This window comes from Oryx dammah, unplaced genomic scaffold, assembly GCF_014754425.2.
Source record: "Oryx dammah isolate SB20612 unplaced genomic scaffold, SCBI_Odam_1.1 HiC_scaffold_11210, whole genome shotgun sequence".
Lineage (NCBI taxonomy): Eukaryota > Metazoa > Chordata > Mammalia > Artiodactyla > Bovidae > Oryx > Oryx dammah.
The window spans coordinates 3692453-3836220 of NW_024080603.1; the positions used below are offsets into that span (position 1 = coordinate 3692453).

The 143768-nt window shown below is 49.4% G+C and overlaps 1 protein-coding gene across 3 annotated transcripts; it reads left to right on the plus strand.

Annotated features, from left to right (window-relative positions):
- Positions 1-17123: 17123 nt before the first annotated feature.
- LOC120860974 (complexin-2) lies at positions 17124-106211 on the plus strand. 3 transcript variants are annotated; one of them, XM_040236678.1, is made up of 4 exons: positions 17124-17365; positions 100939-101058; positions 101202-101377; positions 102130-106211. In XM_040236678.1, the coding sequence occupies exons 2-4, from the start codon at positions 101028-101030 to the stop codon at positions 102325-102327; spliced, it is 405 nt and encodes a 134-aa protein (XP_040092612.1). In that variant the 5' UTR covers positions 17124-17365; positions 100939-101027; the 3' UTR covers positions 102328-106211. The 3 variants fall into 3 exon arrangements, with proteins under 3 accessions (XP_040092612.1, XP_040092611.1, XP_040092613.1); XM_040236677.1 differs by lacking the exon at positions 17124-17365 and adding an exon at positions 93256-93542; XM_040236679.1 differs by lacking the exon at positions 17124-17365 and adding an exon at positions 93607-94064.
- Positions 106212-143768: the final 37557 nt, after the last annotated feature.

The window sequence follows — 143768 nt, forward strand, 5'->3', positions numbered from 1 at the left end:
AATCTTGATTTCTGCTTTATCTTTGCTGAGGGAATAATAGAAAAGGGGGAAGTATTCAGCAAAGCTGTTCAGAATGTTGGGAGCACTGGAAAGAAACTTTTAAGCTTCGGTTGGCTGGCTGTGCATAAAGGAACAACAACAGAAACAAAAATCAGAGCCTTCCAAACAAAGATTAAGACATGGAACCTCACAGATAAACACCTCCTTTATCAGGGCCACACCTCCTGCCTCAGTTACCCCACTGCTTAATATGGGATTGATGGAAAGGGGCTGGCTTGGTTTCCCCCTTTCCCAGTGAAAGTGTCTGTAGCAGATACACTGTGCTTGCTCATCACTTAGGTTGAAGGAGGAGGCATATAACTTACCTGTTTAGTTCCCCAGTTCTTCGATTAAGATGAGTGACACTCCGGCAACAGTACCAAGATCCTACAGCTGAGGAGCATCACCCACAACTGAACCTGATTTAGGTGACGTGATTCTAGACCTTGAGCTTGCACCTAACCACGCAATAGATGAGATTCAGGGAAAGTACTAGTAGGAATGAATATATTTTGCATCTGGGAGAAACAAATGATTTCTGATTAAGGAGTAGACCATGGTGGTTTTCAAACATGACGCCACAATTCTTTGACATCCCTTCCATCAAGAGCTTGGGTCTATGTCCATTCTTGGATCAAAGCCAAACTTAGCAATTGGTTGACCAACAGAGTATGGAAAGATTGACACTGTTTGATTTTTAAAGCTAGATTAGACAAGGCATGCAGCTTCTGCCTGGTTCTCTTGAGATGTGCGCATCTGGAATCCAGACATGAGGAAGGCTGACCAACTGTGAGAAGGTCAGGTGGAGAGATATCGATCGGGGCACTATCAGTCCTCAATCCCAGCTGAGCTCCAGGCTGACCATCAGCACCAACTTGCCAGCCGTGTGAGTCAGCAACCTCAGGGCTGAAGTCATCAGCCCCAGCCAAGTATCCCCAGATGATGCTACGTGGAGCCGAGACCAGCCTTCCCCACAAACCCTGCCCAGACTGTGGATTAGTGACCTAAATAGATGATTGTTTCTTATCAAACCACTAACTTTTGAAGTGGCTTATTATGTAGCAAAAGTAACTGGAACACCATGCAAATGGATGCAAAGGCACTTCAAAAGAGCATAATTTTGATATCAAAGTATTAAGAGACACCCTTGGGAAATTTTTTTTAATCCATGAATATTTGTTCAAAAATGAGCCTCTTGATAAATGTACTACAAAAGTCAAGTGAAAAATAAAGAAGGTTGTAATGAGCTGTCCAATTTTACTGAAAAAAAAAAAATCAACACCCTTAAATTCAACACCTCATTCAATTCTTAGTTGTCCTTAAAACCAACATATCATTTGCATTATGACCTCTGTTTTGTTAAATATAGGCTATCATTCATTTTATTTCATTTTTAAACCCTTGACCAAGTCCAAATCAAATCTATTAGCCTGCATTTACTACTAAGTGGTAGCCCCTACTTGAAGTGGTTCATGTTGAATGAACCCAATTAATCTTGAGAAATCAAGATCCTCTTCAATGACCTTGACCACACCGTGTTATTGTTGTGTTCCTTGCACCACCAGAAGAGGATGTTCCCCAATCTTTCAGGATATCCTCCCGCTGCCAGCCTGCCCATCCTTCAGTATATGCCCCAGGCCTTCCTCGCACCCACCGAGAAGGGCATCAGGGACAGCTGTCTCTTTCCACAACCCCACCGTGCCCTACCATAGCTCATCTCCTGCCTCCCATCCTGCTTTTCCGTTTGTCTCTGCCTCCTTAGTTCTTCGTCTTTCTTCACCCTCTTCTCTGTGCAGTCCTCAGCTTTTCTCTTCATCCCAGATATCTGCTCGGATGATACCAGCCTCTTCCAGGAAATAACCCAGACCAGTTCCATCCAGTCCCCAACACCAGTTCAGAATGATTACATTTCTGTCGGATTGGCCCCATTTATCACCAAGAGAAAGAGGCAGCAGTTAACCATGCGTTCGTTCTCAAGGAAAACTGAGATTGACAAGCTACACTGCCTTGGGGCAAGAGGTCTGTGAACGGGACTTCACATCAGGAAATTCCAAATCCAATCTTTTTTCGTCAAACTTTGGGGACTCAGAACCAACTATATAGGTTAGAACCATAACAACTATATGATTAGGATTCTTTATGTTGAAAGTATCAGAACATCCAACTTACACTGGTTTAAACAATAAAAGAAATTTGTTGCCTCACATGAATGAAAAGGGCAGAAGTTGGCTTAGTTTCAGGTGAGGCTCGGTTCAGGCTCTCAAATGATGCCACCAAGAATCCAATTTTATTCCATCTCTCCTCTCTGCCTACTACAACATCTTCATTTTGAAGCTAGCCAATCCCTTGTCAGAGGACATCTGTCAGTATCTCCAAAGATTACTAAAGTTCACTTGCCAACAGCTCTATATAAGTCTCAGAAATGAGTCTTTATCATTACATTAATTCAGTTCCATCAGAGCGACCATAATCCTTCCCCCAACATCCTTCCTGTCCCTGGTCCCCAGTACACACATGCGCACGCACAAGCGTGCGTGCACACGCACACACACAGAAGCATAAAAGGATGCAAAGGAAAAAAAATAAACACTTGTCTCACCTCTAAGATAGTCCTGGAGATATCAGTATATGCTTTTTCAGCTTCTTAAAATATATGCTGTTGTTGCTGTTGTTCAGTCGCTAAGTCATGTCCAACTCTTTGGGACCCTATGGACTGCAGCACACCAGGCTTCCCTGTCCATCGCCATCACCCAGAGTTAGCTCAAACTCATGTCCATTGAGTTGGTGATGCCATCCAACCATCTCATCCTCTGTCATCCCCTTCTCCTCTTGCCTTCAATCTTTCCCAATATCGGGGGCTTTTCAAATGAGTTGGCTTTTGCATCAGGTGGCCAAAGTATTGGGAGTTTCAGCTTCAGCATCAGTCCTTCCAATGAATATTCAGGGTTAATTTCCTTTAGGGTTGACTGATTTGATCTCCTTGCAGTCCAAGGGACTCTTAAGGGTCTTCTCCAGCACCACAATTCCAAAGCATCAGTTCTTAGCACTTAGCCTTCTTTATGGTTCGAGTCTCACATCTATACATGACTACTGGAAAAAACATAGCTTTGACTTTATGGACCTTTGTTGGCAAAGTGGTATCTTTGCTTTTTAATGTGCTATCTAGGTTTGTCATAGCTTTCTTTCCAAGGAGAAAGAATCTTTTAATTTCATGGCTACAGTTACCATCTGCAGATTATATATATATATGTATGTATATGTATATATTTAATATACACATATACAGTTGTACAAAATAAAAATGTTATACATACTTCATACTTTACAAAATGTTTACTATATACACTCATTTTGAACTTTTCCTCATGTTAATATTCTTTTACAATATAATTTCTAATAGTACCATCTAATTCTGTCCCTGGATCAGTACATCTTTGCAGGCTTTCTAATCACCAGTGTTTTTATTTAGAATTTCTAGCTAATGCTTCAGTTTGCTATTGTCAAAAACCTTTATAAAATTATTGTTAATTTTATGAGCCATGATAATGGCATTGTGGTTACTCGTAAAAAAGGAAGAAAAAGTTCTTATTTGTAAGAGGCACAAACTAAGTCAAACGGTAAGATTCTAGGACTTGCTTTAAAATACTCCAGGAAAAATAAAAGTGAGGGGGACAGGAGATGGAGGTTGCTGAACAAGAGGAAAAAATAGTATTGAGTCTTATTGGCCCTGGTTGGCTGACTTCCATTATGTCACTGGCTGATCCTTGTGTCATTTCCATGACGACAGAGATGAAAGATACTGATGAGACATGAGATGAGAGATAAAAGCTACTCTTATGAAGAGGAAAATAGATGTTGGATGACTAGAAATTGACTCGAGACCACAAGTCCTACATACTTCCTGAATGGAGGGTATGTTAATCGCCCCCAAGGTGGTGATAACAATTTAAGTCTCACACCTTTTCACATTTTACCACGTTCCTTTCCATCCACTACCTTCTTGGAGCCTCATACTTCCTCTGAAAGGTAAATACTAGTAACCCAGTTGTCCAGATGAGCGAACTGACATTCAAGCCAAGAATACATGACAGGTCAGCAGTGGAGATGGACTTGAACTCCTAAATTCTATTTTTTCTCATGAAAGTGCCACTGACTTCTTACAAGATAAGTTTCTAGAAAACCAAATTCAAACCTGCTCCTAAATGGCAAAACCTGGTCCAGGCCTAAGTTCTTGGTCCCTGCCCTCCCCTCAGCACACAAATACATGCACTATGACAGCCAGTTTTATGATTCTGAAAACCCTGCACTCCACCATCTGTGAGTCTAGGGGATGATTTGTCCTGCCTTAAGGCCCCCTGACAGCGCTGTTTCCCAATGGGCAGATTCACTGCCAGTATCCAAACCAACTCCACTGGACTCCAGTACTTTCTTCTGCTCTTGCCTTTACTCATTCAGTGTTTATCAAGTATCTACCTAGACCCAAAGTCCTCACCATAGCAATCAAGCTCCCCCACTTCTATTTCTCTGACTCCCCTTCTAACTACTTCCCCTTTGCTCACCCCAGTCCAGCCAACTGAATCTCCAACTGGATTCCTCAGACATGCCAGGCACACTCCCACCCCACAGCCTTTGCAGTCCCTGCTTGATGCCCACGTGGCTTGTTCCCTTGCTTTCTTCAAGCTGTTGCTTAAACAGCACATTAGTGAGAACTTCTCTGACCGACCAGAAAAAATATTAAAATCCCCAGCACTTCCTAGCTCCAGCTCTGCTCAATAATTTCCCATAACAATGTTCACAGCAAATGTCTGACTCATATATATGTTTATTGTGTATCTCCCTTCCCATGAGAAGGTGAGCACTTCAAAGGCAGGCACTGTTTTGTTCGTGGATGAATTTTAAGTATCTGAAACCATTCTTGACACATAGTAGGTGTTCAGTAAATATTTGTTGAAATAATGAATTCTATCAATATATAGGGTTCTCTAGACATAGATGATACCAGCCTCGTGTTTTCTGACATCAGAAGATACAGATGAGACTCTCTAGGGGAATCTCCTTGGAGCCCTTCTTGCTCTTAAGGTACTCCTCTTTCATCCCCATCACGGAGAGAGGGTAGGGTGGTACCCAGAAAGACACTAACTCCAAAGGTACCTTCTCTCTTTCCCTCTTTTAACTTCAATTTTTTATGCCCTTAAGTTTGGCCAAACTTGCTTCCAATGCTTTGGCCACCAGATGTGAAGGGCCTGATGCTGGGAAAGATTGAAGGTAATAGAAGAGGACGACAGAGGATGAGATGGTTGGATGGTATCACTGACTCAGTGGACATGAGTTTGAGCAAGCGCTAGGAGATGGTGAAGGACAGGGAAGCCTAGCGTGCTGCAGTCCGCGGAGTCTCAAAGAGTTGGACGTGACTGAGCATCCGAACAACGATGACAATGCCAAACTTGCTTCAGAATCAATTAGTATGTCTTTCATGGGCAGACTGGCACCTCACATTGCCTAGGGTGCTTGGCACCTATATTTCATTTCTGGCTTTTGTGGTGTCAACTGACACTTAGCTAGAAACAGGCCATCTCCACACCTGAGATGTCTCAACACACCTCAACACCCTGCGATTCAACATATCATTGAATTTTCACAAGGACCCTGCAACACAGATGTCTTTATTTCTATTTTGTGGATAGGGAAACTGAAGCTCAGAGAGTCTACCCTCTCTGGTCTCTGAACCCAAATAAATGCTCATGAAGTATTTGTCTCTCATTTGCCCTAGAGAGCTACGGGTAATGCTGTCTTCAGCCCCTGGATGCCACCCCCAACCAACGAGTCCGGGTCTGCTGTCTGCTGTTTTCTGTGTAGGACTCTGCCTCCCACCCTGTCATCAGAACATTCTCTACCCTGCAACTAGGCAGTGCCAGAGGAGTTGCTGACCCCGATCAGCTGGACTGCTTATCCATTGCTGCAATAAGCAGCTTGGTGGGGAGATAAATGGATGTGATTATTAGCTCAAATGAGGCTTAGGGATTATCTCTGGATTTTCTCTATCCCTATGGCAGACACAATGGAGAGGGGAGGGGCTGTGATTTCAGGAGCCAGGGGAGGGGACTAAGTACCTTGAATTGTACCAGCTTGAGGGTGAAGTGGGTTTGGGTTTGGATCCAAGCTCTGTGACTTTGAATAAGTCAGTTCACCTCTCTGAGCCTATTCCCTTTCTCTGTACAGGCAAGTGGAGCCATATTCAGAATGTTCTCCACCAGAAGAAGATGACTCTCAAAGTTCTGCTTTGAAGGATTTTACATACAACTCTAAAGTTCTACATTAATTATCTCTAATCATCTTATCTCCTATTGCAACTCCTCAGCAAATCTTGAGAGAGCAAGCTGAGTTACTATTCAAAACAGCTATAATAATAGCAACCAACATTTACTGAGCTCTTTTTATATACAAGCACTTTACAGGCATATTACCATTTAATCCCCTCGATAATCCTAAAAAAATAGATTCTATTTTATTCTCACTTTAGGTATGAGGAAATTTGGTTTCATGTGGTTTTCCCAATGTCACATATTTCTTAAGGGATAAGACCAAGTCTAGAACCCAAGTTCTATTCCCCTAAATCAAATTTAAATCTTCTGCTAAATGCCTTATTTTCATGTGCCACAAATTCTGTGGAATTGTTCTGACATGGGCTTGAACTGGCTTCATTGTGCAATCTTTGTGCAATCTGATTAAACTATTTTTATGAGGACTGACTCTACTATGAGCCTCTCTGAGTCCCTATTTCCTCATCTGTCAACTGAAGGTGAGAACACTTTCCTTCAAATGGCTGTTTTGGGTTGAATGAGATAAGTGCTCAAGAAATAACAATGTTTCTCGTTTTCTCCTCAAAAATTAGGAGAATTCCCCTCATAAGTTGATTTGATGAAATAATGACAGCTGGAATTTTAAGAACATCAATAAAAATAGGAAAATAAGTCAGGTGTGAAATTGATAATGTTGGAAATTTTCATGTCACACAACACTACAACTTTTGAGACGCTGTGCACTGCACTAACACAAGAGTTGGGTGACGTGGAAAACAGAGTGGAGAAGGTGTCGCTCTCACTGAGTCAAAACCGTTCCTTGAGCCACCTTTTCCAGCACTGTGAGCTCAGAGATAAAAGCAGTTGACTTGCTCTCATGGAGATTATATTCTGGTAAGAAAAATGGAAAACAAATGTTTCAAAGGGCAGTCAGTGTTATTGAAAACAAAACAAGGTAATCATATGGAATGTAACTAGGGATGAGAAGGGGCAGTTTTGGAGAACATAGGCAGCTAAAACTTCCCAGAGAAGACATTTGTAAAAATGTCTGCATGTCAAGACTACTCAACAACGGAAAGAGCTGAGGTCTTGAGCTGTGAATGAGATGTATATATCCAAGGAATGAAAAGAAACGTGCACCTAGTGTGGAGTGAGCGAGAGGGAAAGTGGTGGAATAAAAGGCCTGACTAACAGGGGCCAGACCACATGGAACCTTTAAGGGCATGATAGGAAGTTTGCCTTTTATTCTGGACTCAACAGGAATGATGTATTAGAGATGTAAGAGGCTAACAACTCAATCTGTTTCATACTTTTAAAAGCCACATTGGACCCAAACAAATATGAACACTCAATTTATGACAAAAATAGCATATAGAACAGTGCAAGAGAAAATGGTCTTTCAATTAATGGTGTTGTATCAATGGCGTAGCCATACAGTCAAAACAATTGATCTTAACCCCTACTTCATACCATGACTAAAATCAATTCTTTTCGGGCTGTAAATCTAAATATAAAAGATAAAGCAATAAAGATTCTAAAAGATAACAAGGAGAATGTTTTCGTCATCTTGTATGGACAAAAATTTCTTAAACAGAACACAAAAAGCACTAACTGTAAAGGAAATTTTGATAAATTAAAAATAAAGCTAGCAACTTTTGTTCCTCAAAAGATACCATCAAGAGAGGAAAAAGGCAAGTCCCAGGCTGGGAGAAGATATTTACAATATATGTAGCCTGAAAGGATTCTTACCCAGCATATGTAAAGAATTCCCACAAATCAATAAGGAAATGACAGATAACACAATAGAAAAGCTGATAAAAGAAATGAACAACCATTTCCCAAAAGAAATTTTCTGAATAATCATTAAACGTGAATAAGCATTTGATCAGCCATTCAAATTGAAACCACTACATATTCACTGCATACATAAAATGGCTGAAAGTAAAAATAGGTTGACAATGCAGAGTGTTGTCAAGAATGTGGAGCAAGCAGAACTCTCAGACCCAGCTTTGAAGAGTGTAAATTGGTATCTCCATTTTGGAGAACTTTTTGGAAATAACTACTAAAGTTGAATATATATACACACCTCACACATTTATTTCATTCATGGGAATATTAAAAAAAACTTACACATATGTATCAAAAGATCTACACAAAATTTGAGAACAACTGAAAAATCCATCAACAAATTGAGATATAGTCATATACTTGTTGTTATTCAGTCCCTAAGTCATGTTCAACACTTTGTGACCCCCATGGACTGCAGCACGCCAGGCTTCCCCGTCCTTCACCATCTCCTAGAGTTTGCTCAAACTCATGTCCATGAGTCGGTGATGTCATCCAACAGTCTCATCCTCTGATGTCCCCTTCCTCTTGCCTTCAATCTTTCCCAGCATCAGGGTCTTTTCCAATGAATCAGCTCTTCGCATCAGCTGGTCAAAGTACTGGAGTTCCAACTTCAGCATTAGTCCTTCAAATGAATATTTAGAGTTTATTTCCTTTAGGATTGACTGGTTTGATCTCTTGACTGTCCAAGGGACTCTCAAGAGTCTTCTCCAGCACCACATTTTGAAAGCATCAATTCTTCAGCACTCAGCCTTCTTTATGGTCCAGCTCTCATGTCCGTACATGACTACTGAAAAAAATCATAACTTTGACTATCTGGACATTTGACAGCAAAGTGATGTCTCTGCCTCTGCTTTTAATAGGCTGTCTAGGTTTGTCACAGCTTTCCTTCCAAGGAGCAAGCGTCTTTTAATTTTATGGTGGTGTCATCATCCACAGTGACTTTGGAGCCCAAGAAAATAAAGTCTGTCACTGTTTCCAATTTTTCCACATCTATTTGCCATGGAGTGATGGGATCAGATGCTGTGATTTAAGTTTTCTGAATGCTGAATTTTAAGTCAACTTTTTTACTCTCCCTTTTCACTCTTATCAAGAGGCTCTTTAGTTCCTCTTTGCTTTCTGCCATTGGGATGGTGTCATCTGCATATCTGAAATTATTACTCTTTCTCCCTGCAATCTTGGTTCTGGCTTGTACTTCAACTAGCTTGGCATTTCACATGATGTACTCTGCATAGAAGTTAAATAAAAAGGGTGACAATATACAGCCTTGACGTAATTCTTTCTCAGTTTGGAACAAGTCTGTTGTTCCATGTTTGGTCCTAACTGTTTCTTCTTGACCTGAATACAGGTTTCTCAGGAGCAGGTAAGGTGGCCTGGTATTCCCATCTCTTAAAGAATTTTCCGCAGTTTGTTGTGATCCACACAGTCAAAGGTTTTAGCATAGTCAATGAAGTAGAAGTTTTTCTGGAATTCCCTTGCTTTGTCTATGATCCAACAGATGTTGGCAATTTGATCTCTGGTTCCCCTGCCTTTTCTAAATCCAACTTGTACATCTAGAAATTCTCAGTTCATGTATTGTTGAAGCATAGCTTGAAGGATTTTGAGAATTACCTTGCTAGCATGTGAAGTCGCTCAGTCGTGTCCAACTCTTTTCGACCCCATGGACTGTAGCCTACCAGGCTCCTCTGTTCATGGGATTTTCCAGGCAATAGTACTGGAGTGGATTGCCATTTCCTTCTGCAGCAGATCTTCCCAACCCAGGGATTGAACCCAGGTCTCCCTCATTGTAGACAGATGCTTTTACTGTCTGAGATGTGAAATGAGTGCAATTGTTTGGTAGTTTGAACATTCTTCAGGATTGCACTTTGAGACTGGAATGAAAACTGACCTTTCCCAGTCCTGTGGCCACTGATGAGTTTTCCAAATTTACTGGTATATTGAGTGCAGCGCTTTCACAGCATCATCTCTGAGGATTTGAAACAGCTCAGCTGGAATCCCATCACCTCCACTAGCTTTGTTCTTACTAATGCTTCCTAAGGCCCACTTGACTTCACATTCCAGGATGTCTGACTCTAGTTGAGTGACCATACACACCACTGTGGTTATCCAGATCATTAAGACCTTTTTTGTACAGTTCTGTGTATTCTTGCCACCTCTTCTTAATCTCTTCTGCTTCTGTTAAGTTCTTGCCATGTCTGTCCTTTATTGAGCCCATCTTTGCATGAAATGTTCCCTTGGTCTCTCTAATTTTCTTGAAGAGATCTCTAGTCTTTCCCATTCTATTGTCTCACTCTATTTCTTTGCATCGCTCACTTAAGAACGCTTTCTTATCTCTCCTTGCTATTCTTTGGAACTCTGCATTCAGATGGGTGTACCTTTCCCACTGTGTGGTGGAATACTACACAGTGAGGAAAAGCAACATGTTGCTGACAAAGGCAACAATATCAAACATGATACTGAGCAGAAGATGCCAAATACAAAGCGCATGGTGTGTGATTTTATAAGTCAGCACACTCCTCTAGAGTGTCAGAATTCAGACATGTGGCTACCTTTGAAGCAGAGTAAGCGAGTAGCAACTGAGATGCCATGAAAGGGCCTTTACTGTCTGGGTGCTGGTTGCACAGTTGTGATCACTCTGTGGTGATTAACTGAACAAACTGTTTTCCCAATTTTTGTTCTTTTTTGTTTGGGATTAGCATTTTAAAAATCACATTTGGGAGCAAGAGTGGAACCAGGGAGATCAGCTTAAAAGCTCTTGCAATAGTCCACGAAGAAGATAATGGTGGGGTGGGAAGATGGGATGTGGTGAAGAGGGAAAGAAGTAGACGAAAACATGAATTATTTTGGTGGGAAAGCTTGAATGATCTGCTGATGGACTGGAGGCTGAGGAGAAGGAAGAATTTCCTAGTGGCCCCAGCAGCTGAGCAGATGTGGGACTGCTGGCCCAGATGAGGAAGACCAGGGAAGGACACAGCACCATTTGGTTGCCTTCATATATTACCTCACTTATTTCCCCACCAACCTGCCTTAGTGGCTACTTTTATCCCTGTTTTACAGAAGAGGAAACTGGGGCTCTCCGAGATTAAATTATTTTCCAGGCTTACACGGGCAGTCTGGGAGGAAACAAAATAGGAAATTTTGTATCTGGGAGACAGTCAGGTATATTGTTGACTATAGACTCAAGTCAAATAGCCAAAGTTTGAGGTCTGCCTCCGTCAGGCAAATCTCATGACTTCTTTTTTTTCTTCATCAGAGTCATACCTACCTCACAGGGTTAATATATGTCAAGGGCTATAAAGTGGGGGAAAAAAAGTGAAAGTGTTAGTTGCTCAGTCATGTAACTCTCTGCAATCCTGTGGACTGCAGCCTGGCAGGCTCCTCTGTCCATGGGATTCTCCAGGCAAGACCAAACCAGGGATCAAACCCTGGTATCCTACATTGCATACAGATTCTTTACCATCCGAGCCACCAGAGAGGCCCCGAGTGCTATAAAGGAACCTAATATGAGTCAGTCATCTGTAAGTTAGCTATTATCAGGGTCCACGTGGACTTTCCAGAGGGGTGGAGAAACAGAAGGTAGATTTGAGTTCTTGAGCCAAGACTGAGTTTCATTAGCATGGTGATTGCCCTTTAAAACGCTGAAGCAAACAACGGCATGTAATGTTATTGCCAAATAATAGAGACCACTGGGACCAAAATCCAGGAGCCAAAAGACATAAAGAGTATACAACAGAGGAAATCCTGGCTTGGCTGGGTTTTGGCCGCCTAGGTGCCAATTTTCTTTTTGGTATGTTGGAGAGGAAAATTGTTGCAATTATTCAGCAACCATTTTGGATAACTATATTCCAACCTCTTGAAGGTGCTTGGAGGTAGGAGGCCATAGGTTTTTCCTTTCCAGAGTCAGTAGTTCAAAGAATTCTACACTCGTGGATTAAGTGATGCTTCTCATCACTTCTCTCTTACTTAAATTATTGCAGCAGCTTCTAAACTAGATTCCTCCAATTTTTTCCTCTTCAACAGATACTTACTTACTGAGCTCCTACATTGTACCAGCTTCTCTGCTAGGTACTAGGAACAATAAGAAAAGCCCAAGGATATGGGGCTGTCATGGAGCTTCAGGTCCACCTCACTCTGGAGAAGTATTTCTGTTAGTATTATAGAAAGCACTTTGCAAATTATAAAGGACTTATCCAATGTTATTCTTGAGAGATGATCAAGCTGATGATGGCAGTTATTAAAGAAGAGCTCTTGCCTTTCAATGATTCTCTGCTGCCTGTAGGATAAAGGCATACAGTCAACTCCAAACTGCATCCCAGACTCATTTCCCATCTCTCATCCTTTCCATCAGCCTTAGTCTCCATTCACATCAAACCAAGTCCCTTAATTTCTGTACTTCAAGGATCTTGTACATTCCATTCCCTCTGACTGATATACTTTACCTTTTTTCTGCCTAGAAACTCTTAATCCTTCAAGACCAAGTCTCAGCCTCCCTTCCCCATGGATAGCTTTCATCCCTTTTTCCTCTCCTTCTGCCATACTCTCTACAGGAATGCTTCTCAAAGGAGTTAAGATACAATAGAATGACCTAAAGATCATCTTCAAATTCCAGGCCATCCCTGCTAACCAGACATTCAGATTCAGTAGGTCTGGGGTGCATAATGGTTAGGAATTCAGGCTTTGAGTCAAACAAACTTAAGTCCCAGCTGAGCTGTTTACCAGCCTCATGACCTCAGCCAAGTTAGTCGGCCTCCCTAAGGTTCTGTTGCATGCTAAGTTGCTCAGTCGTGTCCCATTGTTGCAACCCCATGGACTGTAGCTCGCCAGCATCCTCTGTCCATTGGATTCTCCAGGCAAGAATACTGGAGTGGGTTGCCATGCCCTCCTCGAGGGGAACTTCCTGGCCCAAAGGTTCTATTAGCTCTGAAAGAATGGGGATAGAAATAGGTAGGAATGATAAATGGAGACAACATGTGTAAGACCCTTAGTATAGTACCTGATACCTGGAAAGGACTGAACAAATTGAAATAGTTATTGAAAAGAATTTCAGTTTATTCCACAGCTGGTAGCCTATTCATTTCTTTTCCAACTCAACCATCTCCAGGTTGAGAACCACTACTGTTATTCATAAAACTGCATTGAAAGTTGTTGAAAGTGTTAGTCGCTCAGTCGTGTCTGACTCTTTGAGACCGCATGGACTGCAGCCCACCTGGCTCCTCCATCCATGGGATTTTCCAGGCAAGAGGACTGGAGTGGGTTGTCTTTTCCTTCTCCAGGGTCCATGTCTTAGTTCTAGATCCCTAGCACACAGCACAGTACCAGGAATGGCATCACCACTTACAATTTGTGTGATCTTGGTTAAGTGAGTCTTGCTCTTGTGGCCTCAGCTATTTTTTATGTTGGGGACAACAATATCTACCAGATCAGGTTACTATGAATATCAAATGGGACTGTGGGTATGAAAGTGCTTTCTATGGTATGGAGAAGCAAGCCAGCGTGGTGAAAAGAGACTGTGATTCAGGCCTGTCATCTCACAGCCACATATCTATGGCCCTCCACTTCATCTTCTTCCCCATCCCATGGAATGTCAGTGTGATCTTCTTCCCTTAATATTCTTGGTTAATTTACACCTAGCAGAAGATTGCATAATGACCAGCACAATAGTTAAATCTTCCCAGGGAGAAACGGACTATAGATGCATTGGTATGAGGTAAGTGCCCCTCGGATTGCTAATCACTTAAATACTGCATGGAGTAAGACATTCATGATATTTGCCTTAGTCTCAATTCCAGTTGAAGGAAAGCCAATGATCAGCAAGAAAACCTACAAATAAAATAATGTCAGAATAATAATTACTAAGAAAAATGAAGCAGACAATGTCAAAGAGTAATTCAGAAAGCAAACATTAGTGTCTCCAGTAAGGGCCTCTTTAGGAGCAGACATTTGAGCTGAAACCCAAAAGACAAGAAGGACTCAGATCAAGGTTTCAAGGAGAAAACAGAAAAAAAGAATTTTTTTTTTTTTAAGTTTTAAAAAACAGCTTGGTGGGACTGGATCCTTCAGTCACACTGGTTTGCTCCAAACAGGACCTACTGGATATGTGGCTCTTACCTGTGGGTTTGACTTCCCCCTGGCTGGATAGGAAGATGCACCCTAGGTCTAACTTTTACTCATGGCTTCATATTTTCACAGCTTCCAGAGACGCCTACCAATCTGCCACACCCTAAAACTCGTAGGGCAAGATCTATATTTCACTGGTATGATTATCTGGCTACAATATTTGTTCCCTCTCTGGGAACCACAGATCAGATATTATCCTATGAGTTGATGCTCTGACTAACTTTCAGCCCTTAATGCTGAACAAATACAAATTAGAAAGGTGGTTTTACAAAACAGATTGGCCTTAGAAATTCTAACAGCTGCACAAGGAGGAACTTGTGCCATTATTCATACCCAACATGAGTACTAATGTTACTCACTTTACTAAACACATGAACAAGATGATTCAGACTATGGATTCTCCTGAAGCCTCAGTCACCTCACTTTGAGAAATGTTAACTAGCTCCCCATAATGGAAAACTATCTTAATCATAATAATTCTAATTGTTTTTGCTGTTTGCCTTACATCTGTAACTGTAAAACAGGGTTTGTTTCTAACCGTCTGAAAGCTTTTAGGTTACAAATGGTTGTCCAAGCTCCTACGAGTGCCACAACTTCCTCCAACTATTACTTGGGGCCCCTGGATTAGAGACCCTCAATATGAGGGTTAGGAGAATATGTTGCCTCAACAATTTAGGGACAGTGCCCCATCACAGCAGGAAGTAGTTATGAAATGAAACAACACCCCTTCCCTTGGCAACATAATTCTCCTAAAAGAAAAGGGGAGGAATGAGAGAGTCAATTTCTAGGCAGGTTGATAAGAAGTCCAAGGGTCCCCAAGGAAAGGGGGGTCTGGGTTTCTCAAGGAGGAGGAAAGGACAAGCATCTCTTTTTCTCTACATTCTTTAGTCTTAGTAACATAAAACATTTTTTTCTTTAAGCCTGGAAGTGATGATTACACAAGGAACAACTCAGTTTAAACTCTGTACTAACATTATATAACAACAATGTATCCTCCTTGAGGACAGTTTCTCCTTCCTGAAAACCTTCTGACTAATCTTAATATCTTAAAATGTAAATTATGGGAGTGGGTCTAGTAAGATCTTTACAACCTTGAGACATTCTTTTGATTTATTGTAACAACTAATTAAAAAAGTTATAACTCCCTTGCTAACACTAGCAAGGGGGGCACTCTCCGTCCCCCTTCTGATGTCTATGTCAGAAGATTTCTCTGCCCCTTTTCTTACTTTAATAAAACTCTGCTACACACACACACACACACACAAAGAGCAGCTTGGTACAAAACAGAAGTTGCTGTAGCTGAAATTACTGAGTCAGGGGAGAGTTGATGGTGATGAGGCAGGAAGGCTAGGCAAGAATGCTGCCACGTGAGACTTTGCAGGCTGTGATTTTATATATCTATTTAATATATACATACATGTATATATTCCTTTCCTTTATAAGATTGCTCCCTTGAATATATATTCATATGTTGAACGAATTTTCTGTTGATACAATCAATACATATGTGAGTGAGTGAAGTCGCTCAGTCGTGTCCTACTCTTTGCAACCCCATGGACTGTAGCCTATCAGGCTCCTCCGTCCATGGGATTTTCCAGGCAAGAGTGCTGGAGTGGATTGCCATTTCCTTCTCCAGGGGATCTACCCGACCCAGGAATCAAACCCGGGTCTCCCGCATTGCAGGCAGACGCTTTACCGTCTGAGCCACCAGGGAAGCCTCAATATATATGTACATATATTCAAATGAACAATCACATGAAGGAAGGGAAGTTCCTTTGACCTCTTTTCTCATGTGTGCTTTCATTCAGCATATATAATTCAGCTATTCTGTTGTGTGTCAATCACCAATGCTAGGAGACAGAGATACAGAGGAAGACAAAATATGAAACCAGTTTTCATGAGCCTGGTAACAGAGGATATAGATACATAAGTAATTATAAAACAGTGTGACAAGAAGTCTAGTAAAGGAATGTAGAGGCTGAGGGGGCTTAGAAAAGAGAGTTGATTGTGCTTTAGAGATTAGGGAAATTTTCATTAAAAATGAAGACACCTTGACTCTCAGACAAAGCATAAGTAGTAAGGGGGAAGAACGTTCCAGTCAAAAGGAGCAGCAGGTGCTAAGGCACTGCAGTGATCCTGTTCAGAAGGAATGCTCACTGTCCCGACAAGAACACAGCTGGAGAGGAGGCCCTTGGTCTTCCTGGTAGAAGATCTTTAAGTTCCACACCAAAGCACTTATATTTTATTACTGGTGCTAGTGCTTAGTCGCTCAGTCGTGTCCGACTCTCTGTGACCCCATGGAGTGCAGCCCACCAGGCTTCTCTGTCCATGGGAATTCTCCAGAATACTGGAGTGGGTTGCCATCCTCTCCTCCAGGGGATCTTCCCAACCAGGGATCGAACCCAGGTCTCCAGCACTGCAGACGGATTCACCGTCTGAGCCACCAGGGAAGCTTGTGTTTTATTACAGATGCACGATAAATAGGGCAGGTTTAGAAAGCTCTCTCTACGGAATGGTAGATGATGGCCTGGAGTTAGGTACGAAAGGCAGCTGGACCAGCGAATGGAGTTTGCAGCTGAGCAGGTACAAGATCTGCATTTGGTCGTTAATCCCGGAAACGAAGAGGGGCGCGGGGTGGGGGGAGAGATGTTTCCAAAGCAGGATGCCCTTTGTCCCTTAAGCAACAGGACCCTGTTGTTTCTAAACTTCAGGACAGAAATGACTCTGGGGAGCTCCCCCATGCCTCCCTCTGGGTTACAGACACCTCTGCTGGCGCCCTCTCTCGTCCCCGTCGCGAGCCCCCGCCTCCTTTCTCAGGAAGCTTGGGTCTCCCTGGGAGCGGGTCTGCCCTTGGGGGAGGCCTGTCGACTCGGCGCCCTGCAGCCCGACGGACATTCGGGGCGGATCGAAGAGGGGCTCGGCGCCCCCTGCGTGCACATGTGCTAGCCCGGGCAGGAGGGAGCGCCTCCGCGGAGGAGTCCAGGAAGAGGGGGCAGGGAGAGGCGCTCCAGAACCTCGGTCCCGGGCGCCCTGGTCGGCCGCGGTGGAGCTGCAGCTTCCAACAGGTTCGTAGAACTCGCGCTCGCTCTCCGTTGCGGAGCCGCCACCTCCTCCGCTGGAGCAGGTTCGCGGGAGAGACCCTAGCCATAGGCCCCGCGCTGCTGAGCTCCCTGAGGGCGGCTTCCTCCGCCCTCCTTCCTTCTCCGGGTAGCTCTGCGCTGCCGCCGGCTCTTCCGGGGCGAGGCGGAGGGCGCCACGGGCTCCAACTCGCTTCAGCACCACCTCGGGGACAGCTCCCGCGCCCCGCCGCGTCCTCTCCCTGGGGTCAGGTCTCGCACAGGCGGACCGCGCCCGGCGGGCCGGCTCCTCTAATGGTTCTGTCTGGGTTCAGTACCACGGTCGCGGAGGACAGTCCTCCGCCCCCGCGGGCTCCGTTCCCCGCGTCAGCACCGTAGCGGCGGACAGCTCTCGCCGGGCGCCAGCTTCCTAGCGAGCCGCGAACAAAGACAGGGGGCTGGCTGGGGCCTCCCGCGTTCCTTGGGAGTGGGTGGTTACCTCCGTGGGGGTCTTTCGACTTCCCCCAGAGCAGTGCCAGAGGCGAGCAGAGGAGGGGGCCTAGTCATATTCGCGCGTTTCTTGGCTTGGGTCTGCAGTTCGCCAAGGCCTGGCGGTGCAATGGCGGGTCCCAGCTGGAAGTCGGAAAGAGGATGGGAGGGGAGACGGCACAGAAAGGTCCCGGGCTACAGTTGGGCAGGTTGGGCCTAGGCTAAGAGGAAGGAGTGCGCCGCCCCCTCTCTCTTCCAAATCCCCGCCTCCACGCTAGCTCGGGACCACGGACTTCATCGGAAAGCCTAACACAGATGCCTAAGGCTGGCAGCTGCAATCACTGACTCCGACTGTCCCCGAACATCCCTAGAAAGTGTGAGGCTGAGTTTCCGTGGGGGGAAGGGGGCCGAGAAACCGCGGGGAAGCCTCACGAAGCCGGCGGCTACACGCTCCCCCTCCCTCCTGCCTAGGGTTCCGCCCCCACCTCCAGAGTGAAGCCCACAAGGAAAGAAGGGGGAAGGAGGGGACCTGGGCAGCTGGTTGTGAAAATGGCTTGACTCTGGGAGGTTGCAAGTGGCCAGAAAAGAGGATGAGAAGCTGGGAGATTCCCAAACAGGGAGGCCACTTTGGCTACAGGAGATCAAATGTGGAAGAGGAAACCTTTCCTCTGCTGAAGCAGGGAGGGCCCTGGAATCACGTGATCCTCGCTTACTGAGAGTCTCCCTGGGAGATGGAAAGACTGAGCTTAGGGGGCAAAGGTAATTTGCCCAAGGTCACTTAGCAATTTTGTAGCAAAATTGAGCCTAAAATTCATGCTCCCCAAATCCTGGACTTGTTGTGTGAGATTGATAGAGAAGTCTTAAAATACCAGATGTGCAGAGAAAGGCCAAGTAGTTTCAGTTGAGTCCAAATCTCAGCTCTGTCACTTACAAGTCTGTGACCTTGGAAGTGACCTTCTGAGAAGACAGGTTAATAGTGCCCACTTGTAGTGAGGCTTTAATGAAATACCTATATAATGAGATTAGGGCAGTGCCTGGCACATAATAAGTGCTCAAAAAATAATAACTACTATTCCTGATATTATTGCCTCTGTAAACACGTGCTGAGGAGTCATGTGCCCTGGCTGTGAGCTAGGGAGACAGAGAAGTGTCCTGAAAAGGACACAGACCAGCACAAGAAGCAGAAAGTAAACAATTGCAATATGATATGAGTGTGCTGTAATTAAGGTGAGTATGCGAGGCTGTGAGATCACAGAGGCAGGAAAGGAGGAAAACTACCTTGGACAGATGGAGCTGTGAGTAGGAGCCCCACGTGTGAAATCACAGCCCCCAGGGTGATGTCACTGTGACACAGGGTCCTCAGGGTGGGGACTAGGAAATGAGAGTGTAGAGAAAGCTGGAGTCAGTCTCCAAAGGCCCTTTTGTGATGAAATATTTCAAACATATTTTTAAAAATAGAAAGAATAGTATAATAAACCCCCCATGTACCCATCATCTAGCTTCAACAGTTGGGCAATTTATTTCATCTGTACCCCCACCCACTCTCATCACATATACATGTACAAACACACACAAACACAGACTTATTTTGAAGCAAAGTTAAGACATCCTATCATTTCATACAGAAGGATTTTTAACATCAACAACAACCTCTGCCATTCAAATGCCATTCCACCTTAGAAGTCACTAACTCAAACCATGGCTTTCTCCTCTTAATGTGTTCTGAACATTCCTGTTCCTTAGTATAAAGTTTTGAGAGAAGCAATCACTGTGGTGATAAGCCACATGCTTTAGAGAAACTATTTTAGGAAAACCAAAGGGTACATCAACTCTCTACAAATTTTACCAAGCCAGAATACTCTCTACTACCTATACTGTGACCAGGGGCCAGTGACTATTGGCAAAACTGATCAAAAGACAAATAGAGCCCCATAAAGAAGAAGAAAAAACTGAGATTCCTTTCAAAGTCATCTGAATCATAAGCTCATAAATACAGAAGGTATGAAGTCATGGAAACCATCCAACCCAACAGCCATATTTTACAGATGAAGAAGACAAGGGACACAGGTGGGGAGGAATGTATCCAAGTTCCTACGGGGCTGAGACCAGAGCCAAGACCTTTGAACTTAAAATTCAAGTTCTCCATTTTGCCCAAAAGATTAGGCCTTAGAGTTTCTCAGCCCCTCCACTTGAGATGCCATTTCCTTCCCCATCTCAAAGAAGGCGGAAGGAAGAGGTAGAAGTAGGGCAAGAAGGGTCCTTTCTGGCTCTCCAGAGGATGACAATGTGTGACAGTTGGTCTCTGAGGTACCCTGACACAGCTCCCTCTCATATCTTTTTGGAGAAAGTTGAGGATGATGGTGCCTCTGTTCTGGCTGCTGCACATCAGCAATAGCTCTGCAGTCAGACACCTAGACCTTAATTCTGTGCATGTGTGTCCATCCCGCCTGCTTTAACCAGAAGTATGTGAAGACTTCCCATTTGCCCTGAATTTGGCTGCACATCCCTCTTGGCTACAGATAGCCACTCCTTTGGGGTGTTAAATGAGTAGCGTTTGGCCCGGACACTGGCAGTGCTCAGCTCTTGTGCCTTCCTGGAGCATGATGTCTCTCCTGTTGTTGATGAAATGTGATGGCTGTGACGAGAGTGTGTGCTCCCATTGGGCTCTGGGCACTTCTCAAATCAGCAGTTTTGCTTTTCAGGGATGTCCCTGCCTGCAAAATGGTGAGGGCAATATCTCACAAGTTTCCTTGAGTCTTAGTTGGACAAATTAAAACATGTATAAGAAGTTTAAGCATCCCTGATGAAGAGAAGTCAGCAGAGAATAGTCAATAAAGTGGCCTTATTTCTAGGAGTATGATTGCAGGTAAGATGTAGGAGGGTAATGAAGATCATGAATTTCAGCTTGTGAAATTATCCCAGCTTTTAGCCTGAGAAGAGACCAAATTAGATAAGTTATATTATATTATCTGGGCTTAATTGAATTGTATCTCCCCAAAGAGACCTTGGAGAGCATCTACTCTTCCTTCAACATGAACTCATTGAGCGGCTATTATGTCAGGCACTGTTCCATGTGCTGAGCAAGACCCTCCAGACCCCTGCTGTCACGGGGCTTACAGACTTGCAATAGACACAGTCATTAACAGTAAGTAAAAGGTAAATATGAAAACAGTTAAGCAAACAAACAAACAAACAATAGGGGAGGTCTGTCTGCAATGGAGACGTGGGACTGAAGCCCAAATTATAAAAAAAGTCAGTCATATGTGGATGTGTGGCAAAACGTTCCAGGCAGAAGAAATAGCTCAACAGAGCATTTGTTGTGAGCCTGGACTGTCTGCAGACAGACAGGAACCAAAGTGGCTAGAAGCCAAGTGAGTGAGAAGGAGAGTGACAGCAGATAAGGGGGTGTGGGCAGGGACCAGACCGTGCAAAGCCTTCTAAGTGCAATGGATCGTCACTGGATGTTCAAGCAGTGGAGTGATAAAAACTAGTTTTGTTTCTAAAAGCTGCCTCTGGTTGCAGCATGGAGAGTGCATGATCTGGGAATGCTGGGCTGGGCAAGAGGGAGCAGAGAGGGTGAAACACAGCCTCCCCCGTTGAGATGCTCAGCATCCAATAGAGAAGACAATACACAAACCAGAACAACAGTATTCCACGGGAAGAGTTACTGTGGGGAGATGTGCAAGGCGTTGCGGGAACCCAGAGACAAGAATAACTCATTCAACCTCGGAGACGTCAGGGGAGGCTTCCTGGAAGTGGGCAATGTCTGTTGAGTTGTATCTAGAAAAGGAGATGGCAGGACTGGTGTCCGAAACAGGCAGGGAGGGAAAGTAGAGGCCGTGGGATTCAGGGAGAGAGCGCCAGCCTGCCTGGTCCATTTAGCAGCTGTGTACCCTCAAGCAAATTGCCTACCTCTCTGTGTCTCTGGGTCCTCATCTTTAAGATGGAGATGAGAATTACAACACATTTCAAGGTGTTTCTGTTAGGATTAAACAGGTTACATTTTGTGAAGCATTTAGACAGTGCCTGGCACTTAGAAAGTGACAAACGAGTGTTGGTTAAATAAAAATGTGGCAAAATGCAATGGGAAGGCAGGGAACATGTGCTGGGAAAGTTCAGCTAGAGCCCAACACTGAGGGGCCTTGGAGCTCAGGCCAGGGAGGCCCATCTTGGTTTGCCTGTTTTTTGTCTGCAAGCCAATTGTTATGGCTGCTCTGGGTCTCTGTTGGAGCACTCGGACTTTCTCTAGTCAAGGTGTGTGGGCTTGTCCGGTTGCAGGGCGCAGTAGTCGTGGCGCATGGCCTTAGTTGCCCTCAGGCATGTGAATCTTAGTTCCCTGGCCAGGGATCAACTTAGGTCCCCTGCTTTGGAAGGTGATTCTTTACCTCTGGACCACCAGGGAAGTTTCCCATCTTGCTTTTTTTTTTTCTTTTTTTGCAGTGAGAAGTCATCAGTCTCTTAAACAGGGGGGATTAGAGGTGGAGAATAAACTGAAACCCAAAGGCCCAGAAATAGAAAGGAACCTACCCAGAGTCACACAGCCAGTTACTAGACATTGTCATCTGTCTCCCCTACAGATCCATTATTGTAGGAGGGCAAGGACACTGTATATTTTATTTTGTTCTCCGTTGCAGCCTCAGGGTTATAAGAATGCCTAGGATAGTCTCAGTAAATATTTGTAGATACGCTGCTGAACCAATGAACAAATGGGGCAGGGAAAGTCAGAATCCTTGAATCCTCGAGAAGGTCAGGGCATTTTAGACAGTGGAGGAACTGCTCTCAGGAAAATAAACTCCTGGAGATGTTGACTTGGGGGCCTCAAGCCCCTCCAAACCCCAGCTTTCCCTGTGACAGAGACACTGCTGGCCACAGTCCCCCAGGCACCCCCTCAAACTGCAGCAAGCAGTGCTGCATAGGGTTCAGAAGTTAATCTTGGTAAAGTGCCTGGAAGATGAGAACCGTTCCCCAGACATTCAGTGTGGTAATTGCCAATGCAGAGAAAATGTATCTCTCCATTGGCAAGAAGCAGGACTTTGTGTTCCACAAAAACCAGCCATTAGAATTCCTGTCTCTGACTTGTCAGATAGCTGTGACAGCCGGGCGGGCAAGTAGGGTCTTGCAGTTCAAGCAGCAGATGGCAAGATACTCAGAGGCACTCAGATCCAGTTTTCACATTGCTGACTGCCTCCTCTGAGCAAGGCATGGAAGCGGGCACTTCTCCAGACTGGGGAGAACCCCAGCCCCAGACCTTCCCACCTGGGTGAACTTGGGCAAGTCCTTGTACCTCCCTGGGCTTCAGGTTCATCAACTGTGAAATGCGAACACTACAGCCAGTCCGCTCAGGCTGTTTGGCCTCTGATTCTGACAGTGTGAACTTAGAGTTGTACTTCATTTCACAAATGTGGAAACCGAAGCTCAGGATATGGCTCATTGATCCCTCAATACTTACTGAGCACCTGTGATGGGCCAGTAACTCTTGCGGGAGCTGGAGAGTCAGTGAAGAATGAAATAAAAACACATTCTAGTGGAGACAGAGGGAATAAGCGAGTAAACAAGTATAATTCCACCAAGTTACGTAAGTGCTAGGAAGGAAATAAAAGAAGAGGTGTGCTAAGGAGAGTGGGGCTGCTTAGGTAAGGAAGGCTGGGGAGGCTTGACGGAAGAGACATTGAAACCAACATCTGGATAGGGAGAAGCAGCTGGCCATGAAGCAGCTGTCCAGGCAGAAAGTGCAAAGGTCCTGGGGTAGGAATAAGCCTGATGAGATCACAGGACAGAAACCTACTGAGCAAAGGGGAAGGTGGTAGAGAAGAGGGCAGAGCTGGCAGGGCCTTGAAGACTGGTTGAAGCAGAGAGGTGACAGAATCTTTAAGTTCTGAGTCATTTACCTCAATCACGCTAGCCATAAGGGACCTGATGTGACAAAGCCCACATCAGAGAGATCCCTGGGACCTCTTCAGACCCACAGTCCCCACTGCCATCTCCAGAGTAGGTCAGCCAAAAGGCAAGCAAAGTGATGGATTCTCCTGCTGGGAAATAAATCCATCAGCTGGCTGGCTGCCGGGTGGGCACTGCAGTGCCTCGCAGGCAGCATCCTAATGCCACGAGGCAGGAGAGGGAGGGAGAAGACTAGGGGCCAGCCCAGGCTGGGGGGTGGCAGGTGGAGAGGCGCCTGTCTTAGATGCAAAATGTAAGGGGATGCTAAAAAGCTCAGCCATCAACATAAATATCATTTTGTGCAGTATTTTTTAATAAGATTAATGCAAAAAATCTATGATGATTAAAATACAAAATATTTTCAAATAAAGACAGGATTCCAAAAGAGGTTGAAAGATGAGTCATTCGTGTACAGGATGTAATCCTGACCCTCAGATGCTCACTCCCCTGCAGGGACACTTCCTGGGCCAGGGCCCTGTTCCCACAGGGGGCCAGCATCTAAAACTAGTCTCTTCTTGATGAACTGAAAGAAACAAACATCCCCAAACAGGGACTCAGAGATCACCGCTTGCTTCAGTTGTGGAGACAGAGCTCAAGCAGGGACCACACAGCTTGGAGGCACTGCTAGGCCCACAACCCCCAGGGCACTACATTAGTCAAGCAGTTCAAACCCATGTCTTGTACATGGTGGGATCCTGAGTAAGGTATATTGCATCTCAAGCCTCAGTTCCCCATCTGTGACCCTGGGGCCAACTAAACCTGATCCCCAGGATTTACTAAGATAAAGTCCCCTGGTGGCTCTGAGGGTAAAGCATCTGCCTGCAATGCAGGAGACCCTGGGTCAGGAAGATTCCTCTGGAGAAGAAAATGGCAACCCACTCCAGTATTCTTGCCTGGAAAAATCCCATGGACGGAGGAGCCTGGTAGGCTACAGTCCACGGGGTCACAAAGAGTTGGACATGACTTCACTTTCACTTTCACTTTCACTTTAAAGTCTTCTAGGACCTAGCTGGGCCTTCCCTGGTGGCTCAGTGGTAAAGAATTTACCTGCGATGCAGAAGACGCAGGAGATACCAGTTTGATCCCTGGGCTAGGAAGATCCCCTGGAGGAGAGTATGGCAACCCACTCCAGTGTTCTTGCCTGGAAAATCCCATGGACTGAGGAGCCTGGGGGGCTATCGTCCATAGGGTTGCAGAGAGTTGAACGTGACCGAAGCAAATGAGCGTGCACGGATGCACGCGTGGGACCCAGCTACTCCAGGTGTGATCACAAACCAGGAAAGTCAGTATCTTCTGGGAACTTATTAGAAATGAGGAAGTGCAGCTGCTTCCAAGACCCATGGAATCAGAATCTGCATTTTAACGGGACTCCCTGGGAGGGGGTGGCATGTTTGTGAAAGCCTGAGAAAGTGGTCAATTCTTGGCACTTGGAAGATGCACAAAAAATGACAAGGTTGCCCCTGTACCCACCAGACCCTGAGTTAGATCCTGACTTGAGGCAAGAGGCAAAACCAAAGATGGAGAGACGAGATGCTGGTGTGGCCACCTCATTAAATTTTGAACAGTCAAGTTTTGAAGCCAGGGGGTCTGGCTGAGCTCCTTCTATACTTAACCATAAAGGGCCCCCATTTGTTCACCTGGAAAATGGGAATAATAATAGCTACCTTATTGGTTGTTGTGAATATGAAATTGTTGTGCTAAAGATCACTGAATGCTTGCTCTTGTTTCTGGTGGGGTGGGTGGCGTTTAATACATCATTACTGAGCACTGTCCGTGTGATGAAATAGGTAACATTCGTGTAGCTCTTTGTCATTTACAAAGCACTTTCTTACATACCATCACCTGACTCTCAACCCTTTGGGTGAGATAGCATTCGATTTATTTACTTTATAGAGGAAAGTACTCTAGGCTCAGAAATGTACAGCGACTTGTCCAAGCAAACCAGGATTTAAATGCCTGCAGTCCAACACTAAAATCCATGCCATCATCAGAGCATCCAACCAATAACCACAGAAAAGATTAAACACGGGGATAACTGGAATAAGACAATATTATACACTAGAGACGGTCTTGTCCAATCTCCTTATTTTACTGAAGGGAAAACTGAGACCCCAGGAGTGGGAGATACTGGACCAAGGTTACTCAGACGAGCACCAGGCCTTCAGTCAGAACACAGCTCAAGAGGTTCTCAGTCCAAGGCCTTGTCCCATGTCCAGACCCACATCCCTCATCACATAGGCCAGCCTCCACCTGATCAGCCCCAGGGTGCTGGCAGTCACGGGTGCAAGGCAAGTCTGGTGGACGGGAGGGACCGCAACTCCTCCTTCCACTCCAGCCCAGCCAGAATAGGGGAGAGGAGAGGATGCAGTTGCCAAGGTGAAGCCTGCAAGGTTGCTAGGACACATTTTGGGAGCAGTCAGGTGGCAGAGGAGGGCTTGGCTGGGCTGAGGCTGGGGCAGAGATAAGGACCTGACCCACTGGTCTTCTCGGAGCTGCGGGAGGGCTTCCAACTCTGCAGGGTGGGTCAGCCAACCAGAGGGCTGACTCACAGAGAACCCACATCTCTGTACTCAACACATCGCCCAAGCCTGGAGGCTGAGAGGCTCTTTCCTCTACCCTGCGCCTCATCAAACACAAGCTTTGCCGCTGAGTCTTCCCGTCCCCCAACTCATCAGCTGTCTCCCAGAGGAGCTCTCTAGAGCACAAAGTCAAGCCCTCCAGGATCCTCAGGGTGAAGCTCACACTCTGCTAAACTGAGACCCCCTACCTGGCACAGATAATCTCCCAGCCTCATCTTTCTTTCTCCCCAAGGCTCTGGCCAAACCTAACTCCTCCAAGTGCCTGGGAAGACCATGCTCTCTTGATGCCTTTGCAGACGCTCTTCCCTCTGCCTGGGAAACCCTTCCAGCCCCACTGTCCCTAAGCCTCAGCTCCAGACTCTTCATCTCAGGGAAGCCCTCCCACTGCCTCCTGACAGTGAGTCTCCTCTGACCAACCCCCCCTCAGGTGGATATCACATCATATTTTAACTATCCACTTTCCTCTTTGGGTCCCAATTAGGTTGTGAGCTTTTTAACACCTCACTCTAGAGTAAACCTGGGTTCCAACTGTGCAAGATTAACACTTCTCAGAGCATCTGCGCCCTCCTCTGTGATGATAAGTATGACCTCGGCTACTCTAATGAGAGAGATGGTGGATGTGAAGGACTTGACGCAGCTCAGTTACGCTGAAACTGCTGTCCCCATCCTGTTGCTTATGTCAATAACACTAACACCCAGCGCAGAGGGCTCACTTGTAAACCTGTGCCAAATGGGCCTTCACCTGCTCAGTGAGCATAATCACCACGGCATGAAAGCTCTGGAAAGAGCAAAGCCCCATTCAAGTGTGAGTCATAATAACTCCAGTAGTTAACACTCTTGATTCCCACAAGTCCCTAGACCTGTGTTGTCCCAACACACTCTCTGCCTACCCTTCACTCACTAAACGAAATTTACTAAGTACCTACTATGTGCCAGGCAACATGCTACCTCTTTGGGACTCAGCAGTAGGTAGACGCAAAGCCCTTGACTGCAACACCTCCATTCCTCTCCTTGCCCTCCCCACCTTTTTTTGGAAGTATAGTTGATTTACAATGTTTTGTTAATTTCTGCTATACAACAGAATGATTCAGTTACACACATGTTCTTTTTTAATTATTTTCCATTCTGGCTTATTCCAAGAGATTGGATATAGTTCCCCGTGCTGTACAGTAGGACCTTGTTGTGTATCCATTCCAAATGTAACAGTTCACCCCCACTGACCCCAATCTGCCTATCAGGGTCAGCCTCCCAACTCAACACGCAGACCCTACTCAGAGATGCTCCCGGCAGCCAGCACCCCCAACCAGAGACCCCCTCCCCCACCCCACCTCACCAGTGAGGAAGAAGCCACGCTGCCCTTCGGCCAATCCAGCTGCTAGCTTTAAATTCAAGCACTGTCAGCCTCCCCAGAGCAGGCAGCCCGCCTGCTCTGTTCACTGTGCTGTTACCAGCGTTTAGAACAGGGCCTGGCACAGTCGTCCAGCCTCTTATTTACTTGTTCATTCACTCGCTCAGCAGATATTTATCAAGCCCTGCTAAGTGCCAGGCTCTGGGGAGCCAGCAGCAGGGCCCGTCCTCACTCGGCTCCTGTCTCAGTGGAGGGGCTGAGGGGGCAGAGGGGATTCTGTGAGGAGGCGATAGTGCCGGGAGCCGTTGAGACAGCGGGTTAGGGCTGTGCTACCCAGGGTGGTCCCAGAAGACCGCCAATGACACGAAGGGCCTGGAGTCGGCTGATCTACTGGAACCCCTGACCTGGGGCCAACCCCCCATCCCCAGCCCTGTTGCCGAGCCCGGAATCTGCACGTCGTGTGTCATTCACAGCAAGCAGGACGCTGGTGGCGGCAGGAAGAGAAAATATTCGAGGAGGTGACAGGCTGTGCTCAGGTCCCTGCAGCGGCTGAGGCCTTGGCGTCCAGCCCAGAGCGGAGCGGACTGCAGCGGGAGAGAGAGTGAGGGCTGCCGGGTCTCGCCCCGCTCCCCGCTCAGCCCCGCGCAAACCGAGCGGATCATGCCCCCTTCCAGCCCCTGTGTGCGCACGTACGATGTGAGAGCGGAGCATCGACCTCATTCTTCCGAACCATGTGAAGGCAAATCTAGCGAACTTGCTGAGCTTTGCTCGATCGACAAATACTTACTGGGTACCCTTTGCCTTTTTAGGTTTATCTGGTACCTCCTAGAAGAGAGCAGAGGAAGGTAACTAGGATTTCAGGGGCTACCATGAAATAGAAACCCTCACAGACATTATCTTATGTCACACCACCACCAATAATAATAGAAGCTTCCCTGGTGGCTCAAACAGTAGAGACTCTGCTGGCAATGCAGGAGACGCGGGTTCAATCTCTGGGTGGGGAAGATCCCCTGGAGAGGGGCATGGCAACTCCAGTATTCTTGCCAGGAGAATCCCGTGGTCAGAGGGGCCTGGGGGGACTACAGTCCACAGCGTCACAAAGGAATGGACGTGACTGAGTGACTAACACTAATATTAACTAACCCAAAATAATAACAAGCAGCTGTATGGCACAGTATATGAGGTGGGTGCTCTTAGTAGCCCCATTCTATACAGGAGGAAACTGAGGCTCAGAGAAATGGAATGGATTTCCCCAAAGCCAGAACTCAAACCCAGATCTGACTGACCGTAAATCCCACCCACTGACACCGGTCAGAAATCACAATGAAGCCAGAAAGCAGTGTGGTCAGTGGTACCGCAGCAGCCTTGCCTGAACCGGTGACTAAGACGGCCGACTGCTGTCAGGAGCAGGTGAGGTGGGGTCAGGGCTGGGTCTCCTGCCAAGCAGGACCCCACCCTGAACTGCCCAGCCCTTTGCCAGAATCCAGAGGATCAGTGTGGCCTCAACAGGGGCAAGGGCTCATCTGTCAGAGGGGTCTGGGGAGGGGTGCCCATTCAGGAAGCCTCCCCACCCCCTGCAGCCCTCTTCTCCCCGCCCTTACCACCCTCGGCCCCCTTCCGGGAAGTCTGTGGGTCTCTGGCATGCTATCTGCTCTGCCTGGCAACTGAAGGCTCCTGCATCTCAGCTCAGCCAGGAAGCAAAGGTGAGGGTGCTGTCCAGGCTCATGCCCATACGCAGTGTTGAGAGCGCCCCCCGCTCCTGGTGAAGGTGGTCATGATGTTACTTCCCCTTGGCAGTCCCCAAGAGCACTCCCCAGTGGGAATGAGATGGGTCAATCTGGCCACGTGTTAGAATGGCACTAGCTTACATTACAACAGAGAAGAACATCTTTGTCTGTGTTACCTTATTCAATGAAGACCCTCCCTCCCCCAAAAACACCTTGAGGTATTATCCCAGGTTACACGTGAGGAAACTGAAGCACAGAGCAAGGGAAGGACTTGCCTGAAGACGGACAGCTGCAGGTAGCTAAGCCTGAGCTCCTACCCTCTTTTTCCTGTCTGTATCCCCAAGTGGTCTACGTACCTTTTAGGCGGTTGATGTTTGTTTGACAAATGAATGAGTGAACTAATGAATTGCCTAAGATCAATGGCAGGGTAGGGCAGAGCTGGAAGCTTACTCTCCTCTCACTCCCAGTTCCTATGCCTTTTGTTGAGCTGCTGCGTTGATGAGCTTAATACTCCCCTCTGCACCCCCGCCCCAGGATCCCAAGCGTCTCATGTGCATGTTCATTACCCCCACCCCCGCAGCAGACAAAAGGATAAAAGGTGGACCTGTCAGCCTCGGTTCCTCTTCCAGGTGGCCCCCAAGCTTGGATCACACCCAGCATCCCTTCATCCATCCACCTCGCCTCTTCCTCACCACCCACTACCAGTAATCCAACGTGCTTAGTTGTAAACTTGTTTCTTTAAATAAACAGTCTTGAGTTTCATACCAAATAGTCTTTTAAGAGGAGGAACGTCTCCAGGCCACCTCGTATTTAGCATACACTGAGCCACATATTTGCACAGAGAGAGTGTGTGTGGATATAGAGATCGCTTGATCGCTATAGATATCATTGCTCATCCAGATGGGAGCTATTTATGATGCTGAGTCACTCGCAGAGAATGCCACTGAGGGATTCCAGGCTGGGCTCTGAGCCCCAGCATCACAGACCTCGTGGCTCTTTGCCTCATCCTCACTTTTCACAAATGAGAGAGACAGAGACAGAGAGTGGTCTCTCCCACCGCAGCTCAGGGACAGGAAGAGATGTGCTGGCCGCAGTGCGTGCAGACTTTCTCATAACCAAGCCCTGTTCCCAATCCTTGTCCTCCATCCAGGACACCACAGCCCTTTCATCTCGTCCAACTTCTTCATTGTATAAGAGCAGAAACTGGGAGCCAGAGAGGGAAGGGGCTCGCCCAGAGTCACACAGCAAGTCGGTAGTGGTCCCAGAGCTCAGATTTTCTGATTGCTGTCTGGTGCTCCCTTCCATCCCCCAGCAACCTTCTCCAATTGCTCTCCGAGGTCATGCCATTCACAGGAGCTTCTCTGTAAACCCCTGAGCATCCTCTTTCGTGGGATCTTCCAAGAGGGGAACTGAGCCTGGCTTGTGTGGATACCCCCGTGCTTAATGCAGGGCCTGTACACACTAGGGGTTCAATGCTAGTGCACTGGGTGTTATATAAGACCAAACTTGGTGCCGATTCCTGGGGAATCCTAGTTCCCTGTTTGAAAAAGCACCCATTTATCTCCACCCTCTCTTTCTTGTCTCTAAGCCAGTTCTCTATCCATGCAAAAATAGACTCCCTCCCACTCACCACCCACCTCTGCCCAGTTCTATAATGAATCAATTTTATTAATAGGCTTTGGGATGAAAACTTGACAAAGGCTTTTTGTAAAAGTCACCCTTTATCTCCGTATATAGTTCACTTCTCAAAGCATTCTACTAAACTGGTCAGGTGGGATTTTGCCTCACATAAAATATTCATTAATCCACTCTTTCCCTCCATATAGAATGTGTTTGTTTAAGCATTTGGGGATCTCTATGCTTTATTATGGATTCTACTCAATTGTTCTAAGAGACCGTGGGATGAGACAGAAAGAGAACAGGCTTTGGAATTAGGACTGAGTTACATCCTAGCTGACCACTTAATGGTTCTGCATCCACACTGATTGCTGTGAGAATTAAATGGTATAATGGCTGTAAAGTACCTGGCACGTAAAATGCTCAATACATGTTTGTGAATGAATAAATGAATGAATGAATTATCCTATTCTGAAGTGTGAGAGGCCACTGACTCTGCAGTCTGAAGTCTTGAGGTCAGACAAGTCCAAGGGGAGTTTGAAAAGTCTTATGGCGCCGACCACAGAAATTAAGCTACTGGTCGGACTGTCTCCAAGCCAGAAAGCGACGTTCTTTCTGTGGCCCCTTTGGAAGGTATTCATTCCCTCAGGAAATTTTGTGCTAAATCTAGGTTCAAAATAGAAAACTCCTTGAGAGTAAAGATTGTGTCTTGTTGTCAGATTCTAACTTTTCCCAAACAAGAGCTGGACTCAAGGTAGTAAGACAAAGAGGTGTGCAGTAAGTATGCATTGAAGTATGAATGTGCAGGAATTATGCACTGGACTTTAAGGAGATCCATCCTAAAGGAAATCAACCCCGAATATTCACTGGAAGGACTGATGCTGAAGCTGAAGCTCCAGTACTTTGGCCACCTGATACAAAGAGCTGACTCCGTGGAAAAGCCCCTGATGCTAGGAAAGACTGAGGGCAGGAGAATAAGGGGATAACAGAGGATGAGATGGTTGGATGGCATCACTGACTCAATGGACATGAGTTTGAGAAAATTCCAGGAGATAGTGAAGGACGGGAAAGTCTGGTGTGCTGCAGTCCATGAGATCACAAAGAGTTCAGACTGAGCGACTGACCAACAACAAGTGCATAGAGTTGGGTTGAGTTGGGTAGAATTGACTTGAGTTGACTTGGCTTGAACTGACTTGTTTTGCATTTGTTAATGGACTCAAATTAAGGACTACCAAGGGAGAAGCTTCCTAGAACTTGAGCCTGACTTAGACATGGTCCCTCAGCACAGAGGAGACCCCAAGTGTGCTGTTCTGGGGACATTCGGAGCCTTCCAAAGATGGAGGCATTTCAGAGAGGACAGGGCCATTGCCAAAAAGTAGCAGCACTGGCTTGGTTGGGGGTACCGCAAGGCTGAACATCCTTCAGGAATCTTTAAAACTTATTGGCACTCTGTGAGGATCTTTCCATATTTTAGGGCAACAGAGTCTTCTCTTCCTGGGAGACAGAGGACTTTGGGGGATACCCACTTCAGTGGGAGGTGGACTCTAGCTTTGAGGGGCCAAATCAGCTCCACCATGAGGGGAGGAGGCCCGTGGCAGCCCACAGTTAGGCAGAGCCCTCATACTGCAGATGCTGGCAGAGTCATAAACTGGTCTTCCTGCTGGAGGGAAGGTTTGGGGTTCTTAGCGAGTATGAGTCTAACTCGAGACTTCCATCCGGCAGTGGTTACTAAAGGGAGCAGCGATGCAGGAGCATTAGTGAGTGATCAGACAAGGCTTCTGGCGTCCCAACGCTGATGCCAGCCAGCACTGCTGGGGTCCCCTCTGCTGGCTCCGTCTCAGTCACCACCCATCACAGGATGTGACCAGGCATCGGAGGGAGAGGGAACGGAGGGAACAAATGGGATTCCGGTGAAGTGCGGCTGCCCCAGCCTTTGTTCTGCGCAGCTCTGTCTGTGAGTCCCTCTCCCACGCTGGCTTGAGAACCCATCAGAGGCAGGGCATCTACTCTCCTCAGTCCCCCATGCCGTCTAAGAACCTGGGCACAGGTTAGACGCCAGTGTTCAATGAATGAATAATGAGAGGAGAGTAAGGCTTGCAATGCCAGTGGAAGATTTCCGGAGGGGAAGATGGAAAATGTCAAGATTTCAAGATGGCAAAAGCCCAGGGTGAAGACGTCCAGCCAGAAAGGATAGCATAGATTCAAAAGTTGTCCCTCAGAAGTGTGGCCTATAGGGAAAATTGGACTAAGGAGAGTCAAGAAAGAGTGGTTCCGTGCAGGTTTAAAATAATGTTCCTCAGAGTACCAGGCTTCAGAGGCAGACTCTCATCCCCGACCACCAGGGGATGAGTTTGAGCAAGGGAAATTCCCCTGACCCACTCTAGACCATGCCATTCAAATTTTTAAAACTGCAATTTTATCTATTTTTTACATTGGATTGGACTCCCCAAGTGGTGCTAGTGGTAAAGAGAATCCAACTGCCAATGCAGGAGACATATGACGTGGGTTCGATCCCTGGGCCGGGATGATCCCCTGGAGGAGGTCATGGCAACCCACTCCAGTATTCTTGCCTGGAGAATCCCATGGACAGAGAAGCCTGGTGGACTACAGTCCCTGGGGTCGCAAAGTGTTGGACACGACTGAAGTGACTGCGCGCACACGTATATTGGGTTTCCACACATTTTCATTTTTAAAGGATTCTTTGGATTGAAAAAAATCGTTTGGAAAGCACCAATGTTGAAATAGTCTAGGCATCCGCATTAGGCCGTCTGGATACAAATCTCAGCCCCTAGACTTTCTGCCTATGGACATGAGATGGGGCCCTTCTGAGCCTCCACATTCTTGTCTGTAAACCATCCTTCTTCCAAGGATATGTGAGCATTAGCTAAGATGCTGTTGTATTTCCCGAAGGCTGGTACACATGTGATTGATGGTGTGTGCGATGGTTTTAGGTGGTACAGGGATAAACATTTATTATTTTAATAGCTCACGATTGATGCATGTTAGAAAAATATAAGCAGCATATTAGACTTCATGATTTATGAAAATAATATAGCATTTCCTTTTAAAATAAAATTCTGTGCTTTTTGAAAGGTAAATCGATTTAAAGAAAAACACTAAGTAAATGAACAGCGCTGATAACAGCAGATACATGAATGACTGAAAGGTGGAAAAATCTGAAATGATGTATATAAAACAACTACCACAGTTCCTGTCATTTAAGGTGGGCTCAAAATGGTGAATTCTTATAACTTTCTGTACCTTGCTGGGATGGCTCAGCCTAGAACCAAGCTCTCCACTCGGCCAAAGCAACTGTCCAGGCCTGGTCAGTCTGGAATCCAGTGTTTGATGGGCGTGGGGCAGGCAGCAGTGGTCAGTTTCAGGCAGGCAGCAGTGGTCAGGCCCCAGAGGGCAGCAGTGAGCGGGTCCTGGCCGTCAGCTGGCCCCAGGATCTTGAAGCAGACAGAGGCTGCTGAGGCAGCATCCACAGGCGCCAACCACGGGTGGTCTGTGAGATTGCTTGGAGAGTTATTCAGGCACAAGTCAAAAACCCGCGAGAGAGAGTTACTTCCTTTTCAGCTGATTCCATCAAGGAGGAAGTCTCAGTTGGAGGGTAGCATCTCCTTGAGGCCTCTCTAATGCTTGTTGATCTTCATTTCCAAGACAGAGACCCAGTCTTCAACGACCAAGAGTATCTGGCTGAAAATGAATAACAATGTTGTCTTTTCCATGTATTTTCTTTTTACTATTACTTTCCATGTATAGAACACAATACAGATATTCCGTTTATGAGAAGGATCTCCTGTTCCCTTTTCAAGTACATGTTTTAAAGGTTAAAAAGAGAGTGTGTTACTTTTGTTCAGTATAAAGGTAATAAAAGTACAAGCAGGATAGAGACATAGAAACAGATAAAGGTAGTGGTTGACCAAGAAAAAACCCAGCTTGGCAGAGGCACGGCCCCAGAGTCCAGGCAGGCCCACCAGCAGGATGTCTTCTGACTCGGCCACAAGCTTTGGGGCAAGCATTGTCCTGGGGAGGGCAGAGGAGGCCACATCTTGAGAAGGAGTCAGATTGCTGGGCAGATGACCCTGAGCTGCCAGGCTGACCAGGGCAGAGGCCAGATAGTAGTCAGGACAGCTAGGGATGACCCCAGAGGGTGGGCCTAGGAGGGATCCCAGTTCCTAGTGAGGCCGGGCCTGCAGAAGATGGCTCTGACAGAGGGGAGGAAGGAGCTGAGGACTGGGGACAGGCAAGGCCTTCCTCCACAGCCTGCACCAGCTAGGTGCCAGGGGAAATCTGGTGTGAACCCAAGCCATTCATATCAGCCTTTGAGAGGAGCTGGGTATGAGTTAGGGTGTGTTGGTAGCAAGCAACAGAAATCAATCAGCCTCACTCAAACAGAAGCAGGGATTATAAGAGGATATCAGATAGCTCCCAGAATCAAAGGCCAGGCTGGTTGTCATCCCCAGGAAAGGACAGGGGCTGGGGCAGACTAGGAGTTCGGGAGCAGGAACTGAAGTCATTTTTCCCTAAGTTCCTCTTTGGCGTGCATCGGCCACAACTGCTCTTTCCTCTTCGCCTCAGTTTCCCGTGCTTCACAGCTCCAGGAGGGCACAAGCCGGCTGCCGTGTGTCCCGTGTCCTCCTCTTGGCCAACAGAGAGCATGGAGGTTTGACTAGACTCACTCCAAGTTTGAACACCAAGGAAGGGGTTGTTCCCAAAAAGAAAATCAAAGGACTATTACTAAAAGGAGGAATGGATTCTGGGCAGCCAAAATCCAGTGGCACGTGTCTTCTACAAGGGGTGTGTGTGGGGAGGTGCAGGCCTGCCTCTCTGGGACCATAAGGGGGCTTCCTTTCTCCCACCCTGGCTGGACCAGGGTTCCTCCCACTCTGGGGTCATGGTCAGCCAAGGCAGGACCTCTTGTGCTTCCCATGAGGAGCTCCTGGAGCCTCTGATGGTCTGGGAGAGGGAGGTGGCTGGACAAGCCTGGCTCATGGTTCTTCAGACTTTTCATGGCTGAAAAGGATCTGCTGGGTTGACAAAGTCTAATGAGAATTGCTCACTCAGGGGTTGCAAACCCAACTGTCTGCTGGCTGGCAGGGAGCAAATGCATGAAGGTAACTGAGATGACCTGGCATAGCTGTGTCTGTCTAGAGGGGACGCCTCTGCCGGCTCCAGCCAGTTGTTGGAGCTGGATTCTTTTGGAGGTGGGGGGCTGAGCTGTGTCTTTGCTGTGGTGCATGGGCTCTTCACTGCAGCATGAAGACGTTGCCTAGCTGCGTGTGTGGAAGCTTCTCGCTGGCTGTGGAGCATGCGGGCTTCAGTGGTTGTGGCAGGCCAGCTTAGTTGCCCTGCATCATGTGGGATCTTACCTCCCTGACCAGGGATCGAACCCTCATCCCCTGCATTGGAAGGTGGATTCTTAACTACTGGACCACCAGGGAAATCCCTTTATCCTGCGTTTTTAAAGTGAAGCCCCAAATCCAGAATTTTACGAGACTCCTCGTTTTTAAATATTATTAACATTTAAAATACCGTGCTGACCAAATGGTACAAGCCACCAGTTTGCAGCCATTGGACTGACTTCTATTCATCCACTACAACTCAGCTGAGAAGGGACTTCCCAGCTGGGAAGCCTTCTGTGACTTGTTCCTCCCTCCACCTTGTCCACCCTTTCTTTGGATTCCTCGTGGCTGCTGCACTTCTCCTTGTCACAGTACTGACACTGCATTATAAAAACTCATTTGTTTTCATCTGCTGCCTCGTCAAGGGTGAGGACACCCACCGCGTCTCTTGTCTCTTCCTAGCACGGTGCCTGACATATACGAGGTGCTGTTGGCGTTGCTGAAGGGGGGCTGTGGGGCCTGTGTTTGTCAAGGTGGCTAGGTTATTCAGTGGTAACAAATTAATCCTGCAATCTCTGTGACTTAGTACAACAAAGGCTTGTTTCTCTCTCCTGTGAAGTCTGCTGTGGGACCTGCAGTTCTCCAGGCAGCTTATTTCCGAGCGGTGACTCGGGGAACCAGACTAGCTCCACCATCAGGGAGCAGGGGGAGAGCGCCATGGGAGAACTCACACCCACTCTTACAAGCCTCAGCCTAGAAGTGACACTGACCGGCTCTCTTCACAGCCATTGGCCAGAAGGAGGCCCATGACCAGTCTCACTCTAAAGGCCTGGAAATATGGGTGGAAGGCAGCCAGGGCCCATCAGTCACAGGAAACAATGGGATGCTTAAGGTCACTGCATGGAAACACCTCTTCATTTGTGACATCCAGAAAAGTAGAAACGAAGTAGGGAGAGATTTCATTAGCTTGAGTTTTTTTTTCCCTGTCAGTAAACACTAGGAACTGGAAATCAAATTGATGGAAAGTAGAGGTCAAACACCAATGAGCAAACCATTTATAGTGAAATCCCATCTGGGCCCTTGGCATCTCATCTGAGGTCCATGACGGCCTGGGAATGATTGCCACTGCTCAAAGGGTCTCTCTTCTATGATCAAATGCTGATGCATTCAGGGAACACCTTACTGCCACCCTTGGCCAGAAACTCAGCCAAGGGGGGGTTCAGTGGGCCCCCCGTAAGCTTGGAGACACTCATCATGCCTTCTACAGGCTGGGCACAATGCAATCACAGATGTTTCCATGGAATGGAATCACAGGATGGTAGACATGCTCTAGAAAGAGGGCAAGCTTTTGAAGCCAGAAACACCTAGGTTCAAATTCTAGCTCTTTCCTAACAAGTTAAATTCCAGGCAAGACTCTTCACTTCTCTGAACCTCAGTTTCATCATTTTGGAAATGCAGATAATGGTAACACCTTCCTCCCAGAACAATTGTGCAAAGTCTATGAGGTAATACATGTAAAGGGCCTGGTACACAGTAGTACCTCCATTGACATCATTTCGTTTTTCCCTCTGGGTTGAAAGGACTGAATCTAACCTATCAGTAGCACTCCTGAGTGCAGTCATCGAGTTCCCATTTTCATGCCTCTGTTGATAAGAAGTTCACTGTATATCTGGCCCCCAACCACCAAGCATCCTGCTCCATTTTTTAACCACTCCCAAGGTATTGGTGATGACAGGATCTGACGTCCCTGGGGACTGGGGTTTGAGGGAATGGTGCTTGGTCCAACTCTCCTCTCTAGATGACTGACCACTACCTCTGCCCCTAGGAGAAAGTAAGTGTAATGAGAATGAAGGAGGTGAGGGTTTCAGAGAAGGGGAATATGTGTCCATTTCCAGCTTACAGAGAGAGGAAAGAGAAGCTCATCACATAGGAGACAGGATCCCAGAGAAGAGAAATATCTGGAAGACTGTCACAGGACAATGATGGGGGCCTAGCCTGGGAGTAAATGAGGGAAGCTACAAGGGCGCCAACAGTTCAGAATAAGAATGAACACTCCTTTATTCATTTCGCAAGCATTCACTGTCCTCTCTGCCAGGCTCCATGCTGAGCCCTGGAGTCATGAGTCAGCCATAGGCCTGATACTGGGGAAGAGTATGTGATAATAATATTAAACCCATATGATGGGAGTTGCTGACATAAAGGGAAGTATGGGGACTGTGAGAGCTCAGAAGAGGGGCCCCAGGCCCACCTGGGGATGGGGGATTTAGGAAAGGATGAGGAGGTGGGCAAAAATGGGGATGCTAGGCAGAGGGCCAGCATAGGGAAAGACACAAAGATAAGAAACATCCTGGCCTGTGGAAAGACCCGCGCACTGTCCTGCTGCTTAAGGCAGGGAGTGATGATCGGGTGGCCGGAGCAGGCAGCAGAGGGTGGAATGACAGCGCAGAGCTGAGACCCTGCCCCAGACTAGGAGGAGGCTTGGAAAGGTGTGAGGCTTTGTGGGAAATGGTTATTGCAACACAATCTACATTCGTCAAAGTGTTCATATCATATATTTACAGCTCAATGTATTTTCACAAAATGAACATACCCCTGTAACCAACCAAGAAAGAGAAACTTAAAAGCAGCGCACAAAGCCTCCTTCACTCACCTTCCCAGACACCATCCCCTGCAAAGGAACCCCTGTCTCAACTTCTAACCCCATTGATTAGCTGGCTTGTTTTTGAACGTCATGTAAATGAAATCATGCAGCGTCTGTGTCTGACTTCTTTCAATCAATATTACGTCTTTCATGTTGCTGCAGCATGTTGCGTTCTTTCACAGTGTTCACTCTCATTGCTAAATTTTATTCCATTGTGCAACTGGACCAAAATCTGTCCACTGCTCTCATGCCAAGGGGCATTCAGGCTGTGTTCACCTTGGGCTCTTATGTACTGCTCTCATGCCGAAGGGCATTCAGGCTGTGTTCACCTTGGGCTCTTATGAAAGGTTCTGCCATGTAGATTCTTGTACTTGGCTTTGGATCAACATTTATGTACATTTCTGTTGTGTTTCTGCCAAGAAATAGAATCACCGCATCCTAGAGGATGCAGGTTCCCCGTGGAGAACAAACATTTTTGTCCAAAATGGTAGTCGCAATTTACAGTCCCTGCTGTACTGCATGAACATTCCAGTGGCTCCATATTCTCATGACCACTTGACATTTTCTGACTTTTCCATTTAAGCCATTCTTCTAAGAATGCACTGATTGTAATTTGCACTTCCCTGATGACTAGTAAGGTTGAAACCTATTCGTAGGCTTGCTGGCCATTTGACCATCATCTTTCCTGAAGTACTTATTCAAGTTCTTGGGAGGGGAGAGACAAGGTCTACGCTGCATTTCAGAAAGTCATCTTGGGTGGCCAAGTAGGACAATGGAGACGGTAGAAGTAGGTTCTCTGAAATTTCTGGCTGATAAATGGCATCTCACATGGGTGCTGGACTTATCTACTTCCACTGCTTCTTCAAATGCCTCCTTATCAACCTCTCACAGATGAGGTGACTGGGATAACAGGGGGGAATGACTTGCCCAAGGTTTCACAGTTGGGGCTGAAAGTGAAGCCCACGGAGGGGAGCCTCAGACCCTCAATTCATTTCTTCGTCAGTCTCAGATGAGAGTGGGATGTTGTGGAAGGAAAAAAAGAAAAGGAAAAAAAAAAAAACAGAAAGAAAAGTAAAGAAACAACTACAAAGACACTTATCTCACTTATTTTACACCAGAGAGGATTCTCTCTCCCTTTCCGCTTTTCCTTCCTCCTTCTCCCCAGAAGTCCAGCAGAGGTGCAGCCATCAGAAGCTGCCTGCCTACCAACCTCGATATTGTGTTGGATGCCCAGTGATGCGAAAGGAGGAGCAAGGCCCACCCAAGTCGGATCCTCGCCTTCCACCAGACACTGTGGGCCCTAGACCTGTCACTACTTCCCTGGGCCTTAACGCTCTTCGTCCATTTTAATACCGCCTTCCTCAGAGCCTGTGGAGGGGACCCAGCGAGCCAGCTCCCTGCCTGGCGTGAGGTAGCCCCAGTCTAGGTGACACATGCCCATTCCCTCCCTTGAGCCTTCCAGGACTGGGGGCAGGGCTCCCCATCCTGCCCACTGCCCCGTTCTTTGACTCCTGCCTTCCTGAGTGGCAGAAGCAGCATCCTCTTGTCTCTGGCAGCCACAACAGGCCCCAGAGGGCTCCTCACTGCTGGAGTGCAGGTGTGGCAGGAGCAGGAAGGCCGCCCCTCCCCTCTCACCAGGAGGTCCATTTCCCCACAGCTGCCCCGCACGGGCTGACAGCCACACAGTTAACCCCAGAAGGGCCTTTCTCTTCTCAAGGGCTCTCAGCTCTCAGCCCAGACGCCTTTATTTTGGGAGCCTCGCTTTGCAAAGTGCTTTGTCAACGCCACCTCCAAGCAACCCTCCCACGCCTACCACACACACACACACACGCACATGCACGCACACGCACACACACGCACACACACACACACACGCACACACACACACACGCACACACACCACAGTGCCATCCTGCGTGTCCTACACACACACACGCGCGCGCGCGCACACACACACGCACACACCCCACGGTGCTATCCTGCCTGTCCTACACAAACACACACACACACACACGCACGCGCACACACACACACGCACGCACACACACGCACACACACATGCACACACGCACACACCCCACGGTGCCATCCTGCCTGTCCTCCACACACACATGCACACATATGCACACGCACACACATATGCACACGCACACACACACGCACGCACGCACACACACGCACACACACACGCATACACGCGTGCCCGCGCGCACACACGTACACACACACACATACACAAACACGCGCGCGCGCACACGCACACACACTCGTGCACACACATGCACGCACGCACACACATGCACACCCCACAGTGCCATCCTGCCTGTCCTCCCGTTCATTAATCCACTCAGCATCTTGTGAGCTTCCCAAGCACTGTGCTAGGCATTGGGACACCCGCAAGGTCTCTGCATCATGGAGTTTTCCCTTCAGGGAAGAGATGGATAATAAACAAGCAGATGGCTACTGTAAATAAGATCATTTTGGATGGTACTGAGAGCCATGACATGGGGAAAGGGGAAGCTCTGATGGAGGGGGACAGGTGGGCAACCACTCAGTCCCAGAGCGGAGTGGGAGGGTCGTAGGCCCACTGCCTGCAAGGCTATGCCCTTCTCCGGTTTGGGTTCCAAACTCAACTCCTAGAGGGAAGGGTCACACCACAGCCACCGCTGTGGGGAGGTCCCAAGACATTGTAACAGAAGGTCATAGCTGCTGTTGACCCCCAGCTGCTGTGGTCCCTCCCCTCCAACCAGCTCCTTCAAAGTCTGCCTACTCTGGGCCCTAGCGGCAGGGACAGGGTCCTGGGAATTCTTTCTTGATCCACCAGCTTTTACCCTACCCATCCCATAGGTTGAACCCTCCAATCCTACTGGATTCGGAGAAAACAATCTTTTCTAGTTGGTTCCCCCAACATAGCACCAGGGGCAAGGCCAACTGAGCCCCAGTCAAGGCCAGCAGCCCCTCCTGGCTCCCCACGCCCAGGACTCTCTCCTTCTCAGATCCCCTCTTCTTCCTTCTTTTTGCCTTCTTGCTGACTCATTCTCTGTGTGTCTGTCTCTGTGTCTCATTTGGATCACCCCCCGTACCACCTCCCTGTCACTCTAATTCACATCCTAAATGTATGTCTTTTTCAGACATTAATTTACTTCAAATACTGATTTTTTTTTTTAATGCATTGAGCCCCTACTGGGCGCCAGGCATGGGGCAAGGAGCTTGGGTCTAATCAAAGATGAGTAAAGCATGCGCTTCCCTGGAATGGAGATGAGTCATGCACTTAAATAAGTGAGATGGGGAGACTGCAAGTGACCGATGTGATAAAGGGGACACAGATAGGGGCTGAAGGGAATCAAGGAGAGGGGTTCCTGGGGGCTTCACGGAGGAGGTGACTTTTAGTCAGACATTGGAACATGCTCATGTCATGGAACGTGGGCTGACTGCGGGGAGGAAGATTGCCTCCTATGGGCTAGCTGCTCAGTGCACTCCTCTCACGTGGAAATCTTGCTCAGTGTCCTCCTTATTTAACCTCCAAGAAATCCTGAATAAAGCATGGACTTTGTGTCTGAAAGACCTGGGTCTGAGTCTCACTGACTCAACATTCTGAGCCTTCATTTCATCATCTGTAAACAGCCTCCTAGGGCTGTTGTGAAAATCAAATAAGACAAAGGATGTGAAAACGCTTTCCTACTGTTAATGAGGCTCTTTACCGTTAATGAGGGCTCTTCTGACTGCAAATGACAGAAATCCAACTCAAAATGGCTTAAAGTAAAAAAGAAAAGTCTGACACGGCTTGTGTCAGGCACTCTTGGACCCAGAGACTCGAATGATACCTCAAGCATCTCTTTCTGCAGCTCTTGGGTCTGCTCCCCGACACATTGGCGTCATTCTTAGGTGTGCGTTCCCACTCTGAGTGGCAGCACAGCAACCACCTTCCACTAGCCGAGTCAGTCCAGTGGAAATAGGATACCAAATTCCCAATGGGGGTTGAATCTCAGGGACCTGATTCCTAGTCCATCCCTATAGCCAGACCTGGATCACACACTCACCCTGGAGCTGGTGATGACCTGATCCTCCCACCCAACCCGTGACTATGAGTGGGAAAGGGCTAGGTCCTCCCAAAGAGGCACTGTTACACTGTTGTAAGTAGGGGTAATGGATATCCTATTTTTTTTTACTTTAACAGGTTGTTGTTGTTGTTATGACTTATGACTTATCCTAAGTCGTGTCCTACTCTGTGACCCCATGGACTGAAGCATGCCAGGCTTCCCTGTCCTTCACTATCTCCCAGAGTTTGCTCAAATTCATGTCCATGGATTTGGTGCTGCCATCCAACCATCTCATCCTCTGTCGTCCCCTTCTCCTCCTGCCCTCAGTCTTTCCCAGAATCAGGGTCTTTTCCAATGAGTTGGGTCTTCGCATCAGTTCAGTTCAGCCGCTCAGTCGTGTCTGACTCTTCGACCCCATGAATCACAGCACGCCAGGTCTCCCTGTCCATCACCAACTCCCAGAGTTCACTCAAACTCATGTCCATCGAGTCAGTGATGCCATCCAGCCATCTCATCCTCTGTGGTCCCCTTCTCCTCCTGCCCTCAGTCTTTCCCAGAATCAGGGTCTTTTCCAACGACTCGGGTCTGCACATCAGGTGGCCAAAGGGTTAGAGGTTCAGCTGCAGCATCAGTCCTTCAGTGAATATTCAGGGTTGATTCATTTAGGATTGACTGGTTTATCTCCTTGCTGTCCAAGGGACTCTCAAGAGTCTTTTCCAGCACAATTAGAAAGCATCAATTCTTTGGCACTCAGCCTTCTTTATGGGGTAACGGGTACTGGGCGTCAATTCACTTGGGTAATGGAGACAAAGACACAGAGGAAAAGAAGATGTACTCCTTGTCTCTCAGGTCTCAGCCTAGCTGTCAGCGCCTCCCAAATTCTTCTCGGAGCCCTCAAGGCTGTATAGAGTACCATCACGACCACCACCCTCATGGTACAGCACCTTATGCTTTCCTTACCATCATACTCATGACATTCTTTATAACTTTCTATTTCCTTGTCTGTTTCCTTCACAGTATTGGGAAGAAAAACATAGTGCCTGTCTTATGTGTTATGGTAGCCTTCATATTGACAGATGCTAGACACTGAGTAAATAATGGATGGACGGATGGATGATGGATGGATGGATGAGTGGTTGAATGTAGGGATGATGGATAGACGGTTAGAGGAATGGATGATGGATGGGTAGTTGAAATGAATAAATGAATGAGTGGTTGGATGAATAGATGAGTGGCTGGATGGGTGCAGGGATGGATGGAAGAATGAAGAGACGGATGGCTGGCTAGATAGACGAATGGATGGTCTGGAAGAAAACTAGCAGGACAAGTTTGGGATGTGCTAAGCATAGGCTGCCTGTGAGTACAGAGATGTCCCTTAAGCTGTTGACAGATGAACTTGGAATCCAGGAGGCAGGTCTGGGGTAGAAATAGAGATCTGAGAGCTGTCAGCCTGGAGGCGATTGTGGAGGCCTTGAGAGTTGGTCCAGATCACCAGGGAGGGGCAGGAGGGGTGAGGAATGCGTGCAAGGTCACGCCCCTCACAGCAGCGACGCTTGCTCTTGCGGCTGTGCGGTGCGGTGTCTGCTTTCACTCCAAGGGAACCCGGCCGCTCCTTGACGGGGGCGGCGCAGAGTTAACACCTCCCCCTTCTCCCCTCCCTCCCCCTCCTCAAACCACTCAGCCAGAAGGGAGCAGCTGCCTGGGAGGACAGAGAGACAGATTATGTAAACTGTGATTGCCACCCACAGGAGGAGGAGGAGAAGGAGAGTGAATAGGTATTGAAATGTGCTTTCAATAATGCATGTCCTCCTCCGCAGAGGCCCGGGGGGCTTAGTGGAGGGGAGAAGAGCCTTAAAGGGACCAAGCCTCTGGTCCCTCGGGGCAGCCCACACACACCCCAGCCACACGGTCCTCTGTCCACAGCTGGAGGGTCCATGGACGTCGGGGGTCCTCAGCCTTTCACCATCAAGGACACTTTTTCCCCCCCTCTCCTGGTCCCAGGAGATTTGAGCTTTTAAAGATTCTGTTTCCCAAACACACTGCATTTAAGTCATGATTAATTCATTTTTCCCATTTTTTATTAATCAAAGACACTTAACTGCCAGTCAGAGCTTTGTTCAGCAAGAAGTAAGTCACAAGGATATCACTCCAACCCCAAAGTGAGAAATTTGACAACATTGTTAGCCAAACCCACCTTGCTGTTAGGGAAAAAACCACCTTCTCTCCCCAACCCCCATTCATTACTGTTTTTGGAAAACAAGAGCTTCCTAGGTGGCTTGCTTTGGAAAACAGGAGCTTCCTAGGTGGCTTGCTGGGTAAAGAATCTGCTTGTAATGCAAGAGATGCTGGCTCCATCCCTGGGTTGGGAAGATCCCCTGGAGAAGGGCATGGCAACACACTCCAGTATTCTTGCCTGGAGAATCTCCATAGACAGAGGAGCCTGGCAGGCTAAAATCCATGGGGTCGCAAAGTGTCATACACAACTGAAGCAGCCGGGCACACACCCACACGCAAGTGGGGTACAGGGCTTCAGGGCAGCACGCCCACTTCACAGAGTAGAAAACTGAGACCCAGAAAGATGACTGGACTTGCCTGCAGTCTCAGAATCAGTGGGAACTGAAGGCTGAGGTCTGACCTCTCCAGCTTCAGTTGATTTAGAACTTGGCAGTGAGATAGGGATATGGAAGTCAGAGGATGGCAGGGGGGAAAGCCTCATAGCCAGCACCTTCACTGGAACTCTACTATGCAGCTGGCCCAGGAGATACATTCTCCTACTTTGTTCTCAAGCAATGGCCCTGAGAGGAGAGGTTCCTGCGCCTCGTGATGCATAGGAGGAAATTGGGCATCGAAGAAGCGCTGTGGGTTACATAATCCCCTTGGCTGGAAAGTGAAAGATCAGGATTCCAGCAGGTTCTCCCATTGACTGTGAAATTCATACTCACTCTACCTCACTGGTCTAGCTGGGAGGAAACAAGGCAGCCATTCAGACTGGATCTCAAGTTCTGCCCACCTCTTACCAGCCATGTGATTTGGTTAATGATCCTATCTCTCTGAGCCTCCATTCCTTCACCTGGGGAGCTGGGGTAATATCTTGTTCCTTGAGTGATTGTGGAAGGTCAGAGGAGACAGTGGATGTTCAAGACTCCAGCACAGACCTTGGGGTACAGCGTTTGGAATTGGCTTCTCCTTTCCTTCTCCCCTTTATTTGTTAAAAATCCAAACTGACAGAAGTCAGCGTGAGAGACCTAATTGTTTATGTTTGGGGGCATTTCCTAGACTTGGGATAAGAAAAGTATTGCTCTGTTCTCCCTCTGTTATCAGTTAAATGGACTGTCCTCCTCTGGTCCAGTATTTCTAAGACAAGAGCCAAGTGTGGGACAAGGCCCTGTCCCGCCAGCGTGAATGCCCTCCTGGCCATCACCATCTTGTGCCATATCTGGTTTTGTTGGTATCAGGTCGAGATGTCTTGAAAATTCCACACCTCACCCCCACCCTCCTGAAAACCCCTTTATTTCCCTAAGTGGAAATCTTAGCTCCCAGCAGCTGGAGAGGGTGACCTGCCATGGTTGTTGCCCTGGACAAAGGGGAGTTTGAGCAATTGACTCTCTGGTCCCTCCCATCCCGAAATGGTTTTAAATAATTAAGTCCAATAGACATGGTAAGTAGGACAGAACACTAAGAATTGCTTGGGCAATATGCAGTATATCAGAGATTTATGAGGCTCCTCACAGGGCCAGCTGTGGGCTGGGTGCTGAGGACTGACGGATGAGTGGGCCCTGGCTCTGCCCTCCAGGAGCGCCCGAACTAGAGGGAGAAATGGATGCAAAAACAAGCTAGGACCACCAGGCAGTTTAGAGATTGTGCTAGAACTCTGTGCAGGGTGTGGGAGCCCAAGGATAGGTGGGGCTGACTGGGCAGGGAGAGAAACATGGAGAAACTTCACAAAAGGTTGATGTTTATGCTGAACCTGTTTAGAAGGCAATTTCAGACAGTGGGACAGATGGAAAGACAGGGCTATGGGAGAACATTTTAAGGAGGATTCTAGGTTGTATGAATGGAAGAGGGTGGACAAAACGAAAACTGTGTTGGGTTAGGTTAGATAGTGAAAGGTCTCGAATGCCATTGCCAGTGGTAATGGATTCTAGGCTTTGGCCATGGAAAGCCACAGCACAAGAGTGTCTGTGATCAGACTAGCATTTTAGAAAGAGCTCTCTAATTGTAGAAAAAAGATTCACAAGGACAAAACTAGAGGCAGATGTTTTGAAACATGAGTGACAGCTCATGTGAAAATCAGAGGGGCCTTGAACTAGGCTAGAGAGCTTTTGTGGAGGGTGAATGTATTGAATTTTATGGTTGGTTGGATGTGGGGATGAGAGACAGCAAGAAATCTCTCAAGGTGGCACCTTGCTTTTCGGCTCCTACCTGCCCCTCTACTCTACCTGACCTACCAACGTCCAGGCCAACTCAGGTTCCCAAGGAAGCTTGGAGAAGGATGACTTTCTATCAGCTATCTTCCAAATTTGAAGAGGAAGTTTAAATCTTGTACTCTCCTACTGGTCAACACACCCCCCCAGTTGCAAGTGAAAGAAACTCAGTTGAAAGTAAACTTAGCAAAAACACAATTTATTGGCATATGTGATGAGAAATTCAAAGGATGTTTGACTTTCTCCCTAGCTGAATCAGGCAACTCGAAAGCTAAGAGCAGATATCAGCTTCTCAGGTCTTGGCTCTTCTTTCCTTTGGTGCTTGCTTCATGTTCAGACAGCTTCGGGTCACTGCAGTTCTAGACTTAGAGCCGGCTAGCTTAGCAACCCACCACAGAAGGAGGCTTCCCAACAGCTCCAACAGTATTTCCAGCGCCGAGCCTCATTGGCCTCTCATGGGTCACATGCATGCCCATCCTCGAACCAATCACTGTAGCCCAGATGAATGGGCGGTGCTGATTGGCCAAACCCTGGCCATGTGCCATCTACTGGAGCTTCAGGCTGCCAGGCTCATTCTAGTTACCCCATGAAAGGAGACTGGGAGAGGAGCTGTTCCCCTAAAGGAAATGGGGGTGCCTTCCTACAAGAAAGGGAAATGGGTGCTTAGTATGCAAAACTGCCCGCTCTTGACCTCCTTTCCATTGCAGGCTGGAGCTATACAGAAGGGCCACCATGCCTTCTGGAGTTTGGCATCTATATTAGATCTTGCGCCCAGGCCTGCTCAATACATCTTTAAGGTCTAGAGCAAGGACATGTGCTTGGCCTTTTGCACTTTCAAAGTAACAACCAACTGAAACTATTCGTTCATGTAGTCATTGGCCGTCTATGTGCCCTGGCCAGCTCTGGCTGCTGTGGGTGATGATGGAAAGACTCAGACTCTTCCCCAAGTAATTCACAGTCTATTTTAAGTATAGTTCTCTGATAATTTAGTAGAGTCAGATTTACCCTCCAAAAATTACATTTCACTGCATATTTTTTTTCTGGCACTTGGATGCTTTTATTTACTTTTAGATTAACTGCCTCACATGAAAATCACAAATTGAAAAGGCCTTTAAAATTCCCTTTTTACTTCTGAGTCAATTTTGTCTTTACTAATAAAAAAAAAATCTAGTTGTTATTGCATTTATTGAACATTCTCATTGAGGCAGCCTCTGGTGTTTTCATGATTTATTCTTTGGAAATCTAGATATGACAAGGTGTGGTGGTCTCTCCACAGACTAAGAGGGTAAAGATCCGTTAGATCAGGGGAAATTTGGAGACCAGACAACACAATACTGGTGGCATGTGATGCCTATTGTCAAATACCTACCTGTGGAAGCAATGCAATGTTGATCTTCAGAGCAGAGGTTCAAGTGACTGGGGAAAAATTTTTAGCTCAGTGTGAATGAGAAATATCTAAGGACAGAGCTATCACAAAATGAATAAGCTGCTATATAAGGTAGTGAGCTCCTCACCCCTGGAGGGATGTAAGCAGAAACTTTTGGATAGGAAGTTGTACCAAAAGATTCAAACTCTTCCAACTGGGAGATTCCTGAACCACGGGTTGAGTTCTACCTCAGTCATTGTCTTACAATGTGGCCTTGGGTGAGGTCCTGCCCCTCTCTGAGCCTCAGTGATCTAGGTAACTCTATCTTCTTCATCGTCTAAATGTCTTGCCTCAGGTATTCAAACATGTCTGTGTATACTCAGGCAACTTCTATCCTATGTATATCCCAAGGCTCCTAGTGCCTGAGAAAAGCAGGCCAGCAAACCTACAGGTGTGAAGCACCTTCTGTTTGTAGAGATGCTGTGATTCATAGCCAGGGGGACAGGCAGGTCTGTGGAGGGAAAGCAGCCCCTGGGGCAGAATGTATCCCACACACATGACTTGGCCTCCAGCATGCATCTTCTCTCTTACCCAGGATGGGCCCTCCACCCACAGATCATCTTGGGAATTGGCCTCGTCCCCCCAGGTCAGACAAAAGGCAGAAGAGGCTGATGCAGAAACCAGTGCCACGGAGGCAGAACGTTCCTTCTACCTTTTCATGAGCGGCCTTAGGCTTCTCTCGCTTTTCTCACTTCTCTTTTCTCCCTGCAAAGGAGGCATCCCCAATTTCTTGGAGATCTGAAGCTCAGAGAAGCTGCCGATTGTCAGAGATCAGCCAGCAAATAAGCAGTGGAGACGGCCCTGGAGGAGGGCCACATGCCTTGCACTGTGCTCCCTTCCCAAGGATGCTCACCCGCTCACCTGCCAGAAGGAAGCATCAGTTCCTCCTAGGAAAGTGCCCCTGTGCCAGGATAGTGGGTGAGAGAGACCAGCACCTCAAGGCCCTCTGTCAGTGTTTGCCAAAGCATCAGGAGGAACAGGCGGGCCTGGAGCAACACCTGCCCTCTGAATTCTGCTGGGCCTTCTGGAACGGCTGTTGCCCTCTCTGGACTGACCTAGTCCCTTCAACACTAAGGTCTAGGATTCCACCGTCCAAAGTCTCCCCACTCCCAGGTCTCCATCTGGGTGGGGATGATGTCTTCTGGCCACATACAGGCTGACAGTATTTTCCATGGCCTGTCGACCCAGAAATGACCCTGAGACATGGACAATAGAGGTCCGCCAGTACAGATGAAAAAACGAGAGGCTGCGTCTTGCGCCCAAGGACACACAGTCGGGAGGCGCAGAGCTGGGGATGAGGCCCAGACCCTAAACTCTGATGGTGACTGCCCAGAACCCACAGAGACAGAGCTCAGGGCCTCGGTGAGGGGAGCAAGGCAGGGTGGCATGCAGGGGGAGCGGATGGGACCTATATTCTGTGGTTTAATGTTCACAATTCATGGGAGAGAGACGATCTGTCCTGTTTTTCAGGTGAAAACACTGATGCTCGGAGACGTTAAGGGATTCCAGGTCACAGCCAGGGAGTGGCAGAACCCAGGTGTAAACCACTATGTCACGCCACCCCCAGGAGGTGCGGAAAGCCCCCACCCTGGGTTGCTGAGCCAGTGACCTTCCTCCAGGAGAGACAGGTTTAGTGGTGAAGCACACCCCAGCGCTCACCGTCAGATACACTCAGCCTCTGCCTCTTGGCCCCAGCCCACAGCCACGACCAGGGAGGCTGGGCAGGCGTGCTGGAGGTCTCTCTGGGGTACTTTGCACACAGCAACACAGACAGCAAGGAACAAGTAAAATCCAGTCTCTGGAGTCTTTATTCCCCAGGGCTTTCCTGGAAACAGCAGGAAGCTATTTTTAAAAGCTGCATCCGTAGGCAGTAACCTGGGAGATGGGTCCCCTGCCCAGTCTTCACCCCTGTTGGTGGGAAGCGACGCTTATCCTGCTCATTGCTCAACCCAGAGGACCACAGGGCCCCCACCTGGCCCAGGCCTGGGAGAGAGGGCAGGGGCCCATGTCACGTGCCAGGGGAAGGGCCGTGTGTCCATTCAAAGCATCCCCACCCTGCCAGCTGGAAGGGGCCTCCGATTCCTCAAAGGCAGTGTGTGTGTGCTTGTGCGCCAACACTCGTGGGTATCAATGAGACTTTGCATCTGTTGAGTACTGTAAAGTGGAGTCTTGTGTATCTGGGGGTGGTGTGTGTCCACGGCAGCCCGAGTATCTCTGTGTCTGGCGCAAGTGTGACGTGCAAGTGGGTGTTTCTGTGCTTCTGAAGGTCAGTATGTTGATGTGAATCTCTGTGTGTGTGTGCGCACGTGTGTGTGTCTGGGTAGGCTCTGTCTGTTTATTTCTGTGTGTAGGTGTGTATACACATGAGTGTTTATGTGTGTCTGTCAGTCTCCAGGAAGCCCAGAAGGTAAATGTATGTAATTTTAGATGCTGGAGGAACATAAGCTATCTCTTGAGCTCAGCCCCTGCTATCCCCACGGCTTAAGTCACAGAAGGAGAATTCAAAGCACAGAGAAGGAAAGGGATTTGCCTGACGTCAGGCAGCAGAAGAGAGGACTGGAATCTGGTTCCCTCCCTCCCCATTAAAGCCTGTCTACCCAGTCACACCATACAAGCTGCATTTCCAAGGTCAACAGCTGCTCCCATGCAAGTAAGGGTCAGTTGAGCCCTTCATTCCCACTGGGCTTTGAACTGGCGACTAAGAAGGGAGAGGTGTCCAGGGCAGAAGCGCATCTGTTCTGGGCTCCGAGCAGAACGTTCACGAGTATAACACAGCCTTGATTCGGGGAAAGAGCATGAGCTGAGCTGACTGGCTACTGAACCCTGGGCCCACAGAGATCCTGAGAGAAGCTCGATGGTGCCTGCCCCAAGGAGGCTGCAGGAGGTCAGGCAGGTAAACCAAAAACTGTGACCTGAGGGTAAAAGCGCCTGCTTGTGAGCCTGCCCAGAAGGTTGAGCAAAGCTAATGAGGCAGTGACATCTGAGTTTGGATTGAAGAGAGGCAATGTGGCATGTCAGTAAGTATGTCAGACACTGAAGAGAAAGGGCATTCCAAGCCTGGGGCCCAGCCTACACAAAGGGGTCTTATTCACATCCTCACACTTCATTCTAGCTGGATCCAGCTCCTTCCTGATCTACCCTCGCCCTCTGCTTAGTCTGCCCTCCACCTCTCTCTCCTGTGCTCCTGTATCTCCACCACACAGAACCTACTCTCCTTTAGCAAACGTGTCCTGGGCCCCAAATAGGTGCCCGGCCCTGAAAGTGGTGCAGGAGCCAGAGACGGGACTTGAGCGCAGTCCCAGACTCTGAGCAGGAGGCTCGGCCCGCCGGTGGCATCTCCTTATTTCTATGTGCCTGGCCCTGTGCTCAGCGCAATGAGAGATGAGAGGACCATGAGGGAGAGGAAGGAAGCTTAGTGAGCACCTTGCCATGCCAGGCGTGAGTCCCCACAAGAAAGTTGAGGCTCAGGGAGATGAACTGACTTATTTGAGACTGAGCACAGTGTGTAGAGGCAAGCCAGGTCTGGAGGACTCTGGAGTCTGGGTTCCCTCTGCCAGGCCCAGCTGGCTGTCTGCATGACTGGGAACATAGGCTTTGGAAACTGCTGCTTCTGCTGTTCTTTTGTCTGTACCCATCTCTTCCCTGAGTCCTCTAAGCTTTCAGCTATGTTCCTTTTGGAAATGCCAGTCAAGTCAGTACCAGGGCCTAGGCAATAGGGGGCTTCTTTGCCCTTGGGTTCAAAGAAAATGGGATCAAACGTCCACCTTTAAGGAGCCAATGTGGGCCCAGAAGATTTGAGGTCAGAGTACACGGGGAGGCCTCAGGGGACACGGCTGGACCTCCTAGTTTTCCATGCCTTCTATTAATAAGGAAGCATCCCTGCCCAGAACCCTTCACTACTCAGACTAAGAAAGAAAGTGCACACAGAGAGGACCCAGCAAGGCCACGCATGCGAGACTCTCAGCATTCTGCTTGCTGGGAGTAAGCTCTCCATAACATTAGCTAAGAAGAAAGTGACTAGTCCACATTGCGTGTCAGCCATAACATTTTGTAGGTTTTCAAAATCTTATTTATGACTGAATCTTCACAATCCGCTCCCCTGTGATTAGGAATGGCCACCTCCATTCACAGATGACAAGCACTGTCTCTGTGGAAATGAACAAACCATGGCCCTCACCCTCAAAGAATCATAGTCAAGAAACACAAACACACAGGGGGCCTCTAGGGTACTCAGTAGCAGAGTGTGCTCAGTTGTCTGACTCTTTTGCAACCCCACGGATGGTAGCCCACCAGGCTTCTCTGTCCGTGGGATTTCCCAAGCAAGAATACTGGAGTGGGTTGCCATTTCCTTCTCCAGGGGTTGAACCCACAGCTCTTGCATGCTCTGCACTGGCAGGCAGATTCTTTACCACTCGCACCACTTTTACCCAAGTGATGATTGAGGGTACTCGTGGCTGTTAAAGAAAGAAGCATGGAGAGGGAAGATAGGGGCACAGGAAGGACTCCTTTTCCAACAGGGAGAACTAGGGAAAGCTTCCTGGAGGAGGAGACCTCTAAACTGAGACCTGAGGGTGAGTCAAAGTTAAGCAGGAAAATATGTATAAGAAGGAATGGTAAGCAATAGAACAAAGCTTCTAGTCCAAAGGCCAGGTTCTACCCCCTCTGAGAAGTCTTAATTCAACAGTCCTCAGATGGGTGTGGTCTGAAAGCTTTGGCAACAAGAGTCTGAGGTAGGGATGGGAGACCAGAGAAGGGATACTAGATCTCATCTCCAGAGTCAGCTGGTCCCCAGACTGGAGAGGACTCTCTTTAGCCCTTTCTGTCATAACCGGCCCCTTTTCGGAAACCCCACCCAGGCCCTGGGCTGAGCTGCTGCCAGCCTCCTGCTGCCTGTTCCAGTCCTCCTGCATCACGTCTCCTTTCCGGGTAAGCTGCGAACGTCTCACACCCGGAAGTGCAGGCTTCTGCAGGATACCTGCTCCAGCCCCCATCACAGACCAATGCTCCTTCCTGGAGCACCACCCCTCCAGCTGGCCACAGTTTCAACACAAGATTTCACTTCGGGGTAAATCCTACGATATTTTCCAAACCAACAGCATCTTGGCATGTGGTGGAGATGGAGGGGAAGTCACTGGATCTAGAGACGGAAAGACTCAGCTTTGAAAGGTAGTTTTGCCACTTACACAGCTTGGGAAGTCATCACACAGCTCTGGGCCTCAGTGTCCACACAAATATAAAATCAGACAATAACACCAGCTGCACAGAATTCTGTGAAGAGTCAGATGAGATGATGCGTGTGAAAACCGCTCATAGACTGTTCAGAGGTATGCATATATAGGGGCTTCCCAGTGGTAAAGAATCCACCTGCCAGTTCAGGAGACGCACGTTAGATCCCTGGGTCAGGAAGATCCCCTGGAAGAGGAAATGGCACGCCACTCCAGTATTCTTGCCTGAGAAATCCCACGGACAGAGGAGCCTGGGGGGCTACAGTCCCTGGGGTCACACAGAGTCGGACACGACTTAGTGACTGAGCGTGGGCACATGTGCACGTGGGTGTTGTTATTGCTGTGATTGTGGGCATGAATAGTGATAAATGCTCAGTCACTCAACAAGCATTCATCCAGGACCCATGTGCCAGCCGCTGTGCTCAGCGCTGGCATCCCACAGTGTACTGAATAGATGCAGGGTCTGCCCTCAAAGACTTCACCATCTGGGACAGAGATAGCCATAGACAAGTTCAATATAACATGATTTGTGCTTGGTTGTGGAAAGGCACAGGGGTTAAGGATAGCCAGGAGAGTCAGCCAGCTCAGCCTGGGAAGTAAAAAAAAAAAAAAACAACTTTGCAAAACCAAGATCCCAGTGGTGTAAGCTAGGGCAGGGTCAGGGAAGAGAGTTGCAAACAGAGGCAACAACATGGGCAAAGGCCAGAAGGGAGGACCAAGGGGTCAATTTGGGACATTGCAGAGTGAAAGAAGTTGAACATTAAGCAGAGCATATCTGCTTTGAGATAAGATCAAAGTTAATTGTATTATGTTAATTTCTTTTAAGCAGGTTGCAAACAGTTTGATTTTTTTTTTTAAGTAAAAACAGAAAACCATGACACATAAATTCAGATGATATAACAACTGTCAGCGCCTGGTGCGGCCCAAAATAAGAATTCAGGTCACAAAATATTGCCGTGAGCATCAACTGTTTGTCCCTCAGCTCCTAGCCAGCTGGAAACGCAGGACCCCTTTCCTTGTAACGCCAACAGAAGTCCTAGGTTTCATTCAGATTGGCTTGTTTAGGTCAGAGATCCCCAGCCTCCAGGATCTAATGCCTGATGATCTGAGGTGGAGCTGATATAATAATAATAATAATAATAATAATGGAAACAAAATGCACAGTAAATGTAATGCACTTGAATCATCCCCAAACCATCCCTTCCCACTGTGCAAAAGTGATCTTCCAGGAAACCAGACCCTGGTGCCGAAAGGTTGCAGACTGCTGGCTTAGGTCACGTGGCCTCCCTAACCTAGAGGGGTGCAGTGATCTGATGGGCTAGACGCGGGTGGACAGCGGGACCCTGGTAGCTCCCCAGGCAATACAGCAAGGGGCTGCTATCAGAAGGGGCACAGAAAATAAGGAGGCGAGGATAATGGCAATGTCAAGATAGCGTACCCAGCTGGAAGTTCTTCCCCTTTCTATTCTGCTTTAAGAAAATTCAGAGTCATCCCAGGAGGCACTCCAGCTTTGGGTTCCATATTTTCTCTGTTAATCTGATCCTTGCTGTGCCCCTTCTGAGGGTGTTAGCATTCCCATTTTACAGATCAGAAAATGAAGGCTTGGAGAGATCAAACTGCATACCCAGGGGCCCAGAGATTAGAAGGGGCAGATTCTCGATTTGAGCTCTGGTGTCTCTGAAGCCCATTTTTATTGCACATCAGGCTGCCCACAGTCCCTCTGCTACCCACATACTCAGGTATATTTTCTGGCCCCAAGGAAAATGAATGGCATAGCTGTCTTGGCTGCACTGGTTTTCCTGCTCAGGTCATTCCCTGCAACTCTGGAATCCAGAGCCCACTTGTGAACACTTGTGTTCTGGGTTCTGGCCTCCTAACTGAAGAGGGCAAGTGGAGAGATGGGCCCAGAAGTGGGGTTCAGCCAGAGTGAGGCACATGTGGATTTTGTCCAAGCCTCCTACCTGCTGCTACTGTCCTCCACAGCCCGAAGGACAGAGGCCTGGAGCAAAAAACAGGAAGCAAACAGAAGCGGTCACTGCCATCCACACATTCCTTTAAAGTTTACAAAGCCAGTGTCTCAGCCAATCTCTATCCTACAAGGCAGCAGAGCAGGTACCAGCATCACACCCATTTTACAGATAAGTATCGTGGTCAGGGCTGGAGGAGAGCCCCAAAGCGGTGGAGCCAGAGCTTCCTTTCACATCTCCAGGATTCCACGTCCCAGGGTTTTTCAGTTCCCGGAAAGCCTCTCCAGAGGAAAGCAGACCCAAGCTTGGCATCCTGAAGGCGTGGCAGACCCAAGCTTGGCATCCTGAAGGCGTGGATGGGAAGGAGACCCTGGTTCATGGCTCGGGTGCCACAGCCAGCGTTTTCTCACACTGGGTCTCATTCACTCCCGACTCCAAACCTGCAAAGCATGTATCATTGTTCTGAGGCTTGCAGAGGAGCACTGACCTGGCCAAGGTCAGGCAGCTGGGAAGGGAAATTCAGACCCCAAACCTTGCTATCCCATGACCGTCACGTGGCTTTTATTAAGACCTCCCTGCAACTGCAGCGCGACACCCTGGGCTCCCACACCAGGCAGGGGCTAATTGGAAGGCAGAGCGCTGAAACGTCCCGCTTGGTGTGGCGTGGCCCTGCCCTCCCCTTCTCCACCTGGAGCCAGGGCCATCTGTTCCCTTTTGTCGGGATGCAGGGGAAGATGAAACTAAATTTAAATACTAATAATACTTAACATTTGTCTGGAAAATGTTTTGCACACTAATCGCTGATTAATCCTCCCCAGGCCCCAGAGAGATTCTGTCTTTATATCCCCATTCAGCAGACAGGCTGATGGGACCCAGACCAGGAGGCTGGAGGGCGAATTGGGGGCTTACTGGGCAAGAGTCTAGTCAACTTCCATCTCTGCTCAGCAGGACGAGGGTGGGTGAATAAATTCATCCAATTCATTGTTGCTCCACAGCGAACAGTAAAGCTGTAGCTGGATACAAATTGACTTGGCTGTCTACCAGCTGCCTGATCATGGGCAGCCCCTGAGCCTCTCTGAGCCTCAGTTTCTTCATCTGTGAAATGGGAACAGTGTTCCCCTTTGTTTCAGTTAGTCATTCACCACTGTTGGCTGAGCACCCAACTTGCTGGCCAAAGGCCAGGTCCTGGGAGTCCGCAGAACGTGGTAGACAAGGTTCCTGCTCTCTTGCAGCTGGTCCGTGTCTCACTGGGGAGACAGAGCAAGCAAGATAATCACAGCTGCTGACAGTGAAGCTGTTAGAAAACAAATTCATAAATGTATTTTTTAAAACCACAATACACCTCTAAATTCTTCTGGGTGATAAAGTTGAAACCACACTTCAGATGGAATTTGAACCCAGCCAAAACTCAGATTGGGAGTTGAACCCAACTTCTTTTAGTTGAAATTGCTCATCTGTGTCAGGACTTACTGAAGCTCAAGTTTTAACGTCTCAGCGCAGAAGGAATTCAGTTAGAGGCAAAGTGATAGGTAAGAAGTGGATTTATTTAGAAAGACACACATTCTGTAATCAGAATTCTGTCCGTCTCAAAAGATGAGAAGGGCCCTGAGGTGAGGGGTGGTTAGTTTTGTGGGCTGGGTACTTCCATAGGCTAATGAGTGGGAGGATTGTTCCAACTGGTTTGGAGAAGGGGCAGAGCTTTGTAGGAATTGGGCTACTGCCCGCTTTTTGGCCTTTGATAGTCAGCTTCAGAACTGTCATGGCGCTAGTGGGCATGTCTTTAGATGTTCAGGTATTATAATGAGCATATAATGAGGTTTAAGGTCCACTGGAAGTCACATCTTCTGACATCTTTGACCTAGTTGGTTCTAACCAGTTTATGCCCTATCCTCAAGGGCTATGTCATTCTTTTAAAGACTGTGCCCTGCCGCCTTCCCTCCTCATATTTTTTCCCCTCCTGTTTCAAAATGACTCATTTTTCTTGTAATGTTCATCTAGAAATTAGGCTTCCCTAGTGGCTCAGATGATAAAGAATCCGCCTGCAGTGCAAGAGACCTGTGTTCCATCCCTAGGTCAGGAAGATCCCCTGGAGGAGGGCATGGCAACCCACTCCAGTATTCTTGCCTGGAGAATTTCATGGACAGAGGAGCCTGCCGGGCTACAGTCCATGGGGGCTGCAAAGAGTCAGACACAACTGAGTGACTAACACTTTCACTTTTTCCCAAACTGGAGGGAAGGGTCACGTGGACAGAATCATGGGCTTAAGAATTTTGTTGGAGCTGGGGACACTCTAATATCCTGGCAAATTCAGGGCAACAGCAGCTTCCCACTCTTACATTCCCAGGTAGGAGTCAGCTGTTTCTAGCATTTTCCATATCTCCCCTCTTGTATCAATCACCATTACACTTTCCCAGCGTTTCCAGAGCTAGGCTTTTCTGGTGGAGTCGGAGGAGGCGGGGTGGGGCACGTGGTTTGCCAGCTGTGTTTTTTGAAACACCAATATTCAACAAGAGGACTTGAGGTCCACCTCTGGGATGAGAAGGGACCCATGCAGGGGCCTCCAGGCCCACAATCACCCCAGACAGCAAAGTTATTCTAACGTTCTTATCTATTTTCAAATTTATCTAAAAAGAGAATTCCATTTCTGTGAAAGAGGTTGAAAAACCAGCCATCTTTGTGGAGATGACCCAGAGTCAGGAGACCAGTATTTAAATTCAGATGTATCACTTAATAGCAAATGACCCCTAGCAGGCTGGATGCTTCGCCTATAAAATGAGCTTGCCATCTGACCAAAAGAATGAGACCACATGGAGACAAACCCAGTGCAAAGCTTGGCTCAGTGGAGGCTCTCAAAAAGCTTGTTCAAACCTGAATTTTTTTCCCCTGGGTATTTAACAAGCCAGAATAGAGCTGAGTTGCAATGTTTGACTTCACCACTAGGTGGACCCTGCTCGAAAAGGTCATAAGATCCTCAAAACAAATTCACACCTTCATTTATCAAGCCTGTAGCTCCAAAAATTTTGGTTACCTAGTCATTTAAAAATAGGAAACACCTCTGTCTTTAGTCTAAGAGCTTCACATCTAGCCTTTCACAGAGGTGAAAAGTCTGCACAATTCATGGCAGGGCTAAGTCAATCACACCAGCCACATCGCCCCCATGGCCAAGTGTGCGCTTATTCTCGGATACAGCAGGTCTGACAGGGTCTTGCCTCTTCTGCACTAGCTTGTGTCCAAGAAAGGGGTGAGCGTGGCCAGAAAGTGAGGCGACTGTCTGGTAATGACATCTGGGAAATATCTGGTTTCCACATACGAGGGGAAGCAAGAGAGACTACACTTTGTGTGACAAAACTTCTTTCTGTAACACACTGAGCTCCACGAGCCTCCTCTATGCTGGGCACAGGGCTGTCATCTCGGGGCATCACTACAGTTTGACAGAGGAAACCAGGGCCTGCGAGAGTGGGTAACTCACCGGCCTCCCGCATAGCAGATGGTGGAGCTGGGATTCGAACTGAGAACTCTCTAACTGGAGAGGCCGTGCCAGAACTGCTTGAAAGTAGAGACAAGGAAAAGTGTTACATTGGATCACGTGAATGATTCCAGAAGCAGGAAGTTTGAAGGGGAAGGTGAGACTCAGGACAGTGGCCGCTTCTCACCCTACACCCTAAACCTCCACATGATCAAACATCCCCCCCAAACTGCAAACCTGTGCCTGGGTACAAACACTCAGAGGCCCAGTCGGAAACCATGGCTGCACAGGTGTGTACTTGGCACAAACCCCCAGCGGATGGACCATAGGCTTACCCATGTGCTCACGTGGGTTCAAACACAGCGACGCACAGAGGCCCACCCAGGGAGCAGTCACACACACGGAGATAACCCAGACACATGGGAGACACACGCCCGGAACACACAGCCTGAACCTACAGGTGGAGACAGCTGGAGCGTGGAACTGCTGTGTGCCTGCGCCTGCTGTGGACAAAGCCCTGATCTGATCCTTAGGGTCCTGGGACCGCAAGCCTCCTCCTCCTCCTCACCCCACCCCTGCCCCCCTGCAGCGCCGCAGGATAGAGGTCCCGGCTTGGCAGGGACACATGGGCACCTCTACTGCAGAGGTGGTTCTTGGATGTGCGCTGCTCAGCGGGCCTGCAGTGGACAGGTGAGGGGTCTGCCTTCTACAGCCTAGGTCAGAATGGCGTCGTGATGGAAACACAGACTGAGTGGGAATCCAGGTCCCCTCCTCTTCTGCTGTGAGTGATCTCAGACCAGTCTCCCTTCTCTCTGAGCCTCAGTTTTCCCATCAGCAAAATGGGAGTATGACACCTACCTTGCAAAGCTTTAGTGAGAAATGATAGGAAGTATGTAGAGCAGCTAGCAGGAGCTGAATAAATCTGATTACCTTTCCCTGACCTTGCCCTTCCATTGTTCACTGCTCAATGCAGCAAACAGACAGACAGACACCATTCAGTCAGTCACAGGCATTTCTTCCCTAGTCCCCTTTTCCAGGAGCTGGAGAATTATGGAGAAGACAGAGATCCAAACTGATAATAATGGTCTGACAGGAAGCACTGGGAAGGAGGGGATACAGGGCACTCTGGGAGCTGAGAGGAGAAGATGGCAGCCAGGCTGCCTAGCGGGGCGATGCCGGGGCTGCCTTGCAGGGTAGTACCACGGGGCCATGCACAGTCAGGAGCAGCTGGTCCACTAGGGCCCCCTCATTATCATTTCCTTGGCGACCCCCAAAGTGGCCGGGTACTTCACACACATGTTCCTGTTCAGTGAACCAGCACTCCCAACGATATAGCCAGATAGCTGTTATTATCTCATCCTACAGAAGAGGAAACCAGGAGAAGGGGTGTGACCTTCTCAAGGTCACTGAGATCTGGGCCAAACCTGACTCCAAAACCTATGCTCTTCCCCTCCATTCCCCGCTCTCAGCTGCTGCCACAAAGGACCCCCCATGACTTGACTGTCTTCCTCCTCATTGACAGGAAGTCACACCGCATCCTCCTAACCCGACACCTCTCTGAGCGCTTGGAGCCTGTGGAGGCATGGCCACAGGGTTGTGCTCCCAGCTTCTCAGCCCTGCTCCTCCGGCCCTGCCTGGCCTGCGACCTCAGTGGCCCTTCTTGCCCCCCTGAAGTTGCCAGGCTGTTCTGCAGTGGCCCCGGCAAAGGGCCCGGCCTTTGGGGGTTGAGGCAGCCTTTCTGAGCCCGGGATCTGCGAGCTCTGCCTTTCCAAGACTCTCACAGCACATCTGACTTGTGGCCATTTCACAGAGGAGGAAACAGGAACGTACAACCAGAAGCCCCAGAGATGAGGTCCAGAGGCCTTGGGGAAACAGTGGGTCTGAAGGTATAAAGACCCTTCTTAATTTACCCAGGGAATCAGAATTCATATCTCCAAACAGCAGCCAGCCCTCAGGCTGAGCCAGACCTGAGGCGGGCTTCCCAGGAAACAGGCTCCTGAGAGAGGCAAGTCTCCCAGCCAGCAGGGTCAGCCAACCGGTGGCCGGGGAGGTCAGCGGGCCGGGGGGACAGCGTCACTGTCTGGCAGGCAGTGTCTGAGTCAGCCGGGCAGGGGCGGCTGGTCAGACAGCAACAACAAGCCAGCCCCGGCTCACACCCTCCTCCAAGGCTCCATCTCATCTCCGCCTTTCTCAAGAGTCTTGGGAGGACTGGCCAAGCTCAGCTGTATCACTGTGGCAGCCTGACCTTCCTCAGCTCCTGATGAAGCCTTGAAGCACCAGCCAGAAAGCCCTGAGCTGTAAACAGTAGCGCTCAGGAGCATATACTATGATTTCGGCCCCTCTCTCCTTCCCCACCCGCCCACATACACGGGTTCATGCACACTGTGCAATATCACACACACACACACACTTACAGAGGCATGTGCATCCACACACGCACATATCCAGGCACACACACCTGCAACACACACGTGTGTACACACACCCCCTCACCAGAGCACACACACCACCTCCTGTCTGCTCGCATTTTTGTAAGGGAGGCACTCAAGTGTCTGCCTAAGTCCATCACCTAAAGGATTGAAGAGACCTTTTCAGGGGAAGAAGGCTGTCACTTCTCACCAGCAAGAGGTTAACGAGAGATCAAGAGAGCAAGACAGGGGATGGTTGGCTGCAGGCCCTAGCGATGACCCTTCAAAATTATGGGGAGGAGGGCACTGGGCAAACCAGCAATGAGAGTGTTTGTAGGAGCCACGGAGCCCTGGGGAGGCCCGACCCCACCCTCCACCCCTGAGATCGCCGTTCACTGCTCCTCCGCGCAAAAGGTTTGCTTCACCGTGTTCTCCTCCAGGGGCTTGCCTGGGGTGGCACGTTCAGCCTCACTCTTGACCTCAGTTTTCTTGTCTGTAGGACGAGGTTAATGAAGCTTGTTATTAATAAAAAGAGGCTGTCTCCGGAGAGTTTTGCAGACTGAAAGCGCTGTCCAAGTGGGGCTATTAGTGGCCAGCAGGATTTGTGGGCAGGGCAAGGAGGAACAGCCAATGGTTGTGTCGCAATTTCGAATCACAGTGGGAAGGCGGTGGGGAGGGTGAGGACCACCGATAGAAACGGGGCCCCAAAGATAAATAGTAAGGTCTCAGCACAGGGAACTACATTTGATATCTTCTAATAAACCATGATGAAAAAGTATGAAAAAGAATGTATGTACATATGTACAACTCATCACTTTGCTGTACACCAAGAACTAACACAACGTGGTAGATACACTTCAATTTTCAAAAAAGGAGAATCGTGAATTAGTAATAACCAAACAAAAAATTCCTGTAAAATGTTTATTAAAAAGTCAGATGTATGGCACTCAGATAATCCTACTGCTGCTGCTGCTAAGATGCTTCAGTCGTGTCCAACTCTGTGCAACCCCATAGACGGCAGCCCACCAGGCTCCCTCGTCCCTGGGATTCTCCAGACAAGAACACTGGAGTGGGTTGCCATTGCCTTCTCCAACGCGTGAAAGTGAAAAGTGAAAGTGAAGTCGCTCAGTCGACTCTTCGCGACCCCATGGACCGCGGTCCATGAGATTTTCCAGGCAAGAGTACTGGAGTGGGTTGCCATTACAGATAATCCTGGGTCAAATTTAAAACATTTTTTATTCTGAAATTTCTTTAACATGAAATAAAGTATTTGCTACTAAAAAAAGAGAGAGAGAGAAAGAAGTGGAGGTGCCAGAAGGCAAGCAGCTTCTGTTTTCTTCATCAGGAAAATGAATGTCTATCTCAATGAGTGTCTATCTCAAAGAATTGGTCATTTATTCATTCAGCAACCTTTATTGATCTGCTACTGTGGACTGGGTGCTGGGTTTATGGAGACCAACAGGGCCAGACAAGGGCCTGCCCCAAAGGTCTTCTGTCTAGTGGGAGAAGACAGCCCACAAGCACACAGATAATGGCCCAATTGACAATAATTACTGGAAAAAATAAAATACAGCAATTATCCCCAGTGACTAGGAAGGTAGCTTGTGGGTAGGAAAAAATCAGAGAGGGCTTCTGAGGGGGTGGCCTGAATTTGTCTTGCCATCCGAATGGGAAGCTACCAGCCGTGTGAAGGTAAAGGAGAGAAGCAGCCCAAGTAGTCAATCAGTTCAGTCGCTCAGTCGTGTCCAACTCTTTGCGACCCCATGGACTGCAGCACACCAGGCCTCCCTGTCCATCACCAACTCCCGGAGCTTGCTCAAATTCATGTCCGTCGAGTCGGTGATGCCATCCAACCATCTCATCCTCTGTCGTCCCCTTCTCCTCCTGCCTTCAGTCTTTCCCAGCACCAGGGTCTTTTCAAATGAGTCGGCTCTTCGCGTCAGGTGGCCAAAGTATTGGAGTTTCAGCTTCAGTATCAGCCCTTCCAATGAATATTCAGGACTGATTTCCTTTAGGATGGGTTGGATCTCCTTGCAGTCCAAGGACTCTAAAGAGTCTTCTCTAACACCACAGTTCAAAAGCATCAATTCTTAGGCACTCAGCTTTCTTTATGGTCCAACTCTCACATCCATACATGACTACTGGAAAACCAATAGTGTTGACTAGACAGACCTTTATCATAAAGTATTGTCTGTTTTTTAATATGTTGTCTAGGTTGGTCATAACTTTTCTTCCAAGGAATAAGTGTCTTTTAATTTCATGGTTGCAGTCACCATCTGCAGTGATTTTGAAGACCAAAAAAATAAAGTCTGTCACTGTTTCCATTGTTTCCCCATTTATTTGCCATGAAGTGATGGGACTGAATGCCATGATCTTGGTTTTTTGAATGTTGAGTTGTAAGCCAGCTTTTTCACTCTTCTCTTTCACCCTCATCAAGAGGTTCTTTAGTTCCTCTTGGCTTCCTGCCATAAGGGTGGTGTCATCTGCATATCTGAGGTAACTGATTTTCTCCCTGCAATCTTGATTCCAGCTTGTGCTTCATCCAGCCTGGCATTTCACATGATGTATAAGTTAGAAAAGCAAGGTGACAATATACAGCCTTGACGTACTGTTTTTCCAATTTTGAACCGTCGCCTGTTCCACGTCCAGTTCTAACTGTTGCTTCTTGACCTCATACAGATTTCTCAGGAGGCAGGTAAGGAGGTCTGGTATTCCCATCTCTTGAAGAATTTTCCACAGTTTGTTGTGATCCACACAGTCAAAGGCTTTGGCATCGTCAATGAAGCAGAATCAGATGTTTTTCTGGAATTCTCTTGCTTTTTCTTTTTTTCAACATCTGTTGGATGTTGGCAATTTGGTATCTGGTTCCTCTGCCTTTCCTAAATCCAGTTTGAACATCTGGAAGTTCTCAATTCACATACTGCTGAAGACTTGCTTGGAGAATTTTTAGCATTACTAGCATGTGAGATGAGCGCAATTGCGCAGTAGTTTGAACATTCTTTGGCATTGCCTTTCTTAGGGATTGGAATGAAAAGTGACCTTTTCCAGTCCTGTGACCACTGCTGAGTTTTCCAAATTTGCTGGCATATTGAGTGCAGCACTTTCACAGCATCGTCTTTTAGGACTTGAAATAGCTCAGCTGGAATTCCATCACCTCCACTAGCTTTGTTCGTTGTGATGCTTCCTAAGGCACACTTGACTTCAGACTCCAGGATGTCTACCTGGTTATCTTAAAAGATTGATTAAGATCTTTTTTGTATTGTTCTTTTATGTATTCTTGCCACCTCTTCTTAATATCGTCTGCTTCTGTTAGGTCCATACTGTTTCTGTCCTTTATTGTTCCCATCTTTTCATGAAATGTTCCCTGGGAACCCAAGCAGAGGGAATAGCAAATGCAAAGGCCCTGAGGCAGGAATCACTTGTCACACTCAGAGGAGCAGGCTGAGACCCTGTAAGACTGTGAATGGGTAGAGAAGGGGGGAGTAGAAAAGTGCATTTCCAGAGGAGGGCATTCTATAGACACATTCTGCAGGACAAAATTCCTACAAGAGTCTGTAGGACACTGAGTCCTACAGATGGAGTGTTTGTCAATTGCAGAGGCTGGAAAGAGGCGACTCTGTTTGGAAGCTGGGCTTTATTTTTGGAAAATATTGTTTCAATGCAGTGGCCCCTGGGAGAGACAGAAGAGGCTGGCATAGACTTAGAGACACGGCTTGGTGGGCTTCCAGACTCCCCCTCTGCCTAGAATATCTACTAAAGTGATAAGTTCTTAGAGACAGCAACCCCAGACGGGCCTGACCTGTGACTCCCGAAGGCCTTCCCAACACCCTGGATGGTGTGTGGCTGCAGAGGCCGTGGTGAACCGTTCACTCTCCTGAAGGCTTCTCATGTTAACTTCTCAGCAATCCTGCGCCAGAGTCACCAGCAGATCCCTTTTCTGGAACATAAAATTTAAGTTCTAAGATGTTAAGAGGCCAAACACTTCTCAACACCTTCACTGTCTGTCTCTCCCACCTACCTGCTTCTAACCCATCAACCCCTGTTTCAGGTCCCTGCCCTAATCTGTTCTCTACACACCACCCAGTGTGGCCTTCTTAAAAGGCATCTGGGCCTGTCCCTCCCCTGCTTGTAACTCTGCAAGGATCCACTACACTTACACTAAAATCCAGTCTTCTCTGGGGCCCTCATGGCCCCATGTGGCTTCTCATGGTTCAATTCCCCAAACTCCTGCTGCTCTAAGGCACACTTGACTTCAGACTCCAGGATGTCTGTCTGGTTATCTTAAAAGATTGATTAAGATCTTTTTTGTATAGTTCTTGCCACCAGATCCAGCCACACCGGTCTCCTGTCCATTGCTGCAAAGCATCAGGCTCATTCTTGCCCCAGGGTCCTTCACTTGACACTTGCTTCGCTTGGCAGATCAGCCTGCAGTGCAAATGTTCCCTCCTCAGGAGGGCTTGCTCTCTGAGAGTAAGCCCTCCCACAGCCCCTTCCCCTCATCCCATGCTCACTGTCTTCAGCGCACTTATCACTGTCTGACATTACCTTGTCTTCTGTTTCTTCAGGTGTTGTCTGTTGCCCCTGCTAGATGGAGAGCCTCCTAAGGGCAGGGCTCTCATTGGTAGGGCCTGACATACTGCCTGGCCCAGAGCAAGAGCCCAGGGCAGATGACTGGAATGGATGGATAGACCTGTGTCCAAGGTCACCCAAGCCTTTGACCCTCCAAGGCCAGAGATGGTCTCAGGGGCCCAGGACTGGGAGGGAACTCAAGATAGGTGGTCCTAGTTGTAGGAAAGGGGAGTCACCTGTAACTTCAACCTCTGCAGCCCGAGTGATACAAACGACCAGTCTCCTGGCTCATACCTCCCCCTCCTAAATCACTGGGACCCAACCTCAGTGGGGACAGCAACCCTCCTGCCACCCCTGGCTCTTTATTCCCTTCTCTTTGAGGCTTGTCTTACAGTTACTCGCTGCTGACCATGTCCCACACACCCCTCAGCCTGGTGCCAGGCCAGTCCTCCCCAGCGGTGGGCACAGGACCAGCACTAGCCATTCGGGACCCCCAGAATGCCGACCTGTGACTCCGCAGGGCAAGCACGACACACCAGTGCTCCACCCTTGTGTGTCCCCAGGGGCTCAGGGGAGCATGTGGTCAGCCCCGTGGTGGGGTGACGTGACCAAAGGGCCAGCTGGGGAGCCCAGGCTTCGCCACCCACTTGTAGCAGAGTGACCTTGGGCAGATCAGTCCCTCCTCTGAAGCTCAGTTCCCTCATCTGCAAAAGGAAAGCAGCTTGGATCCAGTGATTTTTGAGGAAACTTGCAGCTCCAAAGAGGAAAAGCAAAGCCAGTGAGCCCACCTCTCTGAGCCTCAGCTTCCTCATATACAACATGGGCAGGGGGCACCTCTGATCTTGGGGGACATTGAGATGACTCAAGGAGACCGTGGTGCCAAGGACACAAAGGAGCTTCCAGATGGGGCCCTGAGTACAGAGACAGAGAGACACGAGGCTGGAGGGGGCTGTGGGTGCTGGCAGAGGAGGTGGGCTCGTCCCAGGCAATGTGGGGCCACCACAGGAAGCTTCTGAGCAGGGGAGTGATATGTTGGGAGTATTTTAGGAAGATTCTTCTGGCAACACAGCACAGGTTGGGTTGGAAGAGCTGTGTGGAGGAGTGTGAGCAGGATTTGTGCCTGGAAAACGCTTATAAGTGAGCCCCCCCACCCCTCCCCAGTCCTCCAGCATCCGAGGCAGTTTGAGAAGCAGGTTGGGGCTGGGGGCTTCTTCTTCCCTGACCCAGCTTGCATTTCTGGCCCCAGGCTGAAGGTCTGCTCCATGGAAACTCTCCAGCTGGCTCCCCTCCTAAGCTGCATTAGCCCCTCGGCAATGACAAAGGAAAATAGCAGCCTGGAGAAGGAAATGGCAACCCACTCCAGTATTCTTGCCTGGAGAATCCCATGGCCAGAGGAGCCTGGCGGGCTACAGTCCATAGGGTTGCAAAGAGTCGGACACGACTGAACGACTTAGCACCGTGATAAAGCGCTTTCCTGTGCATCGCCTTTGGCTAGCCAGTCCATCTCAGAGCTGCGGCTGAAGCTGGGGAGCTGGGATTTGAACCCAGGTCTATAGGACATTGCATTCAATGACCCTCCATGCAGTCACAGAAACTCGAAGTAGGCGGGGTAGGAATGGGCCAGTCCCCGGAACCCTGAGTCTCCGATAAGCACTCTCTGCCCTCATCTCAGTCCCGGGCAGGATTAGACAGAGTGGAAAGCCTTGCTCAGCCCAGGGCCCTCCACTCCAAGAGAGGCACCAGCCTGCCTATACAAAACGTGCCTGGATCCAGACAGGCTCCCTTACTTGGTACCAATCACGACGGAGTTAACCCCGGCTTCCCCAGGCCTGACTAGTCAGCAGCAGAAAGAGCTACCTACAGCCGAGCACCCGGTTCCCCACGCCCCCCAGCAGGTTGCGCTTCTGGCCCAGCCTGGGACCCTCCCCAAACGCTGTGCTGGCCAGTGCCCTGTGAGGCTCAGGTCTCCTTGTAATCAGTGAGGTTTCCGGCCAGCGATGCTGTCAGCGTGGCTCCCAGCCGCCACCTGGCAGCCGCCTCGCAGGGCTGACAATCATTGCTTGTTCATTCAGTAAGCTGTCTGCCGTGCTTGCTGGACACCAGGCCCTGGACGTGGCCCTGGACACCAAGGGACGTTTAGACAGATCCCTACCCTCATACAGCCCATAGACTGGAGGGGAAGGTGGGAAGTTGCAGGATGGTAAGTGTGTGATAGGGGTGCACAGCCAGTTTCCAGAGACAGGGGTGCCTCATCCAGCCAAGGAACTCAGGAAGGCTCCCCAGGGCCCACCACGCCTGCTTACAGAGCTGGGGGGGGCATGGGGAACCAGGTACAGAGAAGGGCGGGGAAGACGGAGGAGCGTCCAAGGCTGAGGCACGGTGAGAACCCAGGGACAGGATGGACAGATTGCTGCTAATGGGGCTCACAGACTCGGTTGTCAGGAAATGTGTCTGGTTGAAGTGGTGCGGAGCTGAGCCGGCCGGGGAGGGAAAGGAGCCAGGTTGACAAACAAGGTGTCCCAGGCAAAGGGAGGAGCCAGAGGCCAGAAATAGAGGCAAGAACAGACGGGATGTTTTCAGGAAATCGCAGGTAGTTCAGAGTAACTGAAGGAAAGATGCCGGGGCAGGGGGCTGGGTGCAGGTGGATTAAGGCCCTAGAGGCTCACAGGGACTAGATGGCAGAGATCCTTGTCCATCACGTGCGGGAGGCAGGATTGTACCTGGAAAGCAGGGAGGAGCTCTTGAGAGCTCTGTGTAGGGGGGTGACACTGGTCAGATCTGGGACAGGGGGGTGGAGGGACTCAGGGGACCCAAGTCCAGCTAGAGAGCTGGAATGACAGCCTGGTGCAGAGGGCCTGGTCACGTGGGGGTGGCCTGGTGATGAGCGGGATGGTGGGTAAAGGAGGCAGCGACTCAGCAGAGGAGCAGGCAGCCGGGTAAGGACCGAGGTCCAAAGCCCGCGGACCGCCAGCTTCTACTCCCACACTCCTGCCCCAAGCCCCTCAGCTAATGGGGCCATGACTCCTACCCAGGGCCACCAGGGTGCTCTGTGTACAGGTTACTGAACCTCTTCATGCCTCAGTTTCATCATCTGTAAAGTGGGAATGTCATCTGCCAGTGGATGGCAGGCTGGGATCTGAACCCTGGCCGTTAGCCCAAGTCCACATTCCAAACCACCCCACTGTCTCCCAGTTAGTTGCCCTCTTGTTGGCAATAGGTGAAACAGGTGGTGGGACACAGCAGAGGCGTTTCCTGCCCGCATGGAGACTGTATTCTAGCTGGAGCGATGAGCAATAAGCATGTAAACAAACATCTAAAACAGATAAAACCATTTCAGACAGAGGCAAGTGACGTGAAGGCCATTAAATGGAGATAGGAAGTGATGGTCTCATTTAAATAGAATTTAGATAGAGTAAAAGAGAGGCAGCCTCTGAAGAGAGGATGTTTGAGGCAAATATGAATATCAAGAAGGAGCCAGCCAGGTGAGGATGTGGCAGAAAGGTGTCCTAGGCAGAAGGAACAGCAGGTGCAAAGGTCCTGGGGCAGCAATAAGCTTGGCAGCACAAGGAAGACAAAGAATTGGTATAACCAGAGTGGAGCTAATGAGGGGCAAGTGGTGGGCAAGAGGGCCAAGCTCCCGTGGGGTCCTTGAAGAGCCAGGAAAGTCCTAGGACGTCGTATTTCACTCTAAGTGTAGTTTTGTGTTTTTGTTTTTTTTTTTTTCAAGCTAATGGAGGGTTTTAATCAAAAGCACGCAATGATCTAATTTGCATTTTCTCAGGATTCCTCCGCATGCCAGGAAGACTGTGTTGGTGTGTTTTAATGCCAATCAGTGCTGTAGAGCATGCTGTAACTGTGTCCACATTTCAGCAGGTACCAACAGAGAACAAAAGTTAGTCAGTTCTCTTGTTTGGGTGGGGCTGACCTACCTGTTGTCACCAGCCACCTCCAAGTGGCTGTTTGCAGCGAGAAGTGATGTTCTTAGTCATCAGGCAGATCAACTACCCTGGAGCCAAAGGAGAGGGAAACTCATAGGAATGTGTGATGGTGAGATTCAGGGCACTGGACCTCAGCCTGTATCTTCGCAGGACTGTTCCCACAAAAGCCCAGAATCTTCCTTAGGCCTGGACACATTTATCCCTCCCTCATGCACACGACTTCATGCCTGGAGCCAAACCCCATGCTAGAGACTGGAGGTGTAAAGACAAATAAGACTTGACCTTGAGGAGCTCCCAGCCCAGTGGGGGATACAAACACAGGAGCAGAGGCTCTGGCTGAGTGTGGGCATCCTGGTCCGTGGGGTAAGGGAAGGCTCCTGGAAGAGGAGTCCTGTGACGTGAGTCCTGCTTGGGGACCTTAGAGCAGAAGCCCAGCTCTGGCGCCACCCTAGGCTGGGGTCACGTTTCCACGTTGTTCCCTCAAGCGCTCCGTGGTGCCACTCCTTCTGGGAGCTCCCCTCCTGGCACGCTTCTGGCCAATAGGTGGCACGCCAGGTGTACAGCGTCAAGACAGTGCCATGCACCGAGAGCTCTCAGTAAATGCTAGCCTCTCCCAGAATATTAATAAGATCATTCCTTTAGGGGGAATGAACTTGTGAGCTGAGCATCAGAAGCATGGCTTTGCAAAGGTCCTCTTTGCCTAGTGAATCAGGAGTTCCTAATGCCCCCCCGCCCCCGCCACACACACACATGGGAGGCACTGTCTGTGTAGCAGCCTGACCCTCAGCAGCTAGATACACCAGACATGCATCGTAAGTGAGGGACCTGCATCGTAAGTGAGGGACCTGCACTGACATGGGCTAAAATACTCAGGTTTGCAGGTTTTTAAAAGCAAATTAGAGGGGATCCAAAGAGCTCCCCATAATAAAGTCATGTTCAGAATGACCTGAGGGCAACAAGATTTGGGACTGTGGGGCCAGAGGAAGGCGAGAGAACTCCCATGCCATTGCTCAGGAGAGCCGCTGCCCTTTGGGCTGGGGGCTTCCCTCGTGGCTCAGATGGTAAAGAATCCGCCTGCAATGCGGGAGACCCAGGCTCAGTCCCTGTGTCAGGAAGATCCCCTGGAGGAGGGCATGGCACCCCACACTAGTATTCTTGCCTGGAGAATCCCATGGACAGAGGAGCCTGGTGGGCTACAGTCTACGGCGTCACAGAGAGTCAGACACGACTGAGCGACTTCACTTTCACTCCAAGCAAAGGCGGCTCTGGACAGACGGAAAGAGTGAGCTGGCAGGTGGGTGAGGGGGCGGCAGACAGCCGCAGACGGCACAGGGAGCTTCCGGAGGGTCGCTTTCTGGGTGGAAATTTCTGGATGTTAGTGGACTGGCAGCTGGAAAGGCAGGCTTGGGCTGTGCTGTGAAGGACCTTGACCGCCAGGGCAAGGCACTCAGGCTCCAGCCAACACTGCAGCCTTTCCCAAAGCACACGCCTCAGAACACCCCTCGCCTTGATGTTCCACACCGCAAAGTCCTGTGCTCAAATCAGCTCTAGAAATGCCAGGCTCTACGTTGCCTCTCAGAGAATCGTAATCTAAACAGCACATCAAAGGCCCTGAAAATTCCTGCAGGGAACAATCTGTTTGACTTCACTTAGCCCAGCAATCCCCGCTCACCTGACCGAGGGCTCCCTTCCTCACAGAATCCCTGTGGACACCGGCACGACCCACTGGAAAAACGCCAGTGGAGAAAGGAGTGAGCTGCCAAGTGTTTTGAGCAGGGTCAGCACTGCGTGGTCAGAGCTCAGCGCACAGAGGAGCTGTGAGTCAGCCTCATGCAAGGGATGTGGAGGGAGGTGGAGCTGAGGGAGCCAGGCAGAGGTGGGGAAACATGCCAGGTGGCTGGGCCACAGTGCAGAGTGAGCTGGTAAGGCCTGAGGAGTCCCCGGGGAGGAGGGAGGGGCGGGGGGGGAGCAGGGAAGGCAGAGATGGCATGGGTGGGTAGTCCAGACTCAGAGCTGGGCATTCACACTGCCCGGGGCTTTGGGCTTGAGGAAACAGGGAGACGGCAGAGCGGCCACTTAACAACGGTCCTGATGGTAGATGCAAGAGTCCAATTTGAGGCTCCTTGCACAGGAAGAGCCTATGGTCAGGTGGCTGCACCCTCTAAAGCCGTGAGCCTGTTTCCTTTTCTCCCTGAAGCTACCCTCGGGTTAGGAAGCCCCAAGCAGGCCTGCCCTTCTCTGCTCCCTAACTGAGCACTCAGTCAATCCCTGGGTTTAAGTGGGGAGCCCCGGATGACAATACTCCAGAGCCATTCGTTCAACAGTAAGCATTTGTGAGGTCTACTGTGGGCCGGCCAGGCTCAGCCCAGCAGCGCAGAGACGCCGCCCTCGCTGAGACGAGCCGCTGTGCCAAGTCACCAGGCAGGGGACAGGCACAAGTCCCAAGGAGGCGGGGACCAGCTCTGCGCAGAGAAGGAGCCATGTGTCCTGAGTCACGAGCCATCCTAAGAGGAGGAAGGGCACCCCAGGGGGAAAGCAAAGGCAGCTCGAGGTGCAAAGAAGGGCTTGGAGAAGAGGTCTCATCACAAGAAGTCACTGCATGGCCTGGGCCTTAGATTTCCTACCTGTGAAATGGGTATAACAACCCTCACGGCAGGCTCCTCTGTAAGGACCACAGAGGAAGGGCTGTGATGCCCTCTCATCCACTTCCCAGGCACTGCCAGGCCCTGTGCGGAGATGAATGAGGCAGGGGGTTGGGGGAGTCCCTGAGATGAGCAAGCCTCGAGACCCAGGTGGGCTCCTCCACGCCGCTGTCAGAGGATATCTATTTTTCGCCCTCCGGTGCTTGGGAGGTGGTTATTGTTGGAATCAAAGCAGGGCCTGTCCTCGGCTCCCAGGGGCCCGATTCCACATGTGCATGTCTGGCAGCAGCGCTTTGGTCCTGGCGCCAGTCTGAGGCTCTGTGGGCCGCTCGGGAAGAGGCAGATGTATTTTGACAAGCCTGCCACAGCTTCTACAGCATTCTGAGTCAAAATAAGCCCTTCTCATGGGCAGCCCCTGGGACCAGGCTATTTCTGCACCACGTTCCATTTTCCCACATGGGGGAGGGGTGTGATGGGGGGTGGAGGGTGGGCAGGACTCAGCAGCAATGGTTCCAGCTAAAACCAGAAGCTGCCTCAGCTGGAGCCCACGCCGTGCCCCTCTGCAGAGCTATCAGCTCGCGCCTGCCGTGAACTCCAGAAGTCTTTCATGTGGGCTCAAACACAGATAATTTCCCCTGAGGATATTGGCAGTCCAACCTCAGAAACACTTCAACAATCTTCCCATCCCAGAGGGTCACAAATCATAAAAATAAGTCGTTCCATGTGTGCCAAACTTTGCCAAAGACAGTGTTTTCTTGCCCACACAGCAACTTGATGAGGCGGCTGCTATTGTTCCCTTTTGTCTGGGGGGTTTTTTTGGGCTATGTTTGCAACTTGAGGGATCTCCATTCCTGACCAGGGATCTCCTCCCCGGGCCTGCCAGTGAAAGCACCAAGCCCTAACCATTGGACCACCAGGGAATTCCCCGTTGTTCCCATTTTAAAGATGAGCAAACTGATGCTCGAGAAGTGACCTGACCCTGGAGGACACGAAGGAGAGAAGATCTGAGTTCAAGGCTGTCAGAGTCTCTAGATAAAAGAAAAAGAGCCTGTGAGAGAGGAAATGGAATTGCAGCAAAGGTGGCGGCAGAATTTTAAATTAGATTGGATTGGGATAAACAGGCAGGAAAGCACGCCGCCTGAGTCCCCGCTCACTGTGCCAGGCACCATACAAAGTCACTCTGACACACAGCATCTCATTTCAATTTTTCAAACAGTCCTGGAAATAGGAACTGTCATCCCCATTTTCTAGATGGGGAAACTGAGGATCAGAGAGACAAAGTGCCTCCCGCCTGGCTACAGGGAAAGCTGTTTCGACTTGGGGCCTTTCCTCCAGCAACCAGTCTGCAAGGTCGTGGCTTCCTTGGTGCTGGAGGAGCTGAGGCCAAGGAGGCCTCTGGACAGAGGGGAAGCGAGGTGAGCAGTGAGGTGTCTGCGGGTATTTGCCGGGGCCCAGAAGCCTGGGTCCCCCGATGACTGCAGGTCCTTCGGGAGGTGCCCCTTTAGAGAGCAAGTCGTTGGCTGGGTTTACGCCTCCTTTTCAGTTCTCTTTGTGTTTCATCGCGCCTGGGAGACAGGCTCGGCGAGTCCTCACAACTCTCCAATTCGAGCCCCTCCCCTTCACTGCCCTCAGGCGTGGGGTGCACCCGCCCCCCGAGCACAAAGCTGGCCACCTGCATGCAGCGGGGATGCACACTGTTACCCCCTGTTACAGCAAGTGACACTGGTTTTCCGGTGTGAAGTGGCAAGTCGAGGTTTCCTTTTTAAGTGAGCGCAGTGAAGGGTTTTATTTTTGCAAGTGAGTGGAATTAGAGGGTGGTGTTAACTAAAGAGCAGAGGTGCTGTACAGATGTGGCAAACCCGTGAAGGTGCTACTCCAGGGAGTGAGGCTGCTGCAGCGGGCACCTCACCTCTGGGCCGGGGCTGGCACCAACCCCACACGGTGACCTTGGAGCTGACTGGGGGGCCCCTGAGAAGCCGGCTCCAGCGCTTCCCCGCTCACAGAGCAGGCTGGGCTCGGGGTCTTATTTTCCTGGGCCCAGTGCCAGCGCAGGCCCCCACATGTGGGCTGACACATACCTGTCTGCTGCCCCCTGAGATCACCAGGGAGAAAGGGCATGGCCCTAGAGGCAGAACCATGAAAAGAGAAACTTGGAGCCTCAAAGAAGTGATGGTACCAAGCAAGTAACTGTCCACCTGGCCCCTTCTCCCACTGAAATCCAAGTTCAGCCTTCCTGAGAAGAGCACAAGGGTAAAGGGAGGTGTGGAGCCAGCCAACCAGAGTGCGGTCCCGCTGCCTTGCACATACTGGGAGATGCTGAGCCAAGAGGCCACGCGGCCCACCAGGCCCCTGCTCTGCAAGGTGGGCCCACTTCCTAGGGGTCTTCAGAGGGACACCTGAGTTCATGGAGGGGAAGAACTACAGCAGCCCCAGCAAGTGGCTTGCACTCCACCCCAGGCATGGTGCCTGTTGCTTGGTGTCAGACCCTGGCTAGGCAGTTGCCAGGTGTTATGTCAAGGCTGATATCTGCTCTGCAACGTGGGCTCGGAGAAGTGCAGCCCTTTACCCCAGGTCACACAGCCAGCAAGCACTGGGTCAGGGCAGGAACCCAGGCTCTCTAGCTTAATCTGGTGCCCTTTCTATGGCACCCCTGAGCTCTCCCCCTACCCCACCCCCATGCCCTCAGGGTTCCCCTCCTGCCTCACTGCTCAACCTTCCACTGACCTTCACAGTGAAAATGCTTTTCCTTCCAAGAGGGCACAGCCAGGCCTTTTTAGCCCCGCTTCAGCCTTTCTGCTACTCCTCCTGCCTTCCAACCCAGCTCGTCTTCCTGCATTAAAGTCACTAGGAGAGCAAGTTCTCTTTTGAGTGCATGCAACAGAATCTCAGCTCTAAACTAGAGAAGCAAAGGAGACCACATAACCTCTCTGAGCTTGAGTTTGCCCTTAAGTATAAGGGGTCATCATAGTATACACACATACATTGGGCATAAGGATTAAATGAGGCAATGCATGTTTGGGAACGCATGTACACCCATGGTGGATTCATGTCAATGTATGGCAAAACCAATACAGAATTGTAAAGTAAAATAAAAAATAAATTTTAAAAATAATAATAATAATAAATAAATAAATAAATAAATAAATGAGGCAATGCATGTTAAAGCTTCAGAGCTGAGCCTAGCAAATAGTAAGTGCTCATTATTAGTATTATTCCTTGTATTGTTGTTGTTATTATTATTACTACTACTTGAGAGATGATGGTTGGAGACACTGCCCCAGTTTCCAAAGAATGCACTCTCTGGTATGTACACTAAGATAAGTAAGCCTCCAAGGTCACAGGTACCCTACACTAGAATGAACTAGAATAGAGCGCGAGCAAATTTTGCAGTGTCAGAATGATACAAAACTGCAGTCAAACAGGTGCACAGCGATCCAGGGCCACCGTGGGAGCAAAAAAACTGCACAATTCATTTATTCAGCAAACATTTACCAGGCACCCACCACAGGCCAGGCACTGTGCCAGGCATCAGCGCTGCAGAATGGCCAAACAGACGTCATCTCTGCCCCCGTGGGACTCCCACCCAGTAGAAGAGATAAACCTGGAACAAATCATTATTGAAGTTCAGTGGAGCTAAGAAGAAAAAGTACATTATGCCATAAAAATGTCTGCTAGGAAACAGAGCTTAGTCTGAGGGTGTAGATGGGAAAGGCTTCTTTCTCATAGGAAGTGGGGATTAAAGGGGATCAGAGGAGAAGCAGGGAGAGCAGCTGGATGAGATCGGAAAGTAGAGATTGTAAGAGATATTTAGGAGGTAAAACCAGCCTTCTATCATAAGGGAAAGTGATCAAGGTGTCTAGAGTCAAAATGCCTGAGGTCTAATCCCAGCTCTGCCATGAACTAGCTGTGACACCTTCGCCAATATAATAAATCTCTCTGAGCCTCAGTTCCCTCATCTGCATAATGGGCACCATGCCAATATTCTCACTGGATTAACGGTAATAACATACACAGCATAGCTAGCACAATGCCAGTCAATCCTATTTTAGAAATAGAAAATAGTAGAAAAATCAAACAAAGTGATTTAAGGGCAAAAAAGGATTGTATTGGTTCATGTAACTGAAAAATTCAAGTGTAGTGGATTTCAGGAAAGGCTTGATCCAGGAGTCATGCAGTATCATGAGGGGTCGGTCTCTCTCCCTCTCTGTCTATCAGTTCTGTTTCTCTCTGGCACAGCTTCCCCTTTAGGCAGGCTCTTTCCACACTATGACCCTGCAGCTCTAGGTTCACACTTTTTCAGCTCAGTAACTCCAACAGAAAGAGAATTTTTCTAACGTTTCCAAAACAAGCTTCAGGACTGAATGTCCCTGGGCCATCTTGAGTCACATATCCATCCCTAGGCCTGGGTTATGTACCAGTCGCTAGAGCTTGAGGGAAAGAGGACCAGAGGACTCCATGCAAACCACACAGCCAGAGAACAAGGGGAGGGTGGGTCCTCAAGAGAGTACTAAGCTGCTGAGCAGAATAAAAGCTACAGGATGAGATAAGACAGCCGTGTCTGCCCCAGCAAACACACAGAGACACAGGGGCCTGTGCTACGGCAGTCAGAGACACACTGACCGTGCTCAAAAATCTCTCAGAGTCGCCGCAGCCTGAGCCTGGTCATGGAGTGAGTCCCACCCCCAGGTAGATTCCCTGGTCCCAGAGAGGTGAGTGCCTACTCCAGGACCAAACAGGCTGGATGCAAATCCTTAACGGCAGCTTCTGGCTGTGTGACCTTGACAACTTTCCTGTCCTGTCTTTGCCTGTTTGCTCATCTGTGAAATGGGCACAGCGGTAATACCTCCCAAGGTGGTTGTGCAGCATAAACAGGTAAAAGCACACGGCAGCTCAGCCAAGCTGGCTGCTATCACGACCAGCGTTCCACAGGTTCTGAACCTCAGGGGTCGTGCTGATTCATCCCTCCCCACAGATGAAGCCCCTTCCCCCCGCTTCCAGAACATCCACCAAAAGCCAATGGAAGGCCATATTTGACCTTCCACTTTGAAATTAGATGGAAATATGAAACTCGGGGCAACAGGAAGTCTACGTGAGTAGATGCTGTAATCTGGGGGAGTCTGCAGCCAGCCCTGAGTTAAAGTGAACTCCCAGGAGGGGGCATCAGAATCCTGGACTACTCTGGCTGCCTCCTCCCAGGGACCAGACTCCCCTCCCTGTTACAGGCTCTGTGCAGGTCTGCTCGGAGAACCAGCTTCTTCACAGGACATTCCCAAGGAGCTCAGCTGTGTTCCCTGTCTGTCACCTGTCTGACCCTACAGGTGCCCTGTGTGTGCACCCTGATCTACCCTTCCCCGACCCAGACGTCTAGGAGGCAGAACTGATGGGAGAAGCAAGAAAAGAGGTAGATCACATTCATGAATCACCCTGAGCCTGTCCCACACTCAGCTGGGCCCTTGTTTACAGATTCTCATTTGATCTCCATCATGAACGTTAGTTACCATCCACAACCCCAGCTTCAGGTGAGGAAACTGAGGCTCAGAGACGTGAAGTGACCTGCCCAAGGTCACCCAGCTAATGAAGGAAAGAGCTGGGGCCCAGCCCAGGCCTTTAGATACAGCGTTGCGGCCCCCACTCCCGCCATGCTCAGCTCTGAGCCACAGAGGGGAATCTAACAACCAGGCAGCCCTAATCCAAAGAGAGAGCAGGTTTCCAAGGAGAAGGAGGAGAGGTGTTGGGAACATGCAGTTATTTACAGGATGCCGTGTGGGTTGCTGCAGGAGAGAGGGAGCCGTCCTGAGGTGAGGAGGGAACGGGAGGTGCTGGGTCCTCAGTTTCCACGTCTAGAGAGCCGAGGGGATCACGCCAGTTTCTCTGGGAGGTGGAGCCAGGAAAGGAGAGAGCATCCATTCAGGGATCACACTGTGCCTGGAGCACAGAGGGGCTTCGGGCGGCTGCGCTCTCCCTCAGGGGGGACCCAAGGGGACTATGGCCTGACCCCAGGGACTGCAGGCCCCAGATTCCCTGGAAGCAAGGGAGGAATCTGCTTAGATCTGCAACGGAGGCTCTCAGTTCTCCCCAAATGGCAATTTGAGAAAGAAATTATCCCGGCTGATGAGATCAGAGCACTTGGGGCTGGGGAGAGCAAAATTCAGAGACTCTCCGTGAGTTTGACCTGACCCTTGACCTCCTAGCAAATGACCCCATCCCAGCTGAGTAACACCCTGGCCTCTCAGTGTGACTGACAAGGACCCAGAGGACGCCCAGCTCTCTACCCCTGGCTCCCTACACTTCCTCCCACCCGGGCTCCTTTCTGTTCCAGGAATAGGCCGCTCTCACACTCAGCTCAGGGAGAGGGGGGTCCTTCAGCCCAAATCTGATGCCCCACATCACCCCACATTCAGGCCAAGCTCCGGTGTCGTCCCCAGAAGCCTTTCCCAGACAACCCCCACCCCATCTTTCTTCCTCAAATCTCCCCGTTCTGTTCCATCAGCGCGCTCACCGCGCTCTGAAACATCTGTCTTTCCATTTCCTTGCTAATTGCCTGACCACGCCTGCCAGAAACACTCCGTGAGGCAGGTCCCTCTTATCTCTTGTCCACACTCGTCCATCACCGAGACATGCCCAGCCCTGAGCAGGTGCCTGGGGAGCCGTGTGACCTGGATGCCACTCTCTCCAAGGCAGGGGGGGTGACGGCCATTCCCTGCGTGCCTCCATGTGCCAGCCAGCGCCTGTGCATCACTGTCTCAGCTCTCCAGTGCATCTTAAAGAAAGTGGCAACGCCCCTTTTTACCGATGAGGAAACATAAGCAGGACAGGCCTGTCCCACGGGGACAGTGCCGTTCCCCCGGGCCAGCATTGGTGGGGAGCCATCACCACCTCTAAGCCCGAAGGGCAAGGAGTAGTTGCCAAACCTGGAGAGGGTACATATGCGGAAAGGACCACTCGACAGGAGCAGTGGCCTTCAGACAAGGGCCGCTTTCATTTTGCTCTAAACATCCTCCAGTCCCTGTCGGTAACTCCCATAAAAAAAAAATAAACCAGAAGCTCAAGGGCAAAGAGAGCCTGGTGATTGGTCCATATGGATGAGCCTTGTGGGCTGGGCAGGGAGGGGGAGCATGGATCTGGAGCAGGAAACAGAAGCGAGCCCACAAGATAGCCTCCCAGCTGGGGCTATGGGAACCTCTGTGACATTCCAGCTCTCCCTTCCTGCCACAGTGACCCTGGAAGCCGCATATCGAGTTGGCAGCATCATCAAAATGGTAAACTTTCCTCGAGCCTCACCAACCTTGCATAGAACCTCCTTCTCCCAGCCACAGCTCAGCATGGTCTGACTACTGAAGTCAGAAACAAAACAAGATAAAACAATAAGCTAAAGAGAGTTGCCTCAGAAGCATTGCAAGGAGAAAGGCAACTTTTGAAAAACCGTTACAAACTAATGACTTAGGCTCAAGAAGCTTACCCAGGACAGCGAGACCTTGAAATGATGTAGTCCAAAGACACACCAGAAGTCACCTTGAGAAGGACTGTGGGGACAAGAATCATAGGTCTTTCACATCCATCAAATGGAAAGAGGTCAGATAAAGGACCAGCAAGATGCTTTCTGATCACAGTTCTGGGAGAGAGCTCAGAGATGAAAAGGAGAAGTCTGGGCTATCTGAGGGAGCCTCAGCGTCAGCCTTGACTGCAAAGGACCTCAGGGAAATTCTTGCTCCCAAATTGCTTTTTGGAAGTGGGGACACCAAAGGCGCTGTTCTGACGGGCAAATGTTCCAACTCCAATTGACAAACAAGATGCAGACAAATCGCCAGAAAGAGATGGCACCCGCCCAAGAAAGCTGATGCCACTCAAGGGTGAAATTGCAGAGCTCTTGGCCAAAAATATGTGCATTTTTGAGGGGATGTGGATATGGGAACTGGAATCTGTGGATATAAAGTTTGGGCTTTGGCAATGTGAGCTCCTTCTTTCGCTGAAATCAACATGACCGTGGGGACCATTGTACTGATGACAGAGACAGAAAATGGGGACCAGGATGGGCAGTTCTTTCTTTCCTGGGATGTGAGAACATTAAACAGAAGGTCCTCCCAGGGTCAGAGCCTGCTTGACTAGAAATTTTCAGAAGGAGGGGACATACAGCTCCAACATCACAGATTCCAGCAAGTCTCTCACAGGTGGCAACGGTAGAAGCCTCATTCAAAACAATTTAAGCAGAAAGATGGCATTTACTGATCACATAATGGAAAAGTACATGAGCAGATGATGCTTAAAGGCACATCGAGATCTGGACACTCAAACGCTGCCATCAGGAATTTGTCTCCTTCCCTACTCTTGGCTCTTCTCTTCTCTGTGTTGGCATCACCCTCAGGCAGGCTCTCTCTGGGTGGTGACAAAAAGGTCCAGCTGCTCAGGCCCACTTTCTGCCAACCTTGCAAATCCCTTAGAAATAGAAAGCTTCTTTCTCATTGGTTCCTACTAAAGTCCCAGAGCTGACTCTCACTGGCTTAACTTGTGTCACTTGCCAACCCCGAGCCAATCACAGTGGCCAGAGCTAATAGTGCTCACTGGCTGGCTGTGAGTCTAATGCCCACCCGGATCATAAAGTCTAAAAGCAGGGAAGAAAAAAATGTCAAAGAGATGCCAAACAGGCCAAAATGTGTGTCACCACAGCAAATGACACCAAAAACATCCCAATGACAAAACACCATAGTGATGGGGCCAAAGCATGGAAGGGACTCTGGGGGTTATGTGTATGGACTAAGAAATGCAAAAAAAACAAAAACAAAAACAAAAAAAGAAGGGGACAGTGAAATGAGGATGCTAGCACTATTATTGTGGTCTGTGGCCCAGAAAGGAGCCTAGATCTTCAAGTGTCCACACCTAAGATGAAGCTCTTAAGGCCCACAAGACACTTCAACCCCAAGTGGCAAGGCGATGCAATGCACAGATGCTGCCTCTGGAGATAGTCACTGAGCGTTCACAGTGAGGAAGTTCACTGTTTGATGTTGGGGATTCAGGAATGAGCAAGACACATTCCTTGCCGTCAAGCAGCTTACACTCCAGTAGAAGACAACCAAGGATATATAAACTAATAGAGGAACGAAGTGAACATCAGAGTGTGGAGTGGACTGCAGCAGGGAGCGGCTGGCAGAGGAGGCCGGAGGCAGATCAAGGGAGGCCCTCGTGGGTGTGGACTTGATGTAGGCAGTAGTGAGTCACCAAAGGTTCTGGAGCCCGGGAGTGGCACAAGCAGGAAGAGGTTTCATCGGCTTTATGGAGCCAGATAAAGTCCAAAGGAGAGTCACAGAGGTGATCAAAGGGCTGGCGACAGGTCTGTGGAGGGAGACGACAGAGTGAGGACTGGAAAGACAAAGGCCAGGCCCAGACTTGATCCAAGTCAGGCAGAGACGCACCCTGCTTTCTGACCTGGGGCCGAGCCACATCACGAAGTCACAGAGAAGGTGGCTTTGTTTAACCCCTATGGGGATAGGTGAGTGTCACACAAACAAAAAATGCCTGTTTATGTCACTGGGACCCCTCCATCCCCACAAGAGGGGGCATAGGCTGGAAGTGGGGAATAAATCACTAACAAAGATGTCCTGGTAGAGTTCTGAGCAGTCTTCATAAAGGAAGGCTGAGGGGCACCCGGGTGTCTGGGAACATTCCATATTCATTCATGAAAAAAACTGCTCCTTGAGGGCCTGCTTTGAGCCTGGCTCTCCTCTAGCCTCTGAGCCCAGAGACAGGGGCAGGCTTCCCCTTATTACCTCACAGCCTGAGCGCCTTCTGAAATGAACCCAGTGCTGTGTTTGTTTACTGGAGCAGCGTTTGCTTCCCCCATCAGACAAGACAGAAATTTGTGAGTTGTTTTTTTCTCTCCGTGCTATCTCCAGGACCCACAGGAGTCCCTGGCCTGTTGTAGACACTTAGTACATATTTGCTGACTGAATGAAGCCCTCATGCTCAGTGAGTCCCCCATCCTCAAAGGGCTCAAAATCTAGGGAGAAAGACAAGGAGATCAACATCCACCGTAAAATCTCAAGGGTGCTACAATGTAGAGGTCGGTGTGGGAACACATAGGACACCCCAGACTCAGCTCACTTTCCAGAAGGGTTCCTTTCTACTTCAGCTGAGCCATGCCAGTCAAAGCGGAATAGGGCAGGCAGGCCTCCACTGGGAGCAGCCAGCGTGGGCAGAGGTGCAGAGGCACTGGGGTCAGGCAGCACAGATGGCATTCATGGAGCTGGAGAGACCGTTTCTGGTCTGGGAGGGCCTGAAGAACCAGTCTAAAAGGTTGGCACTTCCTCCTGAAGGCAATCAGAAGATATTAAAGGACTTTTTGTGTCAGTTAAGATCCTTTTCTTTGTAAGAAGAGAAAAAACTAAAGCAGCTTTAAGGAGAACAAAAAGGGAAGGGGTGGTTATTGGCTCATAAAAATGATAAGATCTAGGAGAGCTCTAGGTACAGCTTGAGCCAAGGGGGAAAAGAATGTCACCAGGCTAGGGTTTTTCCATTCTCCTTTTCTTGACTCTTCCGGTTCTGAGCTGGTCCCCATTCTGAAGCTCTTGGGAAACCCGATTCATAGAGCTCAGTAAAGTGAGAGTCCATGTCCCTTAGTTCAAGCAGTAATTCCAGAATCAAGCGTCTCTGTAGCCCCAGCTGGTCTGACTTGGGTCCTGGGACTATCCCTGAACTGATCTGGGGAACCAAGGAGAACGAGACGCTGATTGGTTTAGCCCAGGTCACGTGGTCCATCCGCGGCTCCAGATGAGATACATAGGCTGGCTTCTTCAGAGCTGATGGCACGCGCGGGAGGAGTGGGTGCGAGGTGGCAAAATAAGCTGTGACCACCATGTGTTTTGAGGAGGATCCTGATGCAGTCAGGCCGTGTTTTAGAAAGCTATGGCTCTCCCACAGATCTGGAAGCCAGCTAGAAAGTCAGCGTGCAGGAAGCCCACAGGCAGAAGCAATGGGGAGAGGCCAGTGTGAAGAGCCAGGCTGAGCCACCCTGAGCAGAAGTGAAGCCAGGGAGTGAGCCAAGTGTGACAGAGGTGGGGTATTTTTCATTTAAATCCTCAGGGCCCTGACTTACAGCCCCCATCACCTGTAATCACCTCAGAGTTGGAACACCCAGCCCCATGAAGGACAAGCCTGTGGCATGATCCCCATATAGGGGCCCCAGCAGGGTCACCTATACTCTGGGACCAGTTGCCCCAAAGCTGCAGATCCTAGCTTAGTTGCCAGAAACCCACCTAGTCCCCCTCTGAAAATGTGGCCACCTGTACAGACTCACCAAGCTCCAACGCCGCTGATGCTGCCACCTCTCAGCTGTGCTACCCCACACAAGGCCCTTAACCTCTCTGAGCGTGAACATCGCCACCTGAATATAAAGTGGACACGGTGACATTTGAGGTATGGGAGGCGTCGGTGTGGGGATTAAAGCGGATAAAGATATGAATCAGCTAGCACAGTGAGAGGTTCAGGATGTGAAAATTCCTTCCTCTTCAAACCCTTCAGCTTCTCCCTGGTTTCATGTTCCCAAGACCTTTCCAACCCCTTGCTTGTTTGCCAAATAAAAGGTGTTTTTTGTTTTTTGTTTTCCTGCCAGATAGAAACAACTGGAGGTTGAGTGGCACAGGGCAGCCATTTTTAGATTTGTGGGTGGAAAATTCTTCATGTTCTCAGGCCCGAATTTAAGCCCCCTCTGGACTTCCACCAGGCAATTCCCACGTGAGGACATGATGCTCCAACCCCATGTGTGCTGGAGAGGAAGCCCAAGGAGGGGTAAAGATGTAGAAGAAACATCCCCCTCCCCAAACCCAGCTTCCTCTAAGCTTCCAATTCTCCTTTCTCACCCCAACTTGACCAAACTCAGAGGACTCATGATGCAGAGTCCTCTGACCAAGAAGTTCATAAAAGGAGGCTTTGTCTAATGATCACCCTGCCCCAAACACCAGAAGAAATCCCCACCTTCCTCGGCTGTTGGAGGGAAGGAGGTTGCTGAGACTGTGCTGTGATTCCCTAGGCACTGTCTTGTCTGAGTCTAACAATTGCCCTGGAAGCTCAGGATTGTTAACCCATTTCACTGAGAGGAAACTGAGTCTCAGAGAAAAGCCACTGTCTCCAGAAAGGGCAGAGAGCTGCTGAGATTTCACCCATCTCTGTGTGAGCAGAGCCCTTGCTGTCCCCTCCACAGTGTTTCTGAGATGACTCCCACAGCCCCGGAGCCAGCCTCCCTGTCCTTCCCTGCTCTGGGCTTCCAGTCCCATCTGGCTTGCAAGCTGTGTTTTTGATTCTCCTCCTCAGAGCTGGCTCTTCACTAGGATAGCACTTAGTATGTTGACTGTTGGTGGGCACCTCTCCCCGCTCACTCCTGAGTGCTTCAAATCAGAGCCTCTGATCTGAAAAGATCTTGAACGTGTGAATTGGTCCTGCGTCATCTCTCTGGGGAATATTTGCATCTCTCATTGCAGAATCAAGAGGAGAAGAGAAACTCTGAAAGTTCTTATCTTTGTCTGCCTAGTAAACTGCCTGGTGTCAGAGGCCTTCCACACGTTTGATAAATGAATAATTGAGTGAAAAAGACCTACATAGCGTTGTCATGAGCTGAAAGGGTTGATGTCTATAACATCCCTAGAACAGTGCATGGCGTGCTGGAGGTGTTTTAAGAACGTGATGCTGAGTTGCAACTGGGAAAGAATACTTATCCAGGAGTTAGGGGTTTCAATGACTTGCCGTGTGGCCTTAGAAAGTCCCTCCCACTTTGGGGGTTTCAGTTTCTTCATCTGTGAGTTGAATACATCGGTGAGATGGCCAGAAACGTACTTTTCAGTGCTGCTGAAATGCATATGCTTTTTCATGCATGTTTAATTGCCTCCCTTCACTCCGCCCTCGCCAAACACACACACACACACACACACACACATGCATTCCCGTCAGTCTCCAAAACAGCGTTCTGCTGCCCCTCGGCATTGCCTGCCTTTCATTTCCTTGACCAGAAGAAGCTCCATGAGGTTACTAATCGTTGTTGTCCATGTTCCTCAGCTATGACTGCTTTAGCAAAACAGCAATAATGTCCCCTCAGATTCATTTTATCAAGCAGCAAAATCTGTTTTGTGGGCCAGGGTGTGCTGGTCCTAAATGGAAAGTAAAAGTCATTTCCAGCTCACTTGCTCTGTAAACACAGGAGTTCTGTCCGCCGCCTTTGCACCCAGATGGAAAGAACATTTAACTTCACAAATGTAGGCAACACCATGGAGGCAGCCCTGCAAGGGACAGGGGGAAAAGCCTTCTATTCCAAAAGGAGCTGAAAAAGAAAACTTCCTCCTAGAACAGGAACAAAATCACACTGTAGGATCACTTTCAAATCCGCAATTCAAGACATTATTAAAGTTGTGAGTGCGTGTGTGTGATTAGTTGAATCTTAGCTTGTAAAATATTCTATGATTCCTTGATTCGGTCTTTTTTTTTTTTTTTTCTAGAAGACCCAGGGTCATATGGTAGTCAGATTCTACTGACCCAAGACAAGGATGTTTCAACTAGTGTACGTGCTTAGTCGTTCAGTCATGTCTGACTCTTTATGATCCCATGGGCTGTAGCCCACCAGGCTCCTCTGTCCATGGGGATTCTCCAGACAAGAGTACTGGAAGGGGTTGCCATGCCCTCCTCCAGGGGATCTTTCCAACTCAGGTCTCGAACCCAGGTCTCCCACATTGCAGGTGGATTCTTTACTGTCTGAGCCCCCAGGGAACTAGTGGGTGTATTGGGGTCTTAGTAACCAATGCAAATTCCTGGGCTCCCATCTCTAAGATTGCTGTCCATCCACATGGGATGAGCCCCAAAATTCTGCAATCTTTTTAACACTTCCTCCCATCTCATGGGATCTGAGTAGGAGGTGACCACTCTTGGACATAGTGTTTAGACAGCCTGTCATTCTAGATTCTGTGATTTTAAATGTGATTCTGAAATGGCCTTTTGCTTATGATTCTAGTATTCTGGAGCTCTTATTCTGTTTCCATATGCCTAAGGACAAGATTCCAAGGTCTAAAGATTATCTTTCTGAGTAAAGGTTTTTACTTGGGGGAGGGGAAAAGGGACCCAATGTCATGGGGGTTAGAGGGACGTTCTGGAAGGGGGACTTCCTGAGAGCACAGCCCAAAGGTTGATGCCCTACCGATGTGCCTGAGAAGTCCAGCGCTAGGACTCAAATGGCGGGGTGTGTTGGCTGGCTCTGGGATGATACACACATGCGGGACCATCGGTGGATTCCTGATGGACAGAGAGATCCAACCATGTCCCAGAGAGCTGGAAGGGCTAAGGCTGGAGGAGTGGAGGCAGTAGTCAAGCAGAGAGCTCAAAAAAGAACCTGTGGCAAGGGAGGAAGGAGTCACCTCAAAACATCCTCCCTGTGCCTGTGCTGGATGGTAGGGGATGTGCAGACTGGTTTGGCAGACATGAAAATGTAAGGTTTCAGCAAAACCCAGGACAAGAGGGAGCCAACTGTGTGGGGATATCCCAGGGTACAATGTGTGGGCTGAAAGAGGACTGCCTTGACTTGCTAATGAGTGCCTGGATCTGGGAGGGTGGGGATGGGAGGATGGGTAGGGAGGACCTCTGAGGAGCTGGTAGGCAGCTGCTGGGCTGGGGAGGAGCTCTGAGTTGGGGAGCAGAGTCTGGAATAGAGAGGGTTTCCTCAGAATGTTCCCACACACATTCCACTTGCCACCAAAGGGTCAGGATTCAGCTGAGGAAACAAAAGCGGAGGATGGAGAAGGGAGCCAAAAGTTTCCGGCTTCCCAGCTGGGGCAGGCTGGGTTACCAAGGGTTTCTCTGGGTGGGAGTGGGGGATGGAAAAGAAAGCATTGCTCATCCTTGGTGACACGTTTAGGCTGTCTGCCTGCACGGCGGTGATGACACACTCCTGGCTGCATGCGCAAGCCCCTCTGTCCCACACAGGGACAGTGACATGTGTGCCAACTCGCTGTGACACACGCCTGCACCCTTACCATCAGTGATGGCACCACTCCCTACTGACGCTAACACACAAGGTGTCATGTCTCATGGACAGGAACACGTAGGACATCCATCATCACACAGAAATGGTGACATGCCCCAGAACTTTTGCACCTGGCACGGTCTACATAAAGGGCACCCTCTGTGGCTGTGCACAGCACACCCTGCATTCAGTTCAGTTCAGTCGCTCAGTCGTGTCTGACTCTTTACGACCCCATGGACTGCAGCACACCAGGCTTCCCTGTCCATCACCAACTCCTGGAGCTTACTCAAACTCATGTCCATGGAGTCAGTGACACCACCCAACCATCTCATCCTCTGTTGTCCCCTTCTCCTCCCACCTTCAATCTTTTCCAGCATCAGGGTCTTTTCCAGTGAGTCAGTTCTTCACATCAGGTGGCCAAAGTATTGAAGCTTCAGCTTCAGCCTCAGTCCTCCCAATGAATATTCAGGACTGGCTTCCTTTAGGATAGACTGGTTGGATCTCCTTGCAGCCCAAGGGACTCTCAAGAGTCTCAGTTCAGTCACTCAGTTGTGTCCAACTCTGTGCAACCCCATGGACTGCAGCACACCAAGCCTCCCTGTCCATCACCAACTCCTGGAGTTTACTCAAACTCATGTCCATTGAGTCGGTGATGCCATCCAACCATCTCATCCTCTGTTGTCCTCTCCTCCTGCCTTCAATCTTTCCCTTCATCAAGGTCTTTTCAAATGAGTCAGTTCTTGGCATCAGGTGGCCAAAGTATTGGAGTTTCAGCTTCAGCATCAGTCTTTCCAATAAATAAATATTCAGGACTGATTTCCTTTAGGATTGACTGGTTGGATCTCCTTGCAGTCCAAGGGACTCTCAAGAGTCTTCTCCAACACCACAGTTCAAAAGCATCGATTCTTCGGTGCTCATCTTTCTTTATAGTCCAACTCTCACATCCATACGTGACTACTGGAAACACCATAGCTTTGACTAGATGGACCTTTGTTGGCAAAGTAATGTCTCTACTTTTTAATATGCTATCTAGGTTGGTCATAACTCAAGAGTCTAGCTGCATATAATACCTGTGCCTTACACCCAAACCATCACCCCATGCCATTATCATATTCTACTGTAACAACAACCCACCTACAGCTCTACACAAATTCACACACTCACACCAGAGTCACTTCAGATCAGAAGGGGTACACCACCTCACGCAGAGACAGACCCACACTTGCCCTGCTAGCCCCTGTATGCCCCCACAGGGGTGCTGCCCACTCCCACCTGCACGGTGTCCAGAAGTGGGCACACACACACACGGGCAGCTTTGCACATCCGTGGGTTTGCCTTCATCCTGGTTCACTCCATGTTGAAGGAGAGAGACTGGGACCCTGACCTCACAGCCCGACAGTGATGGCACCCTAGCCTTATCAGGGACAAGAGGGGAGGCACTCACCAGAGGAGTAAGGTGGCCTAGAGCCCTTCCCTGTGCACCACCCTCATAGTTCTGGTCCTGCCTCTGGCATGCAGCCACCCCCTCAAACCAAGACCAATTCTGCCCCTCCAGGCTCTAGTTAGAATGGCAGGATGTAGAGTCAGCATCTGGAGCATTCAAATGTCTCCCTGCACTGGCCAGCTCAGCTCCTGGCTGAGGTCAGGGCCAGTTCAGCAAGACCCTCCCCATCTCCCACATGGCAGCGTTTGGACGGAGGCAGCTGCAGGGAAGAGGCGGGCTGACCTTTGGACAAGGGCCATTCTCACTGATCACGTTATAGTCTCTGACAGCTGTCACTCCTCACACACCAAAGTACTGACATTCTCTCCCTTCATTGGCTTCTCAGTGAGCACTCGAGACATGTACATGACCATTTTAAAAATCTGTTCAAACCTGGCCCCTGCCCCAGCCCACAAGGCTCATAAATAAAAGTAGAAATTCAACACTAGCCAGGGTAAGACACCTTAAGCAGAGCCATATTCCTATTTTACCAGGTGACTCTTAGAAGCTGCCTACAGAGCAGGCTCTGCAAGGGCCAAGGCTCAGGGTGGCGGGTGGGGACTTCAGCAGGCTGAATTAGAGATGCGGGAGATGAAGGACGTGCTGACAACCCGCATGACATGAGGACCCCAATCTGAGTGCGAACTCATTGCAGGTTTCTCTTTTTTCAAGCGAGAAACTGGAGAACAGGGAAGATGATAAATGTCAATGTAAAAAAATATATCGGCAGAGCAAAAGTTACATTTCCATAGGCTGTGGGATGTGTCAGAAGAGAAGCAGCCCAGCTTGGTGGAAGGCCCCTGGAGCCCAGTGTCATGCCATCATGGGCTGGAGTCTTGGATCTGCCCCAAACTCACTATATCTCCCTGGACCTTGCCTTCTGTATCTTGAAAATAGGGGTCTGTGTGAACTAGAGGAGAGAATGTACTTTATGCAAAGCACCGAAGTGAGCACCTAAGACATAATTGGGGCCCGATGGTCATATGATTAGCAATAATATAATCAGTAGGAAATCTTCACAATATTTAGCAGCATTTTGGCAATTATGAAAGAGTATTTGGGAACCATGTCTACTGGTTCAGTGTTGACACCAAACGTTGTGCACTGGTACAGTGGTAACAATGAACAGGAGCAAGTGTTCATCTTTTTATCACCTTTTCTTGACAGGAAGCATCAGTGGCTAATATCATGTCTTAATCATTCAAAGGATAAAGCCACCAAAACTTGATTGAGCTGCCCTTTTATTCGCCAGTAAGATTTTCTGCAGCTAGACATGACTCATGTCAGCTCATGAAGTTTTAATAGGCTCATAGAAACTGGGGCTCAAAGAGGGTTTCAGCTGTCACTTACCACCCTCCTGCTATCTTCCGGGGATAGGGAACTCAGCACCTCACATGGGCAGTCCATACTATAGCTGTCCAGCTCCAGCTGGTAGAAGGTTCTTCCTCCTAGAGTTTCTGTTGGCCTTCCTTTACCTTTCTCCCATTGCCCCTATTCTGTCATCAGCACTGGTAAAAATGACAGCTCCTTTTTTCCCTTGCAATGGTTACTTATTCATTCAACAACTATTCTTTAGCTCCTTCTTTGCCAGGGGCGTACTAAGTTCTGGAATTACAAATTGAGCAAAACTTGCCAGTCCTTGAAGGGCTAATCCCACTTAAGAACCCTCTCCTCCAGGTAAAATGCATCCTCAAATCCCTCAACCATCCCTCATTTAACCTGATTTCCAGACACTCACCACTTAACCACCCTGCTTCTTTTCTAACCATATTTGAGCCTACTAAAATCTATCTTAAGCTGTTGTGACCAAAATTGAGCTTAGTATTTTTTTGAAGGCTAAGTTGGATTTTTAGCCCAGCTTAGTCAACATCCATGTCAAAGGCGATGCCCACTGTGGAAAAAGCCAAATTGCAACTAGAGTGCTGACAGCCAGATCCACTCGCTGAGCTTCTGTTCTAGGAGAACAGGGAAAAAGAGGGGAGCGGAAAGAGGAGGACTATGACTCTTGAAATGACAGGATGTCAGATCTCTCTGCCCAGAACTCCCCTCCAGGCATTAGTGGCAAGTCTAAGTCACTCTAATCAAACAACCTCCCCTCTGCCCCCTCCATTAGTGTCTGCCTCTGAAAAAGGAAGAAAAATTTTAAATGAGCCTGCTGATGGGCCAACACAGCATGGAATGGAAAACTGAGCCATAAAGGAAGGGACTCCCCTACACCCAGTCTCACAGCCTGTAAGGGGAAAGCAGAGATAAGCTTTAGAAGGTGACTCCATAGGTGAGGAAGGTACGTCTTCCAATGACTTCTTACGTGTGTGGGGGGGGGTGGGGGGGGGGGGGGGTCCTGCATTTTGAAGTCTTTGCTGTCAACATGAATAAAGAAATAGTCCCCATTTATTGGAATAAAATCATGCCTCCTGCCTTTCCCAGATCTGTCCTTCTGCTGCTCTTATGCTCCCTTCTTGGAAGGAAGCCATACCTTACAGAAGCAGGAGTCATCTCCACTCTGACATAACCCTGATTGATGCATAAACTCCTGCAAATCTTTCAAAGGCCTGGTGCATGGCCCCTCCTCTCTGAAGCCATTTTCCTACACATTGGGCTGGATTAAAGGAAGCATTTTAGAGCCAAAAGATGCAAGCAGAATAGAGAGGCTTATAAGGGGAGAGTAATAAAGTGAAAAGATGAGTGTGAGGAGAAGAGGAAAGAAAGGCTGGGGTGGGGGGAGGCATATGTTGTCCTGCCTCTTGGTAGCCCCTTTTCTTCCCTGGGCCAATCAGAGAAAATATGGCCTTCCAGAATAAACTTTGCCAAAGAATTCCTCATTCTTATTCTTCACGGAATATCAGTTCTAGAAGGTCCTAGCAAGTGACTTGCCCAAGGTCCACAACAATTTTGCAGCAGTTTTCTCCCTCTGGGTCCGTGTGGAATGTTCCTTACTGCTTATGGAGGCCTTGCCCATATGATCCATCAGTCTCCTGAGTGCTCACATAACAGGACAGGATGCTGAGGGGCTGCAAAGATGATTTGACGGTGGTCCTGTCATCCTGTAGGAGCTCACAGGCAAGAGACAAGCAAATAGAGAAACAAGGGTGTGCCTGGGGGTTGGGCGGAGGTTGAGCGAGTGCTGAGGCAAGTGTGATCAGTTCTGCCTGGAGAAATGAAGGTGGGCTTTCCTAACTTCCCTGGTGGTTCAAATGGTACAATGCAGGAGACCCGGGTTCAGTCCCTGGGTTGGGAAGATCTTCTACCCACTCCAGTACTCTTGCCGCCACCGTCCCGTCCCCCCCACCCCCCAAAAAAACGGCTCAAGGTGGGCTTTCTTGAGCAGTGGATCTTGGATTTCTGCTTTTTTAAAAAAAAACCTTCCCTCCGTCTCCTGACTCGCATTACCCCTTGGAACATTGAAGAAGCAAGCTTGCGGTCCAGAGAGCCTGGCCGGCCGGGATAGGCAGCTCTATCCTGAAACCCTGCGGGAAGGATTGCTGGGGGTGTCTGGAGGAGAAGGTGGAAAGGGAGGTGGAGAAGGAAGGAGAGGGGAGATTTCTCTTTTTTTTAGGAGAGGGGAAAGGAGGGAGAATGGGAAAGAGAAACGGAGAGGGAGGAGGCAGAGGGAGGGAGGGAGAGACAGAATAACGGAGAGAGAGGGAGAGAGCGGGAGAGAGCCGGAGGAAGAAGGGGGGTGGGGAGAGGGGAGAGAGAGATTTGAATTTCCCATCTGGAAGGGGAGCGGTAGCACGTCAGGGCCTGGCTGACGGGCGTGATTGGAGGGCGCCTCCGGCAGCCGCCCGCGGCAGTAGCCGCGGCCCCAGCTCGCCGAGCAGAGTTGCACGAGGCGGCAGTGGGAGCTGGAATCGCAGAAGGAACTGCCTCGCTGAGTTCGGCCGGGGCCCTGCAGTGGCTCAGACGGTTGCGAGGACCGCCAGGTCGGTGCTGGCCGCGGGCCGGGAGGGCGGAGCCGGGCTGTGGGCAACAGGGTCTGGGCTCTCGCCTCGAGGCCGCAGCGCAGCCCGGGAAGCTGCGGAGTACAGCTTTCAGAGGGTCAGCTCCCTGCGACTACCCGGGCGCTGGAGACGGAGGCTGCGCGGCCGCAGCAGGGACCCCCGGGCGCGCTCGCGGTGGTGCTGAAAGGACAGCTCCCCGCGAGGAGGGGACGCCTGCAGGCGGGAGGGAAAGGCAGTGAAGCTCCAGCCAACTGGGAAAGAGGGGTGGGTCCCTCAGCCGGAGACCCTCGGGCAGAAGCCCAAAACTGCCCTGCTCCCGGGGAGCCAGGACCGCCCCGAAGGCGGCGGGCGACTCAAGTCCGAACCTAGAGAACAACTTCGAGCTCTTGGCGGAGGGATGGGGGCACGTCAATCTAAGCTACTTCAGGTTTGTGGTTAACCTGGAGACCGCCAGGGCCCTCTTCGCCCAGGAAGAGAGACGCCCCCCGCCACACCCGCCAAGGGGTACGGTTCGGGTATCCGAGTGAGTCAGAGGGCGGCGGGAGTGGGGCGGACAGACCGAAGGTGGTGGGGAGGAGAGCCCACACGTCGACTGGGGGTGGGGAATCGAGAGGACTCTGTCGTGGGAGGAGGGGCCGGGGTTGAGGCTGCCCCTATCCGCTGCCTGGGGTCAGTTAGGACAGTCGCCGGCCCTACTCTGCCCCCTCCCTCAGCAAAGTTTGAGACCCGGCCAGGTCTTGAGGTTGGAGCTCTGAGTGTTGGGGGGCGGTGGGGAGGGGAGCTTTCAGTGGCCAACCACGAGCTCCAGGTAGAGCAGCCGGCTACGCTGATCTCCGCGGGGGACCGACCGAGGGGCGCCAGGATTTCTCTCTCCCTCTTCTGCTGGCAGAATTACGAAGCCCCCGCCTCTTCCGCTTTTCTCCAGGAGCCAGTTCCTTACCCATTCCCACCCTCCACTGCTCCTTTCTCTCCCCTAGCGCTCTCCCTTCTAGCATGGGGTGGGGGTGGGGAAGGGGTTTGGGGGACATTCCCTGTCATTGTACCGCATTTGCATAGAGTCTCCCGCAAAAAGCAAATGAGTGTTGAATTGAGTTGCTGGCCCGGACATGAGCTATTAAAGAAAAAAAGAAAGAAACAAAAGAAACAAAAACGGATAAACAGTCACAAGGACAAACACTGCAGGTGCTCGAGTCTGCTTGTCAGATGGCGGGGCCCAGTCCTAAAAACTGCCTGGGGCTCAGACGGTCGAGCCTGAGGAGGTGCCTCAGCTGCCTTCGGGCTGGGATGGGTTGGGAGAGTCTGGGAGCGGAAGCTGAAGGCGCGTGCTGCATCCCGGGCGCGCTAAGGGCAAGGAAACCTGGTGCTGCAGCAGCATCCCTCCCCCACCCCTCTTTGCATCCCCTCCCCCAGCCTTCCGTCCCCACTACCACCACCACCGTCGCCCTTCCCGCGCAGGGATCGACCAAGCTTCCCGCAGACCCGCTGAGGAGCGCCTCCTGGCGGTCTGGCCAAAATCAACTGCAGGCAACCGGCCGGACCTCAGCACTCCTCCAGGCACGTCTACAGACAGGCCTGCACTCACGCTCACGCAGAATCATTATGATGCCTAAGTTCAGACACGCAGGAGCATACCTTGAACGAGTACACTCTCACATACTCCCTAACACACAACATTCAGTTCAATCCAGCAAACATATCCTGAGGCTCTACCATTAGCTAGGAGAGGTTGTAGATTCTGGGAAAGGAAAAAAAAAGCACAAGATACAGGCCCTGCCCTGGGAAGACTTCAGAGTGGCTGGGAAGGAAAAGACGCATAGGTGGACAGAGTGCATGAGCTGGAGGCAAGCAGGGTTGCCCTAGAACGTGCCATGGGTCTCAAAAGAGGAAGACTCCATCACATTTCACCAAGGATATCTGGGAAATTTTATGGCAAGAATAATGTATGAAGGGAACCTTTGAAAATTAATGCTGCTGCTGATGGTGATGATGATGACAGCTAACATGTACTGAGAACCTACTATGTGCCAAATGCTGGACTGATCACTTTATTTGCATTATTTAATTGAATGCTTACAACATGAATTGGGCATAGGTGTTATTGTCCCCATCTTACAGATGAGAAAAGATGAAGTCATTTGCTCAAGGTCACTCTAAGTTGAGAGGCCAGGGCTTGAACTGGCAGAGATGAGGTTAAGAGGTTCCAGGGCTGTGGAAATAGCTTGAACAGATGCCCAGGAGTTTTTGGAAAGGATATATGTGGAGGTGTAGCTGATACCGAGCCACATGCAAGGAATGGGAAATGAATGGTGAGGCAGGCAGATGCTAGACTGTGCAGGACTTGAAGGTCAGCACAAGGACTCTAGTTGGTTTAACCAGGCCATGGGGAGCCATTGCAGGGTATGTTTGCATGAGCACATCTGCCCTTTAGGAAGATTAATCGGACAGCCTTGTGGAGGATGGATGAAAGGTAGGGGAGGGATAGAGTTAGAGGTTATGCGCAAATTCAGAACATGGAGGCCCTGAACCAAGGCATTAGTAGCCATAGGAGAGAGGATGTGTGGATGCAGGAAACACTATGAAGCTATAATCCTTGGGCTTCTCCCTCAGAAGCCCATCCCAATTATAACTTGCCAATTCCCTTTGCGGTTTTTATTCAGCAACTACCTCCGCAGCTGACTGAATGCTGTGAGACCAAATGCAATGACTCCCTTGTTCGCTGCCGCAGCCCAGCACCCAGAACAATGCCTGGCAGACAGAAGATGCTGAAAGAACATTTGTAGTGTGAGTGAGTGAAAGAATGAATGAAGCATTCACTGACTCTGGAGTTTTCCACTGAGGCCATGGGAACAAGGCATGCCAAGGAAAAGTGGTTGGTGGGGGTAAGGGGAAAAAGAGGCAAGGATGAGATTGAGCTTTAGATAGATCCAAAATGAAACTACCTAGCAGAGAGTTAAATGCACAGGTCTGGGGAGAGAGAGAAGCTTGAGGAAGGGCATAAACCATTAAGGGGAGGTGAAATTTCCCAGGGAGACAGTAGGGGAGTGAGGGGCCATGGAGGGGAGTCAGCAAAAGATAGAGGAAGGCCATCTGAAAAGTAGGATGATGACCACAGGAGGGCATGTCACGGAACTCGGGAGATTCAAGAAGGTTGAAAACAGCAGAGCGAGTGAAAGGGCGGTGAGGGGTCCTCATTGGCCTTGATGCTGCAGAGGGATGGAGGGGGAGGAGGAGGAGAGCCACGGAAACACTCCTGGGTCCGGTGTTAGGAGGACTCTGGCAACTCCGGCCAGGGCAGCTTCAGCGGCAAGCACAGCAGTTGCACATCTCTGACCTCACAGAGACAGAGTTTGACCGGGAGGTGGGAAAGTGGTGACACCAAGGGGAAACCACTTGATTGTGAAGCTAGGAGGCAGAGATTAAGAGAAAGATGGGCGTCAGAGCAGGAGCTGGAGAAGGAAGGGGATGAAAGACACCTAAGGAGAAGAGATTGAAGATGTGAGGCAACAGGAGTAATAAATGGATCAAGGAGAAGATGCAAAGAGAGAAACTCTGAAGCTAAGGCAGATGGATAGGCTTCGAGACTTTTCTCCCCTGGGAGTTGGGGAGGGCATGCAGGAGCTTGCACTAGCAAAACATTAATTGTTTTGATAATGATAACAGCCACCATTTACTGAACTTCTGCCCTATGCCAACTGCATTCCACAGATTATTTCTAAGCCTTCAAAAGGGCTTTATAATCCTCACTCTATAAAGAAGACCGAGACTGAGAGAGGTCGTGTCGATTACTCACTATCACACAGCTAAAAAGTGGCAGATCTGGGATCTGAGTTGGATGGGCCTGACTCCAGACCTCCTGAGCCTTCAGCACCACACCACACAGAGTGGGAAGGAACTCACCTGCTGAGAGGGATGAGGGAGTAGGTTGGGCCTTAAGAAACTGGTCAGGGGGAGTCTCACCAGGCTGAAGAAACGGCTCAGCAGCTGAAAGGGCCGTGCTGGGAGTCAGCCGCAGGACCTTGGTGGTGGGCCCAAGAAGCTGGGCTCCGTGATCCTGGCAAGCTGGGAGTAAGAGGCAGCTGGAGTGACAGGGGTGTAGCATGGAGAAGACTCGAGTCCTTGAGTTGCTTTGCATGCAGGGGCTGGGCGGTGGCAATGGAAGTTTTCTGAGTGGATGCAGAGACAGAGGAGTCTGGAGAAGGAGACGGTCTGGTGACGGAGGTGGCATGTCGAGTGTGGTGCCAGGGGGCATACAGGGGGAGGCAAGTGTATTTCTTGACTAGTTTGCCTATTTCACACACATGTGCACGTGCACACACACTCACTCACATGCACCCCAAAATGTAATCTGCATGAGGGCAGGACTTAGTCTGTTCTGTTCACTATTATCTACCCAGTGCCTAACACACTGCCTGACACGCAGTAGGTGGGGCTCAGCTAATGCTTATTGGATGAATGAGTATCTGGTCTGGTGCCCAGATAAGATGTCTAGATGCCATCAGTGTTAGTGCCCATTAATGCCCCTGGAAAGGATGAGTTCCCCCAGGGAAAGATTAGAGACGAAAAAGAGATAAGGACTGAGGTCAGAGTCCTGGAGAACTCACTTTGAAGAGACAAGAGGAAGAAAAGAAGCAGCAAATGAAGGGAGGGAATAAGGAGCAGGAGGCGAGGAAAGAACTGAGTCACAGAAGCAAGAAAGGAGAGGGCTTTGGGGATACAGTGGGGTGGGGAGCAGTTCAAATGTTTCAGAACTGCTTCAACAGAAGAGCTGGGAAAAGGGCCCAGTAGATCATCTGACTTTGGAGAGAAACTTGCCAGATCAGCAAGTTAGGAATGAGGCAGGAACTAAAGCCCAGGTGCCCTGTGGACCAATTTGAAACATCTCAAATTAGACTCCTGCGTCCTCCACCACCACCTGGCAATTCCTTGAGCTGCATGTAAACACAGAGAAGGAACCCAAGAGTTCCTGAAATCATTTGATTATTATTCGTTTCCTGTTCTTAGAAATGCAGTCTCTTTACAATATTTTTAGTCCAATGAAAACATCTTGATTGACTGAGCTGAGCCGCCTTCAAACTCAGAATTCTGGATCAGGGTGGGTTCTCCTGCATTTCCTGGAAATCCTGTTCCTTTCTGGAGTGTCTTCATAAACATGCAGTCAGTGATGGCTGACATTAAGGAGGACCAGCCACACACCAGGCACCTGACCAGTATCTTATCTTCCCCTTCTAACATCGGTGCAGGGTTAGCCTTTAGCACTCCTTCATTTTGCAGGGAATAAGCTGAAGCTCTCCCAGAGAGCCACAGCCAGTGAGGACTGGGGGTGGGGGCAGGATTTCAAACCAGGTATGTCTGATACCAAAGTCGCTGGGGATGGTTTTCAACTCCATCATGCCTTTTTCTCCTCAAAACAACCCATCAGGTGATGTGTTCATGTAAAAGTCCTCAGATGAACTTCCAGGGCCATTGTATGCAAAGATCTCAGTCTGCTGATATGTCTCCTCATTTTGAAAGAAATGAGGAAAATCCATCATCAGAAAACAGCCAGTGACCTTGAACTCAACCTGGTTGTAATATCCGGCCTGACTCCTCTGCCACCATTTCCTAGGACCCCTTTATCCTCCTAGCCAAGCATAAAGACCCCAAGGCTGTGTAGAATAAAAGGCCTCGGGGAGTAGGTCTGGCTTCAGTTGACCATCAGGGTACAGGACACTTTGATTAGCTCATGGATGTCCCCTCCACACCTGAGAAAGGATTTGTGGTGGATTTGCCTACAAAGGCACCAGTGAAACTGAATGATTAAAATAAAAAGAAAGTGTCTGAGAGTTAGAGCATCTGGGTTCAAATTCTCAGGGATGCAGGAAGAACAGCGTAAGAAGGAGGCCAAGGGTAGAGAAAGGCTCTAGGCTACCCCTCCACTCCCACCACTGCTGGAATAGTTCCATTTTTATGTGTTTTGCATAATGAGATTCCCATTAAGAGTTTATTTGGAGAAAATCTTCTGAGGCAAAAAAATAACAATAAAAAATATAATAGAAACTGAAAGTTGGTGATTTAGGGAGAAGGAAAGGAGGACTAACATAAGCTGAGTGCTTACAACACCCAGCACTTGGTACTTTAAAGGCCTAAGCCCCAAGAAGATTACCATGTCTCCAACCCCCTATGCATAATTCAAAATGAAAATCAGTATTAAGCTATAAAATAGAAAACTTACATGTATGATGCAATGAAAATAACTTATTTCTCCATTTGTCTAATTTCAGAAGCCTGGATATGTTCAATATAAGCTGGCTGCTCTCATTTTTCCACCCACTTCTGATTTGCTGGGGCCCCAAATGCAAGCTCACTCCTTCTAGGGCTTGACGCAGCAACCCAGGCTGGAATTCTCTCCAGTCTCCACAGCAGCTCTGAGAAAGGAGGCACTGCCATCTTTGTCTTACAGAGGAGGAAACAGGGGCTCAAAGAGATTGGATTACTTGCGTGGAAGTCACACAGTAAATAAAGAGTTAGGGTAGCAATTAGAACCCAGCTCCACCTGCATCCAGATTCTGCACTTTCTACAGCTTTCCTGGACTCAGTCAAATTAAAACAATACAGAAAAGATGAAGGCTTTAAAATATGGATCAGAAGTCATTTGACAGCACCTATGTGCCTGGCACGGAGAAGGCGATGGCACCCCACTCCAGTACTCTTGCCTGGAAAATCCCATGGATGGAGGAGCCTGGAAGGCTGCAGTCCATGGGGTCGCTGAGGGTCGGACACGACTGAGCGACTTCACTTTCACTTTTCACTTTCATGCATTGGAGAAGGAAATGGCAACCCACTCCAGTGTTCTTGCCTGGAGAATCCCAGGGACGGGGGAGCCTGGTGGGCTGTCGTCTATGGGGTCGCACAGAGTCGGACACAACTGAAGCGACTTAGCAGCAGCAGCAGCATGTGCCTGGCACAGGACTTCACAATAGCTCAGTGGTGAAAAAAAAAAAAAAAATCCACCTGCAATTCAGGAGACATAGGAACCATGGGTTGGATCCCTAGGTCAGAAAGATCCCCTGGAGGAAGAAATGACAACCCACTCCAGGATGCTTGCTTGGGAAATCCCATGGACAGAGAAGCCTGGTGGGCTGCAGGCCATGGGATTGCAAAGAGTAACCAGACAGGACTGAGGGACTGAGCATGTTCACACACTCACGCCTTGCACGAAGCAAGTGCTCAGGAAACAGCTCCTTTCCACCCCCTTTCCCTGAAGTACCAAGCACTGGATCTTAGCGTCTGACTGATGGTGCCTGATGCTGAACTAGAGTGAGGCCTTCCTCTGTCTGACTCCACCAGCCTGCCTATGCATAGGCCTCATCCATCTGACCTCCAACTCCTCTTTTTGCAGGTAGCCGCATCACCCCCAAGCCAGGCCTGCCTGGAGCCCTGCATGCAAATTCAGCCGCTGGCTAGGGCACACTAACGCGCATTGTAGGCATGGACTTCGTCATGAAGCAGGCCCTTGGAGGTGAGGCCCCAGCCCTACACCCCCTTCTCCCTGCCCCCCACCCGCTCCCCACTCCCAACCCAGGGGCCTCAGTGCCCCGGGGCTCCCTATGCCAGCCTTGCTACCATGACGCCGCCTCTTCCTCCCCCAACCCTCCCCGACAGGGGCCACCAAGGACATGGGGAAGATGCTGGGTGGAGAGGAGGAGAAGGACCCTGACGCACAGAAGAAGGAAGAGGAGCGGCAGGAGGCACTTCGGCAGCAAGAGGAGGAGCGCAAGGCCAAGCACGCCCGCATGGAGGCCGAGCGTGAGAAGGTCCGGCAGCAGATACGAGACAAGGTCAGCGCCACCCTCCTGCCCGTCCTAGAGTATAGGGGGTAAAAGAGGTCCCCCACAAACTCAGCTTTCCCTGAATCCCAGCGTTCGCCTTAGACCTAGTTCTCTCTGAGCCTCACTCTTTTCATCAGAAAAATGCATGTCACAGAACACCCTCCCTCAACCGTTCTGGAGATTAACTAAGTGCACACAGTACCCACTCCCGAATGTTTGCTGCTATAGGTCCACGACCTTGTGCCCGAAATCCTGGAGACCATACAAGTTTGGAATCCAGAATTTAGATGTTTGGGGGAAAGACTACAGTGCCCCAAGCACTGACATGCGTCACTTCCGGTGGGTTTGCAGCTGCCACCCTGTGCCAAACAGTTCAATACTTGTCTGCTTGCCCTGCAGAAAAATCAAGGCTCTAAGTAGCCTTCCATCAGCTCAAGACAAGTCTTGTCACCAAAATTGGGCCCCAAGCATGTGGGAGACCCTTCAGTTTTCAAATCTTGAAAGATTTCAAACAAAAGCAGAGAAATTATGGGGGCAGGTATTTATTTTAAAAGAAACGCCATGCATCATCTCTCTCTTGTTAAAAACCCACAGAAGACAGGCCCAATCCCACGAGGAAGATGCCCTTATGCCCATTTTACAGATGAGAGGCCCGAGGCTTAGCAAGTTCCCATGGGCTGCCCCAGCTGCACGTGCGTGACTGTGAGACTCAGCTCTCTCCTTGCCCCATTCACGCCCCTCTCCACCCTTCCCCTCCCCAGTATGGGCTGAAGAAGAAGGAGGAGAAGGAAGCCGAGGAGAAGGCGGCCCTGGAGCAGCCCTGCGAGGGGAGCCTGACCCGGCCCAAGAAGGCCATCCCGGCAGGCTGCGGGGACGAGGAGGAGGAGGAGGAGGAGAGCATCCTGGACACGGTGCTTAAATACCTGCCCGGGCCGCTGCAGGACATGTTCAAGAAGTAACCGGCCCCCCCAACCCCCAGCCCCATCCACTTGTTACTTTTTTTTTTTTGGTTCTTTCTTTTCTTTTTATTCTGTTAAGTCTCAGTTCTGAAGGGGAAAACCTCAGTTGGCCTCTGCCCCACTTCCCCGGCCAGGGGCTCCTCCCCCTCAGCACTCCTTCATGGCCCCCTTCACCCAGGGTATCCCGCCTCCATCACCTCACTCGCAAGTTGCTTGAAAAGAAGAAGACAGCTTCTCTCCAACAGGAAGTGTTGAGCCCAAGGCGGGAGGCGCTGGAGGCCCCCCCAGAAGCCTGAGGTTTGTGCCGGTGTGGTGATGCCCATACATTCCTTCACGCGCCCCACTGCCAGGAGGATGACTGTCCCCAGCCAGCCAAAGTAATGACACATTCCAGCCCTGCCCAGCATGCTGACCTTTGGCCTCTAAATCCCCGTGGGCCTCCGGGTCAGGGCAGGGCTTGAGTGGCCTGGCTCTGAGAAAGGGAGTCAGGGTAAGTCTGGCCTGTCAGGGCCTAGCCTGAGGCTGGCCTGCTCTGTTGTGGCCAGGCCCGGGGCTGGGCAGGAGGCTGGGGCTCTCCTCCTTGCCTCCCTCTAATGACACCCGGTCCAGGAGCACCCCTCCGCCACCACCACCCGAAGAGGCACAGCCCCTGCCAAGCCAGTCCCTCCACACGGATCCTCTGTGGACTCTGACTCATCTGTGGAGGGACCCCAGGGTAGGGCAGCCCCTTGTCCCTCCTCCCACTCCACTTGGGTCTGGAGCCCCACTGCCAGGCTGGGCCCAGCTTGCCCAGCCAAGGGGCTGCCCGGGCCCCCAGAAAACACTTCGAGCCATTGGGCGGCGACAGCCCACGCCATGGGGCTCCCCCACTGGCGCAGCCTCGCCGCCCCCATTCTTACCCACCCCTCGTCCTCACATTGACCTGTCCACGGGCTTCCAGGGCTCCACAGTCCCCAGGAAGACCCCTGTTGACCTTCCTGGCCAAAGCCCCAAGCTTTGGGGGAAAAGCCAGTTCCCACTTGACAGAAGGTGTCTGTTCATTCATCTCACTGGCCAAGAACAATCTCTCCTCTAGGATGTGAGACGGACATTTGTTCCCCACACCCCAAATTTTCAAGGCCTCCTTCTCAGTCAGTTGTGTGAGAACGAGGGAATCATGGAGCACGAGAGAGGAAGGTGTGTGTCCAGCCGTGCATGAATGTGCATGGTGGAGACCGCATCAGCAACTGTGTGTCCAGAGGTCATACGTATAGCCAGCCCTATGACTACAGTGTCTTGAGATTTTGTGTGTGTGTTAGTCATCATCCCTGTGTCAGAGACCCATGTATGTTAGGCAGCCTTGTATATGTATGCTTGTTTGAGGTGGTACGTATGAGTGGAGATTGTGTCATATGTGTGAACTAACCATCTTGTATGTGTGTTACAGCTTGCATGAGTTAGCGCGTATCTGCAATTGTTTTCAAAAATAGTGTATACATCAGGAGTGATAAGAACGTGTTAGATGTTGTAAAAGTACATGTTTGAGAGAGCTGTCAGATATGCCGAGACTATTGTATGCATGTGTGTGGGCTCTGAAAAAGCAGTTGTGTGCTGGATGTGTGCTTGGGGAAAAGGAATATAGGTAAGATGACTGCTCTTGGACCCAAAACCACTAGTCACGGGTGCCCACATCCAACAGGAGACCTTGTCCTTGGCCTGGAGTCCTCCTGCCCTTGGGGGGTTCCTGCCTGAAGTCCTAGAAGTCCACTGAGACAGACCCAGGCAGTGCCCCAAGAAGCCATGCTGGCCCCCACTAGGGCCTACCCCAAAAGCAGGGGCCAGGGAGGGGGCGACTTGCCTGCCCCGAAGCCCCTGCCCCATGGGCCCCAGTTTGCATTCTGCAGGTTTTCCATTTTAGTGAATTTATGCTTTTATTTCAGAGACAGACATGTGTCTTCTCTGTCTGTTTCCAATAGTTAAAGCCATATCAGTTAGACTGCAATACTTTAAAGACAAGACAAAACAATCCATATGTTTAGGGAACCTGAAAAGTCCCCTGGTCTGTCCCTTCTCTGGGGAGCAGGGCCTCAGCAGCTCCAGTTCCCTGGACGTGCCCTTCTCCCCCACCCCTACCACCTCCGCTGTGCCCCTGTGTCCTGCCCCCCAGGGGGCCTGTGTCTGTGCCTGTGTCTGTGATGGGGAGCCACCTTGCACCCCTGTTGTCTGCTTGTCTATCTGTGTCTGTTATCCTGGGCAGGATGGTCATTCTCAGGGGCCCCAGGGGCCTGAGGCAGAAACAGACGGGGTCTAATCTTGGTTCCACCTAGACCCAGGGATGGACCCCAAGTGTTTAGAGAGGTCTCCCTTTTGACAAGGGCCCACAGACCTCAGAGGTGGTACCAAGGCACAGAGAATGTGAGATGGGCAGTGGAGACTAAGGCGCAGGGGGCTTCAGATGCACAGGGGAATCTAACCACACATGCAGGACATCCCAGGCAGGCCCGAGGGGCACCAGACCCTCAGATGGTGTCTCTCACAGTCTTCACAGCCCCTCTGCACCCCCAGAGTGGGCTCAGGGCTTTTCCCAGAGGAGAGTGCCTTCCAGGCTGTCTGGCTTCAAGCTGGTGCACATCCCGGACTCCAGCCTGCTTCTGAGCTGCAGGACTAGCCATCTTTCTGGAGGAGGAGACGGGGGAAGAATTTCTGCTGGGGCATACACTTCCAGGGGATGACTCCTGGGTCCAGAGAAACACGATGACCGTCGTTCCTGACATAGACCCCACTGCGGAGAGAGGGTAATATGTGACCAGAGAGGATGTCATGGGCACACTTGCAGGGGCACAGAATGTGGGGCACTCTAGTCGGGAATGGATGGTCCCATGAAGCATGTGGGGTGAGAGGGATGTGAGGCCGCTGATGGGAGGACACAGAGCATACATCACACCCAAATGGGGCAGTGTGCATGCCACACACTCAGGAGGTGGGCCAGGGAGGGAGGAACCCCACAATCCACACGCGCACACACAGCACACAAGGGAGGCATCCCCTAGCTAGGAGAAAGGAAGGAGCAATCAGCGCCCATGAGTGAAAACAGAACAAAAGGCCAGGTTGGCAGGGAAGGCCTCCTTCTTGCTGTGTGCCTGGGAACTGACCACCGAAGAGCAGAGAAGGGGCTTCTCTAGGCCCCCTGTGCTGGGCACAGGTACATCCTGCGTTCCAGGGCTGGAAGGTGTCCTTAACTATGAAGCAGTCTCCTCCAAATGCAAGGTCAAGAGACCCTTTCGGCTGTGAGAGAGGGCAAGAGCCAGAGAGAGACAAGGGGACAGAATAACTCCAGCTCAGGTCCCTTTCAGATGAGACAGCTGGTGAGCAAAACAGCCTCCCCACAGGCTCCTGGCTAGAGTAAAAGGGGGGCAAAGCAGCAGCCCCAGGAGCCCCTGAGCCCAGCTGGCAGGGCTGCCCACCACCACCACGCAGCTGCTCCATCTGACTGGGTCCCTCACGCCGTTGATGTGGGGACCAGCTCAGGGGCTGGGGTCAGACTGGCACTGAGGACAGGCCCCCCCACACCACCCCGGCTCTCCTCCCACTTCTGTGTCCCCCATCTTCACTGCAGAGAGTAAGAGGCGCTCCTGCTGGCCCTCGGGGCGGGGCTGGGGGTCCCAGTGAGGCCCGGGCGAGGACGGCCATCCTACCCATGTGGGGGAACCCCTTCCCCACCTCTGTGCTGTGTCCTTGTTGCTCTGCTTCCTTTAAATGTGTCAGTGCCTGGGGGGAGGGGAGGGGCACCCCTTCACGCCCCCCGAACCTGACCAAAAGCCATGGCTGTTGCTCCCCCTTTGTATGACGCAGATGCTAAGATGTACCAAACCAACCATGACACAAAGAAAAGACCTTGTACAGTAGCTCTCGGTCTGTCCTCTTCTGTCCATCGGCACCGCCTGGGCCACGTGCGACACCAGCTGAGATGAGAGGCCAACCCACAGAGCTGGAGAGGCCCCAGAAAACCTTCCCTTTTACCTTCACTTCTGGCCAGGACATTCTGGCAATGAGTGACCCCCAGAAACCAGCTGAGGCCAGAGTGAGGCCTGGCTCCAGAGATTCAGAGCCATTCACATCCTGCCCTTCAAAGCCAGCTGGCAACCCTAGGAGCTGGTGGTTCAGCCTGACTGTAAGCCCCATACCCCATCTCTTGCCACCCTTTCCCACAAGTTCCTTGGGTGTGGCATCCTGACACAGAGTCAAGTCACATCAGTTCAGTGCAGTTCAGTCGCTTAGTCGTGTCCGACTCTTTGCAACCCCATGAACCGCAGCATGCCAGGCCTCCCTGTCCATCACCAACTCCCAAAGCCCACCCAAACCCATGTCCATTGAGTCAGTGATGCCACCAACCATCTCATCCTCTGTCGTCCCCTTCTCCTCCTGCCCTCAATCTTTCCCAGCATCAGGATCTTTTCCAATGAGGCAGCTCTTCGCATCAGGTGGCCAAAGTATTGGAGTTTCAGCTTCAACATCAGTCCTTCCAATGAACACCTAGGACTGATCTTTAGGATGGACTGGTTGGATCTCCTTGCATTCCAAGGGACTCACATGAGTCTTCTCCAACACCACAGTTCAAAAGCATCAATTCTTCGGCGCTCAGCCTTCTTTATAGTCCAACTGTCTGTCACTGGTTGTCTCACCAACATTGATGGAGTTTCTACCTCTGCTAGGCTGTGTGCAGGAGGCTGGGGACCCAGAGAAAGGATGCCATTCAGCATTGCTCCTGGACACAGACACATGCCAGGCCTTGTTGAGGGTCAGGACTAGACCACCTTTGGCTACCCCTCCCCTGCATAACCCTTCCTTAAGCTAAGCCTCTTCTCTCTGCTTGGACAGACATTCATTCCCCACACCCTGGTCTCCTAAACTGTATCTCTTCTCTTCTACCCACCCTCTCCCCACCAGCCCATCCCACCTAAAAGACTCATCTAAAACTCAGACTTAGCCATGTCACTCTGCTGCCCAACATCCTTCAGTGGTTTACAGGGCAACATCACCATTGTCAAAATGGCCGTGTGTGACATAACCCCCACCGGCTAGGTCTGACCCCACCTAACTGTGCTCCAAACATCGGCCCCCCCCACAACTAGTTCCCACACATCTCATGCTGTTTCCTGTTTGCCTATTCTGTCCCCTCTGCCTAAATTAACGGTGCCCTTCCCCTCCCTAGCTTCCCAAGACCCAGTGCCACTGTCACCTCCTGGGTGACGCTGGAAAGGACCCTGATGCTGGGAGGGATTGAGGGCAGGAGGAGAAGGGGACGACGGAGGGTGAGATGGTTGGATGGCATCGCCAACTCGATGGACATGAGTTTGAGTAAGCTCTGGGAGTTGGTGATGGACAGGGAAGCCTGGCGTGCTGCAGACCATGGGGTTGCAAAGAGTCGGACATGACTGAGTGACTGAACTGAATTGAACTGATTCGTTAGGAGTCACAGGATCCAACCACAGTTGCAGGGAAAGGACTGCACAAGGGTGCAAACACTGGGACAGGGATCACTCAGGTCATCTTAAGAGTCTGCTCCCACAGAGGCCGAGGCAGCCCCTTCCCCACAGAGGAGCAGGAGTTAAGCAGAGCTTCAGTGGAGCCAAGCCACAAACTTCTTCCGCCCTGGGTGGTGGAGGAAGTGTCTCAGAGCAGGGCAGGGGCCAATGCTATGCTCTCTTGGGGCTTCTCCAAGACTGAGGCCATTCTCAGAGCTGGGGTCCAGGTTCCGAGGCCCTTTTCTAGCCTGGGAGTTGGAGAAAAATGGTCCATGAGGGCTTCTTGCTTCCCTGGGAGTCCACCTGTGTGCTCTACCAGTATGCCAGCCAGTGTCCCTCCAAGGCCCAGGTCCCTCCTCAGTAAACTAACAGCTCCAGGCATTGAGATGTTTATTCTCTGCCTCCCTCTCCTCTCTTTTACCTCAGATGCACCCCAACGTGCCCTGGTGGGAAATGCCAGCATTCTCTGACTCTGGGCCTCGAATGTTTTGTCCTAAAGAGTCAGTTAAACAGTACTTACTGTGCTCCCACCACCTGCCAGAAAGCACTAGGTAATTCTAGGTACCAAGAACATCAACTAACAGCCCTTCCATCCAGAAATCTACTCATAAGTGGAAGAAACAGGCAGATAAACAGACCTATTACCCACCTAAATATCTGCAATGATACAGGCAAACTCCAGGCACTTGAGGAAGGGTCCCAGGAAGAGGTGGCATCTGAAATGAGTCTTAAATGAGGAAGAGTCAAGCTGGTAGAGGAGGGCACCACAGGCAAACAAGCTGGCATTGCCTGACATGGGTGGTGGAGGAGGGTAAGAAGAGGTGAGGGATGTCTACAGGAACTTGAGTTCTTGGTGGAAAGCTGAGAGTCTGGGGACACCAACCAGGGTGGGATATCACACAGTGGAGCTTGGGCTCTTCCTGCAGGTGGTGGGGAGCCCTTGAAGGGTCCTTAGAAGAGTGTGACCTGATCAGATTGAGGAAGACCATTAGGGTTGTGAAGAGGATGAACTAGGAGCCTAGGGAGGAACTGGGGCAATATCAAGATCAGACATGGCAATACCTGACCTCAGGCAGTGGCAAGTGAGTGGGGAGAAGTGGGTAGACCAGAAGGCCATATAAGAGGGAAGATTGGCAGGACATAAGGATTGGCTGTGAGGGGTATGGAGAAGGAGGGTGTAGGCCAATGCTTGTGTCTCCATCTTAAGAGTCGGACACGACTGAGCAACTGAACTGAATTGAATGAGTTTGATCTGGGTTTCTGGGTTTGAGGTACATGAGGAAGAGTCCAGTAGGGAGTCTGGAGGGCAGGAGAAGCACAAACCATGTGATTGCTGGGCTAGCCCTCCAATGGAGTGATGTCTTGACCATTTAGCTCACCACAGGGATCAAAGCACAGGATATCAAGCAACCTGGACTGGGAAGAGGATTTAGCTAAATTCGTCCTCCCATGCTACTCAGGAGTCCCTCCTGTGCCATCTCTGGTACAGGGCACTCTGCTTGCACGTTTCCCAACCCCCACCCCACCAGAGTGAGGGAGAGACCCTTACAGAGAGAAGTGGACAGGTCCTAAATCAGGAGCTGCCAGGAGACAGGGAGTTAATGAAGCCTCCTCCAGCATCCCTTTAATTGGCTGCAAAACTCTGCTTTCAGAGCTCTCACTTAGTGCCTGTAATTAATTGGGGCTTTCTGCCTTATCTGAGAGATGATTTGATACCCCCCAAGGACAGTGTTTTCTTAGCTGGATCCTCTAGCTGGAGCTGTGTCTGCACACTGGCCTCTCCATGGTGCACTGACTGTGACTGCAGGCTCCTGCAGGGCTCTTCCCCATTCCAGGCAGGAACCGAGTGGTGCAGACTCAGGGTACAGGCTGAATGGATGGGGCCAGGAGCTGACATTACCACATCCTTGGGCTCCAGGGCCAGGCACCCACTCCATCCTGGGACAGGCCCATGGTCTCTATCTCTTGGCCACACTGACTCACATTAACTCTCATAGTAAGAGGCACTTGGCATGACCTTGTCTACAAGAGGGTCAAGGCAGTGCATCTTAAAGTACATGGGGCTGGGGGCAGAAGCTTCCACTTACTAAGCCCCTGCTACATGGCATCCACAAGGTTGATTGCTTTAAAGGCATCACCTCTGCTCATCCTGACAGGAATCTCTGAGGTCAGGTTTGTGCTCGTTTTCCTCATGAGAACACCAATGCTCAGAAGTAGAGGTTTATAATGGGAATAGGCACAGGCTTTGGCTTTCAGACAAACCTGGCTTTGAATCCTGATTCTTTCTGTCTGGGCTTGGGTAGATGATTCAATTCCTCTGAACTTTGGTTTCTTTATCTTTAAAATATATATATTGAGTACAATAATGCTCAACCTGACTAACACCACCAGGGTCTCTGAAGGAATTAAAGAAAATAATGTCTATAGGTCTACTGGCACAGCACCCGGCATGGAGCAGGTACCTAAAAAGTGACAGCCATTACTACAAAATGCTACTTCTACCATGGGCAGACTGATGAAGACAAATAAGAAGAGGAGGACAGGAAAGGAGGGAGAAGATATGAAAACGAGAAGGAAAAGAATTAATTTCCATAGTAAATTGAGAAGCCTGGATTTAAAGCCAAATGTATTTCATGTCTTTTCTCTGTAACACAAGACAAGCTGGGAGACAAGGGTCACAAGTGAGAAGGGAGGCAGAAGGGAGTAACTGTCTTTTCCAGGAAGCTCTCTTCAGCTCAAAAGAGACTTAGGAATATGTGTTAGTTATCTGTCACTGCATAGCAAATTACCCCCAAAACTTAGTGTCTTCAAGCAATGACCATCTCTTTTCTCTCACAGTTGCTAGAATTCTGGAGTGACTTGACTTGGTGGTCCTGGGTTGAGATCTCTAGTGAAGTTGGGGCTGCAGTCTCATCTGAAGGCTTGACTGGGGCTGGAGGACCCCCTGCCAAGATGGCTCAGACACACTGCTGGCAAGCTGGTGCTGGCTGCTGGCAGGAGGCTACCTTTTCAGGAGGGCCTCTCCTGAGGGCTTCTTGAATGTCCTCACAATATGGCAGCTGGCCTCCCCTGGAGTGAGTAATCCATGAGAGCAAGGTAGAAGCTGCAACATCTTCCATGACCTAGGTTCAGAAGTCACCCACCATCACTTCTGCAATATTCTGTTTGTCACATAAACTAGCTCTGATTCAGTGTGGGAGGATACTGCATGGAACATGGGCACCAGGAGGAAAGGGCATTGGAGGTCGGGGGGCACCCTGGAGGTGGACAACTTCACGATCCATGCCTCAGCCCATCTTTACACTCTAGTCAACAAACATTCCTTCCTTCATCCATCCACATGACAAACTCTTCCCAAGGGCCTCCTCATGGCCAAATGCTGGGCTAGGCACTGACCCTCCAATCTGAATGACATAGTCACAGGAGCTGAGAATTCAGACATACACACCAACACATGGTAAACCACTGTGAGCAAACATTCGGATTTTTCCCATCAGTTCTGGCCCCAAACCCAGCTTGTAATGTTGAAGCAATTTGACCTTGAGCAAATTATTTTACCCCTCAGAGCCTCCATATAAAAGGATAATAGTATCTGCACTGCCACAGCAATTGCAACAAGTGTATTAAAATACCTAGCACATAGCAAGTTCTCAATAAATGATGACTAATACTTTTAGTATTATTACTTTAAGTAAATGGAGACTGCACTCCCAAATCTGGGCAGTGGCCCCATCTAGGCTTCCCCTGCCCCACAAGAGAAAATTAGGGCTCTTTGACCCCAAGGCTGCCCCCTGGGTCCTGCCTGTCACCTCCTCCCAAAGCCCTGCAGTGACTCTGGCAGTCTGAGGCTCCTGGCTGCCAGCCCTAATCAGAAGCTTCAGCCGAGACCTCAAATTGATTTGCCATTGTTTAGCTAGGAAGCAAGAGCTCTTCTTGACTCACAGCCAAAATCTATTCTGTGATAGCAAAGTAATCACCTCCGTGGCGGGTGTGCAGAGTCTGTGATAGAGATCTCAGACAAAAGTCTCCATCCTGCACCCAGAACCCAAGCTCACTGCAGTTCGTCGCTGGTCCCCCTTCTCCTGCCTGTGTGTGACCTGCTTTGTGCATCCCCACGAGTGGCACGTGCACCCCCACCCCAGCCCTGGCACACACACATCCACACTTCACGTGGTCTAATGTAGTGAGCAGTTGGCAAATTTTGCAGAAAGTGCAACGACCTGGGGATCCTTAAAAAAATACCGATGCCTGGCTCAGGCCTCCAGACATTCTGATCCAATTGGTAAGGGGTGCCCCCTGGGCACTGGGGTTCTCGTCAGTTATCCTGGAGGTTCTATGGGCAGCAGGGTTGGGGAACTGCTAGTCTGGTGCACACAGCAGTAGCTTCACCTAGATGCAGGTCCCTCCACATTCATTTAGCACTCAACAGTTGTTTACTGAACATGGACAACGTGCCAGGCACTATTCTAGGAGATGGAGAGTCCACAGAGAACAAAGTCACTGCCTGAGCTCATGGAGCTGGCATTCTGATCAAAGAGGCAGATGAGAAATTATGACAAAATTATAAGGAAAACACATAATATGTTAGATGAGAATAAATGCCTGAAAGGTCACATGTGGCCAAGGCCACCTTTATATGACACCTGGATCACCCACACACCAGCTGGAGCTGCCCCCTACAGCTGACCAAACCCAGGCTGAGTCTCCACTTCAGCCGTATATGAACCCAACTCTCACAAAGACCCCCACCTGGTCACACTCTAAGCCCTGACACCAGGCACAGGGTGAGGCTTAGCCCCAGTGGCAGATAAGCCCTAAGTCCTGGTAGTCCCTGACCATCTGCTCAGGCCCCCAATTCTCACATGAACCCAGGACTTCATCTGGAAGACTAAGCCTCTCTGGCCCCACTGCAGATGCCAAACTTAGCCCTACTCTCCGAAACTTCCCCCACAGAAAAACAAGGTTTTCTAAGAATTCTTACTACTAGTATCTAGAGGCACAAGAAAACAGATGGACTAAACAGATGGGAAATGCCCCCAAGTGGTAGGGTTGTTGATGCTGGAAGGCCCTTTAGAAAGCATCCCACCTCTCCCCTTCATTTTACAGCCAGGCCCAGAGAAGTTAATAAATAATTTTCTCAAGGTCACACAGCAAGCCCACAGCAGAACCAGAATGGGAACCCGGGTCTCCTCTTAATTCAGTGCTCTCTCTGCTACCCTCTGTCCTAAGACAGCGTAGGGAGCATTGCCCATCTGGTAAAATAGCTCCCAGAATTTCCTTTGGGAACCCACTCTTCCCCTGTTCTCGACCCAGGATTGGGTCAAATCCAATCCACCCAACGCCAAGTATTCCCATACCCTGTCATCAGTTGTGGGCAAGACTCAGGAGCCAGGGGAGGTAAAGCAGAGACCCAGCAGCTGCTCTGGAACCTTGAGCTATGGGGCAGGAGTGGCTGCTGCCATACTGTTATTTCATGTGGACTGAGGACTAAGCCAACGTGGAATGGATAGCCCATTTGGGAGATGAAGAGAAATGGAGTTGCAGGGACATCCTCTGACCCCAACCAAGCCATGCCGAGAGGAATTCTCACCTCTGGTTCTTGTTTAGCTTCGTGAGTCAAAAAAATCCACCTTGTGCTTAAAGCCAGTTTAGAGTGGGTTTTTCTTACCTGAAAATCTGACCACTACAGACAGGAATCCCTTTCCAGCTAAGAAACTCTCTCACCTGCATCAAATCACCTACTCTCTGACCCCACCCCACCTCTTTGCTCTTGGTCTCCCCAACTCTTAGAGTTTCACAGAGTCTGGTCCCTAAATTCACACAGTACTACTTCTCCCTTCTTCCACATTGTGTTGGGCAGAACAGGGTTCCCCTGCAAAGATGTGCACATCTTAATCTTTGGAACCTGTGAATATGTTGTTACTATACACAGCAAAGAGGAATTAATCCTGCAGATGAATTTGAGGTTGCTAATCATCTGACCTGAAAACAGGAGATAATCTTAGAAATTCCAGGAATTGGTGATGGACAGGAAGGCCTGGCATGCTGCAGTCCATGGAGTCGCAGAGAGTCGGCCATTACTTAGCGACTGAACTGAACTGAACTGAATACAGTTGGGCTCACTGTAATCACCAGGGTCCTTAAAAAAGAGGAAGCCAGAAGGGAGAACCAGAGAAATGGCAACATGAAAAAGGCTCAAGCCAACATTCCAGACCTGGAAAGTGAGGAAAGTGCCCACAAGCCAAGGAAAGCGGAAAAGGTCCCATAAGCTGGAAAAAGCAAGGAAATGGATTCTCCCCTAGAACCTCCAATAGGACCCTAGCCCTTTCCACCATTTGAGGCTGGTCCAGTGAGATTGACTCCCATTGGATCTCTGATCTCCAGAACTGTAGAAGAATGAATGTGCTGTTTAAACCACTAAATTTGGGGGTGATCTGTCATAATAGTGATGCTGTTGTTGCTCAGTTGTGTCTGACTTTTTGCAACCTTATTGACTGCAGCATGCCAGGCTTCCCTGTCCTTCACCATTTCCCAGAGCTTGCTCAAGCTCATGTCCATCCAATCGGTGATGCCATCTAACCATCTCATCCTCTATCATTCCCTCCCCCTCCTGCCTTCAATCTTTCCCAGCATCAGGGTCTTTTCCAACAAGTCAGTTCTTTGCATCAGGTGGCCAAAGTATTGGCGCTTCAGCTTCAGCATCAGTCCTTCAAATGAATATTTAGGATTCCTTTAGGATTGACTGGTTTGATCGCCCTGCAGTCCAAGGGACTCTCAAGAGTCTTCTCCAACAGCACGGTTCAAAAGCATCAATTCTTTGGTGCTCACCCTTCTTTATGGTCCAATTTTCAGATCCATACATGACTACTAAGTAATATACACATTAAAGGATCCTGATGTTACATTAAAGAGATTGGTCAACATCTCATTTCTTTCTGCAGTTCTGGTCGAGCATTTACCATATGCCTAAGCTGGATACTGGGAACACCAACCAGACACCTGACCCTGGTCTTCTAGGCTCCCACAGCCAGCTCGGAGCAGAGGACAGGATCTGTAGTCAGTCTGAATGGACAGTGTTAAGTACCATGACGCAGAAGCATATGGGATGCTATGAGAGCCCACCGGACATGCACCTAAACCTACCAAAGGCAGGGAGAAGGGACATGTTCAGGGAGCATTTCCTGGAGGAGCCAGAAGCTGAGGTCACAACCCAAAGCAGGGAAAGTTGTTCCTGGGAGATGCAACAGCAGACACAAAGACTCAGAGTGTCAAGAAACACGGCACATTGTGGGACATGGAGCATGCAAAGGGTGGGAAGGGGCTCCAGCAGGGGCTCCAGCAGGGGCTCCAGCAGGGGCTGGGCCATGTAGAGGCCAGAATGCCAGGATGAATATAAACGTCATCCGCAGGCGTGGGGCATGCATGCATGTGTAATCAACACCTGGTCTCCTGCATTGCAGGCAGATTCTTTACCAACTGAGCTACAAGGGAAACCCACAGTCACTCACTCGTGTCCGACTGTGTGTGACACTTTGGACTGTAGCCCGCCAGTCTTCTCAGTCTGTGGGATTCTCCAGGAAAGAATATTGGCATGGAATGCCATGTCCTCCTCCGGGGGATCTTCCCAACCCCATGGACTGAACCCATATCTCCTGTGTCTCCTGCATTACAGATGGGTTCTTTACCTGTTGAGCCATCAGGGAAGCTCACAGGTGTAGGGAGTCATGGAGAATTTTAAGCAGGAGAGAGATATGAACAGGGAGCAAGGAGGGTCAAGCAGAGGTTCAGAGACCCACATGGAGACTCCAGGAAAGAAGGAAGGGTAGATGAACTAGGGCACACCCATGGAGAAGGGCACAGAGAAGGAGACACTGAAGAGCTAATGATGAATGGAACAGGCTAGGTGTGGCTTGCCCATGGTGCATCCAGGAAGGGAGGGAGTTGGGAATAACTGCATTTCATGGTCTGCTCTAGTGGGAGCCCTTCTCCAAGATGGTGGCGCAACAGAGGCAGAGCAGACTTGAAGGAGAAATGAGAAGAGGTAAAGTCAGTGGAACCTGGAAGCAGCCCCAGGAAATGTCCAGGAGGCAACTGTTCAGCAGTGAGTCTGAGCCCGGGGGGAGGAATGTGAGTTAACACAGATGAGCTTCGAGGTTCTGGAAGCCAATGGCCCAATGGAGTACTGGGAAGAGAGGAGAGGCCAGGCAATTCAGTCACTTAACAGATTTCTCAACAAATGGGAGCAGAAAGACACTTCAAGACTACAAAGAGAATTGTCAGGATACTCAGAGACAGACAAGACAAAGACTGAGGGTCCGCTGGACCCCACAGCTCCCTGCCTAGCCATCATGGCAGCCAAGGAGACTCCAGGATGGCCATGCATCTTGGAGAGGCCTAGGGATGGCTCTGGGGTCAATCTACCATGACTGCATCCGAGGATGCTTAGGACACCAACCCTACTGCCAAAGAAGTTCTGGTACCATGGTGACAAGTTTAGAGCCTGGAGAAACCCAGTCTCAGCCGTGCCCTCATATAATGAGAAGGGGTTCCCTGGTTTGGACAGAGGCAAACAACCTCCCGCAACTTCCACAGTTGCTTTCTTCCCTCCTCTGCCAAGCTCACCATCCTAGGGAGCATTTAATAACTGGCTGCCAGGTCTCCTGGGGACAGACTAATGAAGCCGCCTTCTGCCTCCTGCAGCCCTTGGGGCTCTGAGCCCTGCCCCTCCCCGCCTACTCCCACCCCTCCTGTCAAACCTCCCACTCTCCGCTTTGAAGCGCTCAGGCCTGGGAGCCTCCGTCTGGGCCCTAAATTGCCAGGCTTTAGATGACAAAGGGAGCTCCAGGCTCCAGGAGAGGCCACAAAAGGAGGCACCTGTCTGGGGCAGGGGATCCTGGGGCCAGAACGTCCCTTCCTGGGTCTTACATCTGAGTGTTCTCAGAATGTCTGCTGAGTGGCTGCAGGAAACAGCCAGCACACCCACCCGCCTCACTTCTAAGGGCATCAGGCTGCACATGGGTCTCCATCCCCCAGCATCAAAGGGGTCCCGGTTTGGAAGAACCAGGGTTTGCATATTAAACGCATGTCTCTGCCTCACAATGTGTGACCTTGGGAGCCTAACTTCTTGGAGCCTTGGATCTCTCCTACTTAAAACAGGGACAATGATACCCCCTCACGCAGAACGGATAAAAGGAGGTCATGTATGTAAAGCACTTGACACAAGGCCTGGGGCACAGAATGTTCGCAATAAATTATACGCCAGAATGTTTCAAATTGCACTCCCTGGCAAGGTAAGGTGTCCAATCAGGATGTGGCTGTTGCCCTGGAAACACAGGTTTCTCTGTACAAAGGGCGAGTGGATGCTGCGGGACTGGCCTCCCCTCTCTGGCTTCCCCTAGGCCGGTTTCTGTCCCTCCAGGGGTTGGTACTAATTTGGAAAACCCTTTTCCTCCTCTTGCTTAATCACCGTGAATCCCTGGAGTGATTTGTCAGACGGATTCCATGGTTGGGCCCATGGATCACAGAAGCTCAGATCTTTCCATTAAACCTCCTTTGTGCATGAGTGCATAGTCGCTTCAATCGTGTTCTACTCTTTGCGACCCTTTGGACCGTACCCCTCCGGGCTTCTCCGCCCATAGGATTCTCCCGGCTAGAATACTGGAGTGGGTTACCGTGCCCTCCTCCAGAGGCTCTTCCCAACCCAGGGATTGAACCCGCAGCTTTTTTGTCTCCTGCACTGGCAGGCAGGTTCTTTACCACTGCACCAACTGGGAAGTCCCTTTAAACCTCCTTACTCCAAACTGTAATCCACAAAGTGTGAGGAGGAAACAGGATGCTGCCTCCCCACCCGCGGGGCTGCCTGTGACCAGGCCAGTCCCTAGCAAGGGCTATGGCACTCCTGGGTGTGCTGCTGTCTGGGGCCCTGACTGCCTTCCCTACAGGACTGCATGAGGGCTTTCCTGACGCCCAGATTTCCCTCAGCCAGGGTCTAAGGAGACCCAGGGGCAGGTCTGTCTCCACAAACCTCTTCTGTGGGCTGCTCTGGGCCCTGTGAGGAACACCCACTTAGTCTGCTTCCATGTCATCTCCTCTCCTTCTAGATGTGGGACCCAATATTACCTTGCGGAACGGCTTCTCCCGCACTCTCAGCTCCTGTAGTGCAGGACGCCAAGGCTTTGGGTGTGGTCACATGACCCGGGTCTGATCTGTGAGCGGCTCACACCCTCTAGCCATTTGATTGGCTCAGAAGTAGCCATGTGACCAGGCCTGACCTGTGAGAAAGCCACATTCTTTTAGCCAATTGATTGGTTCAGGGATGGTCACATGACCCAGGTGTGACCAATGAGAGGGCCCCATGCTCCTAGGCACAGTGATTGATTTGGCAATGGCCTGTGACCCAAGTCTGACCAGTGAGAGCCCTACCTGGGAGTTTACCTGAAACCACCAGGAAAGAGGCTCCATCTCTCCTGTGCGGTGGCTGAGTTGGCTTGGCCCAGTAAGAGCTTTGAGCTTCCGCAGTCATTTTACTACTTATGTGGAAAACTCATCTGTGAGGGCCGCTTATACAGAGGAGCTCAGAGCTAAGCTATGGTGAAAGACACTGATTTGAGCTCTTGAGCACCAGGCGATCACCCCTCCTTCAAAAAGCAAAGTTGCCCATGTCCCACAGCAACCAACTTATAAACTCTGAGTTGCCACCTGAATGAATCTAGGGAGTGATAGCACTCCCAAGTGTCGAAGTGAGCATTGACCAGCAGGCTCAGGGTCAGATAGCCTTGGTTTTGGGCCCCAGCTCTGCATTCCTGCATGCTTAACCTCAGGCAGGCTACACCTTTTGTATGAGATGCAGTTGCATTCTTTTTGAAATGGAGTTAATACCTGAAGGCTAGCTAGAAGACCCCTTACTATTCCTTGGTTAGCGTGTACTACTTCCACTTCTCTATCTTGTGAACTCCCACTTAGCCTTCAAAACCCCACTCATTGTAACCTCCAAGCAGTCTTATTATTCCTTCCAACCCTCCCCCTACAGAGATAATACATATTGAGAGCTTACTGTATGCCAGGCATTGTGCTATTGCATTAAGGTACACAATAACCCTAAAAGGTGGGAGCTAAAATATCCCTATTTTTCAAATAAGGCATCAGAAACTCAAAGAATTTAATTAACTTACCCAGAATCATACCTTCCTCTCTGGTGGTATGATGGTCCATTTTGTTTCTTGTTATTCTCCCAACAAGATTCTGAGCTCCTTGACCTTGTGCAGCCCTGCATCCTATCCACTCACCAAAGAGCCTTTACCATCAGTCGGAAGCATTCACACACAGGCTGACCACCAAGAAAGACTCATGAATACTCCTTCCTATTTATCTAGCCATCTTTCTCCTCACCTGCATCGCCCTGACATTCACCAAGTGTCCCCAGGAAAGATGAGGAGGGTGCACTCTAATGCTGATGCCAAAAGCTCAGCTTCTCTGTACATCAGTGCTGAATAAAATCTCGGAGACAAGAGTTTGGGTGAAGTAGAAGAGGAGAGCTTTATTTTTGCCAGGCAAACGGAGCAACAGCAGGCTAACACCCTCAAAACCATGTGCCCCAACTTGCGGAAGACAGTGAGAAGTTTTCTAATAATTGTTCAAAGAGGGTGTGAGCAGCTTGTGGACATTCCTCTGATGGGTTGGTGGTGAGGTAAGTGGGGGTCTGCATCATCAACCTTCAGGTCCAGCTGGTCTGAGGTCTGACTAATCATTAACCTTCCCACCTGGAGGGGGTTTGAATATCTGCAGAATGGCTCAGAGATATCATTGTGTGTATCTGTTGGTGGGGAAACAGAACCTTGCCCCAAGGCTGCTCTTGACTGCTTGTTTCTCCCTGGTCTCGCATCCCCTCCCTTCCCTAGTTAACAACTGCTGGAGTCCACCGATGGGAACTCAGGGAAGGTCATGGAGGCTAAATGAAAGCTGCTTCCTATAATCAAAGAAATGAGGGACACAGAAAGGCCTTGTGCCCTGGAGCCCAAGGGGGCACAAGGGGGCACCAACAAGGTCCCTGCACAGTATCAACACCTCAGGGACCCAGTGGGTCTGTAAAGAAGAAAGTGGATGGCAAGGAGACTTCAGTTAAAGGAGAACTGACTTCTCTGGGTGGCCAGCGACTCTCTAAAGATTTGGAAATATCTGCTAGATACATCATTAATAGCTCAGTTAGTAAATCATCTGCCTGCAATGCAGGAGACCCGAGTTCAGTTCCTGGGTCAGGAAGATCCCCTGGAGAAGAAAATGGCAACCCACTCCAGTGTTCTTGCCTGGAGAATCCCATGGACAGAGGAGCCTGGCCGGCTACAGTCCATGGAGTCGCAAGAGTCAGCCACGACTTGGCAGCTAAAACCACCACCATTGTAAGTTAAACTCAAAGGAATATCTATTCTTATTGTTTGTTTTCCTTAAACAAAACTGGGAGGATACACAAGAATCTAATACAAGGGTTTATTTGTAGTGAGGGGTTGAGAACAGACTGGATGGCAACAAGTGTGGGAGTTTAGACTTTTCTTTTTATTCTGTTTTGTACTGTTTTGATTTCCAAACTCTAAGAATGTATTATCTATTTAAAATAAAACAAATAAAAAATGTTAAATAACAGAAGAAGAAAGCCCCATTTATCTCCAGCTGACTATTGCCACGCAAAGATGTGGGTCCTGCATTGCCAGAGTTTGCAGTTCAGAAGAAAACAGAATACAGGATTTTAATGTGAACTAGCCCTTTTTAAATGTCGGGAATGACGTTTTCACATTTGAAAAATCACTGAATTTGGGGTTCATCTTGCAACTGATGGCATGTCAGGGTTTGTGAGCTTTTCTTCCTTAATGATACATAAAATGGAGGTACATCTTCAATCAGTCTCATAGTAGGTTTGATGAAATAATACAGTAATGGTAATGTAAATAAAGGACTTCCTTTGTAGCTCAGTCGGTAAAGAATCTGCTTGCAATGCAGGAGACCTGGGTTCAATTCCTGGGTTGGGAAGATTCCCTGGAGAAGGAAACAGCAACCCACTCCAGTATTCTTGCCTGGAGAATCCCATGGACAGAGGAGCCTGGCAGGCTACAGTCCGTGGGGTCACAAGAGTCAGACATGACTGAGCAGCTAAACCACCATCAATGTAATTAAATGTGTGAAAACACTGCCCAGCCAAAGAGAGCACACCCCAGATAGGCTGGGGGCTTCTGAGCCCGACTCCCCTCAACCATGAGCTCTGAGCTGCCTTGTTCCATGAACACGACGTGGCCAGGCCCTCAGGCACCCCCAACCTCTCACTGGAGAGGGGCCATCAGCTGCCACTACCAGGGCTCAGCACTGGGGCTAAGAAAAGCAGAGGCTGAAAAATGTGTACTGAGTGGATGCAAGAATGCAGAAGGAATGATTTAAGGACAAACTGGAGTGGGAGGTGGCCTCTCAATCCACCTGCATTTAGCCTCTGTCCCAGGACCCAGCCTGACGTTCCCCAGAGCCAGGTCCAGCGGGCCAGGAAGCCATATAGATGCTTCCCAGGTAGACATGTGAGACACACCCTTGAAAGCAGCACGTGCCCCCAAATAGACAAGACCAGTCTGATGCCCTTCATCCTCTAGATAGAGTGAAAGAGGCCTTCCCAGATGGAGAGGGCATGGATACTTGTCTTTGGGTTGTTTGCTTTTGTTTTTTAACTAGCATCTCCCTTTTATTTTGCTCAGAGTTTCTCAGTTTTCCTTTGGGAAACCTCCCCAACTTCCCATCAAGAGGGGCTAATCTCATGCCCCATCCCCCACCCCCACTAGCTCTAGGGCTGGGCACATGACCCAGGCCTGGACAATGAGTGTCAGCTCTGAGATGTACCTTAGAACTACTCATGCCTGGGTGGGATGAGGGGTGAGGGGTGGCTCCCTCTGTTGCTGAACTGGCAGGACATGGGCTAGAAGCTGTTGGTGGCCATCTTCCAGTCCACAAGGCCAGACTGCCTCAGACTCCAGCTGATGCAGAGAGACTGGGACTTAAGAGACAGAGAGACAGGTGTGTGAATGTGGCGAGAGATTAAGACCCATCCTGATAACATCTTTTGAGCTCCTAGACCCATCCATTTCTGAAGTCCATGCCATCTTCTTAATTATGAGAAAGTATATATCTTGTATTACTTAAATTACTTTGAGTTGAAGTTCTATCACTTGTTCAGTTCAGTTCAGTTGCTCAGTCGTGTCCAACTCTTTGCGACCCCATGAATCGCAGCACGCCAGATTTCCCTGTCCATCACCAACTCCCAGAGTTCACTCAAACTCATGTCCATCCAGTCAGTGATGCCATCCAGCCATCTCACCCTCTGTCGTCCCCTTCTACTCCTGCCCCCACCCTCCCAGCATCAGGGTCTTTTCCAATGAGTCAAGTCTTCACATGAGGTGGCCAAAGTATTGGAGTTTCAGCTTTAGCAGCAGTCCTTCCAATGAACATGGCATCTGGTCCCATCACTTCATGGGGAATAGATGGAGAAATAGTGGAAACAGTGTCAGACTTTATTTTGGGGGGCTCCAAAATCACTCCAGATAGTGATTGCAGCCATGAAATTAAAAGATGCTTACTCTTTGGAAGGAAAGTTATGACCAACCTAGATAGCATATTAAAAAGCAGAGACATTACTTTGCCAACAAAGGTCCATCTAGTCAAGGCTATGGTCATGTATAGATGTGAGAGTTGGACTGTGAAGAAAGCTGAGCACCAAAGAATTGATGCTTTTGAAATGTGCTGTTGGAGAAGACTCTTGAGAGTCCCTTGGACTGCAAGGAGATCCAACCAGTCCATTCTAAAGGAGATCAGTCCTGGGTGTTCTTTGGAAGGAATGATGCTGGGAGGGATTGGGGGTGGGAGGAGAAGGGGATGACAGAGGATGAGATGGCTGGATGGCATCACCGACACAATGGACATGAGTTTGGGTGAACTCTGGGAGTTGGTGATGGACAGGGAGGCCTGGTGTGCTGCAGTTCATGGGGTCGCAAAGAGTCGGACACAACTGAGCAACTGAACTAAACTGAACTTCCAATGAACTCAACTTCCAATGTTGAGCTTTAAGCCAACTTTTCCCACTCTCCTCTCACTTTCATCAAGAGGCTTTTTAGTTCCTCTTCACTTTCTGCCATAACGGTGGTGTCATCTGCATATCTGAGGTTATTGATATTTCTCCCGGCAATCTTGATTCCAGCTTGTGTTTCTTCTAGCCCAGCGTTTCTCATGATGTACTCTGCATATAAGTTAAACAACCAGGGTGACAATATACAGCTTTGACATACTCCTTTTCCTATTTGGAACCAGTCTGTTGTTCCAATCCAGTTCCAACGGTTGCTTCCTGACCTGCATATAGGTTTCTCAAGAGGCAGGTCAGGTGGTCTGGTATTCCCATCTCTTTCAGAATTTTCCACAGTTTATTGTGATCCACACAGTCAAAGGCTTTGGCATAGTCAGTAAAGCAGAAATAGATGTTTTTCTGGAACTCTCTTGCTTTTTCGATGATCCAGCAGGTGTTGGCAATTTGATCTCTGGTTCCTCTGCCTTTTCTAAAACCAGCTTGAACATATGGAATTTCACAGTTCACATATTGTTGAAGCGTGGCTTGGAGAATTTTGAGCATTACTTTACTAGCGTGTGAGATGAGTGCAATTGTGTGTTGAATGGTTCTATGAAGACCTACAAGACCTTTTAGAACTAACACCCCAAAAACATGTCCTTTTCGTTATAGGGGACTGGAATGCAAAAGTAGGAAGTCGAAAAACAATGGGAGTAACAGGCATATTTGGCCTTGGAGTACAGAATGAAGCAGGGCAAAGGCTAATAGAGTTTTGCCAAGAGAACGCACTGGTCATAGCAAACACCCTCTTCCAACAACACAAGAGAAGACTCTACACATGGACATCACCAGAGGGTCAACACCGAAATCAGATTGATTATATTCTTTACAGCCAAAGATGGAGAAGCTCTATACAGTCAGCAAAAACAAGACTGGGAGCTGACTGTGGCTCAGATCATGAACCCCTTATTGCCAAATTCAGACTTAAGTTGAAGAAAGTAGGGAAAACCACTAGACCATTCAGGTATGACCTAAATCAAATCCCTTATGATTATACAGTGGAAGTGATAAATAGATTTAAGGGACTAGATCTGATAGAGTGCCTGATGAACTATGGATGGATGTTCATGACATTGTATTGGAGACAGGGATCAAGACCATTCCCGTGGAAAAGAAATGCAAAAAAGCAAAATGGCTGTCTGAGGAGGCCTTACAAATAGCTGTGAAAAGCAATGGAGAAAAGGAATGATATAAGCATCGAATGCAGAGTTCCAAAGAATAGCAAGGAGAGATAAGAAAGTCTTCCTCAGCGATCAATGCAAAGAAATAGAGGAAAAAAACAGAATGGGAAAGACTAGAGATGTCTTCAAGAAAATTAGAGATACCAAGGGAATATTTCATGCAAAGATGGGCTTGATAAAGTACAGAAATGGTCTGGAGCTAACAGAAGCAGAAGATATTAAGAAGAGGTGGCAAGAATACACAGAAGAACTGTACAAAAAAGAGCTTCATGACCCAGATAATCACGATAGTGTGATCACTCACCTAGAGCCAGACATCCTGGAATGCAAAGTCAAGTGGGCCTTAGGAAGCATCACTACAAACAAAGCTAGTGGAGGTGATGGAATTCCAGTTGAGCTATTTCAAATCCTCAAAGATGATACTGTGAAAGTGCTGCACGCAATATGCCAGCAAATTTGGAAAACTCAGCAGTGGCCACAGGACTGGAAAAGGTTAGTTTTCATTCCAATCCCAAAGAAAGGCAATGCCAAAGAATGCTCTATCACTTGTAAATATCCTCAAATAACTACCTATCAAGTATACAATAGTTTATGGGGTCCTTATTGATTAGCCAGACACCAGCTAAGAACTTTTTCATCTTTCTTTTACAAATAAGTACACTCCTTGCATGGATACTGTGATACAGCACTCAGGTACCCTTTCAAGAATAAAAAACTTTTTATCCCAACTGCAGAAAATTGCCTCCATCAGACAGTCCTCAGCTATTAGCTCCTTCAGGGATTGCCTTACAAGAAGAGGGCCTTCTTACCTAAGGTGACATCCTGTTCTCAGGACTCCACACATCCTGTGACTGATCAAAATGGGGATATAAAGGCCAGGCCCATTTGCCCCAACTCAGGACACCTCTTAACGTACTAAGGATATGCCGCTTACAGAACTCACCCCAGGGTCAGCTGAGGCTTTGACTGTCAGAGCAGGGCCATGCAACTTCCCTCTCTGCCCCATCTGCTTCTTTCCCTTTCCCTCCACAGGTGTTGATTCTAAGAATAATTCTTAATAAATATCCTACATGCTGAATTCTGTCACAGACTCTGCTTTTTGAGAGCCCAACCTGTTACATACAGCTGGTATCAAAAGTGGGTCAGGAAAGCAGACACTAGGATGAGAGCTTGGAGCTGAAATACCTGCTAACCAGCTCGCAACCCCGCCCCCCCGCAACAGATAGCCCCCGGCATAGGTGATAAATTAGGATGGCAGCCTGGAAAAGAGAATTCATTAACTGGTGTGATACATTTGAGAAATATGGTGGGAACAGTAACTAGCAGGACAATTGAATTGGGTGGCTATTGTTAAACCCAACTGATCTGGAAAAACATAACAAAGGGTAGAGTGTAGTCAATCAGCAATTAAAAGCTAAATGGGAAAGCCAGAGGCCCTGGTGATGGCATTTAGAGAAGCTGTCATCTCACTCCATGGCAGGGCAGAGAAATGAAAACTCATCCCACGCTCCAAAGAAGGCTTGACTCCAGCCAAGGCAGGTCCACTCTGCCACAGTCAAAGCCCCAGCTGGGAAAGTGGCACCCTGACACCTGGGATGGAGACCTCTGGATTGACTCTCCAGATTCTCCTGAGCCCTCTAAGCTTGCAGAGGATCCACCCCTTCCTGTTGGGGGCTAGCGCTGCCTCTTCACTGGAAGACTGCAGAGCCCATGCAGACACAGGATCTGCCCCATTTCTCCTGCTGCCATTGGGCCAACAACTAGGCTTAAGTCACAACAGAAACTAGCTGTGTGTATGTTGGTCCTGATGTGGAAAGATGGGGGTTATACCCCAAAGGAGCAGCAGTACAGTCAATGTGGGCCTAGATTTGGACAGAGGGTATTTGGTCAAGAGCCCTAGATCATAAAGTTGGATAAAGGGTGAAAGTAAAGTGAAAGTGAAAGTAGCTCAGTTGTGTCCAACTCTGCGATCCCACAGACTACAGTCCATGGAATTCTCCAGGCCAGAATACTGGAGTGAGTAGCCTTTCCCTTCACCAGGGGATCTTCCCAACCCAAGGATTAAGCCCAGGTCTCCCGCACTACAGGCAGAGTCTTTACCAGCTGAGCCACAAGGCAAGCTTATCAATTTGGGAGCATTCTTCCAGGATGCAGGATTTAATACTCTGACAAGTACCCCAAGAGACTTGAAGTGGGCAATGCAACTTGAAGTGAGAAGCAGCCTGGCACACAGGAGAAGAGGGGATGGAAAGGCTCAGAGAAGTGGGCATGCCAGAGGAGATGCACTTTGTAAGGCTGGAAACCCCACCCCACCTCCAAAGGCCAGTGTTACACCCAGTATCCAGAGGACACCCCACTCAGCCAGGCTGTCAAGAGAGTGCAGGTGAGCAGTCCACCCCAGCCCCCATCACTTGGAAGTCCAATGATGGTTCTTCCCTGTAGGCTGGGGCTGGAGATAGATAGATGCTGTTACAGAACTGGACTTGTTCACAGCAATGGGGAATATATGAACCAAAAAAAACCAGAAGCCATCCCAAGGCAGAAAGACGCAATTTTGTGATGTGTGGTAAGGTGCAGGAGCAAAAAGGAAGTCTTGCAAAGAGTGGTGGAGTTTCTGGAATGCATCCCTAGGGTAACATAGATGGGCAGCTAACAAGGGTACAACTCCATCTGCAAAATCAAAAGAGATCAGGGATGGATGGTCAGGAGGCTACCAGTAGTCACCCCAATATAAAATAATAATTCCTTCCCTAGTTTCATACTTGAGCAGGTTTATGGACCTGGAACTCATTAGCTAAAAGGAAGAAGGACCCCAGTCCTTCCCCAGAGTTACTCACAACTGACGGCTGTGGAAAGGGGTTAGCCAAGCAATTCTAGAACAAATGGACACAGAACTGAAACTCACATTGATACTTGGAAAGCTAAGCATCCTCATGGTCCCTGCTAAGATGGGGGGATTGATAAATGGAGCTCTAGCCCAGGACCATCTCACAGTAGTTCCAGCTACACCCCACCCCATGGTCTCCAAATGGATAATCAGAACTGACATGCTTAAAACATCTGCCTGCAATGCAGGAGACTGGGTTCGATCCCTGGGTCGGGAAGCTCTCCTGGAGGAGGGCATGGAACCCACTCCAGTATTCTTGCCTGGAGAATCCCATGCACAGAGAAGTCTGGTGGGTTACTGTCCATGGGGTCCCATAGATTCAGACATGACTGACTGGTACAGACACACACACACACACACTCCTCCTAATCCTATGAGGTTAGAGCTGTCTTGATCGGAAGGATGGATGAAAGCTTTGAAACTGCCGCTTCTGGCTAAAATAGTAAATCAAAAACAGTGTTACATCCCCAAGGGATGACAAAGATTAGTGCTGTTTCAAAGATCCAACGGGTGCAGGATGGTAATTCTTTGCTCCTTTGAACTCCTGGGTTTGGCCCCCATGGGAACTGCAGACAACCAGGAATGTGAAAAGTGGCAGCCTTGTATCGCGCCTTACCAGGAATGACACGGCCGCTGCAGAGGTTAACGTGAACTCTGGAAAACTGTTATGAGGCCATTCATTTGCTGAATGTATTCTCCTCAGGCTTCCCTGGGGGCTCAGTGGTAAAGAATCTGCCTGCTAATAATGCAGGAGACTCAGGAGATGTGAGTTCCATCCCTGGATCGGGAAGATCCCCTGGAGAAGGAAAGGGCAACCCACTCCTGTCCTCTTGCCTGGGGAATCCCATGGGCAGAGAGGAGCCTGGTGAGCTACAGTCCATGGGGTCACAAAGAGTTGGACACAACTTAGCAACTTGACAACAAACCATCCCAGTCAAGAAAGAGAATCAAAGAGTCCATGCTCACGAGGAATAGATGACAGTATGCATCCGCCACTCTTCACAGGGCACTGCCTGGTGGTCCAAGGAGATGAGCACCATTCGGCCTGCTGCCAAGCGCCACACTGATCCAGTACACTGCCCACACTGTGCCGATAAGACTGAGGAACAAGAGATACCAGGGAGCTGGAGGCCAGAGGCAAGAGAGAAAACTAATAAAGACCCAGGGGCCCACCACATCAGTAAAATTTCTGAGACTCCAGTGGTCTGGTAAATAGTGGAGCATGTCTCCAAAGTAAAGGCAAATTATTTCATCTTTCACTTCCCATCATGAAGAAGAAAACAAAACACCTGATTGATGAGTCTGGAGGCAACATACTCCATTAGCTGGGACTCCTGCTCCAACTCCCCAGGCAGGTGACGTGAAGACCCACCACGGCCCAGAGCAAGGAAGGGCTCCACAGAAGGTTCCAGCTGCTGCTAGTGTTAGCCTTGTGGCTTGGGCCGTGTGGCCCCGAAGCCCCTGTGGTGTCAGACACAAAGGACAGTGACATGCACAGAATCAGGTAGTGATAGGTTCAGAGGGTAAAGAATCTGCCTGCAATGCTGGGAACCTGGGTTCAATTCCTGCGTTGGGAAGATCCCCTGGAGAAGGAAATGGCAACCCACTCCAGGACTCTTGCCTGCAGAATCCCATGGACAGAGGAGCCTGGCGGGCTACAGTCCACGGGGTCGCAAGAGTTGGACACGACTGAGTGCTATCTTTCTTTCTTTTCTAGTCATAGGAAGGCTGCCACATGACGTGCGGCAGACTCTAAGGAGAGAATCACAACCGCGGTCTCGGGGATTTCACAGCAAGGAGATCATTTACAGCCAAGAATTACATACCTTCTTAGAAAGAGGTTGTGGTGTGCTCCTGAAAACAGAGCACCCGATCACAAGACACTGAGCAATCCTGGCCAGGTCTGTCAGACCCACCGCCTCAGAAGGTGGGCGCATCTTGAGCGCAACACGAACAGGACTTGAGTTCACAGCAAGCTACACCGCAGGTAGAAAGACCCCCGGCACCGCCACTATTGCACCAGCACCAGCTCATACTGCCAGCCACATCGGGGTCCTGTGCCACCTAGCTGGAGAGGAAGACAAACCTCTGGATTGGTTTGGGTCAGTATGTGGCAAAACTATACAGGACTGACCCTGCCACCCCTGAAAGACCAGGAGTAGAGACGTGTTTCAGCAGAGACTCGCCTTTCCTGCCCATGGTTCTCTACCCAAGGGCTTATGAAGCATTTGATTCAATAGCATATGACCCCCCATAACCTCACCTCAGACCGAAAAACCCACCTTAAGGGCTATAATCTAGGAAGTGTGGGATGGGCTCGCCCGCAACCGTAGGCTCCACCAGTAACAGCTCACAACCCACCACCCCAAATCTCCAGCCAGATGGAGCAGTGTGATGGGGTGGAGCTGAGACAGTGGAAAAGCCAGCTCAGAGACAATACCTCATGAGGCTTTGGCACTGTCCTCCGGGAGGCAGGATCACCTTAAATCAAACACCTTGTATTGCACTGTGTGCATGGGTCTAACAGTCAAGGGGTGGAGGCCAAAATGGCCTTCTCCGCACCATTCCATGGACCCCTCTCCGCTTAGGGATTCTGTGGTCTCCATCCCTCAGCTCCGGGCTCTGTGGGTTTAGATACCCTTGTCTCCAAAGAAAGAACACTCCTGCCAGTGGACACAGCAAGAATCCCTTAAACTATAAATTTCAGTTGCCTCCTTGGCACTTCAGGCTCCTATGTCAGGGGACCGGCAAGCAGGAACAGTCACCATTCTGGACAGAGCAACTGTCCCTGGACGTCAGAAAGAGGTCATCCTTGGGGACAAGGAAGAATGCGCTGACACCTCGGTGGTGCCCTTGGGCGCCTCTTGGTGCTTCCATGACCATGTGGATAGTAGACTGACCAGTGCAGCCACCCTGGCCTGAAAAGGACGCGGTGACCAGAGTCTCCGTCCCCGGAGAGATGAAACCCAAGGCGGGGGGTTAGTGAAGAGGGCTGCAGAGGAGCGTCCTTGCTGCCCTGAGACCACAGCCTCAGCGAGGGAGCAATCGTTCACCCACTAGCCTCTCCCTTCCAATGCCCGGAGAGGTGCATCTCCCAGAAGAAGGCTCTGTCAGGCACCGCCCAGGTCTCCCTGAACCGATAGAGGACTTACCGCCCTGGCTGCTGGGCAGCCGTTGGTAGGTGGCTGTCAGCCCCTCCCACTTCATTCCCCGGTCCGGGAGGCATACATGCCATGATAGACCAACACGCAGGCACCAAGGCTCAGCCCTTTCACCACAACTCAGGACTCCCTGAAGTGCCATCCTGTCCTCGGAACTCCCTGCAGGACAAGCTGAGCTTCTATTGAGACAGCGTCATAGGTGGGCATCCCCTCTGGCCCAGTCCCGTGTCTGTCCTCTCCCTTCCAAAGACATCGATCTGCAGAGCATTCCCTAATAACCCCCCTGCCTGCTGCATCACAGAGACCAGCCCTGAGTCATTCCCTGAGTCCTAGCAGCAGAGACCGCGCTGCAGAACTCTCCTGGCCCAAAGCCCATGCACCTTCCTCTAGAGCATCAGGCCTTCTTTACCCAGAGACCCGAGAGGTCAGCACATGCAGGCCCCAGAAGAGGAGATGCCGAGCAGGCCTCTTCACGGAATTCACAGCAGCCAGATTTGGGCTCCATACTAGGAATGTCCACCTGATTCCCTAAGCTGCTGCACGGTGATGGGCAGTATTGCTGAGTCCCACCCAGAGCAGGGGAGGGCAGACGCTCAGCTTCGGTTTCCTCAACTCCAAAATGGGACCAGTAAGGCTGTCCACGTGCATGTTTGCACGCCTGCGGGGCTCCTGGCAGGCAGACACCTCTGAGAATGCAGCCATTATCATTCAGGAGCCGTGGAGCTAATTAGCCTCGCTGCTGATGCAACAGGAACTCACAGCGGCAACTGGCCTGCGGAGAGGAGGAGAGGCTAGAACATCTCATTTTGACAAATGGCTTTTGTTTACCCATGACTGGCAAACAAACGCTCCACGCCGTGTGGCTAATCACCTAAAAATAACAGCGCATATGTTCCCTCTGAGGAGTGTTCCTTGCTAACAAGCACAGGGGCTGTAGGGTGTTGGCGGGGAGGCTCTGTGCTCCCTTCCCTGCCCCCCACAGCCCTGTGAGAGTACCCGAAGGCTCTGGACACCCAGCTTCCTATTCTGGACATCCAGCCGTCACCCAGTCCCTCCAGCCCCAAGAAGCCGGCCCTCCCTTCTGCGGCCCCAGCCATGGCCCCCCAGCTGCACTCCTAGGCCAGGCCTCGCCACTTACTTGCCAGGGCTGGTACCCCACTCTCCTCATGTCTCTGTCCCGCCCAGGTCAGGCCTCCTATAACACACAGGTCTGACCACTGCCTACAACCCTCCCTGGCTTCTGGCCCTCAAGACCATGCCATCCTGGTTTTCCCCAGCTTGGCTCAGCCATCAGCACTCAACCTTCCTGGTGCCCTGAGCGCATCCAGACTCTCAAGTCTCCAGGCCTCTGCAGATGCCAGGAGCAGGGCCGCTTCCATCTACAGTACCCCTCAGTGCCCTCCGCCAGGGGCACAGAGACCAGAATGCTGGCTCCAGTGGTGACAGATGAAGGGAGTCTTCTCCCAAACTCCAGGCCCATGAGTCCAACCACTCACTCGATGTCTCATGTTGGTTGTCAAGATGCATCTCAACAGTGTGTCCAAACACACACACATACACGTATGCACACTCATGCATGTACAAACACACAGGCACACACACGCACTCACATTCCTCCTGCTATCACCTCAGCCCTTCCAGTTGCTCAGGCCAGAAGTCCTAGGGCTGCCTTTGACTCCTTTCTTCCTCTCCCAGCCCCTAAGCAACCCTTCAGCACATGGACCACTCCATCTTCCAAACCCATCAGACTCGCCCCCAGCACTGCCGACCGGTCTCCACCTCTGGCCTCTGCCTCAGCCCACCAGACAGCCCCCAGGGGGTCCTTTTAAAACTGCTCACAAACTGTCGCTCCTCCTCTCCAAACCCTCTTGCAGGTTCTCCATCTCAGAGTCAAGCCAAGTCAGGGAAGGTAGCCAAATATAGCAAGTGAAAATACAGGACACCGGGAATACACGACCTCTGAAATCTGAATTTCGGAGACAGGCAGATTAGACTGGGACATGCTTATATTAAAAAGTCATTTATTGTTTAACCGAAATTCACATTTAACGGGGTGTTCTGTATTTCTCCAGCAGCCAGGCCCGCCCCCACGCTCCCCTCCCCCACGCTCGCGTCAGCCCCACCCTCCCTGGCAGCCCAGGCTGGCTTTCCCCAGGGCCCCTCAAGCGATTTTTCCACATCCCGGACAGTTTCCTGCCTACAGAATTTTCCTCTGCATCACTTTTGACCTGCCCCCTCGCCCGCTCCAGTCTCTGCTCAGACGGAACCTGCCACCAAGGCCTGCCCGGACCCTCGAGACCCAACAGCAAGCACCCTTGCTGCTTTGCTTCCTCTTTCTCCACAGCCCGTGCCCCCGCCCACCAGAAAGTCGTCTCCTCGAAGGCAGAGATTTGTCTGTTTTGTTCACAACTGTACCCCTACACTTAGCCCTGTGCCTGGCACATCATCGTCAGTAACTATTTGTGGAATAAATGACGTCTCTGCTGTCCCGCCCCCACGTTGCCTGGCAACGCCTCCTCAAACTGCAGGGACCGCTGCCCGGCCGCTCCTGACCACACTCGGGGGGCACCAGGAAGGAAGCATCACCCCTCGTCTGTGCTCCCGGCCCCCGGGGCTGCCCCCAGACACAGCACAATCCAGCCTATCCTGGCTGATACACTCCCACAGCTCCAAAGAATGCAGGTGTGCTGGCCTCATTTCCTAAATTAAAATAAAAAAAAAAAGAAAGAAATGTGGAACTTCCCTGGAGGTCCACTTAAGAATCTGTGCTCCGAATTTCGGGGACGGGGGTTCAATCCCTGGTCGGGGAACTAAGATCCCGCATGCTGCATGGCGAGGCCTAAAAAAAAAAAAAAAAAAAAACTGGTAGGGATGAGCCACGTGTTAATGAGGATGGTGTGTGAGACAGTAGATTTAAAATATCTGGAGAAAATCCAGGCTGCAGAGTCTGAAATCAACAGCTCTCCTTAACCTGCATTAGAGCCGTTCTCTCACCCTTTACAGGCATCCCCACTCGTCTAGGGGCCCTACCAAGTGGAAATCGTGGCCCATTCCCCTGGTTATCCCCAATGCCTGATTGATGGGAGGTGCTCAGTAAATGTGAAGGAATGAGCGAAGTGCACATGTAAGTGAGTAAATAATTAAATAGCTTAGAAAACAAAGAGAGTTCTAGTCTAAGGCTTTCAGAGGGGCTGGTTTGAGACCCCCACCCCTAAAGGTAAAGAGTCTAGGTGTTTAGCTCTGCTGAGCAAAGAAGGATGAAGGAAGAGGAGCCAGTCCTCCCTCTAGCCCACATCCCGTCAAGCTTATCCGTGTTAGCATCCTCTCAGCAGCCCCGAAAGGGCTCCTGAGACTCCTGGTCCAGATGGAGAGACTGAGCCCCAAGGAGATGCAGCCGTTTGCAGAAGGTCACACTGTGAGTGGTGAGAGGAGATGGGGCTGGGGTCTCAGCCATGGCCGAGCTGCCTCACCCCAGGTTACGTGGCAGAAAGGGCACTCTGTTCCCTGGATGCTCTTTTGCACAGTTCAGGGAGGCCCCCTGAGCGGGGAGGCGGGACAAGTCAGACTGCACAAGAGAATAGACCCTGTGGCTTTGCTCCAGTCTTCCCACTGGCTGTACAGCGGACCCGGCCTGGCTCTCCTCCTGCGTCTACACTGTTCCCTTCTGCCTCTTACCATGGTTCCTGGGCCCACACTAGCTTCAGAGTCAGGCTGATGTAGGTGCCTGCCCGGAATCATTGCATTTGTCTCAACATTTTTTTGATATTAATATCATTCTGGACTAATGAGTCCAGCCCACTTCATCCCAGCTGGAGCCTCGGATGTCTGCTGATTAATTTGTGCAGAGCTCGCTCGTGGAGGGAGGTAAGGGGGAGGGGGGAGGGAAGAGAAGGGAGAGGGAGAGCTGCGTGGCTTCCAGAGTAGAAACAGGTTTTCTCTGCTCACCAGTGATTTTCCCCATGTTCTTAAGCCCTCTGCCAGTGATGGGCACAGAAGTGAGGAGGCCCCGCCCTCCCCGGGTACTTGCTGTCCCAGTTCAGGGGGAGGAGATGTGTGCTTTCTCCAGGCTGCAAAAGCATGGGCTAGAGGAGAGCCCTCAGCAGGAACTGGAAGAGCAGGCTTCTGGCTCATGCCAGCCCTGCCCAGTGTTGCCTGGGGGCAGGCGTTGTCCTCTCTGAGCCTTGTTTTCCTCATCAGAGAAACAGGAGCAAAGATCCCAGTAGAGCACAGTTAGTTCGAACTCAGATTTGTCGACTTGGCTTCCATTTCCAACTCCCCCATTTGGGGCCAGGTGGCCTTGGGCAAACCACTTAACCTGTATAACAGGACAGTGAACAGCAGCTACCTGAACTGCAAGGATTGAACAAGCTCATAAAAGTGCAGTGCTCAGCCTGGCACTCAGCAGGACCCAGTGCTAAATGATCAGCAGCTAACTGTCTCCACACACAGCGATAGTCAACTGATGAAGAAAAGCCTTGTGACTCCACTCAGTGGTATTATGCAGCTACCAAAACGGATGCACAGAAGTTTACAGGGTGGCCCAGGAAATGTCCCTGTTCGAATGACTGTGGAATATTACACAGCTACCAAAAAGGATACACAGAAGTTTACAGGGTGGCCCACGAAATGTCCATGTTCAAATGACTGCAATATACCTATTTGAGAGAATCTCATCTCCCTTTCACAGCAAGGGTAGCCAAGCCTCAGAGAAAGGATTGGATTTGTCCCAGGCCCCTGTGGAAGCACACAGCTGAGCTGGGGGTCAAAGACAAGGAAGATCAGCCTCACAATGAAATCTCTTTCCTCTTTGCCACGATCCCTGCACATCAGATTTTAAAAATTGATTTATTAAAATCATGAGTCTGTGGACATTTCATTCTGGTTCCTGTCCATGTGACTGTGATATTTATGTGCCATAGATAATCATTTTTTAAGGAAGATAATAATCCCCACCCCATGTTCCCCACTTGGCTGACATGCTGATCAAAGGAGCTAATGGCTGTGGGAAGGTTTTGGAAATAGGAAATGGCTGGGCCCCAGGAAGTAATGGTCAGCATCATTACAGGACCTGAGTGACTGAGCTTAATGTTACACATCCATTCATTCATTCAACAAGCACGCATAATGTCTAAAGGTACATGTTCTAGGCTTATGGCAGAAAGTGAAGAGGAACTAAAGAGCCTCTTGATGAAAGTGAAAGAGGAGTGTGAAAAAGCTGTCTTAAAACTCAACATTCAAAAAATTAAGATCATGGCATCTAGTCCTATCACTTCATGGCAAATAGATGGGAAAACAATGGAAACAGTGACAGATTTTATCTTGGGGGGCTCCAAAATCACTGCAGATGGTGACTGCAGCCATGAAATTAAAAGATGCTTGCTCCTTGGAAGAAAAGCTATGCCCAACCTAGACAGCATATTAAAAAGCAGAGACATTACTTTGCCAACAAAGGTGCATCTAGTTAAAGCTATGGTTTTTCCAGTAGTCATGGATGGATGTGAGTTGGATCATAAAGAAGGCTGAGCACCAAAGAACTGATGCTTTTGAACTGTGGTGTTGGAGAAGACTCTTGAGAGTCCCTTTGACTGCAAGAAGATCAAAGCAGTCAATCCTAAAGGAAATCAGTCCTGAATATTCATTGGAAAGACTGATGCTGAAGCTGAGGCTCCAATACTTTGGCCACCTGATGTGAAGAGCCGACTCACTGGAAAAGACCCTGATGCTGGGAAAGATTGAAGGCAGGAGGAGAAGGGGACAACAGAGGATGAAATGGTTGGATGGCATCACTGACTGGATGGACATAAGTTTGAGGAAGCTCCAGGAGTTAGTGATGGACAAGGAAGCCTGGTGTGCTACACTCCATGGGGTTGCAAAGAGTCAGGCAGGACTGAGCAACTGAACTGAACATGTTCTAGGCTTAGAAGATAGAGCAGTGAACAAAAGAGATGATACTCCTGGTCCCTTGAAGCTGACATCCTTCAGCTTCAGGAGACAGACCATAAACAGACACAAGAGTTACGAGGAGAAGAAAGCAAGATAAGGGCACTGGGGAGTGCGGTCCTTTGTCTATAGCGTCACGGAGGGCCTCTCTCATAAGGTGACTTGGAGGCTAAGTGTTTTGTTTTGTTTTTCCTTTTTTTGGAAGCTAAGTTTTAAACAAAGTATGAAGGTAAATGATGATATCAAAAGCAAATGCATTCTAGTTCAAGGGAGCAGCAGCAAGTGCAAAGGCCCTGAGGCAGGAGTTCAAGAAATGCCAAGGCCAGTGTGGCAAAGGTGAGTGAGGGGAGAATGATTAAGAAAGAGGGGTCCAGCAGGGATGCAGAGAATGTAGGGCTTTGTAGGCCACTGTAAGAGCTTCAGGATTTATATGGCTCAACTCAGGGATTTACTTTACCATTTTCTCATTTGGTGTATTATTTACACTGCCTTTTCCTTCCAACAATTCCCCACTTCTGACTGGATCAAACCAAATTCATTGACATAGCACTCAAGGCCTTTCAGAGTCCTGGCCCCCATGTAACTTTCCAGCGTCCAGTCTCTTGGTTTCCCATGCCCTGCTCTCAACCCCTCCACCCACCTCTATGCCTTCACCCATGCAGTTCCCTCTGCCTGGCTTCACTCAGGCTCACACTTAACAAATATCTGGTGAGCTCCCATTAGGTGCCAGGCCCTACGGGAGGTATCGGGGGAAACGGAAACATCTGCCCTGTTCTTCTGGCCTCTAGCAGAGAGGACAAACCAGGAAAGTGTGGGGAAATGAGTGTGTGATTCCCAGAGCTGTGGGGCCATGGCAAAGGCTAACAGGGCCCCCACTCTGGGCTCGGGGGCGGTCAGGATGACCCAAGAATGAGCAGCAGTCAGCCCAGGGCAGAGGTGAGGAGGAAGAACCTACCCCTGGAGAGCAACCAGAGGAGAGGGGAGAGAAAGAGGCCAGCCTCACACGACCCTGTGGACGAGCTCAGGAGTCAGGCCTTGATACTGAGGCCCGTGCAGGGCTTGGTGGCCAAAGGCTCAGCTGACTGCCCACCTGGCACATCCTCTGTGCCCAGCTTCCTCCTGGGCATCTGAACCAGTCCAGGGAGGCAGCTCAGCAAATAGGCAGCACTAACCCGGCTCAGCGCTGGGTAAACAGGACTCTGCCCTGCAACTGCTGCCTCAGCTCAGCCCACAGCTGCCCGGGGATCAATATTTGCCTAGAGCCCCATGTCTCCTAATAAGTGTTGGGGCATCTGCCAGGCAGACCTGACCCGAGGGGAGCTGGCAGGAAAGGGATCAGCCTCAGGGAACCCCCGTGTCTCACTCTCTGGGGTGCTGGGGTGCAGGACCCAGACCTGGAAGACCCCCAGCCAGGACACCCTTGAAGGTCTCTGCCTGTGTTTCAGTGGGGTTTCGGGAAACCTCATGCCAGCTGGAAAGCCAAGAACAGAGAGAGCTGGAGGACAATCCACTGCCACACCCAGCCACAGAGGAGCAGCCAGCGCCCTCCGCCTTTCTCACTCACTTCCCCTCCCCCTGCTCCTTCTGAATACAGTACATTCTACATCTGGCAGGGGAGATGCACTCCTCCTCTCTGTGCCTTTTGAATGACTTACCTTGTGCATTATTCAAACGAGTAATCTGTAAGGTAATATGCGTTCATAATTTTGGTTATTTTACAGTAGGTCCCTGTTGGTTACCTACTTTAAATACAGAAGTGTGTACATGTTAATGCCAAACTCCCAATCTATCCCTCCCCTCCAGACTTCCCCTGCTGGTAACCATAAATTCATTACCTAAGTCTGTGAGTCTGTTTTTGTTTTGTAAATAAGTTCACTTGTATCATTTTTTTAAGATGTTCATAGTTTTTTTTTTTTTTAAATTGTAAAGAAGAGTATATGAGTTGCAAATGAAAGTTCCCTCACCCCCTGATCTTGCTTTCCAACGGAACCTCATCTGAACTTGGGTGAGATTTCATTTTTGCTATAAATAGCATCACGTGGTACATTCTGCTTTCTACCTACATGTACACCCGGGACTCCCTGCCACACTCACACATCCGGGGTCTCCTCCTGCTTCTCACTCACTGAATTTGTTCTGTAGTTTGGATGTACTGTGATTCATTACACAGTCCCCTTTTGATGGGCAGTTGTTTCTAGTTTGTTGCCATTACAAATATTACTGTACTGAATGTCCTTTTACCTGTATCTTTGCATATTTGCTGAAGTTGATTTATGGAATAAATTTCAAGCTGGAGGCCTCGTGGCTTGTTCATGTTCACATTCAACAGAATTGCCAAATTACCCTCCATAATGCCAGTACCGTCCTCATAAAAGTGCTCCTTTCCCCATCCCCAGGTATAAGACAAACTTTAGCTCTTTGTTAAACTTATGGGTGAAAAATGGTACCTTGTTTTTATTTCTATTTCTTAATTATTAGTGACGTTAGACATCTTTCAGGCGTGTGCTTGTTATTTGCATTTCTTTTTCCGTGAACCGTGAACTTCATACACTTTGAACAGTTTTTAGGTAGGGCTTTTCTTTCTTTGTTTCATATCAACAGTGTTTTAGCACCTAATCTGTGGTGGATATTGTATTCAACAACCTCTCAAGAAATAGGAAAAAGTATGTCCACACCCAGGCAAGGGATGGAGGCAGTCCCAAGACAAAAGACAGTCAACAAGCTTTGAATCTTATGAAACTCGAAGCACCTGATTATAAGTGGACTGGGTCTCCATTTTCTTGTCAGTAAAGTAGAAAAATACAATAATTCCTGTTCATTAGTGAAAAAAGTACAAAATTGTTTGTATAAATCAGAATAATTCAGAAGCAATTGACAGAAAACCAATCAAAACTGGTAAAAACACAAAAAGGAAACGTATTGACTCATGAATAAAACCGTGGGTTTCAGGAATGCTTGGCTCTAGGTGCTCAAACAACATCACCAAGATGAGGCTTCGTCTTGCAGTTCTGCTTTCCCTTGTATTCTCAACCTAAACGTATTAAGATGGCCCTCAGCAGATCAACGCATATCTTTTTGGTTCAACAGCCCATGAAGAGTAACTATTTTCCAGCAGCTCCAGCAAAAATCCAGAGACCAGTTTTGATTTGTCCTGACAGGGTCACAGGTCTGTCATCAAGCTAATCATTCAGGTCTGACTGATAGATTACATAAGATGAGGGATAAGAGTGAGTCCTGTATGAAGCATATAGCTGGAATATGAGAATGGGAAATTTTGACTGCCATTACTAAAAGAAAAAACAGGCTAAAATTACAGCTGTCTCTACACTGGATTCCAGCCCTGCCTTGTCTGTGTACCCCTGGACAAGTCATTGCTTCTCTCTGGCCCTTGAGTTCCTCACCTGTAAAACTTGGACATTAAATTCAATCACTGATTTTGATCTTTTACAGATCAAAAATCTGTCTCTTGGCAGATTTCCATCTCTCTGAATCAGTGACTTATATCCTTCCTCTTACTATCTTACGACAGTATCCAGTTAACCTGCCTCAATTCAGACGAAAGGGACTCTGGGAAATGCAATCTTTCTTTACCAAGAAAAGGAAAATGATAAAATTTTTGGTACCTCTGCCGCAAACTCTGTAACATTTACTTATTTATAAGGTCAATCACTTAGAACAATGATGTTGTTTTAAAGGATCAAGAAGAATAGGAAATTAGATATTTGATATGGTTGACAGATACAATCATGTTTCAGCCTCAGCATTGACTTTTTAAAGTCCTGTCCTTTTTAAAATTGTAAATATCAAGAAAATCCCAAGTTGCAAGGAATGCGAGGTAGAAATGCTCATGGCATTTAAAAGTTTGCTTTGCAATTTCAGTATTCTCTGTAATTACACAAACAGAGACAGAGGAGAAACTTTAGTGTCAAGCCTGCACTCAGCATGGAGGAGAAAATGGCAGCCCACTCCAGGATTCTTGCCTGGAAAATACAATGGACACTGGTGCCTGGCAGGCTACAGTCCATGGGATTGCAAAGAGTCAGATACGCCTGAGGGACTGAGTGGGCAGGCTGCACTCAGTCCAGGTAACCGAACATGTAAGAAGCTGTGCTGGTTGTCTCTGCAATATTAATATTTAGCATGCAAGATATCTGAGGGGTTTTGTTGCATTGGCTGCAATGTTTAAATAATTGAACACATTTAGACTGTGAAGTTCAAATATGACATTCATGGAGCCCTCTGCTTTGGCGAGCACAGTACCAGGTGATCTGTGAGCTTTCCAATGCGTGCACCTAAGTGGAGTCCTGCTGGGTGTCCTCCTGCAAGATGCTTCACTTCATTAGGCTTTGGTTTCCTCATGTGTCATGGAATCCCTTGCAAACCCAAGGAAATCGAACAGAGAGACAAAAATTTTTTAAAAACAAAGGGACAGACCAAAATGTGTCACTGTAACATGCAGACATCAGTGACTCCACGGTGGCCTTTAATTTAACAATCGGCAAAGAGCATTAAGCATGAAGCTCCAGTTTTAATAGATCAAAACAGCCAAATAAAGGCAATTTTGCATACAATACAGTTGACCCCTGAACAACATGGATTTGAACTGTGAAAGTCCACTTAGTGTAGCCTTTTTTTCAGTAGTAAATACTACAGTACCACATGATCCACAATGAGTAGATCCATGGATGCAAAATGGCATGTACGGAGGAACTGTCAAAATACAGGGCCAACTGGAAGTTATAAGCTGATTTTCAACTGTGTGGAGGGTCCTAACATATGAAAACTGGTAGTTCGTGGTTCTTTTCTATCCCATAGACATATTTTATTTTAAAAACACAAACTGAGATATTTCACTCTCTCTTTAGAAGAAAAAGTTCCTACACAAACACATATGAGGAAATCGTCGTGATCATGGGTTGGGCAAAGACATCTTTGCTACACAACAGTAAAAGAATGACCAATACAGTACAAGAAAAAGTTGATAAACTGGCCACCATCAAAATTAAGAATTTCTTCTCCTCAAAGACAATGTTAAGAGAATGAAAAGATTTCATACTTGAGAGAACGTGTTTGTAGATCAAATATTTCACTTAGAACAATCTGTATCTTGACATACAGAGAACCCTGAAATCTTTGAGGCCATAAATCTTTTTAATCTATCATATAAATAGTTCAGATTCTATTTATATGAAATGTCCAGAATAGGAAAATCCACAGAGAAAGAGGGAGGGGGAATTGGTGATGGGAGTTGTGGGTGATAGATAAAAGGTATGAGATTTCTTTTTGAGGTGATAAAAATGTCTTAAAGTTGACTCTGGTGATGGCTACACAATTGTTTGAATATACTAAAAATCATTGAATTGTATACTTTATACTTAATTGGAGGATAATTGCTTTACAACAAATATTGTGTTGGTTTCTGCCCTACATCAACATGAATCTGCCATAGTTACGTCCCCTCCCTCCTGGACCTCCCTCCCGCCTCCCGCCACGTCCCACGCGTCTGGTTAGTAACAGAGCTGCAGGTCTGAGCTCCCTGTGTCAGAGAGCAAATGCCCGCTGGCTGTGTTTTCCATGCGCTGACGCGTGTGTTTCAGCGCTACCCTCCCACTTTGTCCCACCCGCTCCTTCCCCACTGTGCCCACAAGTCTGTTCTTTATAGCCACATCTCCACTGCTGCTCTGCAAACAGGGTAATCAACACCATCTTTTTAGGTGCCATGCACATGCATTAATGTATGATATATTCTCTTTCTGACTTACTTCACTGTATATAATAGGCTCTAGGTTCATCCACCTCATTAAAACTGACTCAACTGCATTCCTTTTTATAGCTGAGTAACATTCCATTGTGTGTGTATGTGTGTGTGTATATATATATACCATAATTTCTTTATCCATTCATTTGTTGATGGATATCTAGGTTGCTTCCATGTACTACTTATTGTAAATAGTGCTGCAATGAACATTGAGGTACATGTGTCTGCTTCATTCTGGTTTCCTTGGGGTATATGCCCAGTAGTGGGATTGGTGGGTCATATGGCCGTTTTATTCCTAGTTTTTAAAGGAATTTCCATATTGTTCTCCATAGAAGCTGTATCAGTTTACATTCCCACCAACAGAGCAACAGGGTTCCCTTTTCTCCACACACTCTCCAGCATTTATTGTTTGTAGATTTTTTTTGATGATGGCCATTCTGACCAGTGTGAGATGATACCTCATTGTAGTTTTGATTTGCATTTCTTTAATAGTGAGGGATGTTGAGCATTTTTTCATGTGTTTATTAGCCACCTGTTTGTCTTCTTTGGAGAAATGTCTGTTTAGGTATTTTGCCTACTTTTTGATTGGGTTGTTCATTTTTCTGGTATTAAGCTGCATGAGCTGCTTGTGTATTTTGGAGATTAATTGTTTGTCAGTTATTTCATTTGCTATTATTTTCTCCCATTCTGAGGGCTGTCCTTTCACCTTGCTTATAGTTTCCTTCACTGTGCAAAGTTTTTAAGTTTAATTAGGTCCCACTTGTTTATTTTTGTTTTTATTTCCATTACTCTAGGAGGTGAGTCATAGAGGATCTTGCTGTGATTTAGGTCGAAGAGTGTTCTGCCTACGTTTTCCTCTAAGAGTTTTACAGTTTCTGGTCTTACATTTAGGTCTTTAATTCAATTTGAGTTTATTTTTGTGAACAGTGTTAGGATGTGTTCTAAGTCCATTTTTTCACATGTCCAGTTTTCTCAGCATCACTTATTTAAGAGACTGTCTTTTCTCTATTGTCTATTTCTGCTTCCTTGGTCAAAGATAAAGTGCCCATAGATATGTGGGTTTATCTCTGGGCTTTCTATCAGAAAGAGATATTAAGGGAACAATCCCATTCACCATTACAACAAAAAGAATAAAATACCTATGAATACACCTACCTAAAGAGACAGAAGACCTATATGCAGAAAACTATAAGACACTGACAAAAGAAATCAAAGATGACATGAACAGATGGAGAGATATACCATGATCTTGGACTGAAAGAATCAATATTGTGAAAATGAGTATACTACCCAAAGCAATCTGCAGATTCAGTGCAATTTCCTATCAAAAACTATCAACGGTATTTTTCACAGAACTATTAATAGAGCAAAAAAATGTCACAGTTTGTATGGAAACACAAAAGATTCCAAGGAGCCAAAGCAATTTTGAGAAAGAAGAAGGAGCTGGAGGAATCAACCTTTCAGACTTCAGACTATACTACAAAGCTACAGTCATCAAGACAGTATGGTACTGGCACAAGGACAGAAATATATATATATATAGATCAATGGAACAAAATAGTCCAGAGATAAATCCATGCACCTCCTAGAGTAATGGATATAAAAACAAAAACAAGTGGGACCTAATTAAACTTAAAAGCTTTGCACAGTGAAGGAAACTATAAGCAAGGTGAAAGGACAGCCCTCAGAATGGGAGAAAATAATAGCAAATGAAATAACTGACAAACAATTAATCTCCAAAATACACAAGCAGCTCATGCAGCTTAATACCAGAAAAACGAACAACTCAATCAAAAAGTAGGCAAAATACCTAAACAGACATTTCTCCAAAGAAGACAAACAGGTGGCTAATAAACACATGAAAAAAT

What these genes read in the sequence shown, in the direction of transcription:
- LOC120860974 (XM_040236678.1), top strand. Translation starts at nt 101,028, where the DNA reads ATGGACTTCGTCATGAAGCAGGCCCTTGGAG. An exon ending in CATGAAGCAGGCCCTTGGAG is followed by an intron (nt 101,059 to 101,201) that starts GTGAGGCCCCAG and finishes CCTCCCCGACAG; the next exon opens with GGGCCACCAAGGACATGGGG. An exon ending in GGCAGCAGATACGAGACAAG is followed by an intron (nt 101,378 to 102,129) that starts GTCAGCGCCACC and finishes TCCCCTCCCCAG; the next exon opens with TATGGGCTGAAGAAGAAGGA.